Source organism: Nesoenas mayeri, assembly GCF_963082525.1.
Source record: "Nesoenas mayeri genome assembly, chromosome: 3".
Lineage (NCBI taxonomy): Eukaryota > Metazoa > Chordata > Aves > Columbiformes > Columbidae > Nesoenas > Nesoenas mayeri.
In genome coordinates this window covers 104,393,172-104,537,350 of record NC_137544.1, presented here as the reverse complement: position 1 = coordinate 104,537,350, position 144,179 = coordinate 104,393,172, and the positions used below count along the sequence as shown (strand labels likewise).

Below are 144,179 nucleotides of genomic sequence, written 5' to 3'. Positions count from 1 at the left end.
AAGAGCTAACACTCAGTATCTTAATATACATTTATGTTAATATTTGCACTTTGCAGAGCTAGGTAGATTGGGTGGCTGGCACACGTCAGACTAAATGTCACTTCCAAAAGCTTAGGGACCTAAATGGAAGCTGCCATTCAGAGCGACTAACAAGTGGAACCTCTCTGGAAAAGCTTTCCCAACTCAGGCACCTCCTTGTGATTAATCTTTCACATAGACAACACACATTACTGTTTTAAAAAGCTGAATTTTTAAGGACGGAACACATTAATGAACAGAGGAAAATGTGAACAAATTAGCATCTTCAAGCACTGTGAGACACAGCAGAAGAATATGTAGACAGTAGCCAGGTCCCTTCTGGGACCGCAGCTGTAGCCCCTCTCTGCAGCATTGCCTCCTAGCAGCGAGACTGGATCCACCCGCAAAATCCGGACTCTGTGCCAGTCACTCCAGGGTGTTATTAAGATGCAGAGCACCACGGCAGAATCCAAATCAACGTTTCTTTCCTGCACACTGGGAGTGGGCTTAGGTAGCAGATGATGACATGCAAAGTGAGCAAGCTGCCTAGTAATGATGAGGTTTTGTATCATGCAAGCTTATAAAATAGTCTAGAATAAAGAATGTGTGCATTATTGCCTTTCATGCTGTGTCTGATCTTGCACTGCTCTACAACTCAAACTACGAGTATCTGGCAGAATCCAAGATCATTTTGCAAAGACTTGTCATCCTTCTTCACCAGATCACTTTCTGTAAGACAAGATGGAGGCAGAGTTGAAATGCTTCATATTAGAATGAATATAGATCATAATGATCATGCTCTTCCACAACACTTCTACTCTAAGGAATCAGTTAATTAACCCTGAATCGAGCAGGTTTGCCAGTCAGGAGTACAGCAGTTGAATTGACAACAGCTTCCTGACCCCCTGCTTCTCAAGGACAAGATTCAGTAACCCTTATTTATGTTAAACATTAGCTTACCCTGCAAGGAATCTCCAGAAATCAATAGGGATTGCACTACACGAGTAAGACTGGCAGAATCTGATACCAATTACAAACTCGGATTGGCCCTCAGCTGGGTATTCCTGTCTGCTTTTTTCTTCTGTCTTTCCATATTCCTCCTCCCCCATGTCTGCACCCAAGAAAATACAGAACCCTCTCCCTTATAGAAAGCATTTGAATGGTTGCTTTTCCTCTTTCTCATTAATCCAAGAAAGTATTAATATTTCTTGTTACAGGAAGGTAATGTTTGACAATACTTGGCAGATCTGAGTGTATTTCTAAAGCTGGACGGAGTCCAGCCTTTTTGACAAAATGGAAGCAACAATTTGTGCCTCTTAAATGTGATGTGGTTTATTTCTTCTAGAACAAAAAAGTGTAGCTGAAATCACCAGCAAAAGCATTAAGAGAAGCAATCTGGGCTTCAAGAAAAGGAGATCTAAGATCTGCACTTTTTTTTTTTTTCCACCAAAGAATGTGTGGGAAGAGGTAGATAGAAACAAGGGGATGTATTTTCCATTTGCAATTCCTTTCCTCAATTTTTTCCAGAAGCAGAACAGACTGTAGTTGGGTAGAAGAACCGAAAGCCTGAAGATACTGGAAAAGAGAAGAATACCTGTGTGATGTAAAAGGGAGGTGGGAAAGAAAAATCCTTCAGCTGTTTATTTTCAGACAATTCAAAGTTATTCTACATCTCGCTGCACAGGGAAAACTGTATCCGCTGAGAGCTGCAGCTTGGGTTTCTATGTCTCCTCTCCGGTCTGGCCTCCCACCCTCTGAAATGTCACTGGCACACACCGCATACAGCGGGCTGCTCGCCCCAGCTCCGCTAGAAAAGTCCATTTTGCAAGAGGAGCCGGATTTGGGACAGGAAAGCTGGAGGGTGGTGGGGGCAGCTCCCCACTGGCCTCACAGGGAAGCAACTCAGCTTTCCACCTTTTGGGTTTGCTCAATGCACCAAAGGACTTTTACAACTCCCAGTGAAAGAGTTGCTGGTGTGTTGGAGTTGTTCATGTGGCAGAAACTGCATTTTTGATCAAAAACATGGTTTTAATGGGATATTTAGAAGCAGGTCTATGGTTATTGAAATGGAATAGCCCAAAAAAATCCCACTGGGATCTCAGGAATTAAATCACACATAAATCAGCCTCCCAATACTGATGTGCCAGCACAATACATACCAGTGTTTACTACAGAATGACTATTTTTCACTCTGCCTTTTTCAAAACCCAGTGAAAAATTGTGCTGGAATAAGATGGGAGGCATTGCTACCTTGAAGCTGTGTAACTGCCTGTCACTTTGCAACAGCGACTTGCTAAAAGTCTCCATTTCCCCCAAGTCTAGTAGGTACTTTTCTGTATGAAATGGATGCTTTGAGACTTTTTGAGCTTGTTTTTCACATCAGACACTGTCTGACTGCCTGAAACTATTGGATACCTAGCAAGCTGGGGAAAAAAAATAAGAGCTGCGTCTGGCTGTGGTGGATTTTTCTGCTTGTGTCCTAAAGCCATGTCGGGTTGAAATAAGGTACACAGCATCTCTCCCATCCTCCTCCTTCGACAGTGTCCCGGTTTCCATGGAAAAGAAAACCTGGAGTGTGTACTGAAAGGGAATTGCAGCGTGGTCAAAGAGGTCTCTGATATAGCTGGTGGGGGAAGCAGGTCTGCAGCCACCTGCCTGGCTGTAGAGACAGAGCTGGCAAGTCAGGACTGTCTTATTCTTTCTGTAGATACGAACAAGAAGCTTTATTGCTTAGTGTAATGTTGCCTCTGGGGCTGGAATTGGATGGCTCCCCAAACTGTTACTTCATTTCATGCTCCTTTCAAGCTCCGCTTCTGTGCAGAACATCTTAGAAGGAAATGCCACTGGATTACACAGCTGCTGTCTGCCTGGGCTTTAAATGTGCCAATTTGCATCAGTCTGTAGGCAGCGCTGAGAACAGGCTGGCAGTGACTGCAGCCTTCCCATGTTACTAGTGGTATCCTACTTGCAAATCTGAAACAATTAAAGGGAAAAGGTGCAGTAGAACTAGAGACAGCCAGCTCTGAGCTATTAATACTACAAAAAATTCCGTATTTTCTTCCGAGAAAAACATGTGTGAAACACAGTACTCTTGAGGGATGCCCTACAAGACATCAGCATGAAGTGACAGTAATTGATGGAAGAAAAATGAGGTTCACGAAGTAAAAGTGTCCCTGTATGTGTAAGTGATCAGGCTAGGAATGCAAATTGTTGAGAACAAGCCTATCACTAAACACACTGAAAACTTTTTAAAGATAAATGGAAACCGTATCAATGGAAACAGTATCAATGTACTATGAGAAAGCTGATTCCCATCTTTGTTTTGCAGACAGAAATAATTTGGATAAGAAGCCAAATGCAGAAATGTTGGTTGAAAGTGAAGCTCCAAAGCTTTGCCATTAACTTTTTCTGTTAACAGCTAAGCGAGCGTATCGATATGGGAAGCATCACCATGTATAATAGCATCGCTACAAAATCTTCTGATGTTACCTTTACAGCGTGCAAGCAGGTTTTCATCTCTTAGAGAGACCTGCTGTCTTGCTGTTCAGTCTTCAGGTTACGCAAGGACTTTGTGCCTTGGCAGACTCAGAAGAGGAGGCAACGTGAACAGCCTGAAAATTGGCTGTCTGCCTTGACTCTTGTAAAATCAGTTCTGGTGTTAAGAGTCGTCTCTTGGGAACCAGGCAGAGATGTTGGGCAAGGATTCCTAGACGAAGGAACTGCCTTGCATGCTGGCTGCACGTCCCCATTTTGCGACTGGTATGTATGTGCGAATAAAGCAATTCAAATTTAGAATACCCTCAGACTTCTTCTATGCTCAAAAGGGAGGTATAAGCATCTGCTAATGCTGGAAAGAGCACACAGATGTTAGAAGTCAAAGCAACAAAACTTCAATGTACTGTCATTTGCCCTTCTTTGTATGAGAGACTTTTAAAAGGTAGAGTTTAGGAAAAACACTCAGTGCTTCCATAGGGAAGGTAATAAACCCATAAGACACGTACTTTGATGAACCAAGTTAGTAAAGCAGAAAACTATTTAGTAACCACCATTTTAGAGGTGCCAACCTTTGCCAAATGCTAACATTATTTCCGAGACATTTCCAAATATTTATACCACCAACATAATGACTGCAATAGTATCTCCTCAGGAGTGCCTCACTCCTCAGGGTTATGTGCTTCAATTCATTTGGCACATTGGAAGACTTCAGTGTTCAGTGTCACAATCTGAGCCTAAGGTGAAGCACTTAAAAGGCCTTAGCTAGTAAATTAACATCGCTGTTTTCAAATGAGTGTGTGAGAGGAAGTAAAAGGCAGACTCTTGAGTTAGCACTTAAAAACGTAAAGATCATATAGAATTATTTATAGAAACTAATTTGGACAGCTGCTGCTATGATTATCTTGTGGGATTTACTAAGGCCCTGTTTGACATTCAAATAAGTTCTTGTTTCTGGTGGCAAGAAAGAGAGTGTGTACTTTAAAGAAATTACAGGATTTAGAAATGAAGACGAAAGATTCAGAGCTATCTTGTAGTTACTTTCTGCTCCCTCTGCCCTTTCATAAAATGGAAATATTATGACAAGAGGTACAGTGGCTTCTGATGTACTGCACAGAAAGAAATGAGAAAGTTAATAGGGGAAGCACCAAATTAGACACCTGAAGAGGATTAAAAGACAAATACTATATCGCTTGTCAGCATGCCATTATAGAGCGCAACCTCGTCTTTTTTTTTAGGTTTCATTAAGCAAATGACTGGATAGAGCTGCTTCTTTCATAGACCTGTGCACAGTACTAAAAAGGCAGGATACGTTCACTCCAGTATCTGCATGCAAATAACATGCAAGACCTAGAAATTATTCCATGAACAAAGGAATTTCCTGTGGATTTGCATTTTAGATCTCTCCCTCTCGTGCTAACTGGACATAACTTTTCCATGTAGCCCATTCTGTGAGGGGGACTGAGCAGAGTCCTCCCCTGCTGCTGAGCATCCCCATAGCTGCTTCACAGGCATCTCTGCAGCCAAGGTACAAATGTTCCTTGTACTTACTTTATTAAATACCTAAGTAAATTGAGCTTGTATCACATAACCTGCCTGTCTCCTTCCCTGACTCTCGCTGCAGTGAACCCACGATAACACGTAAGATCAGCTCAAAGTTTCCACTATAGCTTTAGGGGAACTGAAAACCCACATGCACTTTGCTCCTCATTTATCATTCAGTAGCACTCAAGGTGCGGACCTTCCCGAAGCAAGATCCGATCTTGATGCATCCTGAGCAAATGCTTGCAAGTGTTAAAGATGCCATTAGCCATTCAGGCTTATTCCTCTTGGACTCCCATTTGTTCCCAAATATCCACCAACCATATACAAGAGTATTTCTTCCCATATGTGGGCTGTGGGAGGTAAATACTATGATGATGAAGATAATCTAAAAATATATAAAATCTGAGTAGATTAGGTAAAAATAAATACAGATAAGAATGTGTTGGAAGATGATCCTTTTACTTGAAACTTTTACCTTAGTGTGGCAAGGACTGAGATTTTTGCTCTCTTGGTACATTATAAATCCTGCATTTTTCCCTAGGCAAAAAGATGTATTGAGAACAGCGTAAGTGGGTGAAAAATATAAGAACTGGCAGATTGAAGGGTCATGGAAGATGTTCTGCTTTTTTTTTTATCAGCTTATTATGTGAATTTTATATTTGGTTTTGTTCTGGTTGTATGCCTGGGAAAGACATATTTTATAAATTAAAAACATCAGAAAAAACCAGCATATTGCAAAATATCTTTACCTGTTTTATGTAGGCAAATTCTTCTTAGGAATGGGTTCTCACACTCTGAGTGGTTTTCAATAAGCTGATTTTGACCTTTAAAATCAATTTCAGTTTTATGGAAGTTTTGAAGCTACACACATTAAAGACTGAGATGCTCAGATATTGTAGTAACTGGACCGACCATTACAATATATAGTTATTGGAAACCTGTAGGATTTTCCTCTTTATTTTCAGTTCATACAGGTTTGTATTGCCTGGTATCTTGCTTTAAAATTTATCTGGAAATAAAGCTTAGTCAAAAATCACTCTTATCAGAGTGAATTCCAAATGGTTTGGAAGATGGTTTTGTATCCAAGTGCCTCCATTCCCGCAAGCACTCCTTTCTGGAAACAAGTTATTGAGTTCTAAGTTAATTAAAAACATTAGACAAGACTCCATTTGGTCTGATTTTCTTTCACAAGACTTTCACTGATCTGCACCTCACAATTTCTGGCACATCCTCCTAAATAAGCAATATGTCACATCCCTGTTGCCATGCTGCATCTGTGGGACTGAATGCGTAAAACCTTTCAGTTATACACGCATGTTCAGCCTGTGCCACTCATTTCTAGTTCTACCTATATGTTCCTATTTGACTTACCAAAGGCTGCTCCCTTAGGCATATGCTCAACCTCTGTCTGAATTGGCTCCTTGGAAACAGAGTTCTTGGCATATGTATTAGAAAAAATGAAAGGAAGAGGGAGGAGAGTAGAAGGAAAATGATCAAAGAAATGGCAGAATAAATGTTCTGTACTAGTTAATCTCTGAGAGCTCTCTCCTATCTTGCATTTTGTCACTGTACGCCTCTCAAATGCTTAACTACTCCAAAATTATCTTTTTCGCTGGTTATTTTTACAGGGGTTGTGCAGATTGATCTGGAGGATCTCTATTTTGGATGCCATTAAGAAAGTATTATCTGCTTATTCTGACAGCTGATCTATGACAAGAAATCAGCTGGTATCATTCCTCTGTCTTTCTCTCAGGTTCAGAAGAAAACATTTCACCTGAAATATTCCCATTGCAAATTTCAGAATTTTTCTTTATATCTGACATTATCTCACAAATTATGGCCCTCTGAAAAAAAACCTCAGGGTTGTTTTGAACATCTTTCATTCATCCTACTCTTCAATAAAGATCAAATGCTTATATCTTCAGCTTTTATGCCTGGAACACATCTATATGACAGGAGAGTGCAGCTACAGAGGTGCTACAGCAAGGAGGTTAAATGCCAACATACATGTCATGTCATGAAGACACTTCCTTTTTATGTGGGGTTGTTCCTAAAGGAATATCTTGTACTCACCGCTTAGTGGAATGGAAAGCAGCACAGGCAAAAGGGCTGGTGATACAGCCTGGACCTGAGAGAGCTGGAAAGAAAGGCTGGTCAGAGTAAGTTTCTCAATGATCCTTTGACGCTACATGCTTACAAAAATAAGTAAAGGCAACCTGAATTCCTTGGACAAAATCCCTTGATTTAATGCCTGTTTTCTCTAACGATATTAAATCTTGTTTTGAAACTGATGAGGTTATATAGGGTAAGGGCAGAAACTGGATCCTTATTGAGAGAGATGCTTACAGTTCTCCAGAGGATGGCAGGTAATAACACAAATGGAATTTTTGCTCTTTAAACGTGACATTAACAATGCCAAGCTATTACCGTTTTCACACTCTATTACAACTGGTTGTGTTTGTTATTAATAGTAACAATTACTGGTAGTACAGCAGTGCCTAGAGATCTTACCCAAGATCAGTCCTATTGTGCTGGGCACTTTGCAAACACCTCACAAGACGGAGCTGGCAGCCCGGCCCTGCCGGGGAACTCATCTCTAATGAGACAAAGCAATCAAAGGGTAGGAGGAGACGAGAGCATGGGAAGATGTGAAGGGAATCAGCCAAAGGTCACATCTCAATGTCAGAAGGAAAAGCAGAACGAGGCGCTGGGCTGGATGGTGGCCAGTGCCAGCCTGTGCCAGCAGCCGCCTCTCCAGCCCCGGCTGATTGACACTCCTGCTTTGGGGACGCTTTTCCAGAGACCCAACGCTGACAACGACGGCTCTTTCAAAACAAAACTTGCACGAAATCCCCAGATTTCTTGCCCATCCTTTCATTTTGTGATGCAAATGTTTATTGGCCTCTAATAGGTAGCATAGGTTACCAGGTACCTGGTAAAACATTACTGAGTAATTTGAGGCCATGGTATGCTTAACCAGAATAGCTTTGTCTTTTCTTTTTAGTGGTGAACTTGGCAGTATTGGGTTAATGGTTGGACTTGATCTTAAAGGTCTTTTCTAATCAAAATGATTCTATGATTTTTTGATCTATGCACACTTGATTCTCTCCTATTCCAGGCAGTCATCTGCCACAGGCAAACAGCTCCAGCTGAAGGCAACAAATGTCCAGTGAGAAACACAAAGGCACACTTGATACAAGGAACTACAGTCTGAAGATCAATTTCTCACCTGAAGGGATGGCAAAGACAAATTAAAAGCTCCTTTCGGGTGCAGGAGGCCAGGAGACGGCAGCCGGGCTGGCAACTGGCATATTCTCGCTGCACAAGGACCGGGAGGTGGAAATTTCAATCAATGATATGAATGCAAATTGTCGTTGCTACCAAGAGTCACAAAATCTGTAACAGTGAATCAGGGGAGAAAAAACAGGGTTTGTGCCTTTTTTTTAATCCCTTGATAGAATTTCAGCTATTTCTTGCTTATAAAATACATAGAAATAAACGTGAACACCCTGGAACAAGTTAAAGTAGATATATTTCACAGAATCTAAATGCTACAATATTGTTAATCCCTCAAAATGGAAAAATGGTGAAATTTTAAGAGGAGTTGGTTATTTTTCTTTGGGGTTATTTTTGGCTCACTGCACTCATGTTTTCCAACTTCCCAACTACAAATACCAGAACTCTTTTTTTCTTTCTATAAAGCGGTATTTTAACATTATTAAATTATTGTCGAAGTGGGAAGCTTAGCAAAAACACCAACATAACATTTAATAAAAATACCAACACTGAGACAAATGCCATTGCCGGTGATGCAAAAAACCTCTAAGCCATTTCATCTGACTAAACAGCACAAGAAACAAAGGCCTCTGAATTGCTAACAAGTTAAGTTGCAAATTGTAGGTTTCACTATTAAATATAATATACTACAAGAAACTTTATCGCAAACTATGAGAGCTGGCATTAATTTGTGCTTGGCTTCCATGGCATTAAAGTCCAAGTGCACCCCTGAGAGGGGAAATCCTTGTGCCTGTGGAAAATAACTGTGAACTTTGCCCTGTGGTGAGGCTGACACAGGAAAAAAGAAGCGAGTTGAAAGGATCTGACTGGAAACACAATAGCAGACTTAAAAGGCTCTGATAAATGAAAAGTCATTCCAAGATTAGGGTCTCATTGAAAAAAATAACAAAGACATTTTCTGGTATGTGGCTGAAAATAGATTCCATATGAAAACGCTTAGTAGAGCTTATAAATATTTTTCATTCTCAGCCTTCTTTGAATAAATGCAGCATTATAAAAAAATAAAACTGTATTTTTAAATTACTTCCTCAAATTCAGACACAGAAGCTACAAAATTAACGTTTTCATTTTTCAAACTAATAATGCAGTTTTAAAGATTTTGATGTTGCAATTCCTTTACACTTTTTTTCCCCCCCTTCCATCTGCATGATCTTGCACTCACATCTTGTAAAAATATTACAAGTGAGGAAAAAGAAAACAACTTTCCTTGCCTCAAAACTGGACTGACTTAGAGTCAGTTTATTCAAATGTTCCAGAAGCTCTGTGGAAAGTTTTGAGAAAACACTGAGAAACGTTTACCATTTTCAGACCATCTCTACTATTCAATGAGTCTTTAAATCTCTCTTATCAGGACATATCTAAGAGTTTTGAACTCTGTAAAAGACTGTTGCGGACATAATTTGCTCTCCTATATATGTATATATAAAGTCTGATGGAATGAATCTGAAATGCATTTTTAAAAAGACAAAGCTAATGAAGGAAAACTAATTTTTCTCAGGTTGCCTAACATATGTTCATGGTACAGTATATACAAATAAATATAATAAATTCAGTTGTTTAACAGTAAAAGCCCACCTGGGGATAAAAATACTCTGTTATTGCATTGATACATTAGATATTAAAGCCTTGCAGCACAGGTCTAAACTGCTTGTAAGTACAGGCTTAGCGCTACCACGTTTCTTACAGAATACATTAGCCTGGGAGCAGAGATGGTCAGAAATGGCACACAGACAATCTCTCGTTTCAGGAGTCTCAGCCAAAAAACAATACCCAGGCTCCATAGAGCAACTTTAAAAATTCACTCCAGTCCAAATGGGTGAAAGATGTTGCTGTCTAGCTTTAAAACTCCCATACTTTCCTTCCAGAATAAACTCCAGCTCAGAGTTTCCCAGCCTGGGCCATGCTCACACCCTGGAGACAAGAGTGGAGAAGACCATGTAGGAGAGCACCACCTAGTGACTGACACCACAACCATAGCACTGGTGAAAACCACAAAGAGGAAGAAAAACAAATACAAAACTTTTAACAGCAGTGTGCCATGCCCCCCCTTTTTTTTGTCTCCGTGTCCTTTGAGACATCTCATTTTGACCAAATATTGTTGTAAGTCAAGAGGCAATTTAGTTTAAATTCAAAACATTGGGTTTTGGTAAAGCATACCCTCTATGTTTTAGAAAAGGCAGGTCTTCTATTAGAATTTGCACTTTAAACACCGTAAATATGCAGTGTAGGAATCTGGGAATGCAAACCACCAAAAACTGCAACCATGACTCAAGTGAATAATCATGAGACATCTGTGGGACTACTTCCAGGAGTAGGAAAAGCAGCATATGTCTCCAAAAGTGCTTAGAGCACTACAGTCCTGCCAATTTTATCATGAACCTTCTATCTGCTGGTTGAAGCCACAGCTTCCAGAGTCAGGTGCTTCCATGTGAATCTGAATTTTAGCCTAAAAACTAATTTCTAACTCTGAAGTTTAGAGAAAAGCTTGGGAAAGTGTGAGACACAGGAGCCCCCACAACTAGAAATCATCATGAGTAATAAATTAGCACATTTTAAAAATACGTTTGAACGCTACTGAGCCAACATGGGCATGGGTGTCTGGAGACAACACTGAGCGAACTCTCTGAACCTCATCCCTGCGTGCAGCAGCTCAGACCATCCAGACAGACCACGACACCCCAAACCCCACACGCTGGCTCTTCTGCTGCCTCCAAACAACCCTGTGGGTTGGGAAGAGGTGGGAAAACAGCTCTGCATTGCTTTGGGGAAGAAGGGCGAGGGAATACTGACAAATCCTATTTATTTTCACCAATCAAATGTGGCAAGTGCAGGTAATTACAGTGGTATAAACTTGTACAATTTATATCTACCACGGATCCTCTTTAGCAGAGGCCTAAGCGCATAGACAGCCATGAGAGCACCATGTACTCTAGTGCTCCTCTTTGTGCTTCTGTTAAAATATAAACTGCCAAACAAATTAAATTATACGGCTTGTTTCTTCCCATTTCCACAATGATCCCAGGTTTTCCAGGACAGTGGAACAAAGCAACGTGAAGCAGCAAACATTTTCTCTTCCTTGTCTGAAGTCCAGCAGGTCATAGGGTTGTGATATACTACAGAAAATTTACTTTATTGTATTGCTGTTGGTGTTTTCACCATCATGTGATTTTTTTTTTTTTGCTGTTCATGTCAGTTGGCATCCTTCAGCTGAAAGTCAGCATCATATCTAGACATCTTCGAGCAAAGGACTTCTGCAAGCTGATGCTCTATTTAGAGGTTTGTTCTCATGGAGGAGCAGGCAGGTCTTCCTCCTAGTTGCTTTTGAAAGCGTCTTTCTTCACTGCACTTCCCATCTGCACTCTCTTTTGTTTACCATTGAGGTCAAGTCTGAGTGTTTTTCCCACTCTGCCTGTTGCACTAGTGACACTCTGGAAGTGGGACTTTCTCTGGATGGCAAATGCGTGGTGAATTTTTAATACCATTATTGATTTCACATTAATTTTCCATATGAACCAGGAAAAGCTCTTATGCAAGGCTGTAACAGCCAAGAAATATATGACAAGTTGTTTAAAAACTACTGCTTGGAAGCAGTCTGATAGATCAACTAGTTTATTTTCCTTATTTTGAAGTACATTCTTTAAACATATCATACATTCACTGATTAGTATTTTTCATCATTGCACAAAAGCAATGGCATATTACCTTCAGCAGAGGTAACTACCTCTTGGACTTCTGCTACTACAGATATGGATATTTTACCCAAAGTTGTTTTCTTTGTTGTCTTCAATAGCAAATGATTAGAACATAATGATTTTGCCTCTGCATCAGCCAACCACAATTCTGTAGCTTCTGTTTTAGGGCATCGAACCTGTAAAAGGGCAGATTCTTGTAAATAAGCAAACTTCTTGCCTGTTACATCAGTTTATTTCACACCCTGTGAGTCTCCGGTTGGATACAGATTATTGACTGTTCTTTAGTGAATAACTTTTTAGTCATTCTTTGGCCTCAAAAAATTACCTTTGAAATGTTTTATGCAAGAGTATTAATTATGAACAATTAATGTACTGAAAACGTCAGCACCTCAAGAAGACATTATGTAAAAGATGAGTAAATTTATGTTCATGCATCATTCAAACTTCCTGCCCTTTTCATTCTTTGAAAATGTGTGTCTTACATTGTAGTACAGTAGCTTATATGAATTTGATGACCTGAATGGAATAATGTCAAAACTGCCTTACCGTGTATTTTAGAAAAGTAAAGCAATCAATTAAAAGTTTTCTTTTCTCTACCACTATTTTTATGTAAGACATCTGGCAGCTTGATGGTAATTCAAATTACCCTGGAACATCTCTTTCCATGTTTTTTAGTCAGAAAAAATTGGCACAGAGAGAGCTACAGTCTACATAGAGACATTCATGTAATGTGAGAAAGTAATTTGTATCAACTGGGGGATGAAAGGGTTACTCGTACACACTTATCCTGATATTTATTAAGTTTTAAACTATAGAACGATCTGAATTTAAATCTCTTAGACATTTCCCCTTGACATGTGGAAGGATCGGATTGTTTCACTTCATTTAGTAAGGTTTAAGCCTTAGAAAACGACGCATGTTCCACATCGCAGTCCAAACGCTCCCAGAAGTATTTTAAAGACACTGCCAGCTAATTAAACAGATCCAGGAGCATCAGATTCTAATCTAATTTCCAGCACCATGTGAAGTAACAGCATCGGTCACTTCAGTCAGGCTGCGCTGCTGGAAGGGATGAGAGCACAGGCCACTCGACATGACCAGCGCAGCCATGGGCAGCGCAGCCCTGTCCCATCAGGTCATAGCATCACATGTAGGAGAAGACGAGCAGCAAAGTTCAGTGGCTCCTTGGCAAGAATGTGGTTCCCCAAAAAACCAGAAGCAGCTTCAACCCTGAGCTCTCAAAGTGATCAATCAGCTTCCTTCTCCGTTTTACAACAGTTGCTCTTTCAAGCCACAATACAAGTGCCGTCTTTTTACTTTTGTAGGGGGTGAGGCACAAGGATGTTAGTGTTCATGGCAGAAAGGATTGGGTTTTATTGCTTTATCTTCTTTTTGGCTAGAGACAATTGCTAAGTTTAATACTGAATTAGTAGTAGTATGAATTTTAGACAAAAAGCGTTAGATGGCATGCAGATTAGGGATAAATATCATGCCAGTTGTATCTTTCTCACACACTACAATAAGGAAAATACTTATTGTTCCATTAATGTCTGTATTTCAATTCAATCATATTAGGTAGGTCAACTAGAATTACTCACTAAGTATAATACAAATATTTCTTTTTTGAGTGTGCTATAGTAAATGGATATTTTTCCTCCTGTATCTCTCCTTATGAGTGATGAACAGGATGATTCCAATTAAAACCAACCTCAAACATTCCATTCCCCAATCTTCATTTTTTTTTATGTTCTTTCACCAGCTGCTCTCCCACACCTCCAAAAATTTTGACTCATAAATCAGATTGCTAGCTTCTTTCTCCCACACCTCACAGGTTGCATATTGAAACATTACATATACATAGTCCAACACAGTGCCTTGCAAAAGAACATAGTCAGCTGTCAAGATGCTCATGCAGGCTGTGGAACCTCCACGATTGTGGTAGCTGGACTTCTACTGTCCACCCAAGCACTGCTGAACGTTCACTGCTGCAACTAATATCATTTGGAACAGAGTTTATATAAAAGAAATCTGGTTTGATGTTTTTCCTTCTTCTCAGTTGTTTTCTGAATCACATATCACTTTAAAAAAGTGAAGTAAAACGTCTAACTCAAATTTTTGTTGTGAACAAATACTATGCTAGTCCATACTGAAAGTGGTTCACAGAAGTAACGCTATCTATGCAAATGTAAATAAAATAAAAACAAAACAAAAACACAACAACAACAAACCCCCACACAACTTGCATCAAAATGTTCCTAGTTTCACCAAGCAGCATTCCAAGACAAAGTCATCCATTTAATCACACACAGTAATAAGATCACCAGTTCGATAAAAAAGGAAGACAAAGATCAGCTGTTAGGAAATGGAGATTACAAAACAAACAATAAAGGTTGAACATTTATGAACTTCAAGAGCAACAGGTAGTCTACCTATCTCAAACACGCACTTGCAGTGAGTGCCAATAACCTGTATACACAAAACAGCATAGTCACATCACTTCCCTTTATGCCGTTCCTAACAGGCATTAGACTAGTCTTGTCTTACTCAAGTTCTCCTTCCATCTTGGCTGAGACTTGAAAATACATTATAATCTTGATTTTCCATTTTCCTCCTCTGCTTTGCTGTGAAGAAAACCATAAAAACTTAAGCTGAGGAATGAGAAGATGTAAGACTTTCAGTGACTCAGTAAATCTGAGTTTGTAGCACTGGGCATAGACAAGTGAAGGAAAAGCAGACTTTATTTAACATATTTAAACCAGTTGTTTTGTAAGCTGTCCTTACAGTGAATATGTATTTATCTACACTATATAAATTTCTTCAAGGCCTAGATCACACTGATGCTCATCACCAACAGTCACTGTAGAGGACTTTACAGTGCTAGTGATCTAATTTCCACATACATTCTTCTGAACAGATGATCTCTCCTCTATCTCTACTTGTCAGCATAAAACTGATGAGATCCTGAGACATTTGTTATAGGCAACAGAGAGAGGAGAGCATTTTCCATGTGCAGTGGTTATTCTTTATCAGTTAATTTGGCTGAATTCCTGTTTTTATGGCCTTTGCATAATGAAAAGGTCATGTATCTTTTGGTACTTATGTTCACATGCTGGGTCACATATAGTCAAGACTGGAGAACACACACACCTATAAGGCATATACCACACACTCTGCTAAGGAAGCAATGCAAGCACTCAGTTCCCTTCAACTGCAAAAATCTTTGAGTCTTCCAGAGATGCAACCTACCACTCCACCACTCACCTTGACAAGAATAAACACCTATCATCTCCAGATTAGCTAGTTAGTGGCAAATAAACATTCAAGACTCATTACAAAGATTGTAATTGTAATTGTAATTGTCACCCTGAGAGTGAAACAAATAATTGTTACACACAAAACAACCTTTACTCAAAGTCCTAAAGGGCGACGCTTTCACCAGCAACACCATGGTGAAAGGCATCAAGAATGCTATGTTTGGAGAAGGTGAGAGCTGACCCACTGAGGACAAGAGGACTCAGTTCAGATCTCACCAGAGAAACAGGGTCATTGGGAAGACAAAAAGATCACAACCAAGCCTTTGACTGATGTGGTAAAGATGGGACAGGAAAACCTTCTGGTTCTAGAATAATTTAGGATGACAGCTGAGCAAGGATTCAAACACAGATACCTGCAGCACACTACTCTGAAACTCTTATGTTTTGTCAAAGTTATCCTTAGCAAAATACTTTCTGATGTTGATAAGCTAGCCCTGCAGAGGTATAGAAATGTTCACATGTAAAATGGAATACAAATAGGAGCATGAATGTCCCCACAATGCGGATAACTGGAAAAAACATGCAGCACTGGAAAAAATTATAGGTATTGACCTGCAAGACATTCCTTGTCAACTAATCTGCCACTTACTCTCAGCAATGGAAGTCCATAGCTCCTTGAGGGCAACAACCAACGTCACCACCACGTGGCAACGAAATGTACTGCTTAAAATCATTACATAGCTTAATGTCTGTACTGGTCATCTTTTAAGCACGTGCTGCCACCTCCTTAACCTGATAGCTTAACCAAGAAATATAACGTGGTGCTTCAGCAGTCGCTCAAAGACATCCTACAGGAGAGCAGCTATGTCTGAGAGCATTCCAGTAAAACGTATCTCGTTAAAGGTGACTTTCACCCAAAGGCCCAGGAGTTGCTACAGGCATGCTGCCAGGACCACAGAAAGCCACTCTGTGCACACGCTTCCTTCACCACAGAGGGGCCATCCTTTCCCAACACTTCTCTGCACTAACGCTTGCACATGTGCCTGAAAAATAGCTGCGCTTTCAGCTGGATTAGTTTTCAGTCGGATTACCTCCTTGATCTGCCTAACTGTGCTGCTGCATAAATGCTGGTTGACAGAACAGGGGACAGGGCATGAGAAGCAAAGAGAGGCCTGTAAAGAATGGATTGCTTCTTAATGACAATGATAGTTTAGACCTTAACTGCAAAACACTCTTTAGGACATTCAAAAACCCTTTCTGGAGAAATATATTTCAGGCACAAGGATAACTAGAGCTTTTCCCCGCACTCATCAGATTAGCCATGATCAGAGATCCCACTGAGAGTGCAAGATGGAGAAAAAGGATGTAGACTTGCCTCTAGCTGCCCAGCCTCGAGAAGGAGCAAACTGGCAATACATATACATATGACATGCTATACTTTTTTTCTGGGTGGATTCATGGGAATTCATTTCACAACCTCTCTATATTTAAATAACTCTGTAGAAAAGGATATAGTTTTGGAGCAGGATATTTAAAACTACATTGGTCTACCAGGCAGCGAAGTGAAAATCTAGTGTTGCTCACATTCTCCCTTTTTAGCATGAAGCACTTGTTCCCACCACTAAACAAAATCAGGTTTTGATAAGGTAAACCAGTCAGATAATACCAATAGCACCCACACGCACCTGCTCTCGAGATTTGAAGTGAAAGCAATTGTACCACATGTATTCACATGCTGGTGGCAAGACTACAGACACCTGCAGCTTCTTGTCTCCAGGACTGGAAGAGATATCTCTTCTTGCTGCTGATCCTCTGCTGAGGTGTACAGAGATACCAAAATCGCATTTAACAATCACCCTTTGGATGCTCTACAATGCTGCCAACATTTTGACACAGTGAAAATGAAGACTGGGATTTCCAGTGCTCATTTCAGATTCAGCTGCTCATAATGAAGATGAAGTAGCGTCCTTAACTGCTCTTGCCACTCTAGGCCTGTCTTGGAGAAGCATCAGGTAGCATTAGTGCTTTGTAAAAAAAAAGGGAGCTCAGAATCTTACTGATAGGATTTTTTGGGGAGAACAATCCTCCAAACCAGCAAAAATTTCCCTAAATAAGCCTTTTTTTTTTTTCTAAATCTGGAGGCAGGCTCTCATACAACTCCAGCTTCCTGGAATAAAATGATTGATTTTTCCAGTTCATGGTATTGGAGATACTTCTTGTAAATGTTCCTCATTTGGAGCCTGACTCAATTCATCACATTGCAAGATTTGTTCAGGCTGTATCCTCTCCAAAGAAACGTAAACAACATGCATGTCTTATCTGGGGGCAGGAAACCCCAGCTCTGAAGACAGAACTTGTCATACGGTCACATTGCTGATGCAATGAGCAAAATACAAGTAGACTCCAAGAAATAAAAATTGATTCCAAGACAAACTTGAAACTAGAAGCAGCAAGAGCTAAGGAAATCTTAAATCTGAGCCACAACTTGAGCTACAAGTAAAAAGTGTAGTCCATGCTTTTTTAATCTGTGTATACACATTTGAAAAGGAGTAGTGAGAAGCAAACCTTGAAAGAATGAAAACAACTGAGTCAAAATATTTCTCAGCACTACTATCTAGACAGATCATTCAGGAGAATCATACTATTTGGACAGGCCACCCATAAAATAATGTGACTTGTACCCCAACATATTTTAATTACTTTTAGCACAGACCCTTTGTATCAGTTCAGACTATCTGAAACATTTCAAGTCGGTGTAATCCAGAGGACCAAGCTGAGAGACTTCAGTGGAGGACAGTGGGTGTCACCAGAAAAACAAGGCTGAAGATGTAGACTTAGATGCTTGAGACAGTTCTGACTTCGCATTTACCACATCATGCTCCTCAATACAGGAGGAGCTGTAGGCTGGTCTGCACAGTGACATCTCTGCCTCGATGCTACCTTAAAACTGTCATACAAGCTTCATCTCTAATACAGGCTGCTGCTCCTTTCTCACTGAGATCCAGAATCCCAATTTAAAGCTGGGACTGAACATACCATTTTCTCAAAATTTTATTGACACAAGAATACCTACTGAGGCCATTTCCCACGTTCTCCCATATACAGCACATCAAGCTGCACAAGCAGTGTGCTACCTGCTTCTGACCCTCCATGGGCCAAGGGCTTGGTCCCCATGTGAGACCTGCCAGAGACCAGCACCTGGAGCTCTGTGGGGGCAGCCCCCTACCCCATGGCTCTCTCCTTGCTCGTGACTCCACCAATATAAAACTGGGTGCTTTTCCTACCAGTTGATATTCCTCAGATGAAAAGAGCTTCACAACCCCTTTCTCCCTCCCCTGAAAATACTTCCCAAAAAAAACCAGAAGGCAAGCAATACATATATTCTCAGCACAGGTACAGCCTCAGCTGGAGCCCTGTGTGCAGTTCTGGGTGACACAAGATAAAACAAAACAAAAAACAGCTACTATAGAGTATCCAGAAGAGGGCTATGAAGTTGGGGAAAGGTTTGGAGGAGAAGCCATACAAGGAGCAGCTAAAGTCACTAGGTTTGTTCAGCCTGGAGGAGACCTCATGGCAGCTACAGCTTCCTCACAAGGGGAAGGAAGGACACATGACAAACTCTTCTCTTTAGCAACCAATGACAGAACCCAAGGGGATGGCAGGAATACGTGGCAAAGGAGGTTTAGGTTGGACATCAGGAAAAGGTTCTTCACCCAGAGGGTGCTGGAGCACTGGAACAGGCTCCCCAGGGAGGTGTCACAGCCCCAAGCCTGACAGTGTTCAAGAAGAGACTGAACAACACCCTCAGACACATGGTGTGAACCATGTGGTTGTCATATGCGGGGACAGGAGTTGAACTTGATGATCCTTGTGGGTCTCTGCCGACTCAGGACATTCAGCAGTTACTTTTATTAACAAAATTAACGAGAACTGAAGTGCCATTCAGTCTTTCAGAGAGCTTTTGTTAGGGCAGAATCAAAATTAACACATTAGATAAACATATTGCAACAGTCACATGAATTTATTGGAAACAACACACATTTCCCCACTGCAAGGTCTCTCTTCTTCCTGCAGAAACCAGGTTGGTACAGCAACACAAAACATCACAGTCACATTGACCCAGAAGGCAACCCCCTAAGAACAGCTAACATCAAGCTACATTTCAGTAGTTGTGGATTCCAGGTAAATGGAGGGCAGATTTCAGAGTCTTTTTCTGTAAGAGTGGGAGGATTTAATCTGCATTACATGGGACATAAAATACAACTCAGAGGAATTGACAGATAAAATGCAGTAAAACAGCATTAATATTTTTGGGCTGCCAGAGCAAGCAGGTTCAACCAGTTCTAAGTATCACCATTTCTGAAAGGCTTCCAAGCTTGTAAGAAACTACCCTCTAAGTTTAAAGAATTTCAAGTCAGTAGTCCATACCACATTAGTCCAAAATCTTCAATGCAGTATTTTTAGTCCTGGGATATATTAACAGCTTATGAAACAGAAATAATAGGCAAAAGTCCTATGCTTCTCAAAGCAGTAACATGACACTGTAGAGAAACCCTTAGATAAGGACTCCTGTACCATGGGTTCTATTCCTGGCCCTGTTAATAACCTGTAAATGCTCTTGGACAAGTCATTTCAGCCTTTTTTGCTTTACTTTCATCTGTAAGGAGAGGGTTAGACATGTGGCTCCTTTGCAAAGCCATCTGACCTGATTAAAAAGCACAATAAAAACCTGACTTCTTGTGTTTCTCCCTCAAATCCATGAGCCATAGCTAAAGGCTCTGCAGTGGGCTTTGTGTGACAAACTGCAACAGTGCTCTCAAAGTGTTTCTTGCTCTTTCACAAACATTAGGAAGCAAAAGCTAGTGAGAGTACTGCAATTAAATGGAAAATGCACAATCCAGTGATTTAGTGGTGTGGGTTTCCCCCCCCCCCCCCCCCCCCTGCCCCCAATTTGCAGTTTCTGAACAATTTTTCAATAGAGCTTTAGACCTTTCAATACAAGTTGAAGTCTGTGCTTATCTTTTGGGAACCCTTTAGAAGTAACCCACAGATCACCATTCATTGAAATCTATTATCCCAGACTTGTTTTGATCAACTGTTAAGGCAACACTCGGGCAAGTAAGGATCGTAACTTACCTGAATCTGTCCCGTGTTCAAAGCATTTCTAACTGTCTCTGAAGGAAGGCTTTTCGGGTGGCTAGTGGATGCATGCATTGTAAGGGACTACAACAGTAGTGACTCCTGCAGATCACCCTGGCCTGAATCAGCCTTGCTGACTCCACAGTCTTACACTGCCCCACATCCATTTCCCAATCCTGCTTATTCCATGTCCCCACCATCTCTAGTTTCTCATCTATTCTCTACTGAGAGTCTAGAAAACAAATACTCAGCTGTTCCATTACCTTGATCAGATCTTCAAGCTGTTTTAACTGTCTTCACTTCAGCACAAGTCAGCTGAATCAAAGTCACTCTTCCATCTCTCCACATCACCCTCACAAACAGAATTTCCATCACTACAGCTTGCACTACTTCTCTCTGGGAAGCTGTCTCATTAGCTACAAAGCTCTAACTATTCTATGTTAACACATAATTAACAAGTTACTGTTATTATCACTAAGCACTTTGTAGCATCACTTCCTCCATGCAGAAAGGAAGGTGATCTCTTCAAAGTAGCACCCAACTCTTCACATACATATGGACAACCAAATATTATTAACATTTAAATACATATACATTTGGAACTTGGTGCAGCTTAGAAGAAGTGAAGTCTCACACAGCGATCTAGCATTGACAACTCTGCCCAAATGTCTTATGCTGTAAATGCTCCAAGTAAACTCTTCACCCAGGTCTTATGCCTTTCTGTTCATAATGTGAAGTTGTTCATGGGTCACCAAAAGGTGATTTGTGGCCAACATAACCAGTCTAGCAGGCATTTATATTGTGGACAATTATGCAAAAAAAATCACAGTACAGTTAGGTTCCACTTTCCATTCCCTCTCTTCCCAATTTAAATAAAAAGCTGCCTTGACAAAGGCAAGAATATCTTGCCAGTATAAATTACACTCACATTCAGAAATGGTTTATTAGTACACCATACAGGACAGCTTAAAGCATCTCCACTGTGGCCAATATAACAAAGTCTTAATATTACTTTGGACTTCCAGTGTCACTTTCATCACAGAAAAGTGTTTTTCCTCTTAGGCTATACGGTGGAAATGGAGGCACAGGATAGCTAAGTACAACATTTAAAAAAATGACTTACAAAACTGAAATTACAGTGACCAAGTCCCATTGTCACAAATCAGATAGGATAGATTTAATATTGTTATGAGAAGAGATACAGAGTTCTCGTCAAAACTGTTTTGACAAGTTTTTAGCCTAATGTCTGGCCTTCCAAAGCATAGACAAGAGCACTGTAATTATTTCTCTATTTAGTAACTTCATATATTTGTCCTAGTCAGCCCACAGGGTCTAAACATATTTTGGTTAAGTCAGTGAGACTACATATTGGAAATGCTTATCCATTTTTCCCCATTTACAGTAAGTTTTGCCAGGCTCCCATAATCACATTCCTAACACAAGTTACCACCTTAAGAAGTCAATTACAAAAAGCATATTTTGGCCAAGACATAATTTGTTTTCCACTTAGTTCAAGACTTTAAGAAAGTCTAAAGCCTGCTCTGATTTAAGTTTTCAACAAAGTTTTATTCTAATATCAGAAGCTTTAGATTCTTATATCCTTTAGGTGAAAACTAGCCTGTCATCCGTCTTGACACTTCCACGGGTTTTCAAAGATTTAGACAGTGCTAGAAGTTCAGAGTACATCAATACTGAGCAATTTAAGGTAACCATGTGATGCTAAGAATTCATTGGCTATATGTTGGTGAGCAGGCCATAATTAGAACTGTCAAAGAGAAAAACAGTTAGACTATTAAAATACTATACTTTAAAGACTATAGCTTTGTAAAATGTGAAAATCCCTATACATGAAACAGTAAGCTTGGCACAGTTCTTATGTATGGTCATTCTTTTCATTAAAAAGTTAAAGCAGTTTCACAATGCTATCAGAAGGAAAATGTATTTTTAAGATATACACATATATTGTGTAGCTCTCCTGAATGTTTAATACACTAACCTGGTAATTATTATAAGAGAATGAGAGTATGGCTCCAAAAGCAGTGACATTTATTCTCTTTCCCTGTGAAATTCTTTTCACAAGAGCTTAGCTTCATTATTTCTTCCCCTACTGTTAGAGAAAGTAGCAAGAATTATTTTTCTGAGGCACAGAAAACAATTCATCACTGTTTCTCCAATCATTCCTCATGGCAACAAAATACTAAGAAATACTCCTTAACAGGTACTATAAGAGTCCTCATACATTTTTTTCTGGTCTGATATGAACTTAAGAGTACAATTTCACTGTCATTTATTTTAGAAACACAAGTATACATGGTTTTTAAGGCTTATTTAAAGCTGCCATTTCCTACAGCTACACTATACCTTCACTTGTCAGCTTTGAACAAGCTTCTGCCTAACATGTTTTTAATTACAACCATTTATTTACACTTTATACCAGATAATTCACTTCTGCTTTTCAGGCACAGACAAGGGCCCTAGTCCTGCAGACTCCAAGTGCTTAATTTAAATAGGACTACACACAAACCCACCTTTGCAGTGTTAAAAGCAGATTCCTGAGCAACCCTGCAAAGAGAAGATATCTTCCTTACTTCTTGGATTTTACTGTTCACTTTACTGAGTGATTTCTGAAAAGGAAAAAAGCACAGCTAGCTTCGATTTTTTTTTCCTCTCAGCCCATCAGCAGAACACCAACATGGCAAATATAATAAAGTAAAAGCCACATCCACTGTCTAAACTGCCAGCCCAATTTAAGCAGCATATCGGTGCAGTAGTAAAAGGTAACACAAGCCCAAGTGCGGACACTAGCCGAGGAACATATACATTCCCTGAATGGAAAAGCTGTTACCAACCAGTCAGAAAATGAGACAATACATGGAAACCGAAAGAAAACGGCACCTCCAGCGCAGACCGCCCCACGGCTGCGCCCACACCCAGGGCAGTGTGACCAGGGCCCTCGGTCACACCGCCAGGCACTTCCAGCAGATGTTACCTCCTTCCCTCCCGTGGCACACCCGGCCTCAGCAAAGGGCTGCGGGCCCTCGGGCCTCTCACACTCCCACTCCCGCCGCGCTCCCCACAGGAAGGCTCTGCCAAGGCCCCAGCAGCAGCTGAGGTGCGGGCCGGCAGTGACTCGCACCCGGGCTGCCCTCACAGAGCCCGCGCCCGCCAGCGCCCGCCTCAAGTCCGGCTCCCGCGCCGTCTCCTCACGCTGCAACGGCGCCCACCGAGCCAGAGCACCAACCCCGCCATGGCCGCTCGCACCGCCCCACGCAGCCGCCGCCACCCGCCTCCCCGGACCTTATATCCCGCTCCGCCACCCCACCCCGCGCCGAGCCGCTCGCCCGCCCCTCCCCACCCCGCGCCCCATACAAGAGGCGCGGGGATTGGCCGCGCGGCCGCCAGCCGCCTGTGTGGGAGGCGGCGATTGGCGGAGCACGGCCTCCAGCAGCTGCCTCCCCGTGAGTGTGTGTCTCTGGCAGTGTCAATGGCTCCTCCTGCCACGGAGCAGCGACGGGCTTGAGACGAGCAGGACCGCGGGGCTCCTTTAAGAGAGGGATTTTCGGGGGGGTCGGGGAGGGGGCCCGCGGCGCGATCGTCCCCCACAGCCAGCGCTCGGGAGAGGCAGCGGCTGGCGGCTCCTCTGCCTCTCGAGCGAGCCGGCAGCAGCGGCGGCGGGACCCGCGCCCGGAGACCCTCCCTCCTTCCCTGCTGCCCGCTGCTGCGAGGCGGCCGCCCCGGGGCTCCCTCTTTCTCCCTCCTCCCCGACGAGGCATCGGTTGCCGGAGGATTCCCCCCCTCCCCTCCCGCCACCCACACGAGTCGGCAAATGAACTCGGTCCGAGCCGCCAACAGGAGACCCAGGCGAGTGTCCAGGCCGCGCCCGGTGCAGCAGCAGCAGGAGAGGAACAACGCCGCCGCCGCCGCCGGGGATCGGGGTAAGCCGAGCGCCGCCGCGCCGATCGGGGGCCTGCGCGGGGCTCGGCGGCGCTGGGCCTCGCCGCGCCCGGCTGGGTACCGGCAGGAAAAGCCCAGGCTGCTTCACCCTTGGCTCCCGCTCAGGCCGCGCTTTGTTTGGCTTGGGCTCTGCCCCGGCTCGGGGCTGCTGCCCTGCCGCCGAACAGGAGGGAGGCGGGGGCTCGGCCCCTTCCCCGGCCGCGCTCCCACGCCCGCTGGGGAGGGGGGAGCCGATCGCCGCCAGCCCCTCGGAACGGAGCGGGTCCAGTGGCCCCCCCAGCCTTTCGCCCCGTCCCCGGGGGCTGCGGGGAGGCGAGCCGCCTTCGCCCGGGGAAGCCGGTGCCTCCCCGGGGGGAGCTGCGGGCTGGGCCCCCGGGCCGGCGGAGGGGAGAGGTGACGCGGGAGAGGTGACGCGGGAGAGCCGCGGGGTGCGGGGGGAGCGCCGCCCGGGGGGCTGCGGGGCGGGGGGGCGCCGGTGCTGGGCAACTTGCGCCGACGCCTTCCCCGCTACCGTGGGCGAAATGGTGTCCGGGGGCGGCGGCCCGGGTCTCGCCGAGCCCCCGCCGCGCAATGTTTGCTGCGCAGTTCGGCTCCCGGGCTTCGGTTACAGCGCCCGGCGGGGGGGCGCGGGCCGTGGCTGATCGGCCATTTATTTACCTCAGCCACACCGCCTCCTTTTCTCCCCGCGCCCCCCCCCCCCCCCCCCCCCCCGCCGCGGCACCCGGCGGCCCCGAGCCGGCCGCACTGGAACGGGGGCTCCGGCCCCCCGCGCCTCAGCCCTGCCCGGCGGGGCCGCCCGCGCCGCCGGGGCCGGGGCCTAGCGCAAAAATGTTGACAATTCGGAGCTAATGGGGGAAAGCACCATTGTCTGAGGGGCTGGCGAAGCGGCGAGGTGGGATTATTCCTCCCCTCTTGGAGCCCGGAGCGGGGTCGCTGGTGCTGGGGTCCGGGGGGGAGAGGGGGTGGCGGTCCCCCAGCCCTGGCACTGTCGCCCCGATGGTGGCTCTCGGGGTGCGAGTGTGCGTGTGCTCCGTATGTGCAGGGCTGGCTTTTCTTTTTTTTGAGGGCGAGATGGGGGTGGGATTGGAGGAGACATTTTGCATGTCTTATCTGGTGGATTGGATTTTAATTTTTTATGCGTTGGCTGTCACAACTCTGGCATGATAAAGGAGACTGATCTGTGGTGCAGTTTTAGATGTACAAATGTCTTCTTAAAATAAAAAAAAAGCCTTCATTGTCATCTGAATGTCTTTTGTTTGAGTACCTAGGATATCACCTCGAGAATGGGGTATTTTAACTACGGAGATGCATAATGATAAATATTTTAGTGCGTTTTATGCAATCAAAGCTTTTTAAGCAAACCAAGTAAAGAAAATTTAGTCTGAGGAAGTATTTTTAATTCTTCAGTCCTCCTCTCTCCCTCCCCTTCCTTCCCCCCCCCCCCCGCACACATTGGTCAGAGCAAAGAATGTTACCCAGACCAGATTGCTGTGTATATAACTAGAGGATGTGATGTCTTATGCCCAATTATGGGTCTTGTGTAAACCTTCCAAAATCTTCAGTAATTATATAATTAAAATGACTTCTCTGGTATACCGATATTTAAAAACAAAACAAAAAACAAACAAACAACAAAAACCAAGGAAATAACTTCCTCATCTCAGTTACATGCACTGAGGATTTTCATCATGTTTCATATGCAGAATATGGATTTTTTTTTTCAACCTCACGGTTTACTTTTTTTTTTAAACAGATGAAAATATAACTACTAAAAGGCATCTGGAAAGGTGCGCTTATGGATTAAATGCTGTGATTATTCAGTTTTACATTGGACTGCTTGTCTCAAATTGTTCATATGTTATTAATTTGCTAAAGACACAGGCAGAAAGTTTTCCTGTTAAAATATGAGGCTGTGATTTATTTGTATTACTCTGACTTTATGTGGAACTCTACATTTACCTACATTTTATTTTTTTTAGATTGTTCATTGCTGTTTACCAGTCAGTGGTGATAAAATTGTAACAAAATCAAATTCCACAGTTTGCTGAAATTACTGCTCCATATAGATCACTGCTAGCTTTTTTTCTTGCATTTTTGAAGGTCAGTTGTGCTCGGCCCAAAAATGTATCAACAGCATTAGGGTATTTTGTTATTAGTGTTGTATCTACATTTGGAGTATCTCTGGTGCAGTTCCTATTCCTGGCTCGGAACTTGCAAGGTCTGATCCACTATTTTGGGAAGCTAATGCCAGTTTTACTTGTGACATTGATCACTTTGTGCAGAGCTGTTACTCTAAAGGATGATGAATAACACTATGAAATTATAAGCTAATATACTAGGGTTAGACTATGCCATACGAGTCAGTGGGGACTTTTTTCACCTTTATTCCCAAGCAATGTAGGTCATCTTAAAAAAGGCTTTACAAGAGAAGCCGTGTAAGTTATTATGAAAGGGTTTCTATTAAACTTAGATTAAATTTGTTTTTTAAAATTGTTATTGGATAACATGAGTACAGCTGTGATTAAATTAAAATTATTCTTTGCTATTATTAATTTCTTTCCTTCTTCATATTACAGCACAGTACTTATAAGTACAAATATCATGGAGCAGTGTTGATAGTGTAGCACAGTTAATCTTCAGAACTTATTCTTTCATATCATTAAAGTAGATTGCTTAGTAAAACGTGTACGAGGTCTTGAGCTTTATTTATTATTTAATGCTGTGTAAGTAGACAGTGTTTGCAGCTGTATAACAGCTGTTACATTTTCACCACTGGGTAAAAATTAAGTTTTGACTCCTGTTATTAAAATAGATCACTAGGAAAAACTGATTTTATAAGAATCTTCCATCAAAGGTTCCTTGTAAGGGTTTTAAAATCACACAGAGCTGTGTTTTATACTGTGAAGCAATTCTTGCTTTAATATATTTTATATATGTAATACGAATAGATCTAATGAGTGGATGATTATGCTACCTATATTATACATTGATAAACAATGCTTATGTACTTATACTCTGATTAGTGTGGGAAATCATAAATGATTGCAGATAAAATTTTTCTTCCCCAAACTCACTGTGTTGTACAGCCAAAATAAGATATCAGGATATACTTCCCAAGATGTTTTGCCTTATGTTCTGCTGTTCACACCTCCCTCCATCTAAATTAGCCACTCTGGCTGTACTATGCTCCTTCTGTTTTACCTTCTCCCTCCTGATCCATCCCCTTTCACCAGTGGGATTGCCAGTGGTTTATTCTGTGGTTTTGGAATTCTGCATGAAGGATACAGAATAGATGGGTCCTTTCATTTTCTTTAGGACAATGGTCTACCCAAAAGGAAGTCTGGACTGGATGATGTCTGTGTTTGAATATTCCTGTGTTTGCTTATAGTACCTTTTTTTTTTTTTTTCTTGAGGGTATAGATTTGGCTACGGTTTTAAGAAGACATGATTAAACACTTATTGAAAAAAAAAATGTCCAAAATGTAGCTAAAATTGTTGACCTCAGAGCTGTCACACCTGATTTGTTTTTTCTTCTTTCTGTTCTCAAAATAATAGCTACATTAGTGCATATGTGTTTCTTTATAACATCAGCACATTGCTGGGTATGGTACTAGTGAGGTTCTGGGCTTTATGGTCCAGTATTAAGTGGTTTTAGGGTAGGATCCTGTCTGCTGTTAAGTACCAAATGTGTAGCACCATGGCAGCTGCGTCTGTCACAAACCTGCGCGTTCCTTTTGCGTGGTAGCAGTGTCCATGTGACAAGGCAGTGAGCTGGCTCCGGAGCTGCCTGCGCCAAACACTAGCTGCTTTTTTTTTTTCTCCTAGGTTGATTTTTGCCACAAGCACCAGTAGAAGGGAAGGGATAACACTGAATGCTTGTGGGTGTGGTGGGACTCTGGCAGCTCTGGTGTAGACTGGGTTAAGCTGGGTCAATACTTTTGGAGATGAGACATATTTAATAAATATAACCTGTAAACCTACCTTGCAAATTTGCTCACCCCTTGCCCCCCCATTTATTTTCCAAAGAAAACAAGACATACGCACACATACAGTCTGTCTGTCACTTGGAAACTTCTGAACTTGTTAGCTCATTTCAAAGAGATTTGACAAAGGGGTGTGAAGTTCTTAAGTTTTGTGGAAATTGTTGGCTGGGCAGAGGAAGAAGACAATGAGGGAAAGACATTTATAACTTACCCTCTCTAGCCATGCCAAGAAGCAGCAACCAGCTGGCCTGTCAGCACACAAGGTAATTGAATTAGTCATTTGTTTGTATAGGGGACATGAGGACTTGAAGTACTGGGGAAAAGAGTAGGTTAGGCTGTGTAGGACACAGACATGTAGAAACTAAGCTCCAGTTGATTTCTTGCTCGCAAAGCCTGAATTCTCTAATGTTGAGATAAGTATCTCAGGAAAGCTAAGGAGTCTTTATTTGGCTGTATTTCAAGTGCATGTGTGTGATTATTATTTTTTTTTTAATATGTGCACCAAAGGCCTTATATTGGTGTGTGCTGGGTCATAGCAGTAACTGAATTAAATGACTCTTATTCTGAAGCAAATGCCCAGACTTGCATCAGAATACCTAAATTGGTTTCAGTTTTTGTAGGATCATCCCTTATGGCAAGAAGTCAAGAAGGCAGGCATCAGTTGCTCCAGGTGGAAGAAGTCTTAATTCAGGCTTTTCCATATTCCTTAAAAGAGAGTCCTAGGCTGGGAAAAGATATATTTACATCTGGATATGTAATCCTTGTTTCTGCAATGAATAGTTTACAAAGCATATCTTACAGGTAAAAGTTTAGAATCTATAAATTTGGTACTTCCAACTTGTGTTTTCCAAAGCCTGATACTGTATCATAGAGTACAAAGGAGTGTCTGGGTATGTCTTGTTGTCCTTCATGTAGGACAAGTGCTTAAATTTATGCTAAAGCTTTCTATCTGATTTGGAGAGATCAAAATCAAGTGTATTTGTTCTTGGTATACACAGTAATGTTCATTGCCCGTAAGTTTGATCATTTATAAGGCTATTAACATCTGTTATAGTTTTCCAGAAATACCTTTTTTTTTTTTAAAAAAATTTAGTTTCTATGTTTTAAGAACTTGTAACACAGCCCAATGGTTTGAGTAAAGAGGTAATGAAGTCTCCTACATTGGTCTGTTTGCTATCTTTCTGCTTTGGGGAAAGTTTATGTTGTGTCCCCTTCTGGCTCTAGTGCCTCCCATGAGCATCACAGTCATGAACTAGGCCAAAGCCGTCCAATGTGTGTCAGGCATTTACTGCAGGTGTGCAGGGCATTAAGTGTAATAAACATTTTGTACACTGGATATGGAGGATTTAATGATATATGTACAGAATTGGAGCACTGTGAATGCTTTGTCAGCACAGCAGCTGCCTGGGAACATCAGGCTCGCAGCTTGCTTTCCATCGGCCGATCCTCACCAGCGCAGTAAATCTGGCGTGCCTGGCAAGGGCTGGATTTGCAGTGCACATGCAGGGTGCCTGCTATGCCTCTGTGTTTATTTGGCCCAGTAAGGACACTTAACTCTGGACATGCACAGCAGTGTCATTGGGGAGGCCACTGAATCAAGGACAACTCATTGGGCCCATCGTCTACTCTGAGTTGCTTCTGTGAAGGGAGTGAGTATGCACCAGGTGTGTTGTAACGTGGTTCACCTGTGGCAGCCCTTGAACTTCCTCTTACAGCTCTTAGCTGTGAACTGTTTGTCTGCCGGGAAGAGGAGGTGTTCTGTGCCTCTAAGAATTTCTAAATTGTGCTGGTTAGATGTATTTAGCCTAACATATTATAAGAGAGGTGTAGAAAAAGTAAATCAGAACTGTGCAATGTGTGGACAATAGAAGGGAAGAAGAGAGGAAAACACGGCTGAGCTAAGAGAAAGAGAGAAAATGAAAGGTTTGTTCAGTTGACTTTGTCGTTACCTAATCCTCTCATGTTTTCTGGTTGTTAATTACTTCTGTTTGTTTCTTGCTTATGTGGTGTTTCTCTGTTCAGCCCTTGAATGCAAGGGGAAGTGTACTTGGTGATTTTTGTTACTGTTTGTGGTACTAAACTGTAATATCTGAATACAGCCTAGGATTTTAGTCTGAGCCCTTCACTTATTGATGAAGACGAGGAGAAAGCGAACTAAAAAATACAGTGAAATCACAGAACATCTATCAAAATTCTGCTTTTATTTTATGTTGCTACTTTCACAAGGATTTAAAATACTTTTTTTTTTTTTTTTTTTTAAAGGGCAACAAGATCTAGATGTAGATTCTAAAGTAAAGAACAACACCTTAGCGGAATCTCCTATCACTGAAATTGTGCTTCGTATTAGAAAGTTTAGTGAACTTTTTTTGAGGTGATTAAAATCTCTGAATCTGGAATACCTCTTCAAAGATAACTTGAGTGGCGGTTATTATGGTTCTTCTCAATAACTAAGTTTTGCTGGTTGTACTGTACCCATTCTTAAAATGTTGTTCATCCATACCTAGAAGACAGGAGCACACAAACAATAAGTAAACATTTCTAAAATATAGTCCTTTCAGTAGGCTTTTAGGGACTGTTATGCTCTGCTCTGAGATACTTCCTTTAGTTGAATTTTGACATGATAACTAATTTTAAAGCCTGGTTGCTAGAGAAAGGGGTCATTCCATTATTCCTGGGTTTAGCCTTGGGTTCTTATCCCCTGCGTTTCATTGGCATTTGTAGCTCCCTGAACCAGATCACCACGGAAACTAAGCCTCCAAAACACCCTGAATAGTTATCTGCTGCTGTAGCTCTTTGAACTAACTGCAGAGTTTGGTGGGTGTGTAAGAAAAGTGGTTGTTAGGTCTGCAGTTGGGAGTGGTAGGAAGGAAGGGGAGCTGCCCATCATCCTTGCAGCCAAGGTCAGGTTAGTTGAGCTGTCTGTCATGTGAGACTGGAGCCTTGCAGCGGCTGGTGTTGGTCCTGTCCATTTGAGAGGAGCTGTCGAAATGCTGCCATGGTTCTGTTCTGCGATACGTGCTATGATACGTACAATGAAACCTACTGTTCGTTGTAACAGAAACCTGCAGTTTCCACTTCATTTCCAGGTTTGTCAGGTCCCTCCTGATCTCATAAATGTGAGAGTTCAGGCAGAGCTTTGTTCTGGGAGCTCAAACTTACTGCATAGTGTTTTTCTGCCTAGGAATGTTGCCGAGGCTCCTAGGTTTGTTTCTGATAAGTGGCTTTATTTTCTTGACTCTACTTAGTTTATTCAGCAAAAGTGTATAGAAATATTGTTCCAATACATACGAATATTACTAGAATTCTGACATCAAAATAATAGTAGTGTTTATCTTCTTGAGCAACTGGTTCTGTGTTCCAAAAAACTGATTCAGCTGTATAGCTCTGTCATGTGAGTGCCAGTCTAGTGTTGAGAAGTATATAGTTTTTCCTCAGATTTTTCTGTTCTGCTTGGCTTCATTGACCTTGGTAGGTGTTTGGTTTAGGGTTGTTTGTTTGATGGTTTTATTAGTGAAAACTGATTTTTAAAATCAACTAAACCTCTTCTCAGACATTGCCATTGGGCTGAGAAAATACTGGGGGTGAACAGTAAGAGTACATGTGGGTTGTTCTAGCTGTAGGCCACTGCGGGGATAGTCCTATTATGTTCCAAAGAACTGTTCAGTTCCTAGCTCCTGAGCACAGCATAAAGAAACAAATGTTCCTGGGAATGAGATTGGGAAGCAAAAGCTTGGGTTTTGTCCTGCTGTGAATTGCCATCGCGAGGCAAAATTACCGACTACTTGAAATTATTACACTTGTTTTAAATAACCATTGTCCAGACCAGCAGAAGAGCTGAATTTGCAGTCTCATGGTCGTCATGCTGTGTGCATGCTTTTATACCAAAGGACTGGTTAGCATGAATAGGTCATGTTACAGTAACTATTTCCTTTTGGTAATCCCAGTTTGTAGTGTTTGGAAACAGCCTGTTTGCCTTAAGGGCTCTGATTTGTGGGTTCTCTTTTGTTGCTTGTTTTCAGCTTAGACATCTAGAGGCAAAGGCTGGAGAGTTTACCCTCTTGCGTTCTGAATAGGGGTGAGTTGTATCTCTACAGCCCGTCTAAATTTCAAGCTATCTTTGTATTTGGATAGGTTATTGTAGGATGACAGGTTACCATATGTCAGCTGATCTGTGGTATCTGATTCACAGTAATTGTTCATGTGTATGCTCTTAGTCTGTGGCAAATGGAAGGTAATTTGAGTTAGCTTGACCCTCTTTCATTATGCTCTTTCAAGGCACTCCCTTCTCCATGTGGATTGTTAGACCTGCTGGAGTGCCTTGGCTAAAACAATAAGGCAGTTTCTGTCCCCAAGCTAGTTTGGGTGTATCTATACAACAGTAACATGAGGACTTTGTCAGTGTTTCCTGTATTGTTGCTGTTTTGAGACCCTGCCTTGTTGAAGGAGTGAATACTACAAAGATGCTACCATGAAGAATCAGTCAGATGTTATAATTACCAGGTGTATTTTTCTTCAGTAAAATTTACAAAAGCTTTACTCCTGCATTTTAAAATATCACAAATAAATAGTTTGTTTCACAGTGTATTGGTATACTTCTTTCTTGTTTTTAAAGAAGTAGGCTTTACTTTGAGTTCTTTCAGAAGATGCTTGGTGATTGAAATCATTCTAACTGCAGTAATGCTTTTGAATGTTATGTGATTCAAAGCCCACTGAAATCCTGGGTACCTGACAGATTCCCATTGACCACAAATGGCACTTGAATTTGATCTGAAATGACACGAAAGGTAAAACAATTGATTTTTTTTCTTTTTAGTGCTTAGTTCTTGTTTGAAATTTGATTTTTTGCGACAGTAAATACGTAGCTATCCAGTCTGGTTCATCAGTAATTATTAAAAGTCTAAAATACTGCTTAAATACATCTGGAAAAATACTTTTCAGTAGTCAGATATTGCCACCCTGTCTTGCTGCCTTACTGAATTTCTAAGACTCCCAAAGAGAAACTCAGAACTGCCCCTCGAATCTACCTCATTTCCTCATCTCCCACAGATGAGTCTGGTTACTTAATTACTGCACTACTGATCCTGTGTGTATATGACAAATAAATAAAGCTTCCTCCGTATTTTTCATTCTTATTTGGCCAATGAGAGCTTTCTAGGAGATACTGGGTAAGATTTACAGTTCCCAACTTATTATACTTGGGAAAGGGAGTGAAAAAGTGTGACTTTTTAACTTGGAATTCAGTCTTCTTAAGACATAGGCCTTGCTGCAGACTTGCTGTAGTCCTTTGAGAAACAATAGTTGTGAAGTTTGTCAACATACCTTCAGAAAAAACTTTATCCTTTGGAAGCTAAGGAAAACTTCCAATTTGAATCATTTTTTTCTAAGAGCTGAGGACAATATGAATATTTTTTGGCTAAGTAAGCCTTTCCTGGCTATTGGGAAAGCAGGAGACCAGAAAGATGACCCAAATGCTGTTGGGTCATCAGTTTAAATTGTGTATAGTAGCTGTTCAAATTAATGTTTGTTATTTCCTTAAGTTGTTGCTGTCTTTAAGGAGGAATGACAGCAACTTTGTTTAGATGGTTGTTATATTAGTCTTTGGCAACACTTCACCTTTCTCTAAAAATGTTAAGATCTGTGACCATCTTCTTTTGGCAGAAAGGTTTTGCCCCTTCACCTTCTTCAATAATAATTTGAAGACCAGTTATTCAAAGTAAACGGGAGTTTAGTCTAGAATTTCACTTGCTCCATTTTGATCTGTGTTGACTGCAACTACCCAAGTCAAGATCATGGGTAGGGATAGGAGATAGCCGAGCTCCATCCTTTATGACTTTGGGTGTTGCAAGACTGAAGGTCTAGCATCGTTGAAGTATATGAAAATGGGCAGTGGGTTTTTCATCACAGAGGAACCATTTTATTCCAATCCATTTGGAGCATCCTCTCTGGCTCCATTTTTAACTCTATATAAAGCCATATAGTAATTGAGCCTTTAAGGCATGCGCTTCAGATTGTTTGTTGAGAGAACCTCCTTCAACACAAGATGTGCAGTCATTTGGCTAACTAAGCACATCAGTGGGGAAGCAGGAGATAAACGATTTGGGCTGCTGTTGCTGTCTGGATGATTAGAAGAAGAATGGGTGTGAAAATGGATAATAGCAGAATGACTTCAGGTGGCCTTTGATAATGAGTTTAGACCCGTTCATATCTTTCCAAATTTCTTAGGAGCAGGCGCACATCAATCAGCAGTTTGTGATCAATAATCTGTTGATACACTTGACAGTATCAGTATGCATGCTTGCCATTGTTAAATTTTACCTTTAAAAGGTTTAAGGAACTGAAAGAAGCATACCTGAGGAGGTTTAGGGAGTGTCTAATGAAGCTCTGTTCTGAAGATAAAGTTGTCATTGTACAGGTCGATGTGATGCTGGATTTCCCATTTTGTCTAAGTAACATTTGAACATCTGAGCTTGTTAACATTAGAAGTGTTAATAGGAAATAGTGTTTTCTGACAGCTCTGTCTTGTCTAAACCTATTCTTTTTCTTCTCTGGTATTAGAAAATAATTTCACCTTTTTTTTTGTTATAGACAAAATAACCTTAATATATAATTTTAAAGGAAAATATATTGGTCATGCTGATGTTTGAATAAGTGCTTTATATTTTAGGGGCTTCTTGCTCCGGTGTAGCTATTAGCTATAGCTTCCATAATTGGGCTGAAAATAAAAAGTGAGTTTAAAGGAAGTGTTAGATTATTTGTACAAATGTGAATAATGTGGAAAAAAGAAGAATGGAAAAATAAATTTTCAACAAGATTTTATTTGAAATTTTCTATATGGCTGTTTTGTGGTAGTCCAGTTTCACATCAGTTTTCACATTCACCTTTTGAATTTTTCAGCCCGTGTTTTTCTGGATAACTCTTTTAAGAAACTAAAGACTTGGGTGCGCGCTCTGCTGTGGATTGCTCTTATAGTGATTAATACAGTGCAAGTTATAGGTAGTATATGGAAAAATATTTATTTTTCACTTCTCTATTTGAAAGGCCTACCGAGCATTACCAGCCATCCACTGATGCTGTCAGAATGGATTCATTATCATGTTCTTGGGTAAATCCCAACAGACTTTTTTTTTTTTCCATTTATTTCAGTTTTCTTAAAGAATGAGATCACAAACATGAATATGAACTGCCAGTCTTGTGGAGTCTGTGTGTGTGTGTTGTTTTTTTTTGTTTTGTGTAAGGTTTAGAAATGTTATACAGTTCTGTGAAATCAAGAACTGTAGCTGAAATGCTGAGCATTCTGAAATCCTAGTGAGCTGGTCACAGTGATGATTTTTTTTTTTTTTTAAAATTTTTTTTTCAGACTAAATACGCTTTGGGTGCCATCCCAATGTTTCTTTGGCAGCAAGGCAGGACCTCCACCATTCCTCTGGACTACCACTATTAGCAAACAGAGAGTCTGTTGAAGTAGCACTGTAATGGCTGGGCAAGGCAGAAATTTTCAACTGCTTCTGTCACTTGAGTGGTGGAAATAATTACCACTTTCATAATGAGCAAGTTTAATGAACAGATTTTAAATAGTAAGACAAACTGAAGTGGTGTATTTTAGTGTCTTTGTGATATTTTGATGCAGATCTAGTCACTAAAATTATGTGTATATAGTGTGTGTTAAAACATTCACTATGATTTTTGTTAACATTTGTGTGTAGAGTCCTGTTGGCAGAAAGGTTATACTTTTCAGTAATATAAATAGTAAGTATGCATTATATTTGCTGGGAGCCTGGTTAAGTTTTCTTACGTAAGATATCTGGGATATATAGTCTTGCCCTCAACTTCTTTATTACTGCAGAAGTGGCCAAACATACTACAGAGAATGAATTTTAATTGCTCTAGTTTGTGAAATAAAAACATGGTTTGAGAAAGGGGCAAAGAGAGACAGATCAGAATAGCAAGACTTGAGAACTTGGTATCCACAAATCCTTCTTGTGTTGGTTTTGTAGATCAGTTAAAAAAACCCAAACTGCTCCTTTTGTATTTATATAGATAAGTGATACATTTCCTCCCAAGGCGTGCCTCTTCCTCCCCCCCATCAGATACTTCTCACATATGTCAAGACAAAATTCCCAAGTAGTCCTTTTTCTTAACCTAGCCTTTCTCTTAACCTTAACCTTTCTCCCCAACTAGACAAAATGCCTGTTAGCGAGAGTCTGTAAAAGACTTAATGATCTTAGGGTTTAAATTAAATAAGAAATAACTTTTTTCAGTGCCTTTTTTTTCTGTTAAGAATAGACTCAAATGTATGTGTGCATATTTAACTCTTTTTCTTTAAAATGAGAGGAGTAATTAAGTGGTTGTTTCCTCTTTCAGTTTTTCTGATATTATAAATGTAATGCAGGGGGTGCAGTGAGGCTAAAGGGCAATTTCTAGTCCAGAAGGTTCCCAGCTTACTGATCTCTTCACAGAAATCCTTTTTTTTTTTTTGTATATGCTGAGAACTTACTTGGGAAAGAGCTGATGAAGCATTCAGTAATATAAAAGATAATAATTGGTGCACTCAGCTTTAATCCTTCCCCTCTGCGTGAAGGTCTTGTGTTGGGGTTGCAGTAAATGTGGGGAAATGTCTCTTATCACACCCTTTTTTACAGTGATTCTAGTGATGACTTAGAGTAATTTCAGGTACTGGTAAAGGATCCCCATTGTTTTACTAATTTGGGTATGTTTGGGGTACTCTTGTGTCCTGCAGGCTTTGTCATGTCTGTAGCTGTCCTTATTGCACACTTGGCATGTAGTGAAGTACCACTGTTCTGACTTCACTTGTGGGAAATGGAAGTGTGAAGAAATGACGTAATTTGCCCAAAGTCACCACGGAAGTCAGCAGGCATGGTTTCACCATTGGTTTAAGCAGTGTAATTGCAGATGGCCACCAAAAGGGATTTTCTCTGTGGTGCTTTAGTTCTTCCTTCCTCTGGTTTTGGTGGCAGTGCACGTGTGTGATCACTGGCCACAGTGTGAGGGAGATGATGGAAAAAGGTCTGCATTCTCCTTTCTGGCAGTATTGTACTCTTAAATTGGTTTAACTTTAACGTGGAACTACATCTGTGGCAAAGCACAGATTTGAACATGATGCTCTTGGGTTCTGGGTTCCTGTGGTATAGTCTAGTTTTGAGCTATACAGTCTCTCTTAGTACAATACCTGTCTTCTTTCTGGATTTACTCTAGTGCTCAGCTTCTCCCAGGAAAAAAACTGGTTGAACTGGGAGTTGTTGCTCTCAATTGTCGTTTGTCCTGTGCTCCCAGCTGATCTCTGTTCAAGGCATGGATCAGTGAATGTCTCAAAATATGGTTGTGGTGGTGATTTAATCTTTCAGGGCAGCATATTAAGGTAAATGGGAATTGCAGTTGTCTGGCTTAATTATGCTGGGCTGAAAACTGGAGCTGCTCTTGAATTGCCATGTGAGCTGTGTGACCATCTGTCATTGGGGCAACAACTTGTGTTCTAAGGGGCAGCTGGCAGGGTTGAGGCTTGCTTCAGCTGGCAGGCTTTGTTGGGTGTTTTGTTTGTTTGTGGGGTTTTTTGTTTGTTTTTTTTTTTTTTTTTAATTTTAATTTGCTACTGCGTGTCAGAGCCCTTTTTTATGGGTAAGGAAGAGAGAAGGGCTTGCCTTAATTGTTTGTGTAATTAACTTAAAAAATCCCAAGAGGAACAGTGGACATTTCTGTGAGAATAAATTACATTTGTATAACTTGCATTCTGTGTCCTTATAGAGTATTTCTTGTGGTTTTGAGACATAACAAGAATGTGGCAGTTGTGAAGCCATCGGTGTGCATGTGGGTGCATTGAACTGTACATATGGCACAAGAAAATAATACACTTTTACTAAAATGCAGTGTTACATTGTGAAAGCACAAACACTGAAAGAAATGCATTGAGAGTCAATCTACAGAAAGGATCATGTAGAAGATTCAAACACTTGGACTTTACTAGTTCTTTAGAAACTTACAGGCTTCTTACAGGTGTCTTACAGGCTTCTGAGTAAGGACATGGGAACTCTTAATGGTATTGATCCTATAGACACATTGCTGTGAGCAGAGAGATTAAAAAACACCAACATAATTTTATCTGAGGAAGACTACGTGGGTTTATGAAAGGTAATTGTTGGGAAAACAAGTAGTTGGAGAAAACATTGCAGTTGGCAGTCAAACAATATATGGCTTTTAGTTTCAAATGCCTGAATATTTTTATCGGAAGAAGGGGTGTTATTACCTCTCTGTTTGTTTCATTGGCTGATGGTTTTGTGGGGGGGATTGTTTTTGTTTTTTTTTCTCACCAAGACCAGGAATGTTGATAGTTTACTGGTTTCAGTAAGTCTTAGGGAGCCCAGTGTAGCATTTTACATTGGCTCTTGCAGGAGTCTAGCTGCTATTGCTTGTTTATCCTGTACAACCATGTTGGGGATAGAAAACAGCGTAACTTTAATAATAGATTCTTAGTTGTCAATCCTAATCTGGTCTGGTGCAGATGATATTCTGCTCTGCCTTAACCCCCCTGCTAGCTGCTCTAAGAGGACCTTTATAACAATGATTAGTAGTGTCATACATGTACTCTGTCCACTTCTCCCTATTTTTCTAGCACATACAGTAGACCAGAGACCGTTAAAGGGAATATGTGCAACATATTCACTTTGTGCTGCTGCACTGGTTGGGTGTCAGAACCTGTCTCACTGTTGTGCCTTTCCAATGTTTAGAAGTAATTGGTAGGCCCCCCAGACTGTTAATTTTGGAGTCTTATGAGCATGCAGTAGGACATGTCTGAAGCATCTCATTGCTTCATGTAGCTCAGAGAACAGTCTGGAATTAAAAACTTCTGTAGAACTGTGCTACTAAATTATGTTATTAGCTAGGTGAAAGCAAATTTGTCATGGGAAACTTTTTTTTTTTGCTTTCAGATGTAGTGGAAGCATTTGTCTTTAATAATTGCTTCAGATTTCCAGGAAATTATATTTAGTTCTCTGTACTTTCCAATCTGAAAAATACATTTGACTTAAAAAAATATAATGACTTGGAATAAAAAGTTAACAATTCTAAGTACCAGGAAGGGCACTGACAAACTATTGTACTCATTTATACTGGCAAAATGAAGGTCAGCGGCACTCTAAAATTACTTGCAGTGTAATTATTTTTGATAAAGGTTTTGGCTGATGTTGTCTGTATTTTCAGATGTTTAAGTCCATGCCTCGATTTTGATCTCAGGCACCATGCTTCCTAATAGACACGTTAGAGGCAGCTTTATGTTTTTAACCATTGTGTTCTGTCTGAGGCTGTTTCAGTGCAGTGGGGAGAAGCTGTGGAGTCCTGGTATTATTATTTTTCTTTTTCTTTTTCTTTTTTTTTTTTTTAATGATTTGTAGCTTATGTTTTAATACACATCGGTGTCCTGTCTCCAGTGTAGTTTGTGTTGATGAGTGGGGAGAATGTGATGTTGGTACCACTCTTTCCTCCACTTCTTTGTATCTTTCCTTTGGGAATCCAGAACTTTTCTGTATTTGCAGTGAGCAACTAGTTTGCAGTAATGTTTGGCTTTATAGAAGATGAAAATTCATTTTGAATTGCTCTTTACTCAAGATGCCTGCAGCTCTGTGTTTGTCCACTAAGGGCACCAAACCAGGTTTTTTTTTTGGCACTTGTGTCGTTGGCAATTTTGTTGCTGTGTTGGTTCTAGAAGTTTTCCCTTTGTATGATTATCTTCCATTCACAATACTGTCAGAGCTGAAGGTTTGCAGATCTTCAGCCACAATCCATTACTCTTTCATTAAAAGAAAGCTTTTCATTTTTTTTCTAAAGAACACAAAAGACATTTTAAAAATGCTTTTTTCTTTTGCCTGAAAATCTAAGCTGAAGTAGCCAAACTGGATTTTGTTTAGAAATGCATGTGACTACTTTTGTTTTACTTTTTAAGTTTGAGGGCTCTAGCTCTCAAGTGAGATTAACGATTTTTTCAAAACCTGTTACGTTATCTCACACCTCTTCACTTTGTAGGAATACTGACATTTTGACTAATAGATGACACCATGTATAGCGTAAATGGTTCTCACCCTTGGAATGTAGAAGAGTTTGCTGCAATGAAAGATAGTTTTAGTCTTTTACCTAACTGCTGCTCTTAAAGTCTTGTTAGCATAATACTGTTTTGTTTATGCTTAATTATATGTATTCAACAGTTTACTGCCTGACAGTAAATCTAGTTTGAGCTCTAAATATGACTTTTACTCTCCCACTCTAGGTTGTTATAAATGTTTAATGTTTAATTTTTCTCATTCTGGTAACTGCATTTGACTAGTGCACTTGATCCAGGAAGTATCTAATATTTTATTGCCATACGCTTTACTTAGTACCAGATTGGAGCCCCAATATATATGAATTGCTTCTCTATAAGTTAATTAAAAGTAATAGGTATATATTACCTAAAGAAGCTGTAGCTTCTTGCCTGTATGCAAGGCCTAGAATTGCTTGTGGACTGTTTTTCGTACATGGTGCCTATATATGTACTTTTTTTTGTTGTTGGACTGCTATATTGCCCATGTCATATGTTGCTATATGTCATACACTAGTTACCTAGTACCAGTGGAGCTCTTTCTTTGGGAGTGGAAGGGTTGGTGTTATGAAGAAGGTATGGATAGCAGTTTCTTCAGTTGAAACTACAGGAGAAGTTACTAGAAAACATAAATTCATAAGTTTGTATTGAGTGATTCCTTCTGTTCCCTATTCAGGAGGAGTGTGTACTGAACAAAGAAAAGTGGTATTTTTTTTCTTCATTATAGAACTTTATTTCTGTAAGGTGTAGAGGTCCAACTTTTTATATTGGTATTATTATTATAACCTAAACTCTGAATGGTTACTGTTTTGTGGTGTCCTTTTTTTTTTTCCCATTTTCACCTTCTATCTGGTATTAGTCTTGCACAAGAGTTTAGGTCTCACTTGCTCCTCAGTGCGAGAAGAAATGTCACAGCACTCAGCTTGGTGATGGATTCCCTTGGCTGTGTTAGGTTGCTTACTTGGATGGTGTCTCTCTTATTTCATATTCCCCCACATGGTGTTGTATTTGGTTTATTATTATAACTGTCTTATTTTTCTTGTGCTGTGTGTGCACACTGAGATAATAAAAAGTAGGAGGATGAGGATATTTGGAAACTCAAAACTTTGAATACTCCATGCAAATGAGGCAGATGACTTTTTTTCTGAAAAAACACAGTATCCCCATTCTACAGAGACTAGTTGGTGACTGCAAGGGGAGGAGGGGTTTATAATTTTGCAATTAAGGATGGTAAAAGTAGAGAATCAAGTGCAGGTAAGTGTCCTGACTCAGGGGCAGTGTCTTGTCCTGCAGCCTCTTCTGTTCCTTAAAACTGAACATTCAAATGTAGGAATCTTGACCTCACTTGGAGAAGCCTGCTTCGTGGTCAGAACGTGGAGGTTACTCAGTGGTTGGGTGAATCCTACTGGAGCACAAAGATGCAAACACAATTTGATGAAGAGGAAAAGGCAGAGAAGATCTTAGCAGTGTTTTATATTGGTTGGTACTGATGGGTGGGTGAAGCTTAAATATATCAAGCTTCCACAAGAAGAAACTGAAGGGAGAGAATCTTAGAAATGGATGGATGTAATCTGGAGTGTGTTTATTTCTTTGCCTAAATGATGATAAAAGCAAGTTGTTTTTAAAGTGGTACCACCTGCTGGAGAATTGTGCCGTGAAGGCTTCCTTTTCCTATTTGTGCTTTATTCCTTAAACTTTTCGAAATATTTGGGAATTGACCTCTGTGGCTGGTCACTTCATATACAGATGTATAGGTTTGGAATCCTCCTTTGCTGCCTTCCGTGGCTTTTTCTGCAAGTGAAATTTGTAAAACAAAACATTGAAACATCAGATGTTACAGAAGCTTTTCATTATCTAATCTTATATGTATTAGTAAATTTGTACTGTTACATTATTCAAAGATCAGATGGAAAAATATTTCAGGTTTCTAAAACAAAGGACAGGTTGCTTCTCACAGCTTTCTACTTGGGTATGGGAGGAGAAAGTAAGCGAACGATGAAGAAAATGGGGAAGAGGTGAGATGGTGGTGGAAATCTTCGGTTTTCATGTTGCAGAAAAATAGTGTCTTCTGGAAAGGAATTTATGATTCTTGGTAAATTGATACTAGCCATCCCCTCTTAATAGAAGTAGGAAGTTCTTAGAAGAAATATTTGTTCCAAAATTCAAAAACTAGTATATCGGTAGGAACAAAAAAACTCAGTAATCGACTAAACATCAGGAAGCTAACGTATTTGTAGCATCTGGATATAGGATGGATATTTATACATGTGGAGGAAGAAGAGTAAAGATTGCTGTAGAAAATTTTGGAATTAACTTCAGAATGGTGAGATATGCTGCATGCTGAAAGTTAATATTTTAAAGAATTATTCTTAAAATCTGTGTCCTATGTAAAATAGTCATAAAAATTACATGTGAACAAGTTACTTCAATAAATACACTGGAATTTTTAATATATAATGCTTATTTTTTTCTGTCTATAGAATATGTACAGTTTGTTTTGTAAATTAGCCATAGTTTGAGAATAAATGTTTCAAGAACTCAGTCTGACAGTTGCTTAGAATACATCTTTAGGCAATTTTTGTGGCTATGTTTAGCATGAATATAACAAAGATGGCTAATATCCACATGCTCGACCAAAGTACAGGGAGAGACATGGCAAAGCTCAATGCACTTGTGAAATATCCTTGATACATATTTGAACACACAGAATATCCCAGATTTACTAGTGGAAAAACAAACAGAGATCTACGGATGCTTTTCTGGATGGAATATAATTAATAGTTGACAAGTATTGTGTATTTCAGTTCAGTGGAGGAAAACATCCACTTAATTAGTAGGCTAGATTTAACTGTGCTTGTGACCCATGTGGCATATTTTAAGTTGAGTGCACAAAATGTGTTTTACTTGCTGAAAATGTTTTGAATGCTCGTGACTTTAAGAACAGCTCATGAAGGATTATTTTCTTTTGAGTATTTAGGGATACTAAATCTATTTGTGGCTGTGCTTGCACTTCAAATATAACAGACTGGATGAATGTACTTGTGTAATGAGTGCTTTTTATGCTTCCAAATGGACAGTGTCCTGTATGTTTTGCATGTGTACAATTTGAAACGTATTGCCATCCGTTGTGATAAGGTTGCACTCTATGCTGTCGCTATCCTATGGCAGGCATGGGTCTGCCGAGAAGGTGGATGTGGCATACGGAGCAGCTGTGTAAAAGGTAGTGTCATCAGTCTGTAAGTTCTTTGCATGAAAGGTTATCCTCTAGGAAGACTTAGACACTCTAGAGAGGCTTTCTTTGAGTTAAAGATGCTAGATGGGCAATAAAAACCTCTCATGTCTAGAAGTAGTGGTTAGTACTGGATTGGGGATGAATTGCTGTCATTCACCAGTGTTCCCTGAAGCACTGAAGTTCTCCCAGATCAAAAGATGCAGGAAAGGTGACAGGACAGGAGCAGAATGAAGCAGGCTCTGACTCTTCTCAGTATTTAAGATCCTTTCTTTTTTAATATCCAGTATCTGTATGCACGCATGTGTAGCTCTTATTTTGTGACACAGGTCTTCCACCAAAGACAGAACCTCCTATAAGTTGTCTGAGACTAAAAAGTTGAATTTTTTTTCTTCTGGAAATATATTTTTATACTTTGAAAACATATCAGAGAGGTGTCTGTTAGTGGAAATAAATCTCCATGGTGATGTCTCAGTTTTGTTTACTTGTTCATTTCTGGTTATAACTGGGCACTTCCAACTGCCATAGTATTTTCCCATGTAGAAATGTAGATGGTGTAGTGCATCTGTCTGCTACTGGTGTCCATTGTGCCCATCAAGGGGAAATGAAGATCCATTCCATCATAGTTCAGGCTCTGGCCTGTTTCATGTCCTGTGCTCGTACCAGAAATCCACACAGCACTGGCATGAAATAATTCAATGACTGTTAAGTATTGTACTTCAAAGATAGGAGCCTGATTTGATGTCAGGCTTCATAATTCTTCAATCATGGCTTGACTGATGCATCAAAATTTCTTCATGCTCTTTGCTTGTTAGTGATCAATGCTGGCATATGTTCTGACATCTTTGTGGGGGGGGAATATTTTCAGCTGGCTTCTGTACAACAACAGGGCTCTTCAAGGTGTAATCTCTGTTTCAAAGTAGCCTGCCTTGTAGCCTTGCTGGCTGGAAACTCGAGTTTCACAGGGCTTGGGTAATGCCTGCTTATCCAGCACTTGGCTTGGGAGCATAGAGAAGCCATAGGCTGTGCATTTTCCTCACAAGGTTCACTGCTGCCCAAATACCTTTTGGGGGTGCTATGTTTCAGAAGCACATGCATGTTTGTATGACATCAAGACGCTTTTACTGTCTTTAGAGTAGAGGGAAAAGTGGCCATTCTATCAAAGTTTCGATTGCACAGTAACGAGTGTGAGTCTGTAGTTTGCAAGTTCAGTCAAGAAAAGCATGGGATAAATGTGGTTAATGAAATGAAGGACTTTTGGTACTGAATCAATCTCCTGTGTTAGAACAAGCTAAAATAATTGAGATCACACATTGGAAACTATAGCTTGCTAGATACTACTTTATTGTCACCATTGGTTTTCAGTGGTATTTAAATTCAAACAGGTTCATAGAAAACACTTATTCTACCCCTGCTGTGTAGCAGTGATGTCTGAAAGAAACAGCAGTTGAAAGAATATAAGCAGCAATGTCTTTTAAACCCTCCCTGCCTACTCTTGGAAGACATTAATTATGTGCTCATGAATCGGGTAGAGTATCTCGAGATGGCAGCAGCTGTTCTGAATTGGCTCCATCAGTTTCAAGCAAGTCTTTGAGGGCAGAGTTCTTAAACTATGTGGCCATCATCCCAGGTGATCAATGAGGAGAAGAGGTGGCTGTAAGCAAGTCAGCAGGAAGAGGGTAATGTGAACATTGTTCATGTAACCCCCAAACACTGCAGTTAAGATGCAAGTATAAGCCTGTGTAAAAACAAACTCAACATGATTACTTTTTGTGTCTTGCTCCTCCTGCTCTCGTCTTGCTTGCAACCGTGTCCACGAGCTCGTCAGTCTGGAGTTTTCCACCCCTGCTGTAAGTGTTTGAAGTGACTAACTTGGCTGTGTTTCCAGGTGCTACTGCAAATTAATAAGCTGAACAATTGAGTAGTTTACAGGTATATCAGATTGGGAAGTTCAGAACAGGTGAAACTGTGATAGGATGACTTGATGGAGGAAACTGAAACTAAGATGATGATTACAAAGACTGACAGAAAATAGGGCCAGGAAAATAAATTTGATTTGCTGATGTTATATAACTATCTTAGTGCAGCCTGTAGATTCATTAGTTTGAGAACACAGTTTGTAAGGGAGAGTGTGTGTGGCTGCACTTTTAGCAAATTGACTGTAATTTAGAGTGAAGGTATAGGAGGTTGAATATATTATTCCTCTGGCTTTCTAGCTGGTGTGATCTTTTCTAGCAGGTGAGTTTTTCAGTGTGTTCAGCCAGCGTGACTAGCAGAGTTCAATTTACAGTTACAAAGATCCCTGAAATCATGAATTGGTACAGTTCCCCCTTCTTGGTGTGGGATTTTTTGTGTATTGTGTGTGGTTTTTTTTGTTTTTTTTTTTAAACATTGAGAGTCTATAATGATAATACGGAAAAGAATGGATTATCTCTTCTTGTACCAGGAAGATATTCATGGCTTTGTACAAAGATAGTCTACAGTAGTAGTGTAGATATTTCATTGCAGGGAGGAAAGATGATATTTTGAAGATCACCCTTAAGAAGGTGATACTTGTAAGCCGAGGACATAATCCATCCTGGCACAGACAGAAGTGGCTGGAAGAGTGTGAGATGGGATGGGATTAGAATGGCAGGAGCAGAGCTGGCCAGGTTGTCTCAGTTGGATGTCTTAAAGAAGATCTGTTGGATGTCTTGGACTTTGTCTTGCTTTCTTTCTCAGTTCTAGTGGTAAGGGATAAATCTCTTCCTATACTTCTGTAATCAAAGCTCTTCTTATAGCCAAGTTTGAGCAGTGTAAATGAGATCACACAGTCAAGCAGCAGTTTATTTCTGCGTTACTCAGTTACTCATCAGCATTCAGTTTTGTAAAAAGGGTTGCTACTGCTCTAAAATTGGTTTTTGTTACAAATACCTCATCAGTTGCTGTTTGTCATTAAATAAACATAGTGTGTTTGTAAAGACTTGATGATGTTTTCCTTACCTGGTCAAGTGTGTAGAAGTATCTATGATATTTTACAACCTAACTCCTGGTCAAAATGCTTGGTAATGGTGTCTTTTTTCCCTTTCAAACCTCTGGAACAGGAAGATGATGAAATGAGGCCGAGTCTAACAGTTGGGAAGTAATGAGGTAATGTGTGTGTTATGGGAATCTAAGAGAAGCAGTTTCTGTAACTGCAGAACACTTCTAACAAGTCGTATTTTAGTACTTTTAATGAGGTCTTTAAGTTGCTGTTTTGTTTAACCTAAAATATTATTCTTATTCCTTCGTAAGAGATTTCTTGCTGACAAAATATATTTTGATACAGAGTCTTTATTTGCTTAACATAGTAACACTTGTCGGTGTAGAAAATATGTATTTTTACGTAGCTGTGTAAGATATGTAAAGCTGTGTAGTTTTACATGTGTATGGTTAAAAATAGTATGGTCTGTTTTCCTGTCCTAATGTCACAATGTCTGTGATTTTTAGATGCGTGGAGTTCTCAGAGTGAAAATGGGCTCAGGATTCTTGAGATGCTAATATACGACAAATGCGTGTTTTATAACAAAGCATTCCTTGGATAAAAACACTTGTATTAGAGCATCATTGTACTAGTGAAGCTATGTAATGTGAAATCTAGGGACTTAAAGACTTGGTGTGTTGAGCAGGGAGTGGAAGTGTGTTTACTGGAGTCAAGCAATAGAGGAATCATTCTCTGAGGTACCTTCTCCCTTTGCTGACTATATGGGGAGTCTGGGATTCTAACTTGGGTAATTCCTCAAAAGTGGATGGAACAGCCTTTTGAGCTCATCTTTTACCTATTAACTTGTTTTAACTCAAATTAGCCATATTAGGAAAGCTGTGGCTGCTTTGGAAAGGGCTCAGAGTGTGGAGACTCCACAAACTCTGGGCAGTGTGTGCCAGTGCTCAGTCACTCTCACAGTAAAAGTAAAGTCTTGTTAAGTTCAGGTGGAAACTTTTTTAAAAAATAATATCCTTGCAGTGCTAAAATGCTTTCTCTCTTTTTTTCCAAGAGCTGTAACCTAGGTTTTACAGTGTTTTGGGCCAAAGAAGTCTTTGTTTTTATTTTAAATAATATTTGAGCAGTTTCTTCTCCAGAAGAGATAATTATCTTGTTTGTAATATCATGTACCTTCTTAATGTTAATGCTCTTTATCCCTGCAACCTTTTAAGGATATAGTGAGATGACCTAAAAACCACAATAAATTAATACTATGAAGTGGCAGCCCTTCTCCACCAAGGTATTGCAACTGACCTGATCTGATGTACTAAATAAAATTAGTTTGGCTAAATGACAGGTGTTTGTTGTTTCTGGTGGATGGGCATGTTTGGAACTGTTTCAGGGCAGTACACCTGTGACTCTTCTATTCCTGTATATATATCAAAATTGTGTGTAGAAGAATGCCTGGACAGCTATGCATATGCAAACAGCTGCATTTCTATTCTGTATTTGTTTAACTTTTTGTCAACATTAGTAAGTACAAAAAGGAACAGGATCAAAGTGTGTAGGCTTCTTGGGAATATGAGGAGGAGAGGGGGAGTTAACCCTAGTTGTGAGATGGAGGGGAACCTCCGTGTGAGGCACCTGCCATGGGGAATGTTGACACCTTTCAGTACTCTCTTCTCAATCTATTTTTTATTTTTTTTTAATATCTGTAGGAGAGAAAGCAAACAATAAGAATAGAAACTTGGATTAATTTATCAAAAGTATGCCATTTGGTTTTTTATTAGAAAAAATCAGGATATAATTATCTTTTTTCCCCTTCAGATGTCCAAGAACAGTAACTGCTGGACTGGGATGTGTAGGAGATCCTTACTCTACAGGGCAGGGAAGAACAGTATGTCCTCTATGTGCTGCTGTTTTCTTGAACGTATAATACAAATCCTTGTTTCCAGCTTTCCTGATGTTTGTTTTGTAACACATGTTGGCAATGGAAAACAATTATGTTCTTCCAATTTGTATTTATATCATGTATTAATATTGTAAAACTTGGCAGAAAACCTATTTAGTGTTATCTCCCAGAGTAGAAGGATTGAGTATGGGTAGTTGTTCTCTGTTATAGTGATTACGCTTTCTTTCTCCAAGCAGCTCAGGTTTAGGTAGGCTGTTGGCCCTTAGTACTACAGTATTTGGTGTTGATAGCAGTTTTTTATTTTTCTGTTAGCTTCTAACACATTCAGATTTGAATCAGAATTTACTTGCTACATTGGTGTTTTATCATTTGACTGTTTTCTTAATAACATGTTCTAATATATGGTGGCAAATAAGTAATGAGTAACAAAGCATTTTCTTCCCACACCCTGATGATGCTTGGCTTTACTCTAGTTCCACATGCTGTTTTCTCACAGTCATTTTCCTGAAGTTAAACAGAGCCATGCTTTCCTGCTCTTGTCAGGCACTTTGGAGTTTGTAATTCAAGTAATAGAATAATAGGAACAGTCATGTTAAGTCTGACTTGGTGCATGCAAACCTTGCCACAGTTAGTCTTGTAAAATTCAGCCTTATTACAAAATACATTAGAAGCAACATACTTTGGACTAATCCAAGTATAATAAACGTGTGCTTTCTGTTTTTGTGTGTGTGCGCATGTTTCTAGCATAATTGTTGAGTAGCCTTGCTGAAAGTCAGGTTAAAAATGACTATATACTGTAGTGGGGGTCTGTCTTTGGTGAATAAAAGAACAATAATTTGGGGAGATTCAATAATTCCCATCCTGTTGGTCCTGTCCCGTCCCGCCCCCCCCCCCCCCCCCCCCCGTATATTTAGGTTTTCAGTATAATGTTGCTGGTTATGCTGTTTGTACAATGGTATTTAATGTCTTTTGGGGGGGGCTGTTTTTTAAATTTCAGCTGTAACACTTGAAATACTTATGTAAGTATTGATGGCAGTACTTGCACAGGAGGAGAAAGTAGTGTGTATCTTTCATATCACTGTAATAGTAAAATAGGGGAAATAGCCAAAAGAGGTAGTAGAATTAATATTTCACCTTTTGCAGTTCACACAGATACCTTTTTCTGGTAACATGCTGCTGGATATCCAAAATGGTGTTATTAGCTATAAGTGTGGGTTTTTTTCCTCCCAACTATCTGTCAAAGTTACAAGTTCTGGCTTTTTTTGCCTGTGGACCATTCAGTGTCCCTCTGCTTCTTCCTGGACTATGATTTGGGTGAATTGCCACTGCAGCTGAACATGACTTGGAAACTTGGGTACCGGATGTGTTTGCCCATCTTTACCAGTAGGGGTTGTTCCAGAAAACTATGCTTTGTAGTCTGTTGGCTGGTATTGTGTTTGAAGGCTGCATCAAAGTGTTATCTGGGATTTATAAGAAGTCAAGACTCAAACTGAAGTTTTCTTGGTGACCCTGTTTTTCTACAGTTACACTCAGTCATATGAACTGCTTAAGTTGATCGTTCCTGGCTCTTGATTACTAATTTTTTCCTCTTCTGATGTAACATAATATTAGGATACAGAGTAGGAAGAATGACAGCCAAACCTAGTAGACTTTAAAGTACTATTAATGTGTTTTCTCGTCCTCTTGCTTATTTCTAGGTGTAAACAATACTGACTGTGCCCCTCTTCCCCCCAGCACACAGAAGGGACTGTCTTGCCCTTCATCTTGGTTGCTTTTTTTCCTTAGGTTTTTTGCCACTGCAATACAGATCTGTGACTGCCTTCCCTTGTCATAATAGACATTTCAGAAACTCTTTGAATTCTAAAGAACCTTAAGAAATTCCTAGTTTAGTATATCAAAACTGCTCCTTGACATAACTTTATTCCAGCTGGGCCAATGTATTGATAGATGCCAGTCACTTGTGATGTGGAGTCCGTACAAGGCAGATGGCTTTGCATGGCAAGTATCTCCAAATCTGCTACTACTCTTAGTAGCATGAGATAACACGGGCAGAAAAAAAGTCCATGTTACAACAGTGCTCTGCAGATGTGTCTTGTGGCAGAGGAATCTGGGGGAGGCTTTCATTTCCTGAAAATTTGGTGAAATGATTGTGCCCTGAGATTATGTTTTACGGGAGTTATGTTTGAATAGTTCCAATAGTCATAATGAGACTTGTAGCTATGTGGATTATTTCATTGCATATAATTTTTCCTGCCCTTTCATGGGGAGACATGTTTCCCTGTGCAAGGTTTCTCTTGGCTTCACACTCATCCCAGAAAATCTGCAAATAGATTGGTTATGGGCCATAGAAAATGTGAAGTGTAGAATGTATTAAGTGAAGTCTTTGTGTTCTCACTGAATTTACTCATGACTATACTGTGGGTTTCCCTCCTTTTTTTTTTTTAATTCCTTATTTATTTTTTTTTTGCGGACAGCATAAACTCAGAGTAAAAATTAAGTGTCAAGCTCATTCTTTAGTTTCAGCAGCGCTAAAAGCAGTTACTCCTGCAGGATGAGATTAGGTTGGAAATAATTATCACTAGAAGTTAATAAAACCAGGAATTTACAAACTTCTGATTCATTCTTTTTGGCGTTTATGGGTATCAAGAATATCCAGACTTACTCTAATTAAAGAATGAAGGCTTTTCTGCTTTTTAGCTCAGCTATTCTCTGCTTATTAGAAATAACCTATCCTCACAAATATTATTTATTTTACATATGCTAGTTATGGCATTTTTCTCAGAAAAATGTTATCTAGCCTGAGCCAGGCTGTCAGAGGACATGGACATACTGGTTTGTCTTAATGACCATTCCATAAAACTGATTCACTTAATTGTCCCTGCTGACCCCAGCCAGAGCCTACCCTCTACCCAGTATGTAAGTTTTGGAAGCTGCTGTTCATCCTTTCAATGTCCAGATGCTTTACGAACAGCATGGTTCAGGGAGGGGAGTTTTCTATGGGGGGAGGGGGCTTTTTTTGTTGTTTGTTTATTGGGTGGTGGTTGTTGGTTGGTTTTGGTTTTTGTTTAATGCTGATGACTGCTTGGTTCAACAGTTCACTTTGTCAGAGTGCATGTGTTCTGGTCACTTTGGTGTTGCTACTGGAGATTCTATAATTTCTTCTCATCTAAGATACCATCTCCTGGTAAGGTGGGCATTTTGTAGGGAAAAAGAGAAGGAAGGGGTTTGTGTTTGGGGTTTTTTGGTGTGTGTCTCTTCCTTTTTTTCTTTTCTTCCCCATCACAGTAGCTCCAAGAGTGTGGTGACAGGGTTGCATTCTTGCCTGTGTTCAGGCACCCTGAAGTACTGCCTGAAATTATAGTGTGGTGGTTGGTGAGAAACATCTTTCTGGTCAATTCTGATACAGAATAAAATGGGAATACTTAAACCTCTTTTGCTGTGTGTTTATTGTTGTTAGCTATGCTTTTCTAGTGAGATGAAAGTTGCTGTATTTCAGCCAAACAGGGGGATAAGCTTTGAGACTGGTAACTTGACTGCTGTAACAAATGAAGCAATTTGACCAGGTAGAAATTTTAATTAAATTGGTCCTAATTGGAAACTTGAGTTAATAGTCAAAACAGAAAAAAAAAATATCAAACTGTAGTAATCAAGTCTATTTTCTTTATTATCTCTCAGGAATCTATAGAGGAAAGGCTCTTTAGCACCACAGAGGAAAGGCACTGTATATTCCCAAACCTTTAAAATCTACATGGTGAGCTTTTTCTCTGTAGCATCAAGGGACCGTGCAGGAAGGCCACAGCTTTGGAAGTATTGCTTTATTAATGAGAATGCACCCAAAAAGGGATCCTTGTCCTTTCTCAATGAAAGCTTGTCAGAGCAAAGTAAAGCTGCCTCTTAAGCAGGAAGGGAAATTCTCTTAATAAAATACTTCCAAAGCAGCCACCTCGAGATTTGTTTATTAGTTTGCTGAACGTTATAGATGATGCTGTAATACATTTATCATCAGTTTGGGAAAACAGTATAATTTAAAAAAATACCAAAGGAAAAATATATCTTCATACTCTTTTGTTGGTATATTGTTTGAAACCTGCTTGCACTGATTATTAGAGCTCCTTGTTTTAAGAAAGAGTTTTCCTTCGCTCTTCAAAATGAGTTATCTAACAGGTAGCTCAAGCAGCAGGTATTTGCACTGTTATTCTGTATGTTTAATAAAAATGCACGTGTTAATGTATTTTTTTTCTTAATGTAGTCCTGGTGTTAAATACCTTTTCTGGGGAGGTGGTTGTGGAAATAGAATTTTTCATCAAATCCTGGTCATCATTTTTTGCTCCTGGAAAGGAAAATGTTCTTCATAGTACTTGGAGAGCTTTTTAACTAGTGTTCACACATCGGTTTTGTGCGAGATAGTTTTAGATTGTGAACAAGGTTCAGAGATGTGAGCAGCTGTTTGTGGCTGTTGATAACTTTTAAAGAAAAATAGTTGGGGACAAGTTTTGGGCTTTGCAGGCAGTTTATCTTTCCCAGTTGTCTCCTTTCTGTCTGCTTTGTGGCAGGTCTAAGAACTCAAATTTCTGCCTGTATTTAGTATGCAGTATTTTGAGGGTGCTACTTGACATAATAGACCTTTGAGGGGGTGTTTGTTTTTTTTCTCTTGTTTGATTTAAGTAACCTATGTAAGAAGGACTTTTGTAGTGGGCTTCATGATGAGCTGAGGAGGAGAAAAGATAAGATTCTTAGATAAAAGTTTATTTCCATTAAATCCTAAGAGTAACAGAAAAAATAATCTGAGCCTTAAGAAACTGTGTAGATATAAGTAGCAGTTGCTTTTCTGCTTGTAGAAAATATATTTAAGTGTCTTTTAAAACTAACATGAGCTTTTGAGCAAATACAGATGGAGATGAGCATCTGATCTGTTCTTATTCTTTTTAGGCCATCGTGACTACACGACCTATTTCCAAAGAGTAAGAAGCTGTCTTAGTAGAGTATCAATGTTTAAAAGCTTAGGATGTAAATTGCAAAAAGGTGGGGGGTGGTGTGGTTTTTTTTTTTTCTTTATTTTGCTCTGTATAAGTACCAAGACTTCTAGCTTGAAACATAAACTATTTTTTTTTTTTTACTCTCTCAATTTAAGAAATAATTTCCATACAGGAAAAATTCTAAGTATTCCACATACTTTGTGTTTATCAAACTATTTCAAATTTCAATACGCTTGCATATTGTTATATATCTTTGGTTTATTATCAGTAAGAAATTGTATGTGTATTTTAAATAGTAGTCAGTAATGGTTATTGTGTCTAGTTGTTGCTTCCCAGAAGGCAGAATCTCTTTATTCCATATGGTGCTCAGTAAGTCTGATCTTTCTGTAGTCTTTAGGGAAGCGTACATTTTTAATGTCAGGTCTGTCCCTTTTCCAAACCGAAAGCCTGCTGCTCTGACTGGAGATCTGTCTCTGAATCTTTCTGACTGGGTCTCTTCCAGTTCCCAACAGCACTGACTCCTGTCAGAGATTAATCCTTCTCATTGACCTGTGCCATCAGAACCTTGCAAAAATACCTCCTCGTAGATTTTTATCTCTCTGAGTCAAGCTGCTTTGGATATTGCTTGGAAAATGCTGCAGGGTTTCTTTCCATAATGATAAGTAAAATATATTACAGTTTTTATTAAAGTCTCTTTGTGTTAATAGTAGATGAGTTTGCAGCTACTTATTATTCTAATATCATTTTTTTTTTTTAACATTAAACATAGAATGAAGGGAATTGCTGTATATATGCCTCCTGTTTCTGTTTGTTTCGAAGGCCCCTTTGAAGAAGTGGAATTTGACAGTGGAATACTACCAAAATGCTCTCGTCTTCAGGATGTGTTGGATCTGGGCTCGGTGAACTCTGCATGTCATTTTTCTCTGTTTCTGAGTTGGTTGGTTTTGTTTGGTAGGGGTCTCTTGTTGGTGTTGCCTTTTGTTTTTTTGTGGTAGTGGGAATTCATAGCTAGTGGCTTTCACAAAGATATTCAGGTAGCTCTCAAAGCAAAATCGTGTCCGTTTCAAAAGCAGCCTGCCATTCGTAATTTAAACCAGCCCTGAAATGCTACTCAGAAGCAGTGAGGAAGAGCTGCATTTTTTTCACCCCAGTAGAAGCTGAGGTAGGAAGTAGAATGTATCATTTCTATACTCTGCAGTAGAATATATCATTTCCTATACTTGATATCTTTCAGATTTTGGTACTGTATCTGCTTTGGAGTGTTAGACACTTGTCGAGAGTGTTTGCAAGGACATAGGATGAGTGTCAGTCACACTGTTGATACTTAGATTTATTTAACAGCTCATTCCCAGGGTTTTTGCCTTTTAAAGAAAAATGGGTGGGTGTGTTCTAGCTTTTCGGTTTGACAATTTGTTACTGAGATGTTCATGGTTTTGCAGTTATTGTACCTGCAAATACGGAACTCCTGCCTTGTATTTCTGTTCTACAAGTTATTTTCCCTTTATAGCTATCTCTCTTGTGTGTACCTTTCTTTTCTGCTACCTGAAGCTTGTGTTGTCTTTTCCATGGTGATTCTAAACTAATCCAGCAGTGTGGTAGTTGGAGCTGTCATGTCACAGGCTGACAATGTGTCTTATCCATATTTTGCCAGATATTAGGCAAGGTTCACTCTACCCAAAGCAATGGAGCTTTATCAGTTCACATTTGAGTTGCATTTCTCTGATTTTCTTCTAATTTTGAAGATGGACAGTAGGGTGTGTGTTTTTTTTTTTTGTTTGTTTGTTTGGTGTTTTTTTTTTTTTTTTGTCTTAATAGTTTATTATTTCATTCCAAAATTGCACCACTTCTAATTAAGATAATCAGTGATGAACTCTTGTTACTGTTGAAATTTGTTTCATGGGCAAGATGAATCATCACTTCATTCAAATAGCTTCAGCGTGGGTTAACTTCATTTTTTAAAAGTATTCTTCTAGGACCTACTTCCATTTTTTTAAAAAAAGGTTTTGTGTCAGCCTTAACTGTCTTCACAACAGTTTTTAATATTAAGACAAATTCTGGAAATACTATGTGGACTTGAAACTATATGCATGTGTGTTTCTAATGAAGATGGTACGGACATGATAAACTTCATCTAGAAGTAATTTGTGTATTTTTTTTTTAATAAACTGCAATATGTGTATGAAATAAAAGAAGTTAATTGGGTACTCTTTAACGTGCACACTTCCATAGCACTTATGGAAACGCAAGATAGGCTTGATTATAGCAGTTGATGGAGTGGCGGTTTAATTTTTTTGTTCCTCTTCTGGAAGTATTTGTACTTACTGGTGGTCTTGACTTTGTGAGAGGTAAAGCTTGTAGTTTTATGGTTCAGTTGTCATGAGCCATTTTCAGCTATCAGATTTAGGCGCTTTTTAAACTTAAATTTAGATTTTTGACCTGTGAGTGTCACTAAGGTTTTTAATTTTCAGTAAACATTCTTTTGTTTGAAAATATTTTATCTTAATATGTAGCTGGTGTAAAATATTCAGGTAAATGTTTGAGAATCGACTCATCCTAATTTAGTATCTTAAATACTGCAAGTGTATTGTCTTGATTAAAACCGTGGTATCATCTGGCAGTCATTTCAGCAGGTGTTTGTATTAGGGTATTAATATTACACAGACACACACTCCCCCAAATTTGTTTGGCTTTTATGCTTGTACCATCAACAAATGTTATTAAATGCTTTTTATGTTATTAGATGCAGTAACTGATGCTGTTATGCTTTAAAATAGGGTTTTTCAAAATATTTTGGAGGCATTGAGGTTCTATGTTTTTAAAATCTGTTTTTCTGCTTTAAAGCAGGTATGTGTCTGTTACATGAGCGTGTTTTGTTTTGTTTTTTAGAGGAAGATTTTCAAAAAAACAGCTCAAGAAACAGATCCCAGTCTGTATTATGAGTGTTGTCATGTTGATTGCTCCGGGAAGGGTAACATGAGTCTTCAGTAAATACTGTTTTCTGAGGAGCTTTTACCTGAAAGCTGGCACTGTAGCTGATTTAGCCTGTTGAGAGCTAGATGGAGCATGTGGAGGGCAGAAAACAAGCACCGAGGCTACTTGTGTAACAGATTGCACTTGACAGCAACTACACAGGGTACTTTGGAAAAATAGTATCAGTTGTTATTGTTCCTGAAATGTCAAAAACCCAGGGAGCAGCTGGCCAGCCCCTCAGGAGTGTGGCAGAACTGCTCGTGAGAAGGAAGCGATGTGGCTTGCTGGCCTCTGGTTATACTAGAGCTAGCAAATTACCTGTGTGCAGTTAGTAGGTTGGTGGCAAGGCCGCACTGGAGGCTCTTGGTTCCTGAAGGCCTCTCTGTGAGCTGCTCTCATGGTACGTCAGCCACTGTCGTGACGTGTTCCCCATGCACCAGTGCCTCCGGGCCCGCATTGCTCAGCAGCGCCCTGGGCACCTGCTTCCCATGTGCTGCCTGGGCTCCTGCTTTCCCCTGGTGCCATTCTCTCATCTTCCTTACTGCTCGGATGGAAAAAAGCAAGATCTTAAATTTGACTGATACCTGCTGTGAATCTGAGGGAATACATGTATATTCCTTAATGTCACCTGTGCTAGAAAAGTGATCTTTGAGCAAGACTCCTGCCATCCTCCTAGATCCACTGCAAGAAAGTGAATGCATTTATTTTCTGCTTAGTTAGTCTTTCAGCGTTTCAGCCAAACTGACCTTTACTTCTGTTTCCCCCCACAGGCTTCCAGCAGTGATATGTTTTATCCTTAGTGGCTTCCATGGGTTTACTTCTAAGGACCTGATTGGGGTTTGTCTCTGCCCTTCTCATTGCCCACCAAGGGATCAAAATGCTGTGCTTTTTTTTTTTCCCCTTTTTTCCCAGCTTTCTTTGCCTGTTATGCTTTTGCTGTGTTCCATGTGGCAATCTTGAACTATTGTACTGACCATCCAGAACAGAGGCAAAAAAACCCCCCTGCCATTCTGCCAGTCATTTTGGATCTTCAGTGCAAAATAGGTGAACAGGATTAAGGCAAGACATTCAAAATCCCTGAGTAGCATGTTTCTGGGGGATATTAGCAACAGAAACAATAATTACTGTAGCAGACCTTAAAGAGACATAAGGGGTGCTGAGTAGTTACATGTGGCAGTGTGTTTTGTTATGAGAAAGCCCGGCTGCTGGTGCCTGAGCCCCTCCTGGCAGGGACTCCTCAGACCTGCAGCTCCTGTCCTGCTCTGCCATGCGAGGGAAGGCTGGGAACACCCACAGCAGCTTAACTCTTCCACCTTCTGATACCTTCTTGAATTGTTAGGGTATTTTTGATCGGAGATTGAAAGAAACAGGTAAAACTAGGTGACTGAATTATGAGCGTGCAGTGGGTCTGCTCTGGGGTCTATAACCTTGTGCAGGCATGCGATGCCAGCGCTGGGCTGGATGCTTCTTCACAGAGAAATGCACTGAAGTTAGTCTGTCCGTGTCTTTGAGGCTTTTGCGTCATGCATGAATACTTAGTGTTCACAGGTAGAGAAGTGCTCAGATGCTGGTGAGATGTGTCATGCAAGTAGCAGACAGAGAGGGGAAGAGTGAGAATCGCAGAATGTTAGGGATTGGAAGGGACCTCAAAAGATCCAGTCTAGTCCCCCCCGCTGGAGCAGAAACATCCAGATGAGGTTACACAGGAAGGTGTCCAGGCAAGTTTTGAATGTCTCCAGAGAAGGAGACTCCACAGCCCCCCTGGGCAGCCTGTTCCAGTGTCTGTCACCCTCACAGTGAAGAAGTTTCTTCTCAAATTTAAATGGAACCTCTTGTGTTTCAGTTTGTACCCATTACCCCTTGTCTTATCATTGGCTGTCACCGAGAAGAGCCTGGCTTCATCTTTGTGACACTCATCCTTTATATATTTATAAACATTAACGAGGTCATCCCTCAGTCTCCTCTTCTCCAAGCTAAAGAGCCCCAGCTCCCTCAGCCTTTCCTCATAAGGGAGATGCTCCACTCCCTTTGTCATCTTTGTTGCCCTGTGCTGGACTCTCTCCAGCAGTTCCCTGTCCTTCTTGAACTGAGGGGCCCAGAACTGGACACAATATTCCAGGTGTGGTGAGGTAGCTTCTAGCTGAAGTTAGGGAGGTTGCTCTGTTGTTTTTAATAAGTGGTATTTTTTTTGGTAGAAGTTTCACAGTTCACTCCTGTCCTCAAAAACTGCTGCTGCAAAAAGGGTGATGGTTCTTCCCAGTGGTGTGGTCCTTGGCCCCTCCTTGTGGCTGGGCTGGGTTGGCTGCTGGGCCGGCTAAAGGCTCCGCATGGAGGTGTTTCTTGCAGGGTTAGTGTGCAGGTGCATTAGCCGGCTGATGAGGCTCTCCTGATTGCCCTGAGCTGTGTGAGGCTGCATACATTCCTCCAGCTAACTTCATCTTTTTACCAGTTCTGCCCTCTATTTAGATGGCCTGGCAGTGTTGTGATCTGTTGATGATACGTGGCAATGTTTGCCATTTTTAAGTATCTGCCAAGGTGGAGGAAAAATTAGAACCAGAGAAGAGCAGGACAGTACTGAACTAGCTTTTTCTTCAGAATTTTATTGGTTAGCTGTCAGTGATACAGCAGCTTGTGTTATGATCACATGCATAATCCTATATAAATGCAATGTTTTGTAATTCATGTCAGGAAAAAACTTAAGAAAACTTAAGAAAATCAAGACATTAAGATATTGAAATGTAAGGAGGTCATTAGAACTTTAAAAATTGCTTTTCTTTCTATTTTGAACAGGCCGGTTTACTATTTGAAGGGTAGGTTGGGTTTTTTTGACATTGGTCTTTCTTCACCCTAATATATTCAGGAAAACTGCTTACTCTACAGTATTGCTTTTCTGGCTATCGCTTTTACATCATGTTTTACTCAGTTTAAAAGTGACAAAGCAGTTAAAATGAAAAGGGAGCAGAAAATTCTCTTCTCACAGTTAAGCATCTGCGAAAGTATACCTTTTACTTAAGTAGAGCTGGGCTTTAATTTATTTTCTAGATGGTTTTTGTTCTGGATTCTTAAAAATTCTTGTGACTTTGTTGTGCTAGTTGTAGGGCATGCAGTGATATGTAGTTATTCCTTGCTTATTTTGAGCATGTTCCAGGAATATATGAACATGGAAAATTGAAACTGAAATCAGTTTTTGAATTAAAACCTTTAAAAATTATACTCACAAACTTTCTGCACTTTTTTTTTTTTTTTTTTTTAAGGGCAGGGACAGAATGTACATTTTTCTAAGTATAATTTGGGCAAACGGAATGTGTATTTAAAGTTACCTCCATTTTGCAGAAGATTTGTATGCTGGCCCGGGCTATTGCTGAAATGTTTTGGGAAAATTGTGCCTTGAGTTTTGTACTGAATGCTATGTTTATTAAAGGACTTCTTGATAGCATCTAGTTAATAATTGAAGCTTCAGTGTTCATTGTCATGCTGATAGCATTAGGTGAAAAATTTGAAGTAATAAGATGCTGGAGTTAGCACAGTGAATATGGTGCTTGCAGAGAAACTGAAAGCCTAGATATGTGTGTGTATGTATTTTTTTAACGCAGCTTTTGGTATAGCTGCTGTGTACATATAGAGAAACCTGAGTTAATTAATATGTACTTTCTCTCTGTAATTTTGTGTATTTCTGAGTATATTCTGATGTTTCACTAAAAGTTCACTGTACTTGAGCACTTCTTCCCCAGTCTCTTGACTGAATGTATTTATCAGAAAATTTGTGTAGTATTTTTGTGGTATAAAACCAAACTACGGTTCTAATTAGCAAATTTCCTTTTTTCTTGACAGATGATGATGTACCTGCAGATATGGTTGCAGAAGAGTCAGGTCCTGGTGCACAAAATAGTCCATACCAACTTCGCAGAAAAACTCTTCTTCCTAAAAGAACAGCTTGCCCTACAAAGAGCAGTATGGAGGTAACTTTCATTTGTTTGTTTTTAATTGTAAAATAAATCCTACTATTTCAAGAATAGGAGGCTAATTCATTTTGTAAGTTACCTAATGACCAAACTAATTCTTATTTATTTCATTAAAGGGTGCCTCTACTTCAGCTACTGAAAACTTTGGTCACCGAGCTAAACGTGCCAGAGTATCTGGAAAATCCCAGGATTTATCAGGTAATAACTTTTTCTACAAAAAAGAAGGTGGGGGAGAAGAGGTTGAGACATTTTGACTTTGCACACAACCCCACACACCACCCCCAAACACATTTTTTCTGTCTGTTCTCCTACTAAGAAACAGTAGTTAAAAACGACTGCAAACTTGTTCTGAACTTTAAAACTGGAAGCATGATTTTAATCTGATTTTTAGAATCTGGTCCTTTAGTCTGCCTGCTTCACTACAGGACCTTCATTTGGTGTGGGTTTTTTTTTTTTAGTGTTGTTTATGTTTGTTTGTTTTATTCTCCTCAAAGTGCTGTGTAGTTGTATCCAAGTTACTGTTAGCAGCAGTCATGCTGCAGTGGTGCAGCACTCTGACTGGGCTTATTTAGCATTTATCACACTGATGTATTGTTCCAGTATCTGTGTAGAGGTAGTTTTCGTATGCCATTATAGCACTTCATTGTGGAGAGAGGGAGATAGTTTGTGTGTTCAGAAGTAAAAAATACGTGTGCCTACATGCATATGTACATCTATTTCACACACATATACAGTATATGTACATTATATAATAAAGACATACATGCAATACATGTGTATATGATAATTATATACACATATGTAATGTATATTGTGTGTGTCTTTATTTGTAGATATATATGCCTGTGTGCGCATACACACACATATATAGGTGCATATATCCTGCTTGTTCTTTACGTCACTTTTCAGGCTCTCTGTTTTTACCCCTCTCTGTCTCATGACACACTCTCTAGTTCCAGATCTGCTGTCCCTTTTCCCTGTAAAATCAACACCGGTGCTTGCCAACTCCCATTTATGTGGTTTCTGTTACTTTTCTTGTGACTTTTTTATTTTCTTTCATTTTTTTTTTTCTTTTTCCTCCCAGTCTGTGTCTCTCTTAATATTGTGAATTAAAACTGAGCAGCTGGTATAAGACTTTTGTCCATTTTCGTTGTTTCTGTTGAAGTCTACTCTTTCTGTTTGCTCATCTTCTCCATAGCGTGGGTTTTATCTTTCAAGTGCTCTGTCTCTTCCCCCTCTGCTCTATTGTCCTCACCACTTGCACACCCCCTGCCTTTGATTAGCTCCTAATTTCAGCAGCTGTTTGAGAATCAGTTAACCTCAGATTTTTATTCTTGCAATAGCCAGAACCAGCTGAACATAAACCTGTGTCATTCTGCTTTCAGTTTCATTTCCTGATTTGATATCTGAAGCCTTGTGCAGAGTCGTCTTGTCATAGACTCAGTTTGTCTTGCCAGTTCCTAGTTTTTCTTCAAGGTCATTCACTTCTAGTGTGCTCTTTGTTACACTTTTACCCACCTCCTTGCTTTAGTGAAGGTATCTACTGAGTACTGTAGTGAAGATTATGTATGAACAACAGTAACTTCCAAAAGAATTCTCCACACTTTCACTGTGCATTCCTTTTGTTACATTCTTGTACCCATGTGCGGAAAGTATGGGGATTGTGGAAGCTTCTCCAGCATGGAATTACCAGAGGAATTGTAAACAATGATTTTATAATTATACTCCTAAAGATTGTATTCAAACCAGTTGCAGTCTTAACAAGGGAGTGTCCTTCTCAACTCTTTTCTGTTAATCTCTTTTCCAGTATGGATGATGGTTATTTTTAGTTTCCTCATTGAGTTTGAGATATTCTTCTAAATTTGTACAAGTATTGATTGCAGGGGGATTTTTTTCTTCCTGGTTTTTGCTGGCATAGATAATGATAGCTCTTCTCACTGAGTTGTAACCATGAGACTTTCTGGAATGTCATCAGTGTAGACAGTATGTTGTCATTTGGAACATATAGCTGTTTATTTTAGAAGTGTGGATGACTAGAAACACAGGAAGATGTCTTGGGGGAGGACTATTCCTTCTTGTATGGGCTCTGATTTGAGGAAAATTTGGTGGAGATGAAAGGAGAAATGCCAGTCGTTAGAGTTTCAACTGGAGCGCAGCCAATAGCTGAAAAAAACAGAAGACTATTCCTTATTTTAATACTTAGTTCAGAATTACTGTTGCTGAGAGAGAGTTGTTATTTGAAATTGTAAGGGGAAAAAAATATCGGTCTCAGCTATTATCAAACAGAACACATCAAAATTTTGACATATAGACATGTCTTTTTCTGTTATTTGCAACCCTGTCCACCAGTGGTCTCCACAATGGACAATGAGTTGTTCAATCCTGAGACAAAAAAGGTTAATGAATATACAAGAATCTTGACGGGAAAGCAACACATTAGAGAAAATACGTAAATAATTTTTCGCTTAAACCCTTCAGTGGAATACAAAAAATGAAGAAACCAAAAATTCGTGTAAGAAAAACGTATGATGGAGCTGTTTTGCTTATGTCACAAATTACTTCAACCTACGAATTCAGTATTTGTTTAACATCTGTGGAAAATGTTTACAGCTCTTAGATTTTATTAGTCCAAATGTTTGTATTCTATGCCGATATAGTATTTATTGATTTACAGAAATATTTAAATTTAATATATTTCCTCACGTTACCTTAACTGTGCATGCTTCTTCTTATTGGGATATTCACATTCTTTAGTACCACTTGTCCACTCACATAATTTAATCCAAGGTTTTAATCGTTTGACGTAGTCTTCCTTTTTGTTTATTACCGTGTAGGTTTTTTCCTCTCTTGCTTTAAGATTACTACATTTGCATATCCGTTTTATACTGGGCAGTTCTTGCTCATTTTTAACCATGTTCAGAAGCCTTCAGTTCAGAGACAAGTGATTTCTTTCTTTGACTGAACTCTGGAGTTCCAGTAGATGCCTGTGACTCTAGGTTGCTGGATCACTCCTTCATAATTCTGTACATTAGGTACATGTACTGCTCATAGTTCACAGAACTCGGTGCCTTTTAAAATTTATTATTGTCTTTTTTGTAAGATATCTTTCCAAGAACACTGCATGCTGTGTTTTCTGACAATTTCTACTTCTTAGCAAGAAAATATTTTTACTAAGTTCTTCCTTACAGAGCAAAAGCTATTTGTCTATATCTTCACTAAAAAGGACAAAAATGGTATCCATACAAGACATAATTTACAGTTTGGGATTCATGTGACGGCATTCTTGGGCTTTGTACAAAGAAAATTCACTTTCAGGCAGCTTTCCCTGCCCTTTGTGTTGGTATTACAATACTAGTTTCTATCTGCTAAACGATCAAAATTGAAACCAAATTATCTTCACCCATATCCTGTGGAAACAGAATGACTTAACTAGCTGTGTTTCTAGTTTTCAGTTGTCTAGTAAGTTAACACTTAATTAAAATTATAAATAGTTCAACTGTCAACTTGTGCTAGGGCAAAGATAAAGATTGGTGATGATCTCTTACACTTTATTTTTATTCTTGTCTATTTTTAACGCTTATTTAAAAAATTCTCATTTTTTTTCCATAAGAGAATGTGTTTTGCACTGAACCTTCACTTTTTCAATAGGTATAAAACTGTTGGGAGTAGCAGCACACAAATGTTTCTGGTTTGCCAGACAAACCTCTTAAACTGTTTCAGCTTGTTTTTTGTCAACTGGGAAGAATAACATATTGAATGTATCCTTGCTCTGACAGATTACTAGAAGATACCCAAAATGTGAAGTGTGAATTTATAAAACAAAACCATGGAGTTCTCTCTGGGACCCAGAGATATTTAAGTCTTTACATTAAGAAGTGAATTATCTTTTTCAAATTATACTGGAAAATTCCATCTAGTAATCACTGAATCAGTGATTTGAGTGGAGAAATCTTACATCAACCCCTTCTTTGTAATTGAGCAGAAGGGCAATTTAAATTAAATCTCTCACTTCTACAGAATTATAGCTAAAGGTGGGTGAGGATAGCAAACACCTGTAAAATCATCCTTTTTCTTAATTGCAAGAAGTTTTCCGTCACTTTCAAATTGGTCCCTGCCTCTTGCATTAAGGCAATGCACCTGGATTTGAAATTTCATTTTGAGATGGGGCGTAGGGAAGAAAATTGGAGTGTGAACTGTTGAGCAATGGGAGGCCTTGTGCCGATGAACTTCCCTCTTCAGTAAAATACTAGCCAAGGTCTTAACATACATAAACTCAAAGGAAGAAAAAATTCTGCAGGTTGTTTAGGGAAGTAACTGATTGTCTTGAGAATAAGATCAAATTGTATGCCTCAGGGGTTGTGTGTTAAAAGGGGAAGCCAGGTCATGGAAGGCTTGTGACGATTTACTGCCTTGCGTTCACAATGTGGCATTTTGGCTTGGAAGACAGTAGAAGACTGTATCTCTGCGTTTAACTGGAAAGCTACCAGAAAAATATTAATTCAAAAGCAGCGTCCAATTAACCTGTGATACATTTCAAGGGTAATTAGGACTGTAGAATTAATTGCTACTACTTGCCTGACACACAGGAAAGAACCTTTATGGAAAAGGACCTTTTTAAAAAATAGCACTGATGGTGCATATAACATTTTCTGGTGATGCCCAACAGTGCTTACCTTATAGACTACTGGTATATGCTCCCCAAAGGCCTCTTGAGCGTAAGGCCCTTCCAGACTTTTTCCTTGTTTTTCACCAGATCTCCTAACTTACTGGCTTGTAAGGTTTTGTGGTTCTGGGTGTATGTGAGGTTTTTTGTTTGTATGTTTTTCGTGTGGGTTTTTTGGGGGGTGGGTTTGTTTTGTTTATGTTTTAGTTTGTCTTGGTTTTATGTTGTGGGAGGTGGTTGTTTTTGGGGGGTTTTTGTTAGGTTCTGTTGGTTTTTTTGTTGTTGTTGTGTGTGTGTGTTTGTTTGTTTGTTTTTTTAATAGTTTCTTAATCTGGCATTAAAAACGAACTGTCTTGCCCAGCTTCTGAACTTTCATTCCAGTCTCCTTCCTGTGCCTATGCTCACACTTCTGTACCTTGCAAAGAACTACAAGAAGCTGATCCATAAAAAAAATAGTTTAGAGGAGGATCGGTAAAGTTGAGGACAAAAATTCTGTTCTGTACATGATCAGTGCTGTCAACCTAAAGGATAGTTTGGATATGTGGAATGGCGAGACTTGTTGTTTTTCTACAGCATGGATTGTTGTTGGAATAAAGTGGCAAGTAGCTATAATTTATGACTAATCTGTGTTACTCTTAAAAGCAGCCATCAGTTGTGTAAATGCCCTCCTGATGTCTTAGAGAAAATCAGCATTTGTGAATCACCGAGGTGATACTCATACAGTGGTGCAACAAGGAACAGGTTCAGGGAAAGTCACTGCAAAGTCAGTAATATTTCAGAATTTCTTCTAACTGATCTGACCACAGATAGAAGTATGACACCCTGGAAAAACAGCTTTAATCAGTTCTCTCTTAGCACACAGGTTCTGGTGATACAGTTTGTAGACCACAGTTTTTAGCATCTTTGTAAAAGCCACAGTTCTCCACTTTTCTCTCTTAGCTGGAAATAATGTAGCTATTTGTGCTGCTTTGCCCAGGGAAGACTATTTTTCAGAATGTTATTCCCTCAAATTTAGTAGTTCATCTTTCTGAGGGTCACTTTAGTAGTCTTCCTGTAATAGCCAAAATCACGATCCTATTGCTCCCTAGGTTCAAATGTTCTAGGAAAAAATGAATAATGCAAGGGGCATTGCATGCGTGTAATTGTGTAGTGAATGCAGCAGGAGCTTTTAATGCCTTGCATATACAAATCCTCTACACTTGGAAGCTATTCTTTATGGTTCTGCCTGAGAAAGGATCCTGAAGGCAATAACCAAGCAAGCAAGCTGTGCAAACAGAACTCCCGTGGGTGAAGATACCGGCCGCAGAGGGAACTTGTGAGAGCACAAACTGCAGATGGGGTTTCCCAAATAACTGTCACATGTAGAGCAGGCACGGGCCCCAGAGCAGGGGTTTGACCCAGTGCACTCACATCTCCACACAGCGACAGGGGAATGTCTCTTTCTCCAATCTCTCTCAAGAAATACGACATCTGGCAAGGCTAACACTTCTGGCTTAGATTTTTTTTTTCATTTTAAAAGGAAGAGCGTAAATGGGAGTAAGTGGAAGGAGGAGACTTTGAAATTACTGCTGGCTACTGATTTCCTGCATCCCAGATGTCCTTTTTCCTAATGTGTTCATTGTGGAAGAACAAGGAAGCTTTACTAGTAGTTTTTCCAGGCAGTGACTATTTCTGAGTAGATTCTTTTGTGTTTGAAAATATTTGCGGAGATTTTGACTTTGGGACTGGATTATTGTTATGAGGGTTAATTGAACCACAATGAAGCTAATAGCAGTGTGGAGCCAGTGTATCTGGAACATGTGCAGTAGCCTACTTAATATCTGCAATTGTAAATTTTATATATAGTATATACAATTGCAATTGTAAATTGTATGTACATTGTATATTCCTCCAACAAAAGAGATGTGAACTAAAAAAGTTTGAGAGAATGCTTGAAGTCTGTAGCTTCTACCTGACTCCAGCGTGAACCATTTACCACTTTTTTTTCCTTTATATTTAGATGAAATGTACTTTAAAAAAGCCCAAATAAAACAAAAGAACAAAACCAAACCAAAAAGGAAAACAACCAAAGAAACCACCAAACCAAAAAAACCTTCTCTGAGCTCATTAGTATTTTAAATGCGAATCTTTCAAGTGACAAGCTGGTGATCTATTTCGGTCACAATTTGGGCTGGTTAAGTATGTCAATAATCTGATATAGATTACTGTTTAATAGCAGCACCTGCAGAACAATATCTTCAGGAGAAGTTGCCAGATGAAGTGGTTCTGAAGATCTTTTCCTACCTGCTGGAGCAGGATCTCTGTAGAGCAGCTTGTGTGTGTAAACGCTTCAGTGAACTGGCTAATGATCCAATTTTGTGGTAAGTGAAAAGCTATTCCTTGTTATCATGAGAAATATTAGGTGTGCTGCACAAGATGCCAGTACAATAGAAGAATTGAAATGTTGGTTGCCATTAGTTGAATTAAAACCAATTGTATTTTAATATGCATGGTTTATTTAAGCATTACTTGTTACTTACAAATCTCTGATTATATCTGTTAAATAGTAAAACTTTTGATTCTGTAGTAGTAGAGATACCAGTTAAATAATTGCTAGTTTAAAAATCAATGAGGTACTCCTTCAGTAGCCGTTCCTTTCCTTCTTCCCCTCTTTAACCTTTTTCACGCTTCTTTGGGGATTGTGTTCCTTTATGCAAAAGAAGACGCACATTTCTTAATGTTAAATGCAAATTTTGTCTAGTGTTACTAACAGGTTTGGCTTGATTTTTATTTGTTTTGTTTAATGGTTGAATACTGAGGCTGTTTTCCTCCATGTGAATCTACCCTACCCAGGGTTATTGAGAGCTTGGATAAATGGGATCTAAATTTGCATTACTTTATAAAGGAAAAAATAACATGTGTTTCTTAGGCTGTTTTTGTTTGTGTGGTTTGATTTTTTTTTTTTTTTTTTTTTTAATAGAGATTAAGACTAAAAGAAAATTGAATATAACATGACAAAAATGTGGTTTTTTCCTGTCCTAAAGACAGTTTTGGGGATGTCTTGTCAGATGAATTGCAATAACTGAGATTCATAGGATCATTTTGATTGGAATAGACCCTCATGATCATAGAGTCCAACGATAACCTAACCGAACTCGAGCACTAAACCATGTCCTTAAGAACCACATCTAGATGCCTTTTAAACATCTCCAAGGATGGTGACTCCACCAATGTGGAGTTCCAGTGCCTGACAACCCTTTCTGTGAAGAAGTTTGTCCTAATATCCAGTCTAAACCTCCCCTTGAGACCATTTCCTCTTGTCCTGTCACTTGTTGCTTGGGAGAAGAGCCCAACCTGCTCCATGTTACAGCCTCCTTTCAGGTAGTTGCAGACAGCGATAAGGTCTCCCCTCAGCCTCCTTTTCTCCAGGCTGAACAGCCCCAGTTCCCTCAGCCGCTCCTCATCAGACTTGTGCTCCAGACCCCTCACCAGCTTCATCACCCTCCTCTGCACTCTCTCTAGTATTTCCATGTCCTTCTTATGATGAGGGGCCCAAAACTCAACACAGGATTCAAGGTGAGGCCTCACCAGTGCCCAGTGCCGAGATTCAGTGGCATCATGTAAGTCTGGGCTTAATATCAGCAGGCTCAGACACTGCAATTTTTTGTATTCTAATGCTAATCAAAAGAATCCAATTGTGTGCTTCATGTGCTGTTTTCTATTTAAGGCACTGTAATCTGTCCACTGAGTAACTCTTTTGGAAATACAGTACATAATTTGTTCCCTGAATGCATTTTTCAGCCTTTTTTTGGCAAGGTGGGGAAGGGCTGGTGGGACACTTTGTCTTAAGTTTTGTTGTTCTTATGCTACTAGCTTTCCTAAGTGTTAAGGTAATGAGATAGTTAATGTAGAATTACACTTTGATTCCACGAACAGTGTAAGTAGAAGCTTGAATGTCTTCATTGGAAGTTACATTTTGAGAACTCTCTTGCTTGGATCGTGAAACACGTGTCAAAATTATTCTTGGAAAAACACAGAAGTCAGTTCAACGTAAAAATTGTTTTGGAAATATTTTAAAGTGATTGGTACTGATCTTGGTCAAATTTACTGTCACAGTCTGGAAAATACTGTTGGAAAAACCCTGGTTTTCAACATTGGATGTGTTACATTAAAATCGAAGAATAGTCAGAAATACATTAATTTTATTTTCTACTTGCCACTGCTCAGGAAAAGATTGTATATGGAAGTATTTGAGTACACTCGTCCAATGATGCATCCCGAACCTGGTAAATTTTATCAGATTAATCCAGAAGAATATGAACATCCAAATCCCTGGAAAGAAAGCTTTCAGCAACTGGTAACAGTATTATTCATTTATATTCCAATTTAAAGATGGTTTATAACAGTAAAAACCTCAACTTCTGAAATGTGGCTGACAGTAGTAATTTTGGTTTTAGACTTTAAATAAGATGACGAGACTGAGGAGGTGGGGAGACATCTCTGCATTGTGTTACACAACAGAGAGGGATGTGAAGTTATGTCCTGTTTTGGGGTCCACCTTAGGCAGACACATCATGGGAAAGATGCTTGAGCATCTGGCTCTTATCTTGGGCTTTCCTCATGTTTTTTGCATCACTGAAATTCTGTGGGAGAGGTAGTCATGGCCTGTGACTCACAAATAAACTTGAAATATATTGTTTTCATCATATGTTAAGGTAGTGTGCATATCAGTTGTCAGATTCATATGCATACTCCTCTAGTAAACCAAACAGTATATATTGATATCACCATTTCAGCTGATGTGACTGGAGCTGCACAGGTAATTGAACCTCTAATCCAGAGCATCAAAGGTATTCTAAGAATGGCTGGGCATGATATTTGAAAAACAGAAGTAAGAGAAATAGATACCAAGGCCAGTGTTTTATACAAGGCTGTGTGTAATTGGTTGATGAAATTCTGAAGCTTGTTGAGGACAAATACTTGATTTGGCTTTTTTGTGCAGTACTCACATGTGAAGATACAGGGTTCTGTTTTCTTCACCATATAAATGCAGTTTGTTTTGTGGCAAGCTGCTGGAAAATCAAAAGAGCATCTTTTGTGGAGTGTATAAGGTATATGAGGCTTTTCAGTCAGTTTAGAGGCTTCTGGCTGTAGGTTAGCCTCTTGGTTTAGCTGATCACTCTCTTAGCCTCAGATGTTTTTAGGTATTGCCATTTCAAATTGGGTGCCTCATATGGGAGATCAGAATATGATCCATAGTTCCTGGAACAAACCAGTATCAGCAAATGGCTTGCTAATTAGGGGATTTGTGTGTATGCTTACAGATCCACCTATCTGCAAGCTTATCATAAACTTTTTTCCTTGTTTCAGTACAAAGGAGCACATGTCAAGCCAGGTTTTGCTGAACACTTCTACAGTAATCCTGCAAGATATAAAGGAAGAGAAAATATGTTGGTATGTTTCTAAAGCAGTTCTTAAGGATATATATCTGCATGATTATTTCTCTCTAAACTTGTCCCTTTTCTTCTAGTATTACGATACCATTGAGGACGCTCTTGGTGGAGTTCAAGAAGCTCATTTTGATGGGCTTATCTTTGTTCACTCTGGTATATATACAGATGAATGGATATATATAGAATCTCCAATCACCATGATCGGTGCAGGTATTTAAACTGAGAGCATCTTTGTCTTAACATACGACCTGTGTTAATTACTACCTTAATTACAAAGATATTCTGGTGTACTAAATATTCAGTATAAATGCTTGTCTTTCTTCAGCAGCCTATTAAGTGTTTTCTGTACAAGTGGCACTAACTAAAAAACAGCTGATGCTTCAGACTGAAGTACCATTGTCTGCTTTGTTAGTTCTTGGAATAACTTATTTATCTTTTTATTTTGTTAGAAGAAAAAAATCAAATTTGTCAGAAAGCATATTCAGTTACAGGACTGCAGTTGAAATTTTCAGGTGGTTCTTACAAAATTTGTTTATATATAACCTATCTCCAGAGTAGAATCCAGCAGCGGGAGCAAGCCCAAATTAGTATCTGTCCCATTTTTGTCAGCATTGTAATTCCATCATGAGGAAGTAAATGAGAGCATCCAGCAGAAAGATTCTGAGGCTGGAGGTTCTTTCTCTGTTTGTCTCCCAGCTGTTCCTATAAAGGAGAACCTTTATGGAGAAGACGACTTTCAGAATAGGAAAGTTTTAGGAAGTTAATATAAAGTAATATACCTGGCTGCAAATAATGGTGCTTGTGGAACTGTTTGCTTTTCCTGTCCCCACTGTGAGCATGCTAATTCCCTGTAGCAGGAGAGAATGGGAAGAATTTAGCCTGTGTTAATGCCTGGTAGAGATCTTGGTTAAGATGTCTCAGACCTCTTGTTCCTGCGGTGACCCAGAAGTGAACTGTCTGCTTCTGATGATTTTTCTGAGATACTGCCAGTCTGGGCTGATTGTGCTTTTTGTTTGGTTTTTGAAAAAAGTCCCTCTGTTCAAGTATCTATTTATTCTGTGTACCAGCTGTTCTGTTCTTGAGTGATTAACCTGTTCTTGCACTTCTTGCCTGGGTTTTACAGCCTTGGCAGTGAGAGTGGTTTGGACCAATGCAGTCACGTTATTCCAGTGTTAGCCTTAAAACTTATCCCTGCAGATCTGCGAGATGCAGCTGTGTTGGTATGTTAGTTTGTTGGTTTGTGACTACGTTTCTGAAGCTGACATCCTAAACATCCTCACTTAACGGCGCTTTGGTTTGTGTTGTTGGAGAGGTTTTGGAGCACAAACTGGATTCCTTTTGGATGAGACTGACTGATATGTTCCTGGAATACTCTAACTGCACTGTGGTAGTTGGTGTGTGTTCAGTCTGAGGGACCAGGCTAGGACTAGTCCAAAATCAGTCTCTTCTATGCTCCCTGTCCTGCAATATACATGGTGTGGATCTCTGATCCTCAGCACTGTTTCACTCTGTTGTACCACTCATGTTTTGCTGCAGTGCCTGCTAATGCAGACATGGCTTCAGACAAATAACAAAATACCCCTGAGTTCTGTTTCAGATAGATGGCAGTAAAAATGCTTGTACATATTAATAAAGTGTTTAAAATCTAGGAGAAGCTGGATCAGCGCTGTCCTGAGTTTCATGAGATGACAGCTTCAATATCTGGTTAAACTTGTACATGTTCTCTGGCTCTTTTTAAGTTCTGAAAGTCCCTCTGCTTTCCCTTCTACTGGAATTAACCTAAGTTACTCAGAAAAAACAGTTAACTACAGTTCTTTAAAAGCAAAGGATCTGTATTGTGTATTTTTGTAACAAAATAGCTGTCTTGGGGAACAAAAGCTCTGAGAAGAATCCAGAAATGCTAGATGTATTTATATTTTGGTTTCTGGCACTGCTTTCTCTTCACTTCCTCAGACTTTCTCCTCTGAATGGTCAGTGACATTGTAGAGAGAGTCAATTTTCATTTGTCTGGAAAAGAAAACAAATTAAAGTGAACCACTAAGCCTTGGAGAACTACCTCTTCTCTGCTCAGTCTGGCATGCTTTTCAAAATGGCAGGATTAAGGCAGCACCAAATCTCTCTGCAATTCTACTCAAATTTCTTTAATAGTTTCTTCTGCTGACTTCTGAAGTAGCACAGCATTATTAGATACACAACTTTACATACCTTGAGCTTTCACGAAGATTCTGCTTTCTCATAGAAGCAAAATATTCTTACATAATAATATCTGGCGTTCTAGGTTAGTTCTGTTTTATTTTGCGTTTTTTAAATTTGTTTCCTTAAATCTAGGGGAAGGAGTCAGGTTAAGAAGGAAGCCTTGGAGGTATTATTAGTACTGTGGCTTGTCTGAAATGTCAAGTAAGAAGCAAGAGTAGATGTACTGTAGGGAGATGGATACGTCTGGTTCGGTGTACAGAAATACCTATGAATTTCTTAAAATAATTCAGTTTTCCAGGGTTGAGGACGGGGGTGTCAGATTACTACAGAAACACAAGCCTTCCACGGTGAAGTCTTCTCATTCAGGACATGAATCCTCTCATCTTAATGGCTGAGTTTCAGCAGTTGTACAGACATGTGTCCTAATCTCAGAATCTTCACTAAATACATTGGGATTTTTTTCTTTATTTTAGGAGATACAGTTTTCACTTTTTCCCTTTATTTTCCACTTAAGTAATGTGCAAGTAAGTGAAAAAAAGGATTATCAAAGGATTTTCCAATGAAGAAAAAAAAATCTTTAAAGAAAAAAAAAAGTAATTTTAAGGGTAGAAAAACTGGGTATTTTTTTACTTTTGAGTGCAAGAGAACTTCAACATGTCTGAACTCTTCCTTAAATAACAATTCTGTGTCTTTGAATTGAAAATTATACTTTAGACTAGTCTAGAGCTGTGTTCTTAGCAGATTTTAAAGACTGCAAGATCTGAAAGGACCTCTGCATTTTTTTTGCCTGATACGATTGAACTAGGGTCACAATTATTTCCTGCAGAATCTAGTTATTTTTCTATTAATGTACTGAAAAGTGAAATTGTTCTGTTCCTTTTGAGGAATAAAAGAATTCTGCAGCAATATCCAGATAACTTTTAATTCTTTAGGCAGACCCTTATGGTAGACTTTCTGTCTAATTATTTCTAAACGGTCTCATCTTGGTTCTTAAACTGGGCATGAATTTATCTCCCGTGGACCATGACTCCCTTAGACTTCAGCAAATTTTTGAGTTCTTGAGGGCTATGGCTTGCTTGATTACAAAACCAGTGGCCCTGTTCCATTTCTTATACTGATGTCTCTCTTCTAAAGTGGTTTAAGCCAAAAGTGGAATGGATGTTGCAGAGAATTTCAGTGATGCATTTAGAATGAAAACAACACTTGAGCAGGTTCCCTTCCCTCTCCGGTCTTTTCTTAGGGGAGGATCTAAGTGCAGTGGTCTTAGTAATTGACATGTTCCATAATGGGCATCCTGGGACCTCCCAGCCTTGGAGACCTATAAAGTAACTCCCATGTGGAGAACAGGAGAACATCATCCAAGTCACGGCAAACACCTCCAAGCACACAGTTCCACAAAACTCTCCACTGTGTTTGATAGTGTTTCAGAGCATCCAGTGTGAAGTGCAGTTTTTTTCCTTGTCTCCCTAAGAGGAGAACACAATTCTGATATTCATTTATGGCTCTTTAATTTCCTGTTAAGTGCTCCATTTATTTTCTGGTTTTGGCTCATCTGCAGTCTTGTGGTGCTGTTTGTTTTTTTTTTCTCAGATGAAGTGTGAGTGCCAGTGCATTTGCACCATGGTGAAAAACAGTTAATTATATAGAAACGTTACCAGGCCACAGAAAAATACCTATGTCCTCATCAAAGCCTCTTTTAGTTATCTAGTATTGAGTTGATAGTGGTATGAAGAAGAGCTAGACTACCTTAAAATATATGCAGCTCTGCAGTAATGAGAGCAGGGATCTGGCTTTTAGATAGTCAGAATAAGCTGGATAATGATGTAAATCTTGCTTCGTTCTGCCTGGCACCTTTCTACCTGAGTGATAAAGAACAGGACATACCACTTGTCTGTACTGGTGTCAAAAGACAACAGAAAAAGATCTGTTCCTGAGAAATCCTGTGTGTAGGCTCTTCAATAAAATACAGAATTTAGGGCAAATACCTGGTCACATTTGTGTGCCTGGAGTTGGGAATGGTTTGAAATTGCTGTCAGGTAAGCTAAGCTATCTGCTATAGTACATGAAACTTCCGTATTTATATTTCACGAATTGAGGAAGGCCTCTTCTGGCTTGTGTATTTTAAATGCAGTTTTGAATCAAACTATCTTGCTTGCGAATGAGTATTGTTGAATTTATACCCACGTAAACCTGTTGCTAACTTGTGCTCCCTCTGCTGGCTGTTGCCAGGCCCATGTAAACATCTTGTCTGCGGTTAAGGATGAAGAATAGAGCAGAGCCTTGCTTGTAACACGGGAAATCAAACTGCAGATTATGACAATTTGCAAATGAACCATTTTGAAACCTTCTGTACATACTTTCAGAAGGATAGTTCAATCCAATCTTAAAGCATTTTTTTCTAAAGATTAATGAGGACATCAGTTCAAAACTATGAATCTTACATTTGAGAAGTGTGGAGAGGTGACTTGTAGGTCATGAGCAGATTACTAAGAAAGTGTTTAAATTGATTTGAATTAGGGATGGAATTTATGTATTTACCTTTAATAAAAGGGTTTAGAATACCAAAATAAATTGTACTGAGTAACAGAATTTCAGTGTCTCTAGACTGGAATTTGTATTTAAACTGTTCATTCAGTTTGTAATAAGTATTAGTCAAAAACTAGCTCTGTACAAGTCAAGATTTTTCTCATTGGTGCTAGATATTCAATTGGTGCAAGATTGGCTTAGTTAAAGACTAGTTTCTTTGTCTATTTTAAGATTCTTGACATAAAGACTATGTGTGAAGAAGAGTGTTCATTTTCCTTTGTTACTGTGAAGATAATTCTGTAAGTTTTTTTTCAGCTGCATAAACTAAGACTTATTAAATGTCTTCTTTACAGCACCTGGAAAAGTAGCAGATAAAGTTATAATAGAAAACACTAGAGATTCCACCTTCGTTTTTATGGAGGGTTCTGAAGATGCCTATGTTGGATATATGACAATCAGGGTAAGAAACTCAAACTTGAGCAGAGCTTTTAATCTCATTTTAATGCCTAAGCAATTATATAAATACTGCATTTCTGTGTTGTCTTCCTTTTTCAGTTCAACCCTGATGACAAATCTGCTCAGCACCACAATGCACATCACTGCTTAGAGATTACCGTGAACTGCAGTCCAATTATAGATCACTGTATTATTCGAAGTACTTGTACGGGTTAGTGGGCTTTTTATTTTTTGAAATTAACACTGTTTAAAGTTATTAAACTAACCAGGATACATGGAAGCAGCACACAAATTTATCAATATTGCCATATTTCATATTTTGATGCAGGTGTTTAATACAGGTCTGCAAGCCTTATTGCTTTGAAATGGCATTATTACAATGATATCTTTGTGTACAAGGCCGTTGTGATAACCAAGGGTCTCTTAGTTGAATCAGCTTGGACTTTCTGGGCAGTTAGTTTAAAACCTGAAAAGTGACAGTGTATGTAAACTTACCTGGTTTTGGGCTATATAGTTGTGGTTGCAGGAGAGTGTATTTGAAGGGGGCACACATGGGATTTCTACATTAGGTTCATTACAAGATGCAGTGTTGGGATTGATGGCATTAAAACAGTCATGAGCTGTAACTGCTAAGCTAAGTTCACTTTCCTGTCAAGAGTGGAGTGATTTGACATACTCAAAGTATGAATTCTTAGCTATACAGGCAGAAGAAATGCATAGTGTGGAAAGTTAGTCTCATTTTACCATCAGAAATAATGAGCAAATTGTACTGCCTGATTTGGGAAACACTGGTAATCTGGAAGGAAAGGGTCAGAGGCAGTGAAAGCGAGAACCTGAATGGTAATTCAGTTGTTGGCAGGAAGACGTGGCAGCTCACCGGCACAAGACATGGTGAGTTTAATGTGTTTGAACACAAGCAGATGAAATGGAGTTGGTGTGTCAGAAGAGAGGTGCCGGAGAATTAAGGTATTGAGCTGTAGCGTGGAAACGACAATATGAACTTCACATACCTAAGTTCAGCTAGTGAAACAGAATGGATCTTTACAGCAGGCTGCACGTAAAGGTTGCTCAGCTCAATATAAAGGTGAGGAAACGAGATCTTCAGCTAGACAAACTACACTTTTCAGGTATTAACTATAGAGGAGGGAATTCTGCAGGGAACTGTAATAAGAACAGTGGAAGGATTCCTTGTCTGTGGCTTGTAGAGGAAGATCTGTTCCTTCTCAGAGGTGTCAGACTATAAAACACAACTTCACTTTTGGTCAAGGCAGCTCTACGCTTCACATCACCATCTGTTTTATTGGAGACATATCAGCTAATGTGTGGAAGTGTTAAAAATGAGAAAAAGAGGAACAAAGGGACAGGTAGCTGCTCTCAGTATCTAGACTTCTTTGTTTAATGCTAAATACTGAGACACTGAAATAAATGAAGAAAATTTTTTCTTGAAGTTTCTATATACCAACATATTACCAATATTGGGGACCGTGGTAACAACTGAGAGGAGTTAGATTAATTTCTTGGACCACGTTCAGCTTGGTTATAAAAGCAGTTTGAAGTGCTTCATGGCTTCATATTGAAAGGTGCTTGTAGATAAGCTAGTAAGGTCTTGATGTTTTGGTGAGTGAAAGTTGTTCATTAAAATTAAGGTTTAATTTTTTCATTACTACTTTTAATTATGAAAGACTGTTTCTGAGGATTTGGTACTTTTTCCTTTAAATACTCTGGATTTCTGTGGTTTTGCTGCATTGCATTGTTGCTTCTCTTTCTCCAAAGTTAAAATTTCTGGTCGATTTTGGAGGCTGTATGTAGGCTCTACTATCATCACTTATTGATTATTAATTTTTATTGACTTTTTAAATCCTACCAAGCCTTGCTGTAACCTCAGGAAATCCTGAGTGTGTGTAAAAAGGGAAGAAGAGTGGCAGTCTGCCAGAAAAGTCATTTAGTGTTTCCAAGTCAATGACATCTCTGAAATATTGTTCCATAAAGCATTCAAAAATCTCTTTCCTAGCACATGCTTGATACCCTTTCTTTAGAACTCCTAATTGCATTAAAGCATATTTCTACATTATGTCATATGTAAAGTTCTTAATGTATATAATATGTAAAGGTGGGAGCTATGTAAGTGCTAGTGATTTAAGCTGGAAGTCTCCTGCTGCCAATCCAAAGCATCTTTGAAATATTTTAAAATAAAGTTTAAATGGCAAGATCCTGAGTCTGGAGCTTCTATTGCATATATTGTAGAGGAAATCTGTATTAGTCTGCACCTTGATAGACGAAACAGTAAGTGCATTGGAAATGTGCCTTTTTAAAGTATTGCATAAGTGTGTGCAATCATTATATTCTGAGTAAACAAATAAAGCCGAAACCAGTAATACACATGCTTGGTGCTCTAAAATGACCAATTTCATGCAATCAATAATGAAGGCCAGTGAAGTGAGTCAGAATAAAGATTACTTTCATTTAAATATGCAAAATGTGATAGTTATGCTTTTAGAACATCACACTGGGATCCCAAAAATCCTTAGTCTTACCAGAAGAGGTAGAGAAAAGGGGAGTGAAGGCAGCTATGAAATATAAGAAATGAGAAGCTATTAACAACAGTTAATATAAATAGAAAACTAGGAATCATAGGAAACTGTGGGAAACTCTCCCCTACCACCCACAAAAATACAAGCACCCCAATAAGTGCCAGCACCACCCTGCAAGAGAACTTGAAAAACAAGTCAAGATATAACATCTGTCTAGAAAAGACAGTGCTTGTGTCTTAACTTGGGGAACAAAAGGAGTTTCAGCAGTGATGCTGATCCATCATAGATATGGAAGAATTTGAATGGCAAAGTGTTGTGTAATTTTTGTTCCATATTTAATGAGAATAGGCAGGAATGATAAATGTGCTCATACCCTAGAGGGAAAATGAAATACGTTCCACTCCTGACAGTAACCATGGATGAGGTTAAACAGCTGTAAAAATAGACATTCTAAAATCATGCAGGAGTTTAAAAAGAACTGGCCGAGAAATCTTCTGGGCTCCTATTGTGTATCAACAGTAACTTGAAACCTGTTTGAGATGGTGTATGGCCCTGGGGAGGAGGGCGACAGAGTAAACAGGATGAAGTATGGTAAGCAGTACTGGCTATTGATCCTGGGTAGATCAATGAGGTGGTAAATGTGGGGGTTTGGTCAATCAGGAATTTAAAATTTATGATTGAAGCAAATTAGTGTGTATTTACAGAGAGCTAAAATGGTTGCATCACACTGTTAGCATTTTTTATTACTTCCTTTGACTAAAAGAAGGTAGCAGTCCCAATATAAATCACAGACTCTTGAAAAAATATTTGACTTCAGCCTACAGTGCCTTAAAACATTAGAATCTTACAGAATTACCAGAGCACACACAGATGAAAAATAACCTGCAAGCTAATTATAAGCAGCTTTTTTTGTGGCTATTTCAAAGATGGCTTTTTGACTTTAAGCCACTTTATCAATGATTTGCAGAAAAAAACCAATATGCATATTAATGGAACTTGTAGATGTGAGGATATTATCAGCAACCAGGAGGATGGGTTACTCTGCCCTTTTTGGAAGATGGGCTCTCAAATAATATTCACAGTAGTGTGAACAGGTATGAAGTTATACACACAACTCACTTTGGTTCCTAGTTTACGTGATAAACCTATCTACTGGGAGGCTGGATTTCTAGGAGAGGCTTAGTCACTATGGGTAAACATCTAAACATGAGGCTTTGTATAGTCGAGTGGCCAAAAGAACTAATGCGATCCTTAGTTATACTTGTGGGAATATTGAGCAGAAGTAGAGAGGCTGTATTACACCTCTGCTTCCTCCTGCTCCAGAATAAAGTACTTTTTCCTCGTGTCCATAGCAACATGTTGAAAATATAGAAACAGTTCAATTAGAAGTCATAAAAGATAAAGCAGAAAAATTCAGTTGTAATGGAAAAACATACTGGCTGCAACTTGTTACTTTATCAAAAGGAGACTGAAAGAGTAAATTGCTTGCACTGAATGTGTGCATGTGTTGGGTATGGTGTATGCTGGTATAAAGAGAACCAGTAGTTGGGTGCTAAAGCTGGAGACATTCAGATGAGAAATTAAAGTGTAAATTAACAGGGTGACAACTCTGTAACCAGCTAACAAGCTGTATGGTGGTTTCTCACTTGTTGGAAATATTCAAATTAAAATTAAATGTGTTTCTAAAAGATATGTGCTGAAGTTCCTGCTACTAGAATTGAAGCAAGAATTAATTCAGGGAATTATTATAGCCTGTATTATTCATAAGGTCAGACTAGACAATTAAAATAATTTCTTTAGGATTAAAAAAATAAAAGCTCTGTAAATGAGTCTATGAATTATTGAAGTATAGTCTTTGTGGTATTATGCTAGAAGGTAATATGAAAGCTTACTGACAGAGCGTGTGGCTTGCTCATGTAGTGATGTTTGATTGCGGGGAGGGTGTGCGTTACAAAGGGCAGATAACCTGAGGTGAGGTCTCACCCTCTGAAATCACTGTGGATCTGTCATTGGTTTGTGGTGACCACAGAATCTCACATTTTTGTTCTTCGTGGAGTTCAGGGAATGGAGCTGGCCTGTTGAGGTCCTGAGCAGTTTGAGTCCCAGCTGCCTGAGTAGTGTTTGTTTTTTGGGGCAATGGTGTGGGAGCTGAAATCATCCAAGGAGCCAGAGCACAGAGCTTTGTAATGCGGTTGGGAGCAGACCTGTTTCTGATGTGGAGTTCTGTATTCGAGATTGTGCTGCTGGTCTCCTGCTCAACTTTAGTTAGTGTGTCTTTGTCTGCTGTGAAGTTACAGTTTGTTTGGACTCTTCAAAGTACTGGGTTATGAAAGATTAAAGGGAAGTAAAGTAAGGCAATAATTAGCATAGAATTTTTTTATATTTCTGTCGTTTTTTGTCTGTTGTGGACAGCCAGCATGCAGTGGACCTAACATAGGAAAGTAAATGAGTGAAAACTTTCATCAGCATGAATTATTGTATAAACTATTGTCTATTCTGGCAATCACATGCAGCTGCATAACCTTGGCAGAGTGATTCGTTCTTTATGTATTTATTTATTTATTTATCTTTAAATCTGCAAAATGATGGCATTAGTCTTTTTCTGCCTGTGGCTTGCAGTGGGTTGGCACTGTGAGCTCTGAATCTTTTTTAAATATCAGTTCACGGTAACTTTTCCTGCAAGAGCACTGCCAGACTATTAATAAATACGCGATGCTTTGAAGCTATGGTAACTGTACTGTTTTCTTCCAGTTGGCTCTGCGGTATGTGTTAGTGGCCAGGGAGCTTGTCCTACTATTAAACACTGTAACATCAGCGACTGTGAAAATGTTGGACTTTATATTACAGACCATGCACAGGTATTTTTTTTTTTTATTATCAATTTCTTTCCTTTGATAAAAATGTTTACTGCTCTTGATTCCCATCTTAATTTACATTTTTATTTCCCAGGGAATATATGAGGACAACGAGATCTCCAATAATGCATTAGCAGGGATTTGGGTTAAAAACCATGGAAATCCCATTATCAGACGGAATCACATTCACCATGGACGTGATGTTGGCGTTTTCACTTTTGACCATGGCATGGTAATGTATATGTTTTCTTTTGAAGAAAGAAATAACAGGTGTTGCATAGTTAAAGTTTTCAAATTTTGCCCGTCGTTGAAGAAATGTTTAAAAAAATACATGTTTTTACATGTGAACAGATATTTTAAAATATGCCTACCATTCTTCTCTTGCCCTTCAGTGGGCAACTTCACTTTAAAGACAATTTTAGCTAAAAGAGGTTTAAGCAAGCTTTTTGCAGTTGATTGGCAGCCTGTTACATTGAATTATGTTGCAGTGACAAAATACATCTTGAAATAGGATGTAAATGGTAGGCTTACATTTACACTATCACTTCATTCTTATTCATTTGAAACAGAACAAAAAATAAGGTGCTAGAAGATTTAAGAATTAAATAAAATGCTCTGTGAAGATTTAATCAGTCTTACTTTAGTGTTAAATATCTGAAACAGGGTATGTCCATCTTCTCTGGGAAGAGGACTTTCCTAGCCTGTAGTTGTGTAATTTTAACACAGAATTTCAGTGTAGAATTTAGGCCTTCTTTCACAAAACTGTTTGCTTCTGTGGCATGAAGGCGATAACTTCATGTGAAGTAGTGAGTAATAAGCACGCATAGTCCTTGAAGTAAACAGGGTGGATTTTTGCGACTGAAATAAAAAAATATTATTTGATAATTTATTTTAGCAAAATATTCTGCATGTCTTCCAAGAAGTGCCGCATCACTGTTTTTCCTGCTTGAGTGGCAAAGTCCCAATTCCCCTCACCCAGCTGGCAAAATGAAGAGTTTTCTTCTAGTCAATCTTAAAATTATACACACCAAAAAAGTACAAAATGTGATCTGAGTATGGTTAACTAAATGTCAAACGAAGGGGTGCTGAAGTTAATACTGCTTACTGTCAGATCAAGTGTGATGTTCAAAATCAAAGGGATTTCCGATTCCTTCTTGCCTTCACAGGGTATCACAGAACTTGATCATCTTGCCATAGGTGTTGGATACTGCAGGGCATGCATTGCCTATAGCTTTGGTGACATGGAATAACAAACTATGTAGTCAGTTGCTTTGGGGGTTGCATTTTTAAAGGTGCTGTAGGTAACAGGAACCTCTTGGCTGGTGCTATGCTGCGGCTGTAATGCAAACCTGGCTGGAATGGGATTGATTTCAGAAGGCTGCTGAAGAATGAGGTCATCCAGCCTGGTGCACACGTCATGTACTGTGGATACCAGTGCATATTCCCCTCCATACATTTTTGTTCTAGCCTTACTGCCTGACACACCTCTGGCCTGGCTATGGCTAAAGATGTGCTAGGGCTGTTCTTTGGCAAGAAGACCCTAATTAGACCTGGTGTGTTTTATCCACACATGTTTTTTGTGAGTAGATGTCTGTTATCACCTAAGTAGCAGTTTTGCTGGTAGATCTTATTTAGTCTTTGAGAAAGATAAATAATGCTTGCAAAAATACTTTTAAAAAGGCAGGCATTAAACACTAAGGGCTTTGACTAGCTGAGACAGATAAATAAGTCCCAAGTCCCGCTTTTGCAGACACAGCTTGGGTGTAGACTGGACCTCTGTTTTCTCATTTCATTTGTCTCACGTTATCTTCTGACCTTCGGATCCACTGTTTCTTCCCATATCCCTCCTGTATTTTGTCTTGCTGTCACCGCCACCATCCCAGATTTAGCATGTTCAGAGATCTAGCTACAATAGAAATCAATTTAAGTTACTTATTCAGTGCTTGCTACAAGGAACCTATAGTCCAACATTTTAAAGGAGTCTTAATCCTAAATAAAATGTTTATTAATTCAGACACTAAATTGCTTTATCTTTCCTACTGAAGTTCTACATGAGGATTTTCTACACTGTGTGTGATGTGTTGGGGTACTGTTGGCTGGGTCTCAGATGCCTGAATAAATTAATAATGTCTCATAAGAAGACATTTCCTTGGGGAAATAAATTTCCATAATTTCGATGAATGATTGATGCAATTATAGCTAATGTATAATGTAGCAAGCTTTCAGGAAAAAAGAAATCCATGTTTTGTCATGGGCAAGAGGAAGAAGAGAAGCAGGTAGTTTTGAAGATCTGTATTTCGATCCCTGACTGGGTGTTTTTAGGCTCACTGAATTCTGGATCTTGTTTCCCTTTTGCTCAGGTGCCTTCTTTCCCTTTCTAGTTCTTGTTCTGATGCTTTAGTTCTAAACCAAATGGTGAGTGTTGGTAGCCTGGAACCAGCATTACCAGAACATCCACTGTGGACAGAAACAAGTGAGGCGTTTCTCCTTCCCAGCCCAGGTGCGGGGAGCTGTGGGGTCAGACAGCACAGCGCTGGTTGCAGCTGTTACATGTGCAGTTGGTCTCAGTGGGTGCTAAACAGGTCGTGGAGTGCTGTGATTTTTTGCTGCTGGCACAAAATCTTCTTGCCATTGGGAAGTCAAACGTGGTGGCCTTCTGATCTCTTAGGTGCCTCTTCTCTGCTCTTAGTTACATCCTGAGGAGCATATTTGTTCTGTGTTGGCCAAGATTATACCAGCCCTTGAAGCATTTTTCTGACAAATTTTCTTATGTCATTTTTTATTCTCTAGAGATGTAGTTGTTTGCCCATTTTGCAAAGAATGGTGACAAACTTTAAAATGTTATGTCTTTGTTTTATATTATCTGTTTAGACACTGCCACTGCCTTATTTAAGCTGTATTAACATATTGTGTAAACACTCCTAATCTTCTTCAGTGGATATGTATATCCATGCATCCCTCCAAGACCTAAACAGGCTCAGAAACATGTAATGAAGTGATTTCAGCTGGAGAAAAGCTGGTAAAGGAGAAGTGCTTTAATAACTCCTGGCGGAGAGATGTCTGTTTGTGGGCTTGAGGGTTAGTTGGAAATCATGGCTAAGAGCTGTTTCTTGTTTAAGTACTGGAGTATAAATATTAAATATGAGTATTGAAATACTAGCAAAAAAAACCCCAGACTCTGAATTCTTTATATACTTGATATATTTCAAATGAATTTGATCTGTTTTCTTACTGGTGGAATGCCTGTTCCAATGCTCTGACCAGTGTGATATTACAAGCAAAATGAAAGAGAAACAATTTTTTATTTTCTGTTTAAAGGAAACTCTAGCACATTAAAGAGAACATGTGAATAATATTAATCTCAGCTGCAAATATTATTAAGATGTTTCTTAGTCATAAACTCCTTTGAAAGACTTTTCCCCTTCCATCTCAAAGTCTGCTTTTGGCAGCATCCTCTGTTGTGTATCAAGCCAGTAATAGAGTTGATGAAGTGACCACATTGGCAATATTCACATACTCTTCCAGTGACACAAATCGTACATATCTAAACAAATTAATGTAATTTCTTTATTCACTTCTCTCATTTCCCTTCTGTTGTTTTTGGGGGTGTGTTGTCTGGTTGGTTTGGGTTTGTTTTTTTTTTTCCATTGCTTATGACTGTGAAGTGGGATAAGTACATTCCAGTGCTGAATTCCAACCCTACACATTGTTTTCCCGTGGGCTTCTGTGCTGGCTCTGAAAGGTTCAAGAGTACTTTGTTTTTCAGTTTCATGCTCTCAGAATGTTCTTTGTGTTTTGATACTTGTAGAAACGTAACCTCTTACTTCTGAACTGGCGATATTCTGACATTTACCATAGTGTTTGTGCCAAATGTTTGACAAGCAGGCATTAAAAATGCAGCGTGGCATTGGCAGCCCTCATGCCTTATGCTGACCACTCTCGTCGCTTGCCTGAGATGAGTTACCAGACATCTGTCATAAATTGTATTTAGTAGTTGTATGCAAACCATAGTTCTGATTTACTGTAAGAATAAGCATAATTTTACAGTTTAAAGCTGAGATGTAGCGATAAGTCTTCATTTTCCTTGCTCCCAAACAAGAAATGTAGCACAATTGCTTATTTTTTCTTTTTGATGAAAGAAGATTATAGTAGCATGTGTCTCAGTTGGATGATGGTGGCTGGTTGGCAGCTCAGTCTTTTGAATACTACAAATCAGATAATTTTCAAAAGTGTGTATATACAGTCCAAAAAATAGAAATGAAGCTTATTCCAGGTTTTATACAGACAACGTAAAAACCTCAGTTGGCCTTTTGCTGCAATAGCAATTTTTTCCTTTGCGCTAAAAACTGTTTTGCATCTTGAGTGTGGTTTTCTTTATGTTGCATTTTGATTCTTATAAAATCCAAGAACTCTCAAATAAAGACCATTCCAGGCTTTGGTAGGCAAATTTTTATACACATAATTTTTTTGATGCTGTCAGGCACACTTATTATTTAATTAAGTCAGTATAGAGGCAGATACTCTTTAGCAGTTCATTTCTTTATATCTTGGTCTTCTCTTGCCTTGCTGGGAATACAAATATCAATATTTAGGAATTTCTAAAGCTTGCACAATTCTTGCGTGCGCGCGTGCGCTCTCTCTCTCTATATATATATGTATGTATTTTTTTTTTTAAATACATGTATTGTTCAAGAAATACGTGAAATACCTCTGTGTTTCTGTAATGGTGTGATCTTTGAGACCGAGAAGGGAAAGAAGCCCTTTTAGAAATACATGGAAGAAAAATTCCTCTGAGAAGAGAAGCAGTGAACAAGATCCCATCAGTTACAAATTTTAACCCTAATCTTTTTCTAAGCAGTATTTGTTATTTGTTAGACTAGATAACTAGATAAAATGAAGAAAGAAGAAAAACCCCTGAATTAGTCTTGATGTCTTAAGAAGTCCTCTGAGCTTGTCCAGCTGTGCAGGAACCCTTCGTTGTCGTGACATTAGTTTTTTCTGTACACAAAGTAGCGTGTGGAAACACCAACACTACCGTTGCTGTGGTGTTTGTTCACGTTTACTGTCCCTGTTGAGATCTCAACAGGCTGTAGCGTGTGTTCTTGCCCACACTTACTGTAACTGTCACCTTGTGCGCACAGCTAATGTTTTGCCTGGTAGTTCAGATACTTTTGGTGTTTAGAGCTGCTTCTTAGTATTTGTGTCCAGTTCTGGGCCCCTCAGTTCCAGAAGGACAGGGAACTGCTGGAGAGAGTCCAGCGCAGGGCAACAAAGATGATGAAGAAGGGAGTGGAGCATCTCCCTTATGAGGAAAGGCTGAGGGAGCTGGGTCTCCTTAGCTTGGAGGAGACTGAGGGGTGACCTCATTAATGTTTATAAATATGTAAAGGGTGAGTGTCAGGAGGACGGAGCCAGGCTCTTCTCAGTGACAACTAATGATAGGACAAGGGGTAATGGGTTCAAACTGAAACACAGGAGTTTCCACTTAAATTTGAGAAGAAACTTCTTAGTAAGGGTAACAGAACACTGGAACAGGCTGCCCAGGAGAGTTGTGGAGTCTCCTTCTCTGGAGACATTCAAAACTTGCCTGGACACCTTCCTGTGTAACCTCATCTGGATGTTCCTGCTCCAGTGCGGGATCGGACTGGATGATCTTTTGAGGTCCCTTCTGATCCCTGACATTCTGTGATCCTGTGATTTAGGGTTTTTCAAGCAGAAGGCTACTGCTAGGATATTTAGAGTCTCCTTAGTATTTTTGTGTAAGATTGTAGTATTTTTTCCATGCACATCCCTTATTCCTACTTCCTTCTTACTCACAGTGACCTCCTTTTTCTTACTAAGTAGTCCTGGCACTCCTAGATGCTGCATCTTCCAGGTTCTTCTTCTAGTTGATGAATTACAGCCAGAAGCCATCAAAAAACACAAGTAAAATAAATACCCAGCACACTTGAAAATCCTTCTTAGAAGTAGGTGGAGGCAATATAACACAATCCCTCTGTGCAGAGGTGGAATATTTGAAACTTCCTGACCTTAATAGTTGCCTGACAGAGTCTTCATAAAGGATCTGGTCTTGAGCTTGAGAGTTGCAGGTTGTCTGTGCTGTTAGACACAAGTGTTAGGAACAGGCTGTTTCTGATGGTGTTACTGGTTATACCTGGAGGAGGCAGTAGCCTTTGGGTTTACAAACAGTGGGCCTGATGGATAATAGACGATTTAAATCTATTCTTAGAAACACAGTTTCGTTGTTATTTCCTTGATAACAAAATATTTGTTAACTTTACAAGAAGAAAATGTTGTCTGAACCCATATGTGATTTGCTGGATCCATAAGTTCATCACTAAAAAATAAAATCACATAGGAACAACCATGCCTTTTGAAGGGGAGCAGCTGTGGTGACTGGAGATGATACCAAGGATTGTCTGGGAGTATCTTAGAGACAGATAAATTCAGCCCTTCTCCCTTTGGGGGTGAATTTAGGCCAAAGAATTTGTTGGTTTCAACAGAGAATGGTTCGTGCTATAGATGGCTTTGCAGAGAGCAGAGACAGATCCAGGTGAAAAGGAAGAACCAAGATTGGTTCACATTATCTTTCAACAGTGCGTTCGTGGACATAAGTGACAGTGCAATTTTGGTGGCTTGCCAGCAGCAGAGTCCTGCTCTCAGCATCGTGTGCTCTGTTTTCAGTTTTCCCTTCTGCAGCTGGAGACAGTCTGGGTTAGAGCTTTCTGGAGCCTTGCATTCAAGCTTTCTACAAAGTAACAAACATCACTTGGTGATTGTCTTCCACCTCCAGTAAGAGATGCGTCCTCTCAGTTATTTGGTTTCTGTTCTTCTAGTTGGACAAAATGGGCATGTAATGCCATTAAAGTTCACCTCAAAGCGTTAGGTTGAATTTTAGTATCAAAACATTCTAAAACTCTGTCAGCAAAATGTTCTGCAAGAACTGATGCAATTTCTTTGCATGGCCCTTGAATGAACTGGATCAGATAAATCATTGGGCAGAAAACAACCCTTTTGCCAGATGAATATTCAGGTGGATCAGTTCTTCGTGCTGCTACCCAAGTGCTTGTTGGCATAACAGAAGGAGCATACCTGGGGTGGATTTGCTGGTTGGTTTGTTTGTTTTCCTCCATAGCTATGCTATTTATAAAGCATTTGTTTGAATACGGTTTTATTGTAGGCCTGCTATTACTATTGCAGTGCCTAAATGGAAGTGTACCTCATTTTAGAAAAAGGGGAGGGGGAATAAAGTTTGCCACTTGGCTGCTCAGACCAGTCCAGCCCTGGAAAAGTTACTTGTCTCCCACATCTTTATGTCAATATGTATTTATTTTGACTAGTTATTCCCAAGAAATTTAGGATACTTCTTCCTAAATAAATCATATTCTTACCAAATATATGTGATTCTGTATTTGAAAGTAGCTAGTCTTCTCCATAGCACTGTCCTTTTTCTATTGGACCTGTGGGCTTTATGGCATTTGAAAGGGGTCTGATCCTTAGAAGCTGCTGAGGAAGCCTGATATTCAGTCCTCTTTGAGGTGCTATATCCAGAGTTACCGTTTTTTGTTTTTAATTCCATGGGTAGTAATAAATAGTGATGCAAACACAGTGTCTTCGAAAATATTTCACTTGATGTTGCTTTTTCCATGCGAGACACAGAACCTGACACACGGATGTGATGTTCAGAGTTCACTTTATTGTCGGACCGGGCTAGCTTTATAGCAAAGCTGCCCTGTCCACGCGCCTTGCAACGATGTGATTGGTTGTAACTCGTGCTATACAATAACGTGATAGGCTGTGTGTACTGTCCACGTGCTCTGCACGTGTGTGTCCGGCCATTGCTCGCTCATTGTTACCTTCTAATGGTGCTCCTTCAGTTTCTATTGTCTCTGGGTTCACCTCTTGGCCAGGCTGACGACAACCCCATCCCCACAGCCCAACATCTTCTATTATTTTCTTGTTCTGCAAATCTTTTATCTTTTTATCTTTTAAGTTCAAACAACACATACAATCAAACTCTTCATAACTGTGACCATGCCCAATAACAAAAAATTGCTGCTCTATTTTACAAAGTGGTATTCTCAACATTGGCTACATCTGTTGCTAGAAGTGATAACACCTCTGAGGTTAAGGGTTGTCATCATTGCAGTTGGTTTCTTCTCTGTTAGCTAGCCAAGGTCTCACCTGCTTTGCTGGGATCCACAAATTTTTGTGGTTACCTGTAGAAACACAAGCATATCCCCTTTCCCAGGTTATTAGTGACATAGGACCTTCCCATGGTTGTGTTGTCGGATTAAACACGCTAACCTTAGGCACATTTTTGGAAAAATCTTTGACATTTTTGATATGGTGCATAACAACCGGTTCCATTTCAGTTTCACTTTTAGGATTAAGCCAGTTCAGCAGATACAATGTCTTCATCAATACCTCTTCTGGGCTCACACCAGTTCCCCCTTGTTTTTTCAAAACAGACAAAAGATTTTTCAATGTGTGGTGTGCACGCTCAATAATTGCCTAACCAGTAGGGACTCCAAACAGGTGTTGTACCTTCCACTGGACAAGGAAGGTTGCAAGTCTGTCAGAGCAGTATGCAGGACCATTATCTGTTTTGAATTGTGTAGGGACACCCGTGACAGCAAAAGCTTGTAATAAATGACGTTTTACCGCTTTTGCATTTGCTGAGGTCAAAACTGTAACCCACAGCAGTCCTGAACAGGTATCTATGGACACATGAATGTACTTTTGTTGGCCAAATGGTGCAAATTCAGTAATACCAGTTTGCCATAACTGACCTGGCTGAAAGCCCCGAGGATTTACTCCCTTTTGTTGGAGAGGCACTATGCGGGCACAATCAGGACAAGCTGCAGTAATGGCTCGAGCTTGTTCCTTGGTAAGTGCAAACTGTTTTTGGAGTGATGCTGAGGATTGATGAAAGAATTTGTGAGCTTGTCTGGCTTTTTAAAAAGGAGATATATCTGTTACTGCCACAAGTTTGTCTATAATGTTGTTTCCCTCAGCCATACCACCTGGTATGTTAGTATGGCTTTTTATATGCATTATAAATATTGGCGCTGTCCTATAATCTGACACATTCCACAAATCTAACAATGCTTCAAACAACAAGGAATTGGAAACTCGCTGCAAAAGAGCTCTATGTATTCTTTGTACAACTCCCACAACATAAAGAGAATCTGCTACCAGATTAACTGGGCAGTTATGCCATTTTTGTAATGCTGCTAAGCACATTGAGGGCAGTTTCTTTTAAGATGTCCTGTCTGTCCGCAAGTAAAACATGCTAGGCCACAAGAAGAAGGGCTTCAGCCTTTCATTGCAGGCTTAAATGCTGCAGCCAAGGCTGCAGCGTGGGCTTGAGCATGTATTTTTGCCTTTTCTACCTCCTGTTGCATGATTGGTACCCGTGTGCAAGCTTCCACCATCTCTGCTAGAGAAGCAGTTTTTCCCAAACTGGCTAATATCTGTTGGCATTGGGTGTTTGCATTCATCATGGCCAAATCTTTCCCCACAGCAGCTTTTGCCTCTGGAGTCAGGTTAGGAGAGGCATTTATAGCTTCTTTTAAATGGTCCACAAACTTCATATATGGTTCCCCAGGATCCTGCTTTATTGTAGAATAGGGTGGCACAGGGTTACCTATATTTGGCAACTCTTTCACTGCTGCCAGAGCAAGCCCTTGTGTTTGCTGCAACATCCTTGGATGAAGTGCTGCCTGAGTGGCACCATCCACATATTGCCCACGGCCCAGTAATTGGTCCATGTTGGCTAATGGCAATGGATCATCAGCTGGTAAATGAACATTTTCTAATACTGCCAATTCCACCTTCCCCTGCTACTTGTCCAAGAACAGCAACTATCCTGTTGGAGGAAGCAATAACTCCATCAATGCCTTAATATCTGTTGGAGTTAGTACTTGCCCCTTGAAAAATGAATTATTTAGCTGCATCACGTGCTTATTATCCATACCATATTGTATAACTGCATTTTGCAATTGCTTAACCATTTTCCAGTCAAAGGGCAACCACTGCCTTTGTCTTCTATTATCTATGTGCACTGGCATTGCTGTAATACTACCAGGTAACGTGATCCCTTCAATGGTTGCATCTCTGATTACCCCTTGCCAATGTTGCCCTGCATTATAAGAATGATCTCGAGGAATATCTCTACCCTGATGCACAGAGGCAGCACCCAAATTATCATTACTATCACTGCTATACAATTCCCTTGTGTTTCCCTGTGGATCAGTAAGTCGACGCATATTTGCAAACCGATCTAACCCAGTCTCCAGCCCTTTCCCGTATCGCGATCTCAGATATTCATCTGCCTCTCTTACAGACCACATCCCATCTTCAGCACATTGTCTAGCCCATTTTTGTATTCGCTTCTTTTTAATACGGAGCTCCTCAGGAGTGAGGTCTAATTCCGCCCCCTCCCTTTCCTGTTTTCCTTGTTTTTCACATTCCCTGCCAATTGCCTCCAGCCCGTCCTTAATTGCATCTGATGCCTTTTTATATGCTATTAACCGAGAAGTTTTACTGTTACCGCCATCTGGTCGCTTCATAGTGTTTAGAACTTCTTGCATCTGGCTCTCCCACTGTCTCAGTAAGTCCTTCGGTCTCTGCACGTGGCTCTCCTCCTGGAAGTCAGGGCCATTCTGCGGTGCTGCATTCTCGTGCTCCATCGGGTCCCAGTATCACAATATCACAGTATGTTTGGGATTGGAAGGGACCTCAAAAGATCATCCAGTCCAATCCCCCTGCTGGAGCAGGAACGCCTAGGTGAGGTTGCACAGGAACATGTCCAGGCGGGTTTTGAATGTCTCCAGAGAAGGAGGCTCTACAACCTCCCTGGGCAGCCTGTTCCAGTGTCTGTCACCCTTACTGAGAAGAAGTTTTTTCTCAAATTTAAGTGGAACCTCTTGTGTTCCAGCTTGATCCCATTACCCCTTGTCCTATCATTGTTTGCCACCGAGAAGAGTCCTGGTCCTCCGGCAGCGGCACTTCAGCTGGATTAATTTGTCCTGGCTTGTTGAAACTTGCTGGTCGCTGCCGTTTGTCGTCGGAGGCAGGCGATGGCTCAAAGGGTGCAGAAGGTACAATTTGCTCTCCGCCCCAGAAATCCAAATGTGATACGGGACATACCAGCGGTATCTATTTTTCATAGCCCTCGGGGGGCGGCTCCGGGGGCATGGCACACACCTCCAGCTCCTCTGGCACTTCCTGCATCACCTGCCTGACCCCCCGCCAGGGTCCAGCGGGGTCGCAAGCCTCATGGCTTCCCCTTGGGACCGGTTCCCGTGGTTCGGTCCCTATGTCCTCCCATGTACCGGCAGGAAAAAATTTGTCTGTCGAACGGACATACGCCTTCCTCTGGGCGAATCGGAGCAGACGCTTTAGCGCGTCTTTTTCAACGTACCTTCCTGTTCGTGCAGCCAGCTGCAGAATACTTCTCATTATTGTTTTTTCTTCCACGGATGCCGTGTTTCCTATGCCACCTGCTTCTCCGTAGGCCTACTTTCCGCTTCTCTTCCAGTGCTGGGCTGGGGTCACCCACCAGGTGACGTTCCTCGCATCTTCACGTCCGAACGATCTTGCTTCAATATGAAGTATCACGTTGGGGTCACCAAAATGTTGCTTTTTCCATGCGAGACACAGAACCTGACACACCAGTGTGATGTTCAGAGTTCACTTTATTGTCGGACCGGGCTAGCTTTATAGCAAAGCTGCCCTGTCCATGCGCCTTGCAACGATGTGATTGGTTGTAACTCATGCTATACAATAACGTGATAGGCTGTGTGTACTGTCCCCGCGCTCTGCACGCGTGTGTCCGGCCATTGCTCACTCATTGTTACCTTCTAATGGTGCTCCTTCAGTTTCTGTTGTCTCTGGGTTCACCTCTTGGCCAGGCTGGACAGCCCCATCCCCCGGGGCGGGGGGCTCTGCCAATACAACTTGAGGAGGAAAAAAAATTATGTAGCATCAGTAGCTGTTTTAATTAGCTATGTAAGTTCTATATTGTCAATTTTGGTACTGTTTGCTTTTAAATGAGGTTTCTATTTAGAGGGGAGGGAAGGTAGGGGAATAACTTTCACTTTAAAAAGGACTTTTACAGTAAACTGAATGTTTTTGTGTCTTAAGGGTTATTTTGAAAGCTGCAACATACATAGAAACAGGATAGCAGGTTTTGAAGTGAAAGCATATGCCAATCCTACAGTAGTTCGGTGTGAAATCCATCACGGCCAGACTGGAGGAATCTACGTTCATGAAAAAGGAAGAGGACAATTCATAGAGAACAAAATCTATGCAAACAATTTTGCAGGTGTTTGGATTACCTCAAACAGTGACCCAACCATAAGGTATCATTTTCCTCATTGATATTTTATTACTTAGAAGAAGAGATTTGATGGGGATGGGAGAAGTGCAATTTTACTTCATTTTTTTAATAACGAACTGTAAATGCTCCTGTCTATGTAAAAATGAAGTTGCTGTCTGTTCCGTTGAACTGCATTTTTAATTTGCCTGTATACTTGGAAGTATGTATTTCTCAGAGCGACGGAACATAAATTCTTTATTTTAAATCTGAATATGGTACGGTCCTAGACACTACATAAACATATAGGATTGCACAGTGTATTATAATCATTTTGTAATGTGGATACTTCTGTTTCTTAGGGGCAATGCAATTTTTAATGGGAATCAAGGTGGTGTTTATATCTTTGGTGATGGAAGAGGCCTTATTGAAGGAAATGACATTTATGGTAAGCTAATTTGCTTATTGCATCTTGAATTCAGAGTAAAATGAGTATGTAAGTTGTATTAAATAACATTTTTGTTAACAGGTAATGCATTAGCAGGAATACAGATTCGAACAAACAGCTGTCCCATAGTTAGACACAACAAGATTCATGATGGCCAACATGGCGGAATTTATGTGGTGAGTATTACCCACAAACAGGCACACAAACTTATTTTCTTCTCATATAAATGTTGGAAAAGGCCACTCTATGTAAAATGTTTAATTGTACTTACAGTGACTGCATTTCTTATGTTATAAGCTAGGTTAATTGTTATAGACTGAAGCTGGTGCTGATATTTAAAAGATTAAGTCTCTTAGGAATGTCACTAAATTATTTCTGTTAGAGAGTAAGAAATGTAAAATGGGATAGAAGACAGAATTTCACCATTTCCTGGAGAAAAGCTTTTGAAAGGTTTATGTTTCATAGCAGTTTGTCATTATGTTTAAAAGTTAGGAATTTGTTCAGCTTTTTTGGAGTGTGCTGTGTTTACCACTTACCTCAGAAATTTTTTGTTCTTTGCTTTCAGGATGGTTTACAATTGCCGTACAGTTGTGTATTGTAAAAGTGAGGAATAAAACGCAGTTTCCAGCACGTGCAAGGGCTCTGCTAATTGAACTGAAAGAGCTGTCAGGTTCCCTTAACCAGCGTTAGATTTTGAGAAATACTTGCATATCTTTCTGCCAAAATTCACCTAAGGTTCAGCTGATGCTGCAAGTGTGCAACTTCAGTAGTTCATTCTGTAAATCTAACCAGAACAGCTTACCCTGATCAAGAACACAGTTGCTTTATTTTTAAGCACAAACACATGGTAAAGAGAGTTAGTGAAGAGGCGTGCTGGGTTTTTGTCAGTCTGGCGGACAGGGTTGGGTGCCACAGCTTTCACCTGCTTGCCTGGTACTGCGGGGGTGCCTCTGCCACCAACAGCCAGCAGAGATGTGCAAATGCTGCTGCAGAGCCTTGCAATGCAGTGATCTACATGCAGACTGGTCCTTCATTTCATGGCAAGCGTTCAAAATCACGATGTATTGTTATTAAAACGGACAAACAACACCTCTGAAAGTATTTACTCAAATAGAAAAAAATTACTTTGCCACAGTAAAGAAGCTGTGTTGGGGAGGGCTGGATGTACAGTATTGGCAGGTAGCAGGTTTTCTCAACTCTTAAATTGTCTGTGTTTAGCATGAAAAAGGACAAGGTGTGATTGAGGAAAATGAAGTTTACAGCAATACTTTGGCTGGAGTCTGGGTGACAACAGGGAGCACTCCAGTCTTGAGGAGAAACAGAATACACAGTGGGAAACAGGTGAGTTTTGCTCTGTGGTTACAAGGGGGCCATAAAGAAGGAAGTTCTTCTGTGGTTTTGGAACTAAAAATTTAATTCTTCACTTGTTAGGTCGGAGTTTATTTTTACGATAATGGACATGGCGTGTTAGAAGACAACGACATCTATAATCACATGTACTCGGGGGTTCAGATAAGGTAAAACATATTCTGATTTTATGTCAAAAGAGACATAGCTGCTTTTGTGCTCTTTTGTGTCTCTCTTAACTGTTCCTGCCATTTTATTTCTAAAAATACCTTTTTTTTGAAATCCAGTATGTCTGAATATCCCCTGCTTCAACTTACAAGGAAGGCTTTACTAATGCAGCCTGGATAGTGACTGGAATCTGTGGTCCTTGGAGTCTGTAAAGCTAAAATCTGTTTGCCTGTTTGGAAATAACTGTATTTTAGTAAGAGGTAGAGGTGTTTTAAATGTTTGGCCTTGGGAGATAGTAAACTTTTAAATTACTTATTTGCTTACGTTTCTCTCTAGAACTGGAAGCAACCCCAAAATAAGACGCAACAAGATCTGGGGTGGTCAGAATGGTGGTATTCTTGTTTATAATTCTGGTAGGTTTGGTTTTTACACGTTTATCCAGAATTGTTTATGTTCTGCAATATTATCTTTTCCCATTTATTATCCTTTTTGATTTTATTTTTTTCCACCCTTCCTTCAATTTTAGGGCTTGGATTTATAGAAGACAATGAAATTTTTGATAATGCAATGGCTGGTGTATGGATTAAAACAGACAGTAATCCTACACTAAGAAGAAATAAAATCCATGATGGAAGAGATGGAGGCATCTGTATATTTAATGGGGGAAGAGGTAGTTTTTTCCCTTACTGGCATATACCGAATATTCTGGATAAGGGTTTAATTTCAGATTAAGCAGTGTCCTTTTCAAAGTGCTCTTTAGAAACCTAGGTCTTGTCTTTTGAAGTAATAAAGTAGTTATAACAAACATACAGCAATGCTTTTTAGCCTTAATTACATCAGTAATGCTGAACTCTGTGGGAGGCAGAGAGGTAATTATAATCTCATCTAAGACTGTTAGATTGCTGCTTAGGACAGTCCATTTATCCCATCTGCTTTTGTAAGCTTTGCCTTTGGACTGAAAGACAGTATTGAATTCAAGTCATATAACCAAAATTGTACATCTGAACAATTCGGGTTCTGCCGGTGTCTAAGATGTAGGGGAAAAGAAGACGGGTCTTTAAGGAATCTCTTGTGCACTTGTAAATTTGGAAGGATTCTTCCTCTGGAGTCCCAACTGTTGCATGTCCTGATATCAGCTTCTGATATTTTGTAGATAATCACTTGCGGGAAATGAGTTTTAAGTTAAGCATTTTAAAGTAATCCTGTCTAGCAGTAACAAAAATGCAAGTTAAGCTTTTCTTTGGCAGGCTGCTTGTTTTAGAAGGTGAGAACAGAAAGATGTTAGAAAAATTGAAGAAAAGGTTGGAAACTGGAAAGACTTAGTGTTTCCTCAAAAATAAAACTTGAGGTTTCTGTAATGGTACCTACAATCCCAAATTCTGTTTTCTATACTGAAAAAATACACTTACGTGATTATGCACTGAGAATGACTTTAAACTTCAGTAATATGGGTGGGTGTTTGCCGAATTAAGGGAGTTAGAAGGATGACGATACATGAGATTTTTTTGAAAATATTTAACAGAATGGTTACAGGCAAGAAATGTTAACAAGCTGACATGTTGTGTTTGGTCTGTCTTAGGTCTTCTGGAAGAGAATGATATCTTCAGGAATGCTCAAGCTGGTGTTCTTATCAGCACCAACAGCCACCCTGTGCTAAGGAAAAATCGAATATTTGATGGATTTGCTGCAGGTTTGTGTTGCTCAAATCGAATTTTGAAGTGTTAGAGCTTAGAGTAAGCTCTTCACAAAGCTAACGCTGAGTTTCTTTACCCCACAGTATTTAGACATCTCTCAGTGTATTCTAGAAATCATTTAAGAATTCAGAACTGTAGCCAGAATCTTTACAGCAGTCTCTGAAATTACTAACATGTTGAGAAACAACACATATTCTGCTTTCTCATTTTTCTCTGAAATGCTGCTTAATTATTTTATTTTAGAAGTAATAGATAAAGCTGTCTAGGACATATTTATAGTTGATATGCTGGATGGTGGTTTGAATATTTTATCACCGCTTTAAAACCTAGAAAACAGAGCAGATACACCAGAGAGATTTAGATTGCATCTCAAGTTAAACTTTCTCACTCCACAAACTTGAAAAATTATTAAGATGAGCATTTCTTATTCCAAAAGAGATAAAGAATGCTTAATAGTGATTTTTGTGCAATTTACTGTTTCATGATCGCAGCTCCATCCAACTTGCATTCCATCCCATTTCAACTAAACTTGCATTCTTGAGTTTTCTCCCGTCTTTCTTTCAGAAGAAGCAAGTTTTCTGAGAAGAGCCTCTAAAGGTGTTGTTTCAGTGTGGTGGGGGGGAAGGATAGGTTGCTGTCAAGAGCAGTCCTGGACAAATGACTCGGAAGACACGAGTTACTGATAAAAGCTGAGCTTTAAAGAAATGAATTTTAGGTGCCCATCTTGAGAACTTTTTTAAAAAGATATTTTAAAAAGGGTAAGGTATGTGCACAAGAACTTTCAAGTATACGTAAAGATGACACCTTTAAGCACTCAGAAATCATATCCCCCTTGAAAATACCTGATCATAGTACTGGTTTGTTATCAGATAAACTAGTAGTATATTGTTACTGCCAGAAGCCATGCATGCCAGCTGTGGCTCTTTGAAAGGATTCCACAGAAGTATTTGGACTTCAGTTTTATAGCAAATTACAGTGCAGTTCCCAGGGATGTCATTTTCCTTTTTTCTCCTGAGTTTATGATGGTTTAAAAAAATAAACAAACTACAGTTCATGAGAAAGGTACAACTGCACAATCACTAAGGCTTTAACTCTCCCTCTTCCTCCCCTTTTTCTTTCCCAATAAAGGTATTGAAATAACAAATCATGCGACTGCAACATTAGAAGGCAATCAGATTTTCAACAACCGCTTTGGAGGTTTATTTCTAGCATCTGGTGTCAATGTCACGATGAAAGGTGAGCCGGAGCCCTTACTGGTTGTGTTTGTTCACTTTACATTTTTTTCTTATTTGATGCTGCTTTTTGGGTTTATCATACCACTTTTTTCCATTTTCGGCTCAGATTTGCTACCACCTTAAGCTGAGTTGTAACTAAGAGTTTCAGCTGAAGGCTAAGCTATTTTAGTTTGGTTTTTTTAAGCCAGAAACTTTCAAAGGTAACTTCAGGTTTTCCTATCATAGTTCACCTCTGTAACTAGTAGCTCTTTTGTCTCAGAATTTTTCCTGAACTGGGTACTGGTCTTTGGCCATCTTGAATTTCAATTCTAAGTTAGTGTAATGGAAAATCTTGTCACATATCTGAAAACAAGTGTCCAGTAAAGAAACATGCCTCACTTGGCTTTTGGGATGTAAAAACATGAATATCCACAATCCCACTATTTTCAGAAAATAGGAACAGTCTAGATGCATAAAATGCCCATGTCTAGTAAGGGAGTATGCATGAAACAAGATCCTCTTGGAGGAGCTTGGAGTGATGGTTGTGAACGCCAGACAGCTCTGGCAGGTTATCCTAGAAGAAAAAGGTTTGGTTTGCAGAGGTTTCGGCTGCACTTGTTTGCCTTTACCTGGATAGTTCTTTACACCACTGAGAACACAGGCCCTGGCTCTGCGCTTCACAGCTCCTGGGTCAGTCTGTGCGATGGTACTGGGTGCAGACAAAACCAGTTTGAGGTGCGCTTTGGGACTCGACAGACAATCCAGTAGCTAAATAGCAGGAGAGGGTTACAAATTTGCTGTGGCTTGGACATACCTTTTAAATGCTGGAGGGGGTCAGACTTAATTCCCACTTCTGTTGTGGTGGAAAGTGCCTTAAACTCCCTGGGGGGAAGAGACGAGCTTTTCTGCCTCCGGAGGGGTGTGTAAAAGTCCTAATGGTAGGCAAGAGGCTTTCAGACTTCTCAAAAGAAAATGTAAGCCCAAGAGGCAAGCTTGTTTTTCTAACCATCTATTCAAAAACCAGTTCACAAAGAGTATTTAAACATTGATCAGGTATTTTATGCATGTGCAAAGAGGAACAGTCTCTGGTCTGAGTGCACTGCACTGTCTGGGCATCTGCCTTGTCCTCTGGCACTGAGGATTTGATATGCCTCAATGCCAAAACTAAAATGCAGGCATAGAACTGTTCCTAATAGGTTTAGCTCTTAAAAAGCCATGGGGAGGGCGCTCTGCTTTACCACCTCAAGAAATAAAAAGTCACCGATCCAGGTGTGATTAGTTCTTGGCTTTTTTTTCTTTCCCCAACAGATAACAAAATAATGAACAATCAAGATGCCATAGAAAAAGCTGTCAGTAGAGGCCAGTGTTTATACAAGATATCCAGTTACACCAGCTATCCGATGCATGACTTCTACAGGTAACAGGTTATTTTCTGTCACCTACAGCAGTGCTTTCAAACAAACACAATTTTTCTTTTCAGCAAGACCCCTAAAACAGTTTTCCTGTCCTGTCTGTTAACACACAAATGTGTGCCCTTCCTCAGCTGCAACAGGAGGGGATTAAACAAGTTCCCATTGTCTGGAATTTACGGTGGGTTTGAGGGAAATTTTGTTACTATGAACCTGAGGGATTACACAGCAGAGCTGCTTTTTTGAGACAAGCAGCGAAAGTGTGCTGTGAAATCCTAGTTCATGTAAAATTACCAAGTTCTCGTGTTTTGCACGCATCCTTTCCTTGGTGTTCTTTTTCCCCCACACCTTCCCCAAGCACTTTACTCAGCGCATCAGTTTTTGATTTGTGCCTAATGTGATGCATTTTACCTCAGGTGTCACACCTGTAACACCACGGACCGCAATGCCATATGCGTGAACTGCATCAAGAAGTGCCATCAAGGACATGACGTAGAATTCATTAGACATGATAGGTACGTTTCAAACTAGTATCTTGAGTGGTTTTGATAACACAAGTAAAGCAGAGACTAAAGAGCTTTTCTTTCCTCCTAGGTTTTTCTGTGACTGTGGTGCTGGAACACTGTCTAACCCCTGTACGCTTGCTGGAGAACCTACACATGATACAGATACACTATATGACTCTGCTCCACCTATAGAATCTAATACATTGCAGCACAACTGAATTCCTTTCAGAAAGAAAGTCCTGCCATTCTAATATCATAACTGTTAAAACTTTTTTTTTGGAGGAAGTTATACTTGCCCATTTCTGCAGAAAGAGACTGTATTAAAGCGGATGTGTGAGGTGTTGACACTATGGAGCTCAACCTACCAAAAAAGAAAGTGGCAATATGTTGACTCAGGATAACAGAACTGGGCGTTTTAGCATTACTGTGTAAACAAAGACTTTGAAGGGACAGAAGTGAAGAAAAATAAGCTGCAATTTTGTACAGATACCAACTTCTGAAAGCTGGTGTTTTTACAAGTAGCATTGAAACGCAGTCCAATTTGCAGTAGTACTATTCTGTAGACGAGCAGCATTCTTTGTTGCTGCCTTTATGGACATGGGTACCAATTGCTTTTGTAACATGGTAAAAAATGTGAGCTAGCACTTCTGCATTTCTTTTGATTTTTTTTTTTAACATTTATTCAGATTGAGAAATATGATTTTAATGCTTTAATCTCATGTAGTTTGTTTCTAATTTCAAGCAAAAAAATCTTATTGTACTTGAATGTGTCCTGTTTTGTTAGCACACCTAGACTTGCTGTAACTGTACTCATGTCCCAGTATGTACGTTCTTTCTATGAAAGAGAAAACACTAATCTTAAATTATATCCAGCAATTTTTCTGGTGTCCTCTGAAGTTAGAATAATCTCCTTCCCTGCCCCAGCAATAGTCTGTACTCAAACCACCCTAACAAAAAAAGCGAGTGTTTTAATGAGACTTCCTAGACTCTAATGCACTATAAAACAAAGTACCCATGTAACTAAGTTTTGTGAATGAAATTTTACTATGTTTTAAAGTACACAGTAGAAAGTCTCCTCAAAACAGTCTTGTACTTTACTCTGTTCATAGTTTTTTTTGAACAGTCTGGACATTACTTATGTAACCTGCTGGAAATCACAGCAATTTCCTGCTCTAATGAAGCTGAGACAAGTATATATACAGCCCTATACAGTTTCATAGCTTTTTTCCATTTATGTGTATTGGTGACAGTGGGTAATCAACAGCCTGAAAGTGTATGCATGTACCATAACATCTAGACTTAATATATTGTGGAGTACTCAATAACCATTATGTAGAGGGTAGGTAAGAATTAAAGGGTTTAATTTCCTAGGAAAGACAATGGAAAAATGGTCATTTTTAAAAAATAAAGTTTATTAGATCATAACGTTGTCTGATACCACCTTTTTGAGAACCTGCCAGTACAAAAACACTTGTGTTCTTAAAGATGGTTGATCATAGCGGTGAGTTTCTGAACAGCATTTGCGTTGCTTGCTGCACCATCCACCACCTGGCACAGATACCTAAGGGAAATAACGAAGTCAGCAAAGCCCAACCTTCCTGTTCTTGCCCAGCTTCAGCAGACAGAGCTGCCGTTCTGTGCATGGTGGAGAAGCTGCCAGGAGCTGTCACTGCCTGATGGGGCAGCAGCCAGGGCCTCCAGTATGACTGTGACACTCTCCAGCGCCCCAGTAGCATTGGGCTTCTTCACACATTCCCTCTGCTTGGCTCAGCTAGCCTAGCACCTCTCTACACCTTAAGCTCTAGCACAGTGAAGTGACCCAAGGTTAAAATACCACCGTACTGATTAAATCTGCCATCTTAGAGTCAGGCTTTAGTACTTCTCTCCCTCACTGCTTGTGAGGTGTATCTGATACTCACAAAAGCAGTTTTAACTTCCCCCTCTGCTGGGGAGACTATGAGCAAAAGCCACTGCCCAGACTTTAAAATGGATGCCTGGTGAGCAACGTGCAAGTTAAAAATGGAAAAACCAAGGCCTTACCTAAATATTCTCAGTGAAATGGTTGCTTTTTCAAACTCTTTTGCTTTTCTGTGCCCCTTCTGAATAACCTCCTCTGGAATATCAGCCAGCCTTGCTGCATTGAAGCCATAGCTCTTTGGACACGCTCCTTCAATAAACTTATACAGGAACGTAATTGTTTCCTGGCTGGGATCTTCACTCTCATTTTCAACCATGCATGCCTGGAAAGCATAAGTTATGAGTTAGGGTATGTACTGCTTACTTACAAATGCATGGAGAAACATCACATTCTTTCCTCAGGATGCCTCTGTGACTGGGCAGCAGAGTGCAGAAAAGCACACACAGCAGGAGCTCCGCCACCCACAAGGACAAATCCCGTGCATTACAGCTTATACACACCATGTGTCCCAGGCGCACAGCCCCGTTGTGCGAGTAATCCTCCACCAGCGAGTGGTAGTGCGTGGAGAACAGAGTCCGGCACCGGATTCGCTCCGCGAGTTCTTTCACAACTGCACTCGCTATAGCTGTTCCGTCAAAAGTAGCTGTGCCTCTGCCTGCAGGAGACATTGGGAAGCAAAAGACAAATGCAATGCATTGCTTGCCGTGCCTCAATGTGGATTGTTTGTGTTTCTCCCTCCTTGCTACATGGAAGGTTGACACACAGCAGGGAGGAACCAGAGCCACCAGCCCCAGGGCGAAGCGACCTCAGTATTTGCCTTCTGACAATCACACTTCTGCACCACAGGGAAAGACAAAACACAACACAAACCCACAAAACCACACGTTTCTGCTCTCTTGGGACTTGCTACTGGTTTGCTGCAAGTAATTATGCAAAGGAGAGCAGGAAAACTCTGCCAGAAATAGGCTATTAATGATTGGGGGTGGGGTGGGTACTGTATTAGTTGCCAGGGCACCTAAAAAATACATTTGTTAGAGCAGGGGTGTCAAACTCATTTTCCCCAGGGGCCGAATGTAATTTTAGGACTGTATGGATGTAACTACTGCATTTATACAGTCCTAAAATTACATTTGGCCCTTTGAAGGCACCACGAGGCTGTTGTGGCCCCCAGGGAAAATGATTTTGACACCCCTGCTTTAGAGAGATTTACATATACTAACCAGTCAAACATTAGAAACATTTTAAGATAAAGTTACCCCTGTGTACTTGGTTGCCATTTAGACAACCCAACACCTAGTCTTGAATCTGAAATTTAATTTCCATCTATTACAAAACAGGCTCGTTACCCAGCTCATCCACAAGAACAAGGGAGTGCTCTGTTGCATGCTGGAGGATGCTGGAAGTCTCACTCAACTCAACGAAGAAGGTACTTTCACCTTTAAAACAAAAAAGAGCCATGAAGTATTATTCAAATATCTGTATAGCACAACCAAAACTCCATTTAATCTGTAGTTGGGCCTCAGTCAAGCTAAAAATGAAGCTTGACAGCAATGAACGAAAATATAAAGCTTCTTCACAGCATGGAAGCGGTGAGACTCCATTTGCTAGAAAAAGCAAGGTTTGATTGCTTAATAATACAGACATGGACACAAGTACAACCAATTGAGTAAATAATTTCAGGGCCACCTTATGTGTCCACTTTCAATAGCACTGGTGAGATGTACCTGCTGGACAAAACCAGGGGCACAAAGGGGACAAGATGGGGAGAAATCTTGTGCCCTGTCTCTTAAATGCAGATGAGGGCAGGCCTAAGGTGTGCAGCTTTTCTGTATGAAAAACCAAACAGAAAATCTTTTTTAAAAAAACCAAGACACTGGACTTATTGGTTTGGTTGTTGATGTCATAAGGTAATTAATTATTCAGATAATTAAGGCTGTGCTCATATGTACTCTACTTAAGTATAATGAAATATACTGCTGATGAGGACTGAACATCTCACAGGATTCCCAGCAACCCAGATAACACAACGCCTGAAATTTAGACCTGAACTTGGTTTTTAGCAGCTTACAAGCAGAAGTACACAATTATTCAGACCCTTGCGTGTGATAAATCAACACGGATGAAGTCCAGATTTACTAGTTCTTTGTAGGGCTCATCCCAAACAATCACATGCAGCAGCAATGAATGTAATTTCAGAGCACACAAGTATTTACTACCTGTACTCACGCTGCACGAGCACTGCTGTGTTCTAACAAGTTTTTTCAATGTGAACTATTAAGCAGTGTCCAGCAAACCTGATTTTCTACATTTATTTAAAGATATTTCCAGGATTGGAGAAGTTTTCAACAATGTTTGGGAATAACCATCTATTCACTTCAGAAAATAAACCCCTAAAATGTCACAGGCAATTTAAAAACTATATTACTTAAAATTTACTTCACGAAAGTCCTGTTGACATCCATTGCAAAATTCCTGCCATGGAACAACTTCTACTGTGTTTTCATTTCTGCACAGTGTGGAAACTGATGTATCAAGAACATATTTCAAAGCTCGTTCTGCTGTGCACCATTCAGCCTCATGATGTGAAATGTTAAAACATTTGTGCAGATATTTGGAAAAGAACAACTCTCAGCTGATAGAAAAAAATAAAACCTGGAAACGCTGCCTTTTTCTAGACCACCTCTACCCTGCAGAAAAGGGAGTTTTCATTTCTACCATAAGCACCTTAGTGCTCCTCCACTCTTAAGACTTTTGTACTTAAACTAAATGGAAAATAGCTGGGCAAAGAAAGCCTTAATGAAATTCTCTAGCTGCAAAGAAAAGCCTTGATTTGGGGAAGTGTAAATATTTTTTTAATTAAGAACTCAGAATGATTCATTTCCAAATTCCTTCTGTGCAACAAGTTCAGTCGACTTGATTCCTTTCATATCCACTGACCCACATTTTCCAGCAGAAAGACAACAAAAAATCTGTACCCTCCCTAAATGAGTTGTGATACTACTCTTATTAACACCAAAAAATACTTTGTTTTTCTAGTCCCATGACAGGCAGACTTTCCCATTTCAGTTGTGTCATCCTCCACTTCTGTCTTCCTCTCCATGGAATAAATAAAATACTCCAAAAATTCAACTCCTGCTTCCAAGAAGGAAGCCTGCCCCTCTGAAGAAATCGGATTTCAGACATGAGGCAGGGGTTGCGATTGAAATAAGGGAGCTCTGGTCCTTGCGAGAAGGTACAAAACCAACCCTGCAACAGCCACCTGTGTCCTATTCCAGAACACTTGCAAGAAGATACACAATCAGCTGTACAATATCCAAAGAGATATTCCTCAGACTTGCATCCAGCTGGAAGGCAGGCTTTTAATGTTAAAATTCATTAAAAAGTGATCCTATGTGTCTGTCAGAAATAGTGGAGTACAAGCATATCAAACAAATCGAGCATATCCTGTTTGAACAACGAGAGATAACAAAGCTCTCCCTGAGAAATGCGCAGACTGTCCCGCTCCGACCTGCCACTCGAAGCAACAAAAACTCCCTCAGTGGCAACAGCACTTTGGACGGCTGGATTTCAAAACTCACCTGACATAATTCTGTCTGAGGCGCCAAGCCTGGTAAATACTCTGTCAATCGGCGTAAGCCTGCAGACTTCAGCAGGTACGTAGCATCCCAGTTGAGCCATTATAACCAGTAGACCAGCCTGTGGAACAAACAGTAAAAACATGTAAATATTTACTACATGCTTGGAGCTTCAGTTCCACACACAGAACGAGGGAATGGAACTTTATTTCCCCTAAAACAAAGACTGGAGTACATAAAGCTTCCTACTGCTTTAGCAGCTCCAGGCTGCAGCATCACAATCTCCAGTAGGACTGACCTACTCTGAAAGCTTCAACACACCAGTTACCACAGCAAACTCCCTCGTGCTATTTTCATCTTGTTCAACCTGCAGAAGCATCTTTTCCCAGATGATGCCAAGTCCTGGATAAGATACTCTACCCTTTTTTCCCAACTATCTCTCATAAGAGAAATACAACCTGTTCCTCACTAAAACAAGTGGAAGTAGAAAATCTCCTATCCAGACATGGGCATTTTCTACCAGATTACATTTTGTCTTTACAGTGTAGTTGCTGTGCAGTGCTGCACACCCTGAAGGCCACTGCTGGGACCCGCTTTAACATTTACAGTCAGTCATGTAACTCCCGTATGCAAAACACAGAGACGCTCTGGAACATCTGATCTTATATAGATGGTCAATCACCTGTCTCATGAGTGTAGATTTGCCACCCATATTCGGGCCAGTTACGAGCACACAGGAAGCTTCACTACCGCTTTCTTCATCTTTGCTGCCTATCACGATGTCATTAGGAATAAAATCGTCCCCAAAGAAAGTTTTTGTAATGCACGGATGGCGTGAATTTTTAAGTTCCAGGAAGGGAGGAGCACTATCCACAGGCAGCAGAATTACAGGTCGGCACAGTGGTCCATCACCATCTTGACTGTAGTTAGCAAGGGACATCAAGACATCTATAAGATTAAGAGAAATTCCAGTAAGCGACGCTTTCACCTTTTTATATTCATTCACTGGAATGCGTTTACTCATCAAACAGCATTTTTGTGAACACAATTTTCTATTTCCATTCCATTTTCCTGTTAAGGAAAACATCCAAGTAGTACTCCGGAAGAACAAACAAAAGGTGCGGATATTCACAATGTCTTTCCTCATTCCTTCCAGATTTCTACTGATGTCGGATTAAAAATCCTCCTCTCTACAGTTTAAAAGTATTTAAAATCTGCATTGTTTCACTCCAAAAGCTATTTTTTTAATGTACATGTATAAAATACTTTATTGCATTTTTTTTTAATTTGGAACAAGAGGAAATCAGCCTTTCTGACAGTGAATGACCTTGTTAAGAATCATAATACTGCTTGAAAGTTGCCAGAACGAATTTATCTAAATATTAAAATTACTTTGGCCTAGCGGAAAGCAGCAGCACTCCCGCCCTCAATTAGCCTCGCTCTAAGGATCTAAACCGATTACCTACAAAATGAGACCATGTTATGCGATTTTAGAGCCTTTATGTACGCGTATTACAGCTGAGCCCTCTCAGCTGACATCGGGGTGGTGTGGCTCATCTAAGGGCTTCCCAGCTCTTCCAGCTCCCTCAGAAAATCAGTTCCTAGTGAAAAATCACTGCCCGCCCGTTCTCCCTTGTCTGCCCCGCAGCCATTCAGAGAGCGCTCTCATTTGTCCCCGGAACAAAGGAAAATTCACAGTGCCAGAGTACGCTGGTCCTGAGAAGGGAATAAAGAGACTGTTCTACCCCAGAAATTTAAGGAAGATTCGAGGAAGTCTTCCTACTAGATTAGTTCCTTCAATGCAGTGAAAATGATCACTTCATTGTTTTTAAAGGCTGCTGAGAAAGCGCACTGCTCAGGTGGAAAGGAGATGACTAGCAGGTTAGATTTTCACACCTCCACCTGCATCACTGCCTTCATTTAATAAAAAGCCGCTAATCTTTATGTGAGAATGCGGGAAGCAGTGAGAGACCCCCCAGGCTATGCTGACTGTGGGAAACACTCAGCTGCACACCCACAAATCACACGGCAGGAATGAAGAAAGAGCTTGCGAACATCAAGACCCAGCAACTCTTCTGCCATTTACCAACAGGAAGGAAACAAGTGATCACTGTTCATTATCAACGCTGTTATCACAACTGGAGTTTTTAAACTACAAATTAAGAGCTCGCAACGAGCCTTATTTGCTTATCCAGATGAGATTTCAAAATTTACTATGCAAGGGTATCTTTACCGTATGTCAGAGAGAAGAAAACCTCTCACCTAACACAGCAATGCATTCCACAGCCGTCTGCCAGTCCTTGCTGTTTTGGTCAAAGTTGTAGAACAAACGCCTCATACAGTCTTTGAGTGCTGCATCTCTGCGCTCCTCGGCGTTCAGCATTGCAGCCAGCATCCTCTCGATCTCCTTGGTCCAGTAACGTTTGTATCCCTTCCTGCTTGACTTCAACTCGTATTCCTCAGGCAGGTTACGTGATATTACACTTTCCGGTATTTCCATTTGGTATCTGTTTTTGCCTGCCCCCCAGTACAGCACGGATTTGAACCCAAGCAGTTTGCGTTGCTTGTCCAGGTACTTGTGAAGATCTTCCTCAACAGCTTTAATATCCTGTAGTGCTTTATCATAATCGGGGTCAAAACCCGCCTTTGGAGTAATCACTCCTGTCTTTCGAGCCTGGTTATGATCAAAAGCAGTATCCCATCTTTTAAGCTCTGCACTCAAATCTGGGAAGCGGCCGTCTGGATTTTTGGCTTTGCGGGTGACCAGCTGCTTGAGGACTTTAGATTTGAAGTCACTGGCAACTTCTTCCATGACATCGACAATCTCATTCATTACTTTAAACCCCTCCAGCGCAGACAAAAAGTCAGCAATTTTTTTCTTGCTGTATTTGATTTCTTCGTAAAAGATGGCCCTGCTGTCAGGATGGTTCTGGCTTTTAAGTGGTGATCCAATACTATGGATTTTGCTGAGCAGCCTTTCAAGGTCAGGAAGTTTCTTCAGGTGCTCACTAACTTCAGACATTTTATGTGGCACTGCCAGAAGGTCCTCAATGGCATCTAAACGATCGTTGATGGATTTAGGGTTACAAAGCGGAGCGCAGAGCCACTGCTTCAGCAGTCGCTTCCCAAAGGGCGTACAGCACGAGTCAATCCTTTCCAGTAAAGTACCTTCTGTGGTTCCGTTGGTCCCGTTCTGCAGGACTTCCAAGTTCATCAGGGTGACTCCATCCAGCACCATCCGCTGGTCAGTTTTGACAAAGAAACTACGGGAACTAATGGTTTTGGCAGTATCGATATCCACGGGGACGTACTCCTCGAAGTTTGCCAGCGACAACAGCTCCTGATCAATCAGACATTTTTTGAGATAGAAGACACAACCCCCAAGAGCCGACAAAGCTAATTCACTGTTTTCACCAGGAGTTAATCCCAGCGAGTCACTCTCTGAAGTCAGAGATTTGATGACAGAGGGCAGAGAACATCCATTTTCAGAGTTCTGTTTCTCCTTGAAATATTCTTCTTCGAGAAGGACTTTTAGTGTTTTAGATGCATTCCAGAACTGGGAACCAGAGATCAGCCCTTCCTGAAAGCAGGAAACAAGTGAGCCCTTCAGTATCTTCTGTGTGTCCACAGACAGGTTCCCCTTCTCATACAGCACCTGCACAGGAGTGTAATGTGCTACCAATGTCCTAAACCTCGAACAGTGCCGGTCATCTGAGAACTGGCCGACATAAAACTTCCCCACTGACGTGTCAACAAAGCAGACCCCGTAAACACGCTGTCCAGAGGACTCTTCTTTTTCCTTAACGCACAGAAGGTATTTGCTATGGTTCTCGGAAGGATCACAGTCCAGAATGCTGTAAGTCTGGGTTCCTTTGGTGATGATTCTGCATATTTCTCGGCGTACAACCTTGTCAAATTTTGTTGAGTGGGCCATTGACTTGCAGCGCGCTTCCATCATTTCGGGAGTTTCTGTTTGCTCAACACGGGCTACCTTGTAGCCTTTCTGCACTAGAACATCCGAGAACCTGCCAAACGCAGTTTCTGGAAAACCTGAATGAGCCCAAGTACCCTTCATGAAGATCAGGCCCAACTCATTTACGCCAATGACTGCATCCATATGATACAACTCATAGAACTTTCCAACTTTGTAGCAAATCACAGCATCAAAGTTTTGGCTTTTCAGCTGCCACCACCTCCGCATTCCTGGTGTACACTTGTTGAGATAGTCCTCAGGTACATACAGAGTACACGGGTCATAAGCAGGGTCATTCTGCCGTCTCCTGTGTGCATCCTTCTTCTTCCCCTCCTGCAGCCACTCGAGCTTTTCGTGTTCCCACACGGCAAAGCCACTGCTGCCTCCACTGCAAGCATTTGCTTGAGATTCAAAACTTTCAGGCGCTGCAAATGATGTCAGCTTAGACTTGGCTTCCAAAGAAACTGGCGCTGCTCTCTTGAGCGTTTCAGAGCGTTCATTTTCTAAGCTACTCCTTTTAGCGGGCTTGTTTATCTCTCTTCTCTTTCGTTTAGAAGGGACTTTTACAGGACTTTCTGCAACACTCTCTTCATCTGTCTCTGTGTTGGTAGATTCATTTTCATCCACCCCACTACTAGCTTCCTCACTGCTTGCTGCTTCTTTCACATCAGGCTTGAACTCCGCATCAGAGCCATCGTGATCGCTGTCAGAATCCAACACTCTTCTTCTTTTGGCTTTTATGGCACTTTCCCTGTTCATGACTCGCTTATTGCTCTTCACATCCTCCTCGCTATTGCAGTCATCGCTGTTGCCTGATGCGCTTTCACTCGTCTGCTGGAAAGAGAAATAATTTTACCTTTAGAAAATTCTGGCTACAAAACAAAGTATCGCTGCTGCAAAAAGAAGTGCAAAAACGTGCAATAACGCAGTAGCTATTCTGCTTCAAGCAAGAGAGAGCAGAGCCACAGCCAATTCTGTTTACTTTCAAATACTTTTTTACTGGGTAATGAACTGCTACCAGCAAGTGAGCTGGTGGCATAATTAATCCTCTTTGTATTCTTTACAGCCTCATTCGTTACTTTGCATAAGTGATACTGATGAACAAAACATTTAAACTAGACAGAAGGAATATGGTACAAGAAATTCAGCACAAAAGAGAAACGCCTCCATAAGCTCTGTGCTGTAATTTTTTTTCCTGCCGACCTATGTCAGAAATGTGACTGCGTTTTGCAGCCTATTTAGTACTAGCCTATGTGAGTTTTGTCCCCTGCCCCCTCTCCCTCCTTTTTTTTTAACTACCTATTTCCACCTACGCCATACTAACCTATAGTAACCTTCAAGAACATCACACAAGTGTAGGAGAAAGAAACAAAACTCCAGTATTTGCCTTTTCAGCCTGAAACTTAAAGAACGGAGAAACAGCAGCGGAGGGGCTGCAATGAGTACAAAGTGCTGGCACCCACTGTTCTGTTGCCACAAATGTGACACCATGCTTGGAGTGGCACATGTCCCTCAGAGCAATGTCACACTGGACAAAGAGTAGATGGGCCATGGTGACAGCAGATAAGGAAAACCACTGTCCCACTGACTGCTTCCTCGCGCCATTCCTTTCCAAAGGAATCTGTTCCAATGCACGTGGTGCTATGAAATAATATTTGAATCATTCAAAATATGTGAATACAATAGAATAAAAGACCTCATTTTAGTTACCCCCCCCAACAGGTTAGCGTTAACAGTACAAGAACTTGTATTCTAGTGCTGCTCTACAAGATGAGAGCAGGCTCCAAAAATCCAATTTAACACCTTAAGACAGGCACTCAGAAAGTTAGACATGTCTACATTACAACAAATGAAAGCTCCAGATTAAGAACCAGGGGGAGCTTGGAATACGAACAGCAGATAGAGAAGATAAAAAGATGCACCAGAAAAAAGAGAGTACTTTATGAGCAAGTAAGTGGGACACCTGGTCTAACCAGGAGTAATCAATGAAGAGATGGTATACATATTAGAGAAAGTAAGTAATTTCTGAGGTCAGTCCTTACTATACAGAAGGCCAGAGAAACTAGATTTGTCTTTCCAACTAGAAAAAGTAAGAGACCAGTGTATGACCAAACAACACAGAAGCAGTACAAAAAAAAAGACAAAGGGATACATATGCGTGCACGATTAAAGAGCTGTGATGACTGTACCAGAGAACTGCAGGATATTCCATGCTTATCAGCAAGAGAGAGCTTCTGAGTTCTAGCACTATTTCTGAAAATGACAGCAAGTAGGAAAAATTTTACCTCCACTTCTTCCTCCTCCTCACTGTCTGATGGTTCATTGCATACTGCCAGTTCAAGCCGCTGAGTCTTATCTTTACTCATTGCATCATCTGCTAGCACCATGGCTTTTTTGATTTCAGGCTTTGTGCTGTAAAACATACCTCCCTTCAGCGTCTCCCCATCTGATGAACCTGTAAAACCGCAAATAACTGGTCAGAAACTGAAGTTAGTCTAGTATTTAGTCAGTCCTTTAGTTGGGGTTCATACTGCACTTTTAAATGTATTCAGACATCTAGTATAATCACCTAACATTCTGTGTTGTTATCAGTTATTCCCACCACATCTTAAATATAGCAACCCATCACTCATTCAGCCTGATAAACTACCCAGAGAGAAAGTCTCAACACTCACAAATTGAATGCTCACCTAGGACATAAACACTTGAAGAATTGCTTCTATTTCTGTAACTCATTACCACATCTGAATACTTCTAAGCTAAACTCTAAACACCCTCACACTAACTATAGTCACTATGGAAAAGCAACACTCTATGCCAGCAGACCTGAGACCACTTGTCTATTTTAGTAACAACAGGTAAGTTCAACCGTAAAGGTATCTTCAAGTTATGGGAATCAGTCATCTGTGACACAAACTTCCTGGCTAAAGCTCTGCTGGCCACTCACACTGCTCCTGTAAGCACAGAACAGCCTCCACACCCAACGCCGATTAGCTGGCCATTAATCACGCTGGCAATTTACCCTGACACCGCAAGGTATCAAGCAAAGCCCACTATAAATAACCTCACCATTCCCTCATCCTCTTTCGTATCCCTTGAGCAACGCAGTTCCTCCTTCCACTACCTGTAAACAAAGATGAAACCAAAGCCAACCAACTTACAGACTGATTTTCTAGAAAGGATCCCCAAAGGTGCTGAGATTCACCTTAATGCCATGCTCAAAAAGTAAATAGAATAATAATGGAATAATGGAATGGAATAAAAATGGAATAATCTTCAGCTTGGAGAAAGAACGCAGGGGGAGAGAAGAGTATGCTGTAGATGGGGAAGGGCGATCCCTTTTTCTGCTCTTCTAAGTTTAGCTGTCTGCATGCTACAGCACAATCTGCTTGACAGGTTCTTACACCTGCTCCTGTGAATCCCTCCACAAGCTGCTTGGAACTGAACCTTCAGCTCCAAGTCATCAGCAGACAAAAGGCAGACGACTTGTTGTTTGCCCACTACCGCAGAAACAAGCCAAACAGAATTGTTCCTCACATTCATTGCTCTGAGCTGGCAGTAGCAAAGCACAGAGTTACAAGTAGCTGCTTCCACCGCACAAGTGCAACATGTTAACAAACCACATCTCCCCCTTAGGTTCGCAAATGCGGTGAGACAATCTAAAAATATTTTGCATTTAATGTTGACAATTTAACAGTGGAAGGAGAAAAATCTCATCATATAATTTAACTGCATACTCAAGTGTGCAACACGTGCATATTCACTTAACCAACTGGTATGTAACACTCTGCTTGCACGCCCGCTGCTAGAGCCCTGCACTCTCAGTACTCACTCCGGTAAAAAATAATACAATGTAAGAAGGTTCTCCATTTTCCTACCACATTCTTAACACATTTTCTTAACCACATTCCTTGTTTCTGTGCTTAAACATTTTAAATACTTTTTTTTTTGCAGTTTTCTTTAGTAAACAGATCGATTCTCCTTACCTGTATTTGCCTCTAAGTGCAACTGCAAGCTGCTAAAATATACTCGATTCTTTTAAAATACCTTCAGGAAAGATACATATAAACCATATAAACTTGCATAAAATTATCCTAATGCTTATGGTAATAATATTGCCCTTTAAATTTAAAACTAACTGGCTTAAGTGCAGCACACTGAAGTATAAATAAGCCAAAACAAGATAACTACATGATCCCGAGATGGAACTCAAACTTGTAAAAGGGAAGAAACTGTTTAAATTCAGTTGTTTCACTGACATCAGAAGCAAATCCTACAGTGTATCAAAAATACCATATTAGAACCAAAATACTTGTTTGTCTAACAAGACAGCTTTCAGCAACATGATTTACACCTGACAGTGTACAGACAATGATTTACAGTTTCCAGCAACAGTGACATTATACAATGAGTAGAAACCAGATCATAACTATTAGTAAATTGAGATATGTTATGCAAAATGTTGTTTTAATTCTTGATTACATTTGGTTTTCATTAGTTAGTCAAGTCATTTCTTCAAGATAAACACCAATCCTGCTCTGTAACTACAAGCACTACCCTAACAAAAGCTCTGAATTCTCATGTAATACATTTTATTAATCAAAATGTACTGCATTGTTTAAAAGAAATAACTAAAATGAATTCTGCTGTGGTGTTATCTAACACCCTGTGCCAAGTCTTTTGATTCTGGACAAACTGCAGTTCCTAAATACCCGCTTAAAACCTGGGGCTGACATTCCTAATATTTTAAAGGTATCAGGGCTAAAATTGAAATAGTGGATTTATGTTTTAGGTATTTTTATATTGATGAGAAAAATGAAGAAAAAAACTCTAAAACATAAGCAAGCTTTAGGTTTGTGTTCTAATCTAGTGAACAAGAGAGCTTAGTATTTTATGTTTAAAGAACTGCATAGCCACTAACACACCTGTAACCCTCAAAAACTTTTCTCTAACTCACAAAGTACAAAACATGCTTCCCCACTCAATGCTAGTCTCTGTTTTGCTGCTTTTCACTGTGCAGAATAGCATACTCCATACTCCATGCCTATTTTTCCAAAACAGGTGGCATATTTCCATTTCAAAAAGTTTTATTGACATTCTCTTACCTTTATATGGCTTCAGATATTTAATACTGACCCAGCCCCTGGTAGGGCTGTCATCAAAAAACTGTACGTGGACACGAGTGGATTTCCCTTTTCCTCTGATGATTGTTCTTTCAGTCGGATGGTTGTAAATGAGACATGGCCACCAAGGATAACCTTCCATCTTGGCCCAGACCAGGTCACCAGGTGAATACTCACAGGAGACACTGCAAAGACAACAGGTGTGTAATTTAAGGAACTTGAACATTTAGAAATCTCTCTTCATAAGCATAACTGCTCCCTACTTCTGAGTAGCTTGCCCTCTGAAGGAAGGCTCCTAGGTGGAGCACCCTGTATTATACCATCTTCCTCTACCACCACCACCAATACTTCTCTTAAACAATGTTTAATCCAAGTTCTACTGGGTCCCCACAGAGTTTTATAGTCACAGAAGACTGGCTGAGGTTGGAAGGGAACTCTGGAGTTCATTTTGTCCCAACCTCCTGCCCCAGCAGGGCCACCTAGATCCAGGTATAACAAGATTCTTTGTTGATTCCTTAAGGGAGGGGGAGAGAGTAACTGGGTCCAACCAGATGGTAACTAAAAGATTGCAGACTACATATTATAAGTACTTGAGGTACTAGAGAGAGTTCAGAGAAGGGCGATGAAGCTGGTGAGGGGTCTGGAGCACAAGTCTGATGAGGAGCAGCTGAGGGAACTGGGGCTGTTTCAGCCTGGAGAAAAGGAGGCTGAGGGGAGACCTTATTGCTGTCTGCAACCGCCTGAAAGGAGGTTATAGCATGGAGGGGGTTGCGCTCTTCTCCCAAGTAGCAAATGACAGGATGAGAGGAAATGGCCTCAAGTTTTACCAGAGGAGGTTTAGATTGGATATTAGGACAAACTTCTCCACAGAAAGGGTTGTGAAGCAGTGGAACAGGCTGCGCAGGGAAGTGACTGAATCACCATCCCTGGAGGTGTTTAAAGGACACATAGAAGAGGTTCTTAGGGACATGGCTTAGAGCCAGAGCTAGGTTATGGCTGGACTCAATGATCTTGAGGGTCTCTTACAACCACAATGATTAAGAATCGTCAACCTACAAAACTAAGGCAAGTTTTCCTGTACGGACTAATTCTCAACATGGCACCTAAAGGAAAAGGGTCAGATTGCAAAAAACCCTAAAGCTACAGAAAATAAATTAATAAATAAACACCCTGTCACCAGCGTAAAGCACCTGATGCCGCTTTCACTTGCTGTCTCCTTCTCCCCCAAGGTTTCAGCCCAGCCACCCCCACACTCTGCACCCCCGTGGGCTGCAGCCAAACCATCGCCGACACCCCCTCCACTGGGGGTTCAAACACCTACCCCCCCGACACAGAACACAAAGGGGCAATTCAGGGCATCAGAAAAGCCAAAGCTCAGAACCCTCTGACCCGTGCCGGCGTTAGGCCGGGGGGGCTCGGGCACCCCCGCACCCGCCCCCCGCGCCGGGCAGGCCGCTGACACCCGGGGGCGGGAACGGGGCGACACCGGCGCCCCGCGGGTTCCGCCCGCCCCGCCCCCTTCCCGCGGCCCGCGCGCGCTGCCGCTGCCGCCCCGCCCCCCGCGGCCTCGTCTCCCCCCGCCCGTCACCTTCGGGCCCCGCCGGCCGCGCCGGCCCGTCCGCCCTTCTCTGCCGCCTCCCCGCGCCGGGCCGCGGCTCCGCCCGGCGCGCCGCCGCTCGGTGTGCCGTTGCTCGCCGGGCCGGGGGGGCTGGTGGCGGCCTCGCGGCCATTCTGCTCCCCAGAAGCACGGCGGCGGGTCCCCGCGCCGGCCTGCGGCGGGGCGGGCGCCGGTGCCGGTGCCGCTGCCGGCCGTGGCGGTGCCGGGGGGGCCTTGGTGAAGAAGCGGTGCAGGGTGCTCTGGCGCGACATGGCCACGGCGGGAAGCGCGGCCCGCCGCCAGCGCGCGCCAAACCCGCCCCCGAACGCTCCGCCCCTGGGCGTGGCCACCCCGCGGGCCCGCCCCCCGGCACGCGCTGCCCGCCGCCGCGGGGGCACGTGAGCTGCGCTGGGGTGGTTCGGGTGTCGCCCGTGCCCGCCGGGCAGCCCGAACCGCGGCCGCGGGGGTTCTGCCCGAGCCCTTCCTGCCGACCCCTCCGTGTTTGCCCGCCCGCCCTCCCTCTCCCCGCTGCCGGCACAGCGCCTGGCGCGCCCCAGGGCCCCCCGTGTGGCAGGCTGCCTCCTGCAGCAAGGGCTGTGCGTACCGAGCACGGCCCGCGTAACCCTGCCCCGCGTCTGCAGTGAGGCCGCTGGGGTTATTGTGGTCAATGTTGAGATGAGATGGGCCTTCCCGCAAAAACATCCTCGGGGAAGGAGAGGCTGCGGCACCTGCTCTGGAGCCGCGCTGGTGCCCCCGCAGCACAGCGCGGGAGCAGCGGGGAGGAGAAGCGCGGCCGCTGCCGTCCCTGTCGCCGGGCTGCACCATGGTCCTTCTGAGCCGGCCTCGCTGGCACACGCACAGTGGAGCTCCGGAGAGGGCTTTTATGGCACGGTCTTCACTTTCTCTCTAGTAAAATATAGAATTCTACTTGTTTTTCTTTCAGTCTCAGCAATGTAGGTTATAGAATAATTAAAATATGAAAACCTGAAATTGATAGGAGGCTATTAAAGATTATATTACTGAAAACATTATAAACAGTTCTATCCTCCCCCTTTTTTTCGAATATTCTTTTTTGAACAGAAACCATAGGGAATTGTTAAGCGGCTGTAGTGCAGACTTTACACTAAAATAATGGGATCTCTTCTTAATTTTTTTTTTTTTTTTTTTTTTTAATTCACAGGTGAGGCTACGTCCTTTAAAACATTTTTTTATGCATTAGAATACAATCCATTTCATGGTTCTCTGTTGTGTTAGAGTTAGGTTAGGTTATAGTTGGACTCGATGATCCTGAGGGTCTCTTCCAACCAAAACGATTCTATGAGTCTAAAAATAAGAACTTATTTTTATCAGCATAAATTCAGAGAAAAATTCCTTACTGTCACTAGAAGTCTGTTAGCATAGCTTTTTCTTTCACTAAAATTGCCGTTTAATATTGCAAGCCAAAACCTCTCCCCCCGTTCAGCACAACTGTAGCCAAAGATGCCCCAGGCGCGCTCTCACCGCGAGCAAAACGTGGACCTGCAAGGTAGGGGTTTGGCCACCAGAGGTCACGCAAACCCAAACCATACTGAAAGACTAAAAAGTATGTTCGTTCTAAAATAATTCCTTCCGTTTAAGTCCAAAGCATAATTCTCGTTTAATCTATCATCTATTGCTTTCATAACTATCTGGTGTGTCCCCAGCTACACAGACCTCAAACTGAAGTAGAAAACCAGCTGCATATAGTTAGCTGAGAAAAGTCCAGGGGATTCACACAGAATCACAGAATGTTGGTGATTGGAATGGACCTCAAAAGATCATCCAGTCCAATCCCCCTGCCAGAGCAGGAACACCCAGATGAGGTTACACAGGAAGGTGTCCAGGCGGGTTTTGAATGTCTCCAGAGAAGGAGACTCCACAACCCCCCTGGGCAGCCTGTTCCAGTGCTCTGGCACCCTCACTGAGAAGAACTTTCTTATATTTAAGTGGAACCTTGTGTGTTCCAGTTTGTACCCATTGCCCGTTGTTCTATTCCAATGTACATGGACTGTGAAGAACTTGGGAATGGAACACAGTGCAGGGAAACCCACTCGGCAGGTATTGCTATTCCTATCAAAAACACGCGCCAGACTGGTTTTGTTCCCAAGCACAAATGCTTGGGTAGCACATTTTTGTCCATTGTTTGCAGGAAATAGACAGCTATATTTAAATTAGTAACTGTCTGGACAGTTACATTCTGATCATCCAGCCGGCAAGTAGAAGCGGAGAGATTGGCTGAGGCAGGGAGGGAAAAATGCTTGAAAGCAGGCCTTGTCTTTAAAGATTAAACCAGTTTTGAGCAGACTCCTGATAGGTCCTGGTAGCTTCTCCCTGGAGGTGGCTGTTGTCAGTTCATATGAGGAATGGAGATGACAGAAAAGCACAAAGGGTCATGTGAATTCGGTGGCCTCCTGAGCCAACACGGTATGAACACCACAGAAGTCACTGTGGTGTTGGAGTCAGCTTTGGTAGCCCTGGGCTTTCTCCAGACTGGCAGGAGCATGTGGGTCAGTCCTGGTGACTCTGCTGGAAGAGGGGCATATTAATTATTTGGCACAATAGTGGAGGTCTCCAGAAGAGACTATGGTCCTTGGAATTTGTGGACCACATGGTGCAGAAGCTGGGATGAGGGACCTGGAGTATGCACCTATTAGAAGATTAATGCTTTGGTTTGCAGCTTTTTAATTTGTCCCCTGCAGTGACACCAGTTCTCCACGTCTGTGGTGTCCCCATATCTGGGTCTGGGCATTCCTGTATGGTGACAGCCGCTTGAGAAATACCACATTGGAAACATACCTAAGTCTATATTTTAGAGTCGGGATCTAACGTCAGGCACCCTCCCCAGGGTGGGGTAGCTCTGCACTTTGATATACACAAAAATGTAGTTGTTAAATTTTGCAATACTGCATTATTGTACATGCCCTTTTCTCTGGCGGAATCAGGCTGGAGGAGGCACGGATCACAACAGTATTCATTAGACAGCCTTTTATTATGCTGTTATTAATAGCAAGGGACTCATCGCAGGCTATATTCACTTATTCCCTTTTTCCCTGACACAGTTCACAAATGTGCACTGACAGGTACCCGGGTGGAGCAAGAGTTGGGAGACCAACCCCAGCTCTTTACTTAAAAGCAGAGTCAAGTATTGATGTGCCGGGGGCTTTAAGGTGAGTTCTCAGTAAGCCCTCCAGAGAATTTGTTTCATTGTATGTATGTATGTATGTATGTGCGTGTGTGTATTTTATGTATTTAGATAGATAGATAGGTAGGTAGGTAGGTAGGTAGATAGATAGATAGATGATAGATAGGCAGATAGACAAACTTGTAGTTTTGCATAGAGAGCGTTCCTAGGTGTAGCCTGGGTTATATGACCCATTGTTAATGCTGATGGATTTGGACAGATTCAACAGAGTCTCAGTGTTCAGAGTTTATCAGTTTTTGTGGATTCAGCTGGACTCTGGAGTTTATCAGTTCTTGGCAGACTTCCACATGCTCCTGCTCGGCACATGCTTTCCCTTTCTTCAGCCTCCTGTTTTCTGGTACCTATTTCTCCATCCGCACACATAAACTCACAGAGAGAGGGCTTTTATGACACAGTCTTCACTTTCTCTCTAGTAAAATATAGAATTCTACTTGTTTTTCTTCCAGTCTCAGCAATGTATGTTATAGAATAATTAAAATATGAAAGCCTGAAATTGTTTGATAGGAGGCTATAGAAGATGACATTACTGAAAATATTATGAACATTTCTGTCCTTCCCCCTTTCTTTGAATATCCTCTTTTGAACAGAAAACCATAGGGAATTGTAAAGTTGCTGTAGTGCAGACTTTACACTAAGCTCAGCTGAATACCAAAAAGTGCTGTATTTATCTTAATTCTTTTCCTCCCTCTCTCCCTGCCAATGCATACGCAAATACTCCCACATGGCCTTCAACTGTGCTTTTTAGCTCCCTAAGTTGTTCTGAACAATTTCCATTCTAGGAACATTGGAAGTGGCAATGGTTTGACTTTTTTCAAGATAATATATCAACATTTTTGAAACTGAAACAACTTTGGATAAACCTAGATTATTCAGTGCCATCTCTACAGCTGATACAGAAAAGGATGATGGACTGTTAATGGTGGAGCAGGATCCAAGAGCTAGCTTGCAATGCAGTGACTCTGCTATACCTAGGCTTTCCTCTAGAGTTTGGAATTAATAATCTCTGTCTTGTTAGATGCTGGAATAAGGAAAATGCTAACCAGGTAATTTTGAGGTCATTTTGGAAAACTGAAATAATGTAGAAGGATACCTATAAAAATAGCCACAACAGAAAAGCAAAGTACACTTGAGGGCAGGTGCCTGCTTATTTATCTTCTGTAGTGTTTGCTATCTCTGATAGATTCTGTGGAAGAAACATTTGACAGGAAGGAATAGTCATTCCCCAGATGAGGGATCTTGTTCTTGAACTTGCCAGGTACAGCCAAGAGCAAACTGGTGAGGCTTAGGGAGCAGCAGGAACAAAGCTGCTCCTGGCACAGCAGTGCCTTCACTGACCAGGGTGCAGACCCACAGCATCTGAATTGTAGAATCCTAGAGTCACACATGGTTTGCGTTGGAAAGGACCTTTAAAGATCATCTAGGCCAACCCCCCTGCCATGGACAGGGACATCTTCCATTATGTCAGGTTGCTCAAATCCCCATCTAGCCTTGCACACTTCCAGTGATCGGGCATCCACAACTACTCAGGACAATCTGTTCCAATGTCTCACCACCATCATAGTAAAAAATTTCTTCCTTATATCCAAGCTAAATATACCCTCTGTCAGTTTAAAATTGTTGCCCTGTGTCTTGTCACTACAGGCCCTGGTAAAAAGTCTCTTTGCATCTTACAAGCTCACTTTATATACTGAAAAGTCTCCCTAGAACCTTCTCCAGGTTGAACACCCCCAGCTCGCTCTGACTGTCCTTGTAGCAGAGCTGTTCTAGCTCTGACCATTCTCATGCCCCTCCTCTGGCCCTTCACCAACAGGTCCATGTCTTTCCAGTGCTGGGGGCTCCAGAGGTGGATGAAGGACTTCAGGTGGGGTCTCACCAGAGTGGAATAGGGGGACAGAATCACTTCCCTTGACCTCCTGGCCACATTTCTTTTGATGCAGCCCAGGATGCAGTTGGCTTTCAGGGACTGCAAGCACATATTGCTGGGTTGTGTCCAATGTTTCATCCACCAGTACCCCCAAGTCCTTCTCTGCAGAGCTGCTCTCAATCCTTCCTCCAGTCTGTATTGAGACTGGAGGGTTGCCCTGATCCTGGTTCAGGACCTTGCACTTGGCCTTCATGGAGTTTGCATGGGCCCACCTCTCAAATGTGTCAAGGTCCCTCTGGATGGCATCCCATGCCTCCAGTGTGTTGACCACAACACTCAGCTTGGTGGTGTTGCCAAATTTGCACTCAGTCCACTTTCTATGTCATTGCTGAAGATCATAGAATCATAGAATTATTTTGACTGGAAAAGACCTTTAAGGTTATACAGTCCAACCATTAACCTAATGCTGTCAAGTACACCTCAAAACCGTCTTCCTAAGAACTTCATCTATACCACCATCCCTGGAGGTGCTTAAAAGACATATATATGAGGTTCTTAGGAATATGGTTTGGTGCTAGAGCTAGGTTATAGTTAGACTCAATGATCCTGAGGGTCTCTTCCAACTGAGATGATTCTATGATTCTACATGTCTTTTAAACCCCTCCAGTGATGGTCACTGAACCACTTCCCTTGGCAGCCTGTTCCAATACCTAACAACCCTCTCTGTGGAGAATTTCCTTATTTCCTAATACCCAATCTAAACCTCCCCTGCTGCACTTGAGGCCATTTCCTCTCCTCCTGTCACTTGCTACTTGGGAGAAGAGCCCAACACCCTCCATGCTACAACCTCCTTTCAGGTAGCTGCAGACAGCGATAAGGTCTCCCCTCAGCCTGCTTTTCTCCAGGCTGAACAGCCCCAGTTCCCTCAGCTGCTCCTCATCCGACTCATGCTCCAGACCCCTCACCAGCTTTGTCACCCTCCGCTGCACTCTCTCTAGTATTTCCATGTCCTTCTTATGATGAGGGGCCCAAAATTGAACACAGGATTCCAGGTGCAGCCTCACCAGTGCCCAATACAGGGGAACGATTGCTGCCCTGGTCCCAGTAGAGACCCTTGAGGGACACCACTCTTACTGGTTTCCACTTGGGCATCGAATGGTGCGAGCAGAGCAGGGCACTGAGAACCACAACAGCCCAGACCAGGCGAGGGAGTGGATCAGATCCCTGGTCTAGCAGGAGAGCCAGTGGGGCTGCAGGCAGGCACACCCGAAACTCAGACAGGGTCTGGGTGCCCAGGGCAAACAAATTAACGAGGACAAATATTTGGAAGCTCTTTCAGGCAAGATTTGCTAAACCGTTAGCAAAAGAGTTGTATCTATGTTGGTTAATGTGAAGAGCAGTGTAGAAAATTTTACTTCGGTGGGTGTTTGACATACAAAGTATGTGCGCTACCCCTCTTTATGTGTCTTCTGACCAAAGTAGCAAATTTGTCTTCCAGAGCTAAGAGAAGGTCTCTTAAAGTGAGGGGAAAAAAACCCCAAACCAACCAACCAACCAACCAACCAACCAACCAACCCAATCTCAAACCAATGAAACAAACAAACAAAAAACCCACTAACCTGGCTATCATAGGTAGGATTTTTTCATTTTGAACAAAACTGTAAGATTTTCTCATTCCAATATTCCGCAGTTGTCCCACCAGGACAGATGTAACAACTTTCACTTTTCTGCTTTAGTATAAACACATTTTCTGAGAACTTTTTAATAACTTTTATTTTTTGTCTCAACACTTGACTATGGAGGAAGATTGTGGGTCTTAACTGTTTTTTATAGGGCTGCTGCAAATCCCCAGTAATTCTATCGAAACCAAGTGGAATAACTCTGGCATGCAAACAGCCAAACGGAGAGTGGAAAGAAGAATCTACGGGTTCATTTTATTAATATTTGTCCTTTCTCTGAGGCTCTGAGGTTGACTTGAACTTGTTTTATACCCATAGAGGTGAGGTGATCAGAAGTAACCTTAAAGCAGTGCTAAATGCTATATAGGCCTTACCTTCATGGAAAAGGGTACCAGACCAATCTTAGATTGTGAGGTGGAATGATTTACAGAAGTAACTTTGTCATGCTAATATAGACAGGGCTGAAGGCAATGTTGACCTTGCTCAGAAATTCCCCCAAAGGAGAACTTAAGCTTAAGATGTCCCTGTGTTGTTAACACTGTAAATAAGGTAACTTAAGAAAAATACAACCATGACAAAATGTTAATGAGTACTGAGGTAATTCTGACCTAAATATAGTTGATCTGGTAGGCTGGTAAGAACTGAATATCCTAATATACTAATTTTGTGCAGGTTTAGGCAAATGAATATGTAAGGGTGTTGTAAATGTATGTTTAAGGAGCGTTTTTTCCCCAGGGCTAAGCTTACTACTTTTCAGTTTCCATCTCAGCATCCAGCATACTTAAAGGGCTAAGAAGGATATCAAAATAAGTCAAAGACTGCTGTTTATTCAGTAGCTCGTTGTTCTGTAGTTAGGTTGAGAAACCACCTTTATTTTAGTAACAAAAGAGAATTCATTTCCTCTTTGCTTTTTTTTTTTTTAATGTCTGCAGACATGCAGCTTCCTTTTTCCATCTTTAGAAGAGCTTGTATAGCAGCAAGAAATGAAGCAAGAAATGCATGTATATTTAGGCTCCCTTTAATTACATAGTCTATGACTAAAACCTTTTAACTATTTTCCTTAAATGACAAAGCAGCAGAAAGAAGAGATGAAACTGCAAGGTCTCTGAATAAATGACGTTTGGGAATATCTTGTTTGCACTGTGCCTTCTTTTAGATGCAGGTCTAAAGTGAGATGAGAGCTGCTGGAATGGCATGTAGCAGAACTACCGAAAACAAGGGTTCAAAGATCATAAGAAAAGTCTAAACATAAGCTGTGAAATTGATTTACAACCAAAACTACAGACAGACTGCATCTCCGTTTCAGATGTTTCTCATGTGATACAGTATAGAACTGTGCATAATAATAGAATGTCCTGAAAAACAGAAAAAAAAAAAAAAAAGGCAGTAAACGAAGAAAAAATGGGCCAGGGCTGAAGATGATCAAACTCTTCTCCCTGGTTCCATCCAGCTCCCACAGAGCGGGAACATTCATCTGCTGATTTTGTTGGGTTCAAGATGCTCCTGTGTTTTGAAAGTGTAGTAGCCACCCACAGTTATCCTGCTTCCTACCTTCTGTTTTATTGTGCTTCTATTAATAGTGTGAACGCTTGTGGGTTTTTAATGATGCATTTTAGAAATTTCAATTTGCAAAGAAAAGAGTAACTCATAAATCCAGAAAAACAAACAAACAGACAAAAAACCTGTAATTAAACAGTCTGACCTGCATAGCACAGGGCAATGGATTTCCCTGACTCAATCCCTGTTTAAATCAGATAATCTCTTGAGGAAAACACATAGCTTTGATATAAAGGTTTACAAAGACAGTTCATGTCAATAGTCTGTTAATTAAGTACCATGAGATATTTGCAGCTGTTGAGGCACGGAACAGATATTTGAGCTGGATGGATAGGGTTAAACAAGTTCCAGTTCTTTTTCCCAGCACCAGATTAGCAAATTGGTGTTGCAAAAAAGAAAGGATTTGTATTTTGTATCAGTGATGTTCTCTTCAGGGCTATCACCTGTCAGCATTGATGACGGGTGAGACAGGCAGAAGGAAAACAGCGCAGTGATGAAGAACAAGTACGGTCACTGCCTGGAGAATTAAATGTTTCAATTCTGCATCCCTGCCAGATACTTCTCAGAGAGCCAAAGATTAGTTCCTACTAATTAGCATGTGTGTGGAGGAAAAAAAAAAAAATATTAAAAAAAGACACTTCTTGATTTTCTTCTTCAATCTACAGCTTTGTTCCTTATGGGAAGCTAATCTCCTGCCAAGTGACATTGGTACTAAATCTGGGAAATATCTTCCAAAACTTGTTTCTCTGCTGAAGGTGCAGCTGGGGACAAGGATGAGGTGGCATGGGGTGAGGTGGTGTTCTGCTATGACGCGATACTTTGAGCTTCACGCTGGGTATATATGCTAATATATAGTGTTGCTCCTACTGAGCCCTGTCCACACCAGATCCGTCCCCTGGCTCAGACCTCAGCTGACAGCTGGTTTTCATAGGCAGAGAGATGTAGATCAACTATGAACCTTTGCTGAATGCGTATGCTTTTGCTGGGAAATAATAACCAGCCAGCTTACTGGGAATTAATAGCTTATTAGATCTACTACTCTTAGCCCTGTTTTGGAGACTTCTTAATGCAGACACTCTGGGAAGTCTCTTTCCTGAAGTTTCCATTTTGTTAGCAGCTTTATGTGGATTTATTTTTGAAGTATGCATACACTGAGTTTGTGACAGTCAACAGTTTATTGACTGAAGTGAGTCTAAAAATTAATTTTCCCCATAATGGCCAGCTTAGTGCTTGTAAAGTAGCACAAAGGGCAAAAGGTGTGAAGCACTCTGAAGATGAATGCAAATTAACAAGACTTACTTTTCATGAAAATCACTGCCTGTCTGCTTGTGGCTGCACCAGACAGCTGGTTCAATACACATTTCTCTAACTCAGCAGTTCACTATAAGATGCTTCAGTTTTAGAGCACTGCTTTTTTAATGTAGCTTGGTTTTCACTGTCACTGTCACTGATATGGCAGTAATGACTGCTCCTTAAACTTGGATACACAACTTGTGAGGTAGAGCAGAGATTGCTCCAGGGACAGGTGGTGGAATATTCACCTGGGGAAACACGGAGGTTGAGAGCTCTCAATGGAGCCACCAAGGCTCTTGTCCCACGCACTCCCGTGGTGGCAAAGCCTCTCTGTGCTATGCTGTTCCCCTTCCCATACCTGGCAGTGGCTCTGTGTGTCACCTCACTTGCCCCTCTCCATACCATTTTTGCCATCCCTTACTAGCTTAGGGCCCTCTCCTTGGTTATCTCCTTTATTTGATATGTGTACCGCATCTCTCTTTACATGCTGGGTTCCCATTCTTTCATTTTTTCTGAAAACCTTCCTATTTTCTACAGGCTCCAATCCCTGCCAAGAGCTCCACTTGGTGCTGTTTTTCTTTTCTTTCTCTTTGAGAAGGAAACCATGCAGGGTGCTAATATTATATGTTCCGCCAAGCTGCTGTTCAAAACTGACATACGTCAGGGCAATGTTGTGCTGTAAGGTGTTGATCTGTAGGCAGCTATAAATCTGTCCTCATTCCCCTCCTAGTTTTTACAAAGTTTTGCCCACCATAACTAAACAGAAACAGCAGCAAACCCTGCAGGCAAATACCACCACATTTGGATATAAAGGCCAGTTTATTATTTTTTTTATACTGCTTTAAAGTCAGGGCAAAATATTGTCAAAGCATCGAATAACGCAGCCTGTACTGGTCTTCTAATGGGTACTTAATAGTTATAATTTAAATTAGTTGCTGGTATAATTGTTTTGGTACAGAGTTTATTTGCTGGTAAGTTATATTATAACCTGCAATCAGTTTGGTAATCTCCTATTGTTGTTGTTAGAAGAAAATAGAAGTACACTAAATGTATCTGGATGGCATGCTATTTCATGATACAATATGGCCATTAAGCAGGCGGGGAACCAGGGAGGCAAAGAGTGATATAGGGACAATTTGTGTATAGTACAGAATTATTAGATGTATTTGTGCAGCTGGCATCCACACCTTGGAGAGGCAGGAGATCTAAAACTAAATGCATTTCAGGTAAGGGCAAAGGTCTGTCTTCACAAATTGGACACAGTGCCAAACACACTATTCTTTCCATAGATCAGGCTCTAAAAAAATATTTCCTTTCTCAAGCAAGTTTCTATTTTAATTAAAAAATCCCTAAGATTTATTGATATCTGAAATAGGCTACTATATAAAAATGTCCTTCTTCACCTCTTCCTTTAATTGCCTGCTAAAGCCAACAATTCAGTCATGATCCAGAGACAACTGCATTGTCATGGAACCACACAGTGGGATTTAATGCAACCCTGCTGGTCTGCACTGAGCAAGAACGTTATTTGAAGCTTCATTTTTAGGATCAATGCAGTATTTTCTTCGCTGCTTTCCTGTGGAGAATTTGGAAGAGATGTGTGTGAGGCTTTTTGCCAGGACAAGAGCAGGTTGCCTGCTGCACGGAGTTAAGGCCGGGATGTGCAGGCAGCCCTCCCGTGTTCATCACCGACACTGAGACTGACATGCAGTCACCCCCATTGTGTCATCCAGAGCACATGCAGGCTGGCCATAGCTGGTCCCCCTCCCCAAATACTGGATGACCCTGGTGCTACTCTTCCTTATCCAAGAGCTTCCTACATTGCCTTTGGGCTTCCTACATTGCTCTGCAGAACCAAGTTAAACTAACCCTTTTCAGTACATTGATGGGTGTTTAAAAATGATGTACACCACCTATATTCATTTTACATGTAACAACAATGTCAAAAACATACAAAGTAAATAGTTTAGATTTTAGAGACACTGAAAATATGTATAGGTTTAGAGGTTTTTGCCAAATTGTAGTAGGAAAATTATCCATTTCTAAACAGAACTGCTGTAGCCATGAACAATAAATATCTTGCCTATGTGACTTTATAACCTGTGAAATGTGATTTTCATCAGAAATGTGAGTTCATGTGCCTGTGCCAGACAGAAAATATCTATATTGCTCATTCTGTAGCCACTGGCATTTTCACAAATCTGACATTGAGCAGTTGAGAGGTTAGACTAGTCGCACGGCGAGTCTGCTATCAGTGCTGCCTGAACTTCAGAAATCAAAGCTCCTAGCTGTGACATTCATTCATGCATAATTTAAGATATAATCTCTGTCACTAAATTTGACTTTTCCTCAGGATTACCAGGAGACGAGGTCTCATTTTACACAGTACCTTTTCAATATTGTTTTTTTTTTGTTTCACATTTAATGGTCTTCTATTTGACATATTATCTTTTCTTCTTAGTTTCAGGAAGGTAACTTCAGCAGGAAGACTCCCACATCATTGCTTGACTTGTCTGTTACTGTGTGTCTTGAATATCCTGCATTCATAGTAATATAGTGCAGTTTTTGTACTAACAGAAGTACACCTAAATAATTTTCACTTGTCTTGGAGCATCTGCTATCTCCTCCTACATTCTTCCTTAAATCTTAACACAGGGTCTCTTAAAGAAAATGCTGCTTCATCTCACCCAGTTGGTGCACTTTTTAAACACATTTATTTTTCTGTGAATGGAAAATGCACTTCATTAATTTGAAGCACTTTTGTATTGGAAAAATCACTAAATAGCTGGAATATAGTTTGTTAATTTTTTGGGTTCCTGCTCACTGTCTTTTCTCTCCCGGCAGGCGGTGGCTTACTTACCTCTCAGCCAGTTACAGCTGAGCAGCACTCGCAATGGGGATCATAATTTTAGAAGAAACTCTCGGAAACAGATGGCCCCATATTTTTTTGGTGGGGACTGCTGAACTCCTTTAGTATCTAATTTAAGTAAAATCTGTGAGCTGACAGCAGGATAGGACTTATGCTATATCACCAGCTTCAGGCATTAAAAAAAAAAAATCAAGTTTTTAAAGTGTAATGAACTTTTAAATTCGCCTTGTGATTTTACAAGCTTCGAGTGGTCTAATTTTCAAATATTTCTCTGGAAGGATGAAAGCTAAGAACCTGCCTTCCTTTCAAATAAAAACTTGAAATCTCATGTCATCCTGGGGATTTGGAAGCTGGGTTTTCACAAAAGGTATCCTGCGTTGTGAATTTAATGGAAAAAAACCCTGCTATTTGCAACTGTGCAGATGATGGTACAGAACAGGGCAGTTCTGCACCCTCACTGGAGTGTATGTAGTTCGTATGCCTGTAGGTATGCACACGCACATGGACACATGGTGCTAAATTCAGAGACTTGTCTTTCCCGAGGTGACCATCTTTCCAGTAGTGTATGAGGGGTAAGTCTGTTTTCATGGCCTGTCCACTGAGAAGGAGAAAGTGCTTGTTAGTAGGCAGGGAGAGGCTCAGGGGACAGATGTACATCTTGTCGTGCACCGAGTGGTTGAAAATGGCAAGAGAGCTGGGTACCCAGAGTCATCTACCAGCTGGGCATTACCTTCCACATCTGCTTCAGATTGAGGCAGCCATGCGGAAACTTCAGCGCCAATTAATTCCACTGCAAAGCTAGACTTGAGCTCAAATTGCAGATGTTCACTGATGTTGCAAAGATATGAAGGAAAAACACACAGCGTTACTCTGCTGCTGAGAGACCAGGTGGTGACCTCCTGCACAAGCACCACAGTCATCCCAGGAGTCTGCAAAGTAGGCGTAGATTTACATCTTGATTTCCAATAAGCATGGTTAGAATAACTGCACATTGCCATTCAACCATTTTCCACATCAGTGCTAAATGTAGTGACAGAACTACAGAATCACGGAATGTCAGGGATTGGAAGGGACCTCAGAAGATCATCCAGTCCAATCTGCCTGCCGGAGCAGGAACACCCAGATGAGGTTACACAGGAAGGTGTCCAGGCGGGTTTGAATGTCTCCAGAGAAGGAGACTCCACAACCCCCCTGGGCAGCCTGTTCCAGTGTCTGTCACCCTCACTGAGAAGAAGTTTCTTCTCATATTTAAGTGGAACCTCCTGTGTTCCAGTTTGTACCCATTGCCCCTTTGTCCTATCATTTGTTGTCACTGAGAAGAGCCTGGCTCCATCCTTGTGACACTCACCCTTTATATATTTATAAACATTAATGAGGTCTAGTCTAGTCCAGTCATAGACTAGTCCCCAGTCCTCAGTAATTTGTTTCTTCTTGATTAACTGGGACCAGACCAGCTTTGTGTAGCACAGAGGTGATGGGCCACACTGTTGTCACAGCACCCTGAGACAGGGCACACAGATGACACAGATGTGCACCCTGGTCCCCAGCATACTGCCTCTGGGGGGTGTATGGGTGGCAGAAGATGGTTAATGCTTCGTTTTCATGGTGTTGGTGAACTGCAATCACTGCAGCATCAGGACACTGAACCAGTTTCTTTTTGGGCTGCCAGTGCATTTTTCTCCACTTCAAGGATTTTGTGACAATGGTCACAAATGCTATTGTCAGAAAAAAACCCCACAACTCCTTTCCAAGTAGTTTGCCTTGTAAAGAAGTAGTGAGAAAATAAGATTAAAAAGGGAAAATAAGCCCAAAACAATAAGAGGAGAAAAAAAAGCAAAAGGAGAGAACAAAGATCAGGGCACAGGGGAGAAAAAGAGAAGTACCTGAAAAAGGAGAAGGGTAATCAGTGGAAGCAGGAGGAAAAGGAACCTTCAGGGACATGAGACTGTATCTGGAGCCCTTCTGGAGGAATACGCCACCTCCTTAAGGCAGCTCCCTGCTTTAAAAAGAGCCACAAGGCTCCAACTCCACTTTTAGTGGAGTGTTCTGTCTTTCTGCCAGCTCTGCTATCTGAAATGGGGTATATCTTAGTGATTTACTCCAGAGAATTGTAAAGATGTTTCTTAGTGAGCCAAATTTACTAATGCAGTCTTTGGGGTTGGTTGATTTGTCTCTGTTTAAAACAACTGTTTCCATTTTCTCATGGCCAAGCCAGAGAACCCTGGCAGGCACCAGGAACACCGCCTAGGATACTGCAGTAGAGGGAGCCACATCATCACCATTCATAACTGATAGAGTACATTGCACTTGCCTTGATCCTCTGAGAACCGGTTACCCAAGTGAACTCTCACTTGCTTTGGTAGGAAATTATCTATAGAAACGTGTACTGAACACTCAGGCCTCCTCCATAACTACAAAGGACCAGTTTATTTAATTTGTACAAAACCAGAGCTGTCCCAGTAAGAAACATAACGAAAGAGGGTACACAGAATTCCTCCCAAAACAGTTTATTCTGTTAGATGGTTGTGGGTCACTTTGCCTCAGCTAACAGGTTAGATACATTTCACAGCTACGTTCCAGCAGTTTTGTGTTTACCTGCTAATGCCTGTCTGCAGCAGTGACCAAAGCTCTGAAGGAAAAGGATTAATTGCAAGAGTAAACAACATGATTTACAGTGTTTTCATGATATTTCTGTTAATCTCTTATCTTCCAGTTATATGATATTCTGCTTGTTAGGACACTAGATACTTCCATGTGCTTCATGCAGTAAGATATATTGAAAGAAATAACCTAATAACAAAAACAATCTCTCACTCCAGATGCTAAAGTTTCACCATCACCACCGGGCATTATTATCTTTGAATGCAATTGTGACAGGTCAATACAATATTATTCATGGCATTGTTACAGAGCAAACAAAGTTTAACATAGTGAGGGGCTGATTGGACTTTTATGAAAAAAGGTAATTAAAAAAAGAGAAAAAGTTCAAAATGTAGACTTCTAAAGCCATTGAAAGATCAAATGATACAAACAGAATGGTCAAATGGTGTTTTCTTACATCTGTATGTACCTGTTTCCTAGAGGGCTCCTGTAAAGGCTGTGCACTCATGGAAATACAGTGAGGTTTACATGCCACTCACATGTTTTTTTAATTGTACTTGAAGTAGTTTTACTGGAGTTTGGTTTTATTGCCTGGAAATAAGTCTCTTTTAAAAATAGGCTGCAGAATGTTGTTGCTTCAAGGCTGTGTTGATTCAAAGGTTACAAAACCCTTTGGGGTCATTTATAAAATTGAACAGCGTTCTAATACAGGAAAATTACAATTTTACATAGTGTTGTAAAGAAATAAGCAGAGGGGAATGTCCCTGTTGTAGTTGGTAGGACTTTAAAGTGCTGCCAGTAAGTACAGTCACTTGCAGGTTCTTAAGAAATGTATGTCATTTTTGACATGTTGAAATTGTCTTTTTTCCCCTACTTACACATTTTGACACTTTTGACTTTAACTTTTTGTTCCCACTTTCCATAGTTTTATTGCTCTTGGTGAAATGCAGGCCGATTCATATCTGTACAGTTCAACATATCTCCAGAATTCTTCATGGTAAATGACAGCTCCCCTACCAATGCTAAAGATCTTTTTACTGTATTTTTATTAAGTAAAAGTTAGATCATTATTCATTTTTAATTGTAGAGCAAGGTAACTGGAAAAAGATTAAGCTAGAAGAAATTCTGCCTGATTGATAAATGGTATTCCCAATACATATACAGTATTAAATTCTGAAGAGAACATCACTGGCATGTAAAAGTCCCCGAGTCATGTGGTTAGATCACCAATTACCTGCATTTTTCTTTCAAAAGTGTGATTCATAAATAATTTATCATGATTTCATACCAGATTTACACCCTGTGCAAATCCCCCATCTGACTGGCTTTTTTGGCCTGCGTGTTGACAATAACCTTTTGTGGCTTGGACACCTAAGAGCTTGTAAGTAAAAATTATCAAAAGATGGATGTAATACAGGGCATATCCAGAGGTTACACTCTAGATCTTTTCAAATGTAAGGAAAGGAAAAAAGGTATGGCACAAAACAATTCTACCTCTAAGAGGACTGAGATCTAAAAGAGAATTACCACAAATTACCAAATTAGATTCTAGTTTCATTCAGTTTCATAGCATGGAAACAACATAAGTGATATGTCAGTAAGTGTGTGAGACAACCAGTTTGAAATTCTGATTTTGTGCAGTTTAGAGAGGAAGAAGTGTGAATTATTCTCAAACTAGACTTCTCTGTGCATTGATTACAGCATTCGACTTTGATGTTCAGTCAAGTAATAGATCACATGATACCGTAGCACATATCTCTTTGTTTACCATTGCAAATAGAGAGATTTGTATATAAAGTTAGCTGATTTTTTCATACAAAAAATTCAGTTGCTGACAATGCAAATAAACTGGAACTTCTTGCAAATTCACATCGAAATTTGGCCACTAAGCTTCAGCCAACAAATACAGAAAACCCCTGAAATAGGAAACAGTTTGTTTTAATAAAACATTTTATAATGAGGTGTGCCACATTTTCATTTTAAAATAAGGTTTTGTTTCAAAAATGAGTTAAGTATTTAAGACAGCATGAGAGTATATTAAAATCTAATGTAGGAATAATATTGGACTTCAAAACTATTTAGTTTGACCTAGCAATCATTTTTACTTTGTACTTGGATCAGGATGAAACCCCAGCCTTTTCTTAGGATGATATTGAACAATGAGCTTTAAAAAATCATGTATTTGTTCAGCTTCTTTTTTTAAATGAAGAATATGTTTCTTTCTTCAAATTTCATTTTAGAAAATGCTCTGAGCTGCCTATATACAAAATGCAGCTTGAATTAAGCTCTATCACCTACCTGCTGCTAGCAGATATACATCATATGGGAGAGGAACCTAGACTTGTTCCTTGCACAATGCAATTGGGGAATAAAAGCATACGACTTAAAGGTGCTTCTAATTCTGAACCCAAACAATAAGTGTGCTTAGTTCTTGTGTGGTAGGTCCCTATGTTGATGATTTACAAGGACGAGGAGGATTTTGTGAATTAGAGGAAAGATTGCTAGTGGACATGCTACACTTGGATTTTGGAAAAGCCTTTGACAAGGATCCTCATGAAAACCTATTAAAGAAATTACATTTCCATGGGATTGTGGAAAGGTCCTTTCCTGGTCTGAAACTGATTGCAGGATAAGAAGCAAAAGGAAAGGCAAAACTATCACTTTTCAGGATGGAGAAGGGTCAAGAGCAACATCTCTCAGGATCTGGATGCAACACTGGTTTTGTTCAACATCTTCACCAGTGACCTGGAGAGGGCGACAGACAGCAAAATCCCCAAAATACGGAGATTAACAGTCAAACGATGTGCTGATGAAGGGGAACTGAATGAGGGGGTCAAAAATTTGGTAGATATGCTCCAGTGCAGATAAAAAGTGTAGTTGGTATGTCTAGGTCATGCTTACATGATATGGAGCTCAAAACAGGCAGTGAGAGCACTCGGGAAAGGGGTCCTGCGGCCATTGCTGGCAGGTCACCGAAATTACTGGCTCAGTGCACAGCAGCAGCTGGAAAAGCAGCAAAACACCATCAGGGCACCACCAGAAATGGTCCTGGCCACCAAACAGATGGTGTCTCAGCATCACTGTGAAGGACTGCAGCAAACCCACAGCTTGGTCCTTGATTGTAGGCCTGTGCACCTCATTGTGAGCAGAGAGGAGATAGACATGGCAATTAAATTTTCAAAGGAAAGACCAAAAAGGCTGGGACTGTTTGGTGTGGAGAGGAGAAGGTGGAGCGGGAGGTGACCAAGGTTTACAAAGTCACAGTAAACTGGATGGGGAACTGTTGTTCACTATGTCTTACAAGCTGAGGGTCACTCAATGAAACTAGTAGGAGATGGGTTTAAAAGAGATGAAATAATATGTACTGTTCTACATAGCAAGGTCTGATCTTCTGGAACTTGCTGCCCTAGGACCTTGTGGTTCTGCCACTCTCAGCAAGCACAAAAAAGGCACAAACTGTCTTCAGCTCCATCAGCAGACACTAAGGGGACGTAACCTTCCAGCATCCCCAGCCCAACAGCTGTGGGTATTCAGGAAGTTAGTGGGGAACGTGCTGCCAAAAGTGAATGGGGGAAGGTGCTCTCCATGCCCAGCCTCTCCTATTGCCAGTGCTGGGGACAGAGCACTGGGTCTGGAATGTCCCAGCACTTGGACCCATCGGAGCATGGGCTGGTCAACAGCGACGGTACTAAAAGTAGCTCAGTGGAGCTGCCACTTCAGCGCGGGGTGGGTTTGGTACCAGACTAAGCGGTTTTACAGGTAGGGAGTAGAGCAGGTAGTTGCTGCCTTCACAGGGCTCCAACACAGGAGCTGGGCACAGTCTGAAGTTTTGCCATGAGAGCAAGATTATACTGAGATTATGTGTGAAAGTCATGGAATGGCAGTGAGTAGATTGATCATGTTCATTTTCACTCTAAAGGGTGAATGTTTCAGTCCCTTCTAGGAAGTCTCAGAGGCAGTGGTGGTCCCTTCTGCGGTGCTTTTTTAAATACAGAATAAACAGAATTAGAAACAACGCACTCCCGTCTGAGTCATCAGCCCTGTCCAAATGGTAGCTCAAAGCTGCATTGTACTTAAAAGGCTCATGACTGTGGAAGCCAATTTGTAAAGTACTGATTCCGTAACAAATAACAATGAGTAACTACGGTGGAAAGTGATTGGGCTGGCACAAGACACCTCCCTTCTTGGTGTAAAAGCCATCCCACAATGTCAGGTGCTTGGACTGCCTATGGGGTGCCAATACTGCCAGCAGGAGATAAAAGCAAGTATGCACTGAGGGCAAAATAATATGGAAAACTAAGCCGCAGAGTCTTTATGTAAGACATCCAAAGCTAATCCACAAACCTGTAGAAAAGGACAAAAAATTCTAGGGTTTATGATGAGAAATACATATCAAAGGCTTAGAGGTCTATTATGCCTCGCTTTTCCACTGTAAAGCTTTTCATGAGATTTCTGGAACATGAAGACAGACACCACTGCCAAATTTGCAGCCACAGGGGGCTCCCAAATAATAAAATAAAGCTCTTTATTCCATTAACTTCTTTGGATTTATAGGATTACTGTGATGAGGACTGGCCCGATTCTAGGCACCCTCCCACAATTCAACTGGCTGTTGAGAGAACATTCACTGTTGTTTTCCCATCAAAACAGATATCTCTTGAGAACATCACAACTGTAAGGCTTCCTACTCAAGTGATCTCTCAGTGTCTCACCCCAGCACCTTCATTCGCACTCCTCTGTGCTGCATGAAATGAGGGATTTCACAGTTTATTGACAAAGCTGTGAGATCCACTCCCAGGCAGAAAAATCCAGGATTACTTTGCAGAATTGAGCTACATTTTAGGGTGGAAATATTGATCTGGGAAAGGGAGTATGTTGTTTCCTTTAACTTAAAAAAAAAAAAGAAGCCTACACCTAAATTGCACCTGTAGACTCACTGCCAGCCCATGCACAACATCACTGCCAAAGATTCCTCTGGAAAAGGTTCTCACTTACAAGCAAACCACTGCATTTTGCAGTCTCTTCTTCTTTCACATGGCCTCAACGCTTGTATTGCTGTAGATCTTTTGTTGCTCCACTGAAACAAGCTACAGATGGTTTATACATATGAAACGGATTCTGCCTCATTTATTTTTTTTTTTCTCTTAAGTTCTTCATTTCCTGTTCCTCCAAACTGATGCACTTTCACTCCCATTCTGTTCGCAGTTTTCATGCACAACATTCTGCTCCTAGTTACAGTAGTAAAAATTGGGTGGTGTTGGACTGACACAAGTGCAGGTGGTCAGGAGCGCTGTCCCAGCGGCTGAGCGGGGTTGGCGGGGTTGCTGTCAGCAGGCAGACCCTCAGACGTGTGCTGCTGCCCTTGCAGCACTACCGACCTCGGAGCTGTTGGCAGCGCTGCACACCCAGCGGCTTCCCGAAGTCAGATAACACAACTCAAATCTGTAGGTTCAGTTACATATGCAGATCTTGGAGAGGCAGCAACATCAAGGTGGGGGTGGCAATGAGCAGCTTTAGCAATAATTTCTTACCCAGGTGGAGGCACAATAGCAAATCTGGGCATGGCCTCTGCTGCTGCTTCCCTTCTTCATACTTGTATTATTTGTCAATTTATTTCCCATTTATTTCCCTATTACTTAAAAAATGTAGCCACAGATATGGGGATAATGAGAGAGAAGTAAAAATAAGTAGAAATGCATATGCATACAGATATATTTCTGTTCCTATTTCTATTCCAGATGCTTTACCATGACTTCTTTCTTCAGTTCTATTGTCTTTTAACTCCCTGTCAAGGTTTTCTTTATTCTGCAAGCCAATATTATACCAAAGGTTGTATTAAGTTCACTGCGGGTTCGAGACCTCAGCCAGTTAAATGTCATGGTTACTTCTAGTAAATCAGAAATGTGCATAGTTTTAGTCCCTTGAGAATACACTGTCAGATCACAAATATCCAAACCAACTACCATTAGCTGATTAGCAGTTGAGCATTTAAAACATCATTGCCCAAAGAGAAAAAAAAAAAAAAAAATTAAAAAAACCACTTAAAAGCCTTTATTAGTTACAAAAACACTTAAATGATTTAACAGATGAAAATAGTAACAAATACCAAAAGGCCAGATGATGCCTCCAGTTATACCACAAAAGTGAGTTTAAGAAATGGAGATGAGCCAGTTCTACAAATGGAGAGGAAAGCAGGCTGATAACGTTATGGCTCAAAGGGAAGAATGGGCTTCATTAATTCTAGTTTTCTGCAGAGTCCCGGCTTTTTTCTGCTTCTAGCTGTAATTGCATAATTGTTCAATGCAGTTTCCTGACAGATTCAGCTCTTTCCTTATCCCCATGTGTACTTCCAGGGCTCTTTACAGAGAAAAATAATAGTTTACCAAGCTATGCAAGATTCATGAACTTTCAACATTGCTTTGTATTATGTCAAAATGCTATATCCTCTTATTAAATGACATTCCCAATACACGGTGGCTAGAATAAGATAATCCAGAGCCCATATGTATTGCCAACAAGCCTTCTATGGCTCCGTAGGCTTCTGCCATAGTCCTACTTAATCAGTGAAAGTAGCAGTGGAGAACAGGAACCTTTTCTTTTTTGTAAGAGACGAAGCAAGAGCAGCAGGATAATAACCTGTAATATCTACACTAATTTACAGGGCACAGTGACTCGGTGAGTAGGCAGACCTTACCACATGTGCCAGTTATACACCCCACAATGAGATCCAGAGCTTAAAATAGGACAGTTGATGGCTCCTCAGCATCTTTTGTACCTACTTGTGCCTGTACCTGTGCCTGCCCTCAGGTACCTACACAGCCGGGTCAATGCCGACCATCGCATCCCCCCTACTTGGGTCACAGTGACTCCTCACATTCATTACCCTCCCCCCCAGCTTGGTCGACAAACAGGGTCCTCAGCCAAGGAGATGCCCAGGCCCAGAGAAGCTTCTGGACCATGCTTGTAATGTCCACAGACAGATCTGACCTGTCTATAAAATGGGGCCCCCTCAGAGTGGTCTTCTCGGAACAGCAGGACTGTGATCAGAGCTCTCCTCTTAGATCAGGGACACCATCTAAGGAGACTTTCTGAACCGAGAGCCCTCCCCTTCTCCTTGGTGACTGATTTTACCCCTGTCCTGCCCAGGCGAGTGATTATTTCTTTTGGGCCCCTTTGAAGGAAAGAGGTGTCTTGTTTTTGTGAGTGCCTGCGCACTGTGGATCATTATTCTTGTGTGATCGTAGGGTAATAATATCCCCAACTGGTATATCGAACCTACAGCTTATTAAATGTTGCCAGAATGCTGAATAATTTTTGGATAAACCCTGTTTTTAGTTGGTTTCCCCACTAAAGAGTTCTGGTTAGAATAAAATCAGTTTGGAGATTATCACCTGCCTAAATTGATTTTTGGGGTGCCTCCATGAAACCACAACTATCCATTCCTGTTTTTTCACTGCTCTTTGCAAGAGTGGTTGCCACTAGCTTTGTTGGGACTGCGGATTGAGGTATAAGTATGAAATTAAGATGCATACTGGGGTTCACACTCTTCAGAGCAAGTTACAGGCTCTCAAGCACATTGCATTGCATCAGTCTCTTTAGAGCTCTTCTTTCAGGCCCTTGGGCAGATGACATTGCATTTATTTCGTATTTTAAATCTTTTCTCCTTTGTTTAAATCTTTCTGTAAGAGCAAGAAGCTTGCCTTTTTTTTTTCTTTCTTTCTTTCTGAAAATGCAGGTTCTGATGTAATCCTATGGCACTGTGAACTGAAGCCCAAAATAACTGTGTTATACTGCCTTGGCCATAAAATTACTGAAGGATTTACAGTATTCCCTAAATGTTCCTACAGAGGAATAGCACTACCAGCACAAGAGCTAACATTATTGCAAGTCATTTAAACAGTAGAGGGATTACAAAACTGGGTAAAGTCTCCCATGTGTATGTCAGCTCAGATGGTTCTGAAGCATTTCTGTGTTGGAAAGTAAAAACGTGGGAAAGCAAGATGTGCGGTTCCAGCCACCTGGATGATAAAGGAAGATCAATACTAACATGACCATCTGGGTGGTCAAAGAAATAATACTAATATAATGAGATCATAATAAAATATAAAGAGCCTTGGACAGATTGTGCTGAAGTATGTTTCTCATAATTGTAAAGAGTTATAGCCCAGACTTGTGAGAGCATTATCTTGGGCCTGATAACTGCCCCCAAGTGCATGGGATGTGTGAATGTCCTTGGGCCTGGTCTGTGAATGAGTGGAAAAACAAGTGAGACAAACTTCACATGAGTTTAGTGTGTTTTTAATAACAAGTAGTGCAAAAACATCTTATGTAAACATCTTAGTCCAGGCCTGTACTTGTAAATCCTATAAACTGTCGATGGTGAATAAAGAAAGCGGCCTAGGTCAGCTCTCTGCTTGGCCAGGCTCTGTGCTTTTTTCCTGAACAAGATCTCTGCCTCTGCGTGAATCTCTGTCTGCATCCCGTTATGCATCGTTCCTGATCGTCGCAAATGGTGCCCTGTATGAGTGTGTGACCCCTGGGGGCTCTTCGTCTAGCGGTGTGTTTGGCAGCAACCACGCAATCCGACGGGTGAGTAAACTTTACAGTATACATAGGGATAAGCAGTCCTCATTGAACAAGACAGCTGTGAGATTGCGTTAGTATGGGGCAAGCTGCTTCTCAGGAACATAAATTGCATTTGCAGGTTTTACTACAGGTATTACGTTCTTCTGGGTATTGTATTTCTGAGAAGCACGTAGCTTCGCTCCTGGTATGGGTGAAAGAGAATTGTGCTTGGTTTCCAAGTGAGAGGACGTTTGACAGTAAAATTTGGAAACAGGTTGGGGAACATCTACACACACAAAAGAATTCAGGTTTTGCAGTGCCCGATAGTTTGCATATTACTTGGAGATTTGTGTACACTGCGCTATCGCAGTTGCAGTCGGCAGAGCACATACTGCAAGGGCAAACGGGGGGCGATGGTCAGAAAAACACAAATGAGCAGGTTGCTAATAATTCGAATCTTCACAGCACTGACAGCACTAATCCTTTTGGGTCAGGCTCTGTAGGTCTCAAAAAAGAGTCAGTTCCATATCCATCATTAATGCCATCACAGCCGTGTAAAGATAAGGCAGGAATTTGTGAGGACCTGGGTCAGAAGTCTAAAACTTTGCCCTCAGCACCTCCTTTGCCTGATTTTAATGATGCTTCTACAGCACCCAGTAACCCCTTCATGACTAAGACTGCAGAACACAAAGGGGTGATGCAAAAATGCCGTGAAAAGGCTATGGAACACGGCGATTTTTCTTTCACCTTTCCAGTCATTTACAAACCACAACAACCACCAGAGCGTGATGCAATACCTTATACAATGGTTAAGGAGTTAAAAAAATCTGTGCAAGAGAATGGGTTACATAGTCCTTTTACAATGAGGATTGTTGAAGGTATTGGTGCCACGTACGTAATGACTCCATGGGATTGGAAATTGCTTGCTAAAACAATTTTGACACCAATGGAATATGCTGTGTGGCAATTAGAGTATTGTGATCTTGCAATTGAACAGGTCCTGGAAAATTTGTCATCAGGAGCAGGGATAAATCAGGATATGTTGCTAGGAACCGGACAGTATATCACTCCACAGGCGCAGGCTGGGCTTCCGTGGCAGGTTTTTGTACAGATAACTCGCATTGCTATTACAGCGTGGCGTCGGATCCCAGAGGCAGGGCAGCGCGTAAGCTCGTTTGCAACTCTAAAACAGGGACCACAGGAGTCTTATATAAGTTTTGTTGACAGATTGCAAACTGCTATAGCAAGACAGGTTGAAAATGAAGATGCAGCAAAAGTTATACTGCTGCAACTGGCATATGACAATGCTAACTGTGACTGCCAGGCTGCTTTGTCATCGGTGAAAGGTAAAGCCACTGATATCGCACAATACGTTAAGGCTTGTCAGAATATAGGGACTGAAACATTTCAGGCTTTGGTATTAGCATCTGCGTTGTCTCAGCTCACTGTAAATCAAGCGAGTCTTAAGTGCTTTATTTGCGATAATAAGGGTCATGTCAGTAAAAACTGCCCTCAAAAGCACTATAAAACACCAAGAGAATGCTCACCGGGGTGGTACCCTCGCTGTCAGAAAGGATTTCCCTGGAGTAATTCTTGCAAATCTCAGTTTCATAGATCAGGAAAACCCCTGCCGGGAAACGGCAAGAGGGGCGCGAAACCCGGTGCCCCGCAATCCAACAGGGTTCAGAATCCAACTTCCCAGCCGCAGAACAATCTCTCCCCCGGAGCAGCAACAGAATCGCAATCCGGCGCACAGTCTGTGATCTCGCCCCTGCCATCGCAGGCAGTGCCGGGTTGGCTTTGGCAACCGCAACAGAATTGTTAATTACAGACTCCCGGCTATATACAGTAGGTGCCTCTGTATGGGGACCTATACCTAATGGATTTTTTGGATTGATTGCTGGATGCTCTAGTGCTAGTGTACAGGGTATATTTGTCCTTACTGATGTAATTGATGCAGACTATCTCGGAGAGATTAAAGTCATGGTCACAGCGACTCGGATTCCCTGCAAAATTCTAGCTAATCAGCAAATTGCACAACTGCTGCTTTTGCCGTACTGGGTCCCTCAGACAGCTACAGCTGGACGAGGTGATTCTGGTTTTGGGAGTTCTGGCCAACCACAAGTATTGTGGTCCCAGGAGATTACTACGCAGCAACCCATGCTTACTGTTTCAATCCAGGGCAGACCTTTTACAGGGCTAGTGGATACTGGTGCTGATGTTTCTATCATTTCTAAAAAACAATGGCCAGAAAACTGGCCCCTGGAAGTAGCTATGACCACAATTGTTGGAATTGGAGGAAGTCAAACACCTGTGAGAAGTGCTCGGGTATTGCAGGTTGTTGGCCCAGATAAAGTTTCAGCTTGTATTCGGCCGTATGTTTTACAGACTGCTATCAACCTTTGGGGTAGGGATTTGCTACAGCAATGGCATGTTACTTTAACCGCTGCAGACACAAATTTATCTTAAGGGTCGCTGATCTAAAACCCCTGCTCAAAGTTACTTGGTTGTCAGATAAGCCGGTTTGGGTCGACCAGTGTCCCTTGAAAGGGGAATAATTGCTCCAGGCTCATTCACTAGTTCAAGAACAGCAGCAGGCAGGACACATAGTACCTTCCACAAGTCCATGGAATACTCCCATTTTTGTTATCCCCCAAAAATCAGGGAAATGGCATTTGCTACAAGATCTATGTGCAATTACTGCAGTAGTGCAACCTATAGGAGCCTTACAACCTGGTGTCCCAAATCCCACTGTGCTGCCTAGTAATTGGACACTACTAATTATTGATTTAAAGGACTGCTTTTTTACCATTCCACTACATCGTGATGACTGTCAGTATTTTGCTTTCTCAGTTCCCAGCATTAACAATGCTCAGCCTATGCAGCATTATCAGTGGACGGTTTTACCTCAGAGTATGAACAGCCCCACAATTTGCCAACTTGTTGTGAGTACTGCTCTGTAGCCTACATGTGAGGCATTTACAGAAGATACAATATATCATTGCATGAACGACGTTTTAGTTTGTGCTGAACAATCTGATTATCTCCAGGGTGTGGTAACACACTTACTTCAAGCTTGGAAACTTCATGGCTTACAAGTTGCACAGGAAAAAGTGCAGACTGTGCCTCCTGGGAAGTATTTGGGCTGGATTTTAACAGAAACTATGATCAGACCCCAGCCTTTGACAATTAATAATGACATTAAGACATTGAATGATTTACAGAAATTGATGGGTATAATTAACTGGGTACGACCGATGCTTGGGATTTCTAACCATGAACTCCAGCATCTGTTTAATTTGCTAAAGAGAGATTCAGATTTAACATCTCCTCACACTTTAACTCCTCAGGCACAAAGAGGATTAGAGCTGGTAGCACACAAAATTACAAACTTACAGGCTGACTGCATTCGGCTGGATTTGCAGATTTGCCTATTTATAGCTACAACACAGATACAACCTGTGGCTATTGTGGGACAGTATGATGAGAATGCAAACAGACTGATATACTTGGAATGGATTTTTTTGCCCAATTATTTCTGTAAAACTATTACTCAGCCCCTGGAATTGATTGTTACTCTGATCAAAAAAGGCAGACCATGGATTCAGGCTTTAGTGGGCCGTGATCCATCTGTCATATATGTACCTTTTGTGAAATCAGATTTTGATTTTTTTTTTATTCGCAATCTATGTCCTTGCAAATTGCGCTAGCTGATTTTCTTAACAGTATAGCTTTTGGCATGCCTAAATGTAAATTGCTGCAGAATCTGTGTGTCTTTGATATCAGACCACAGACTGTACTTGTATTTGGTCCTATCCCAAATGCTCGTACAGTTTTTGTTGATGGTTCAGAGAAGTCTCATAAAGCTGTAGTGGTCTGGCGATTGGCATCATTCTGTTAAAAATGTTGAAGGTTCAACCCAATTAGTGGAACTTGGCACAATTTTGCATGCCTTAGAGCTTTTTAGGGAGGAACCTCTAAATTTGGTTTGTGATTCTGAGTACGTAGTCAAGGTCCTACAGCGCATCCCCTCCGTTTTTCTTACAGAAATCTCACAACAGCAGCTCTTTGATATGTTTGTATCATTGCAAACTGCATTACAGCTTCGCAAACACGCACTTTGTTACTCATA

General features: G+C 40.7%; 2 protein-coding genes across 3 annotated transcripts; one reads left to right on the top strand and one right to left on the bottom strand.

Moving 5' to 3' along the window:
• The first annotated feature begins 23,881 nt into the window (after positions 1–23,881).
• FBXO11 (F-box protein 11) lies at positions 23,882–101,624 on the top strand. 2 transcript variants are annotated; one of them, XM_080341095.1, is made up of 23 exons: positions 23,882–24,372; positions 60,316–60,443; positions 60,563–60,644; positions 67,328–67,469; positions 69,316–69,445; positions 70,459–70,542; positions 70,619–70,751; positions 75,617–75,723; positions 75,819–75,930; positions 81,002–81,108; positions 81,200–81,337; positions 93,256–93,473; positions 93,790–93,875; positions 93,957–94,051; positions 95,094–95,216; positions 95,307–95,392; positions 95,727–95,803; positions 95,917–96,060; positions 96,970–97,080; positions 98,213–98,320; positions 99,607–99,715; positions 100,124–100,222; positions 100,302–101,624. In XM_080341095.1, exons 1-23 carry the CDS (start codon positions 24,264–24,266, stop codon positions 100,429–100,431), a joined length of 2,658 nt encoding a protein of 885 aa, XP_080197221.1. In that variant the 5' UTR covers positions 23,882–24,263; the 3' UTR covers positions 100,432–101,624. The 2 variants fall into 2 exon arrangements, with proteins under 2 accessions (XP_080197221.1, XP_080197220.1); XM_080341094.1 differs by having other exon boundaries at positions 67,325–67,469.
• A 68-nt stretch (positions 101,625–101,692) lies between these two features.
• Positions 101,693–116,539, bottom strand: MSH6 (mutS homolog 6; the record flags this gene model as incomplete). The annotated part of the gene is made up of 10 exons (XM_080341701.1): positions 116,391–116,539; positions 114,785–114,987; positions 111,965–112,134; positions 107,969–110,513; positions 106,389–106,654; positions 105,710–105,827; positions 103,478–103,567; positions 102,632–102,786; positions 102,254–102,453; positions 101,693–101,774 (listed from the first exon to the last, which is right to left on the bottom strand). Exons 2-10 carry the CDS (start codon positions 114,942–114,944, stop codon positions 101,693–101,695), a joined length of 3,786 nt encoding a protein of 1,261 aa, XP_080197827.1. The 5' UTR covers positions 114,945–114,987; positions 116,391–116,539.
• Between the last annotated feature and the right edge of the window lie 27,640 nt (positions 116,540–144,179).

What these genes read in the sequence shown, in the direction of transcription:
- FBXO11 (XM_080341094.1), top strand. Translation starts at nt 24,264, where the DNA reads ATGAACTCGGTCCGAGCCGCCAACAGGAGACCCAGGCGAGTGTCCAGG. An exon ending in AAGAAAGCTTTCAGCAACTG is followed by an intron (nt 69,446 to 70,458) that starts GTAACAGTATTA and finishes TCCTTGTTTCAG; the next exon opens with TACAAAGGAGCACATGTCAA. An exon ending in TGTCAATGTCACGATGAAAG is followed by an intron (nt 98,321 to 99,606) that starts GTGAGCCGGAGC and finishes TTTCCCCAACAG; the next exon opens with ATAACAAAATAATGAACAAT.